The 123,296-nt window shown below is 40.4% G+C and overlaps 9 protein-coding genes and 3 long non-coding RNA genes across 63 annotated transcripts in view; 4 read left to right on the top strand and 8 right to left on the bottom strand.

The window, feature by feature from the left end:
• Positions 1-1,804: 1,804 nt before the first annotated feature.
• Positions 1,805-6,553, top strand: LOC116932684 (ras-specific guanine nucleotide-releasing factor RalGPS1). 3 transcript variants are annotated; one of them, XM_032940505.2, is made up of 9 exons: positions 1,805-1,913; positions 2,024-2,281; positions 2,348-2,670; positions 2,888-3,023; positions 3,126-4,027; positions 4,258-4,326; positions 4,620-4,877; positions 4,961-5,155; positions 5,274-6,553. In XM_032940505.2, exons 2-9 carry the CDS (start codon positions 2,204-2,206, stop codon positions 5,521-5,523), a joined length of 2,211 nt encoding a protein of 736 aa, XP_032796396.2. In that variant the 5' UTR covers positions 1,805-1,913; positions 2,024-2,203; the 3' UTR covers positions 5,524-6,553. The 3 variants fall into 3 exon arrangements, with proteins under 3 accessions (XP_032796396.2, XP_032796394.2, XP_032796397.2); XM_032940503.2 differs by having other exon boundaries at positions 1,842-2,281; XM_032940506.2 differs by lacking the exon at positions 4,258-4,326 and having other exon boundaries at positions 1,845-2,281.
• A 3,007-nt stretch (positions 6,554-9,560) lies between these two features.
• LOC123477032 lies at positions 9,561-12,959 on the bottom strand. 29 transcript variants are annotated; one of them, XR_006652211.1, is made up of 12 exons: positions 12,868-12,959; positions 12,637-12,751; positions 12,523-12,573; positions 12,348-12,382; positions 11,412-12,288; positions 11,313-11,323; positions 11,127-11,253; positions 10,928-11,065; positions 10,685-10,865; positions 10,528-10,626; positions 10,134-10,465; positions 9,561-10,066 (listed from the first exon to the last, which is right to left on the bottom strand). It is a non-coding gene; the product is annotated as an uncharacterized LOC123477032 (long non-coding RNA). The 29 variants fall into 29 exon arrangements; XR_006652198.1 differs by having other exon boundaries at positions 10,134-10,326; positions 10,411-10,465; positions 11,412-12,382; ... (1 more) ...; positions 12,637-12,664; positions 12,805-12,955; XR_006652205.1 differs by having other exon boundaries at positions 10,134-10,326; positions 10,411-10,460; positions 11,412-12,382; ... (1 more) ...; positions 12,637-12,664; positions 12,805-12,955.
• A 321-nt stretch (positions 12,960-13,280) lies between these two features.
• On the bottom strand, positions 13,281-17,017 carry LOC116932686 (wee1-like protein kinase). Its single transcript, XM_032940507.2, has 8 exons — positions 16,357-17,017; positions 16,154-16,265; positions 15,341-15,455; positions 15,083-15,210; positions 14,801-15,008; positions 14,419-14,733; positions 14,086-14,353; positions 13,281-14,018 (listed from the first exon to the last, which is right to left on the bottom strand). Exons 1-8 carry the CDS (start codon positions 16,757-16,759, stop codon positions 13,855-13,857), a joined length of 1,713 nt encoding a protein of 570 aa, XP_032796398.2. The 5' UTR covers positions 16,760-17,017; the 3' UTR covers positions 13,281-13,854.
• Positions 17,018-17,221: 204 nt separating this feature from the next.
• LOC116932691 (PCI domain-containing protein 2) lies at positions 17,222-23,106 on the bottom strand. The gene is made up of 11 exons (XM_032940515.2): positions 22,888-23,106; positions 22,767-22,808; positions 22,567-22,688; positions 22,239-22,505; positions 21,959-22,176; positions 21,793-21,893; positions 21,519-21,718; positions 21,357-21,454; positions 21,173-21,284; positions 20,575-20,770; positions 17,222-17,617 (listed from the first exon to the last, which is right to left on the bottom strand). Exons 1-11 carry the CDS (start codon positions 22,921-22,923, stop codon positions 17,585-17,587), a joined length of 1,425 nt encoding a protein of 474 aa, XP_032796406.2. The 5' UTR covers positions 22,924-23,106; the 3' UTR covers positions 17,222-17,584.
• A 716-nt stretch (positions 23,107-23,822) lies between these two features.
• Positions 23,823-27,839, top strand: LOC116932688 (b(0,+)-type amino acid transporter 1). Its single transcript, XM_032940512.2, has 15 exons — positions 23,823-23,978; positions 24,045-24,169; positions 24,592-24,677; positions 25,011-25,072; positions 25,589-25,636; positions 25,737-25,970; positions 26,036-26,161; positions 26,224-26,323; positions 26,383-26,427; positions 26,641-26,764; positions 26,825-26,928; positions 26,999-27,095; positions 27,193-27,342; positions 27,416-27,584; positions 27,652-27,839. The coding sequence occupies exons 1-15, from the start codon at positions 23,933-23,935 to the stop codon at positions 27,708-27,710; spliced, it is 1,575 nt and encodes a 524-aa protein (XP_032796403.2). The 5' UTR covers positions 23,823-23,932; the 3' UTR covers positions 27,711-27,839.
• Positions 27,840-28,119: 280 nt separating this feature from the next.
• Positions 28,120-31,575, top strand: LOC116932689 (b(0,+)-type amino acid transporter 1). Its single transcript, XM_032940513.2, has 15 exons — positions 28,120-28,259; positions 28,320-28,423; positions 28,774-28,859; positions 28,948-29,009; positions 29,581-29,628; positions 29,709-29,942; positions 30,005-30,130; positions 30,195-30,294; positions 30,356-30,400; positions 30,466-30,589; positions 30,651-30,754; positions 30,824-30,920; positions 30,987-31,136; positions 31,203-31,371; positions 31,451-31,575. The coding sequence occupies exons 1-15, from the start codon at positions 28,205-28,207 to the stop codon at positions 31,501-31,503; spliced, it is 1,557 nt and encodes a 518-aa protein (XP_032796404.2). The 5' UTR covers positions 28,120-28,204; the 3' UTR covers positions 31,504-31,575.
• A 142-nt stretch (positions 31,576-31,717) lies between these two features.
• LOC116932687 (b(0,+)-type amino acid transporter 1) lies at positions 31,718-35,407 on the top strand. Of its 4 annotated transcripts, XM_045180210.1 has the most exons (15): positions 31,718-32,002; positions 32,077-32,192; positions 32,583-32,668; positions 32,824-32,885; positions 33,438-33,485; positions 33,557-33,790; positions 33,850-33,975; positions 34,041-34,140; positions 34,207-34,251; positions 34,327-34,450; positions 34,520-34,623; positions 34,689-34,785; positions 34,849-34,998; positions 35,079-35,247; positions 35,341-35,407. In XM_045180210.1, exons 1-15 carry the CDS (start codon positions 31,945-31,947, stop codon positions 35,397-35,399), a joined length of 1,578 nt encoding a protein of 525 aa, XP_045036145.1. In that variant the 5' UTR covers positions 31,718-31,944; the 3' UTR covers positions 35,400-35,407. The 4 variants fall into 4 exon arrangements, with proteins under 4 accessions (XP_045036145.1, XP_032796401.2, XP_032796400.2 ...); XM_032940510.2 differs by having other exon boundaries at positions 35,079-35,407; XM_032940509.2 differs by having other exon boundaries at positions 34,689-34,998.
• A 383-nt stretch (positions 35,408-35,790) lies between these two features.
• Positions 35,791-74,407, bottom strand: LOC116932682 (ras GTPase-activating protein raskol). The gene is given in 16 exon segments (XM_032940495.2): positions 35,791-37,076; positions 37,146-38,992; positions 39,071-39,219; positions 39,318-39,582; positions 39,697-39,859; positions 40,008-40,177; positions 40,272-40,453; positions 40,606-40,707; positions 40,839-41,093; positions 43,717-43,814; positions 44,842-44,993; positions 66,191-66,425; positions 66,810-66,854; positions 67,746-67,894; positions 72,605-73,160; positions 73,162-74,407. Coding segments are annotated over 16 exon segments (5,403 nt in total). The 5' UTR covers positions 73,633-74,407; the 3' UTR covers positions 35,791-36,512.
• LOC123477034 lies at positions 41,615-43,706 on the bottom strand. The gene is made up of 2 exons (XR_006652213.1): positions 42,150-43,706; positions 41,615-41,948 (listed from the first exon to the last, which is right to left on the bottom strand). It is a non-coding gene; the product is annotated as an uncharacterized LOC123477034 (long non-coding RNA).
• LOC123477033 lies at positions 61,763-64,182 on the bottom strand. The gene is made up of 3 exons (XR_006652212.1): positions 63,009-64,182; positions 61,925-62,383; positions 61,763-61,816 (listed from the first exon to the last, which is right to left on the bottom strand). It is a non-coding gene; the product is annotated as an uncharacterized LOC123477033 (long non-coding RNA).
• Positions 74,408-86,892: 12,485 nt separating the features above from the next.
• LOC116932677 (mechanosensory protein 2) lies at positions 86,893-104,585 on the bottom strand. 6 transcript variants are annotated; one of them, XR_006652180.1, is made up of 8 exons: positions 103,956-104,581; positions 93,173-93,273; positions 91,966-92,121; positions 90,025-90,122; positions 88,335-88,496; positions 88,083-88,248; positions 87,787-88,009; positions 86,893-87,723 (listed from the first exon to the last, which is right to left on the bottom strand). XR_006652180.1 is itself a non-coding variant. In XM_045180208.1 (7 exons), exons 1-7 carry the CDS (start codon positions 104,245-104,247, stop codon positions 87,884-87,886), a joined length of 1,101 nt encoding a protein of 366 aa, XP_045036143.1. In that variant the 5' UTR covers positions 104,248-104,585; the 3' UTR covers positions 86,893-87,883. The 6 variants fall into 6 exon arrangements, 5 of the variants coding, with proteins under 5 accessions (XP_045036143.1, XP_032796366.2, XP_045036144.1 ...); XM_045180208.1 differs by lacking the exon at positions 90,025-90,122 and adding an exon at positions 91,023-91,120 and having other exon boundaries at positions 86,893-88,009; positions 103,956-104,585; XM_032940475.2 differs by having other exon boundaries at positions 86,893-88,009.
• Positions 104,586-109,558: 4,973 nt separating this feature from the next.
• The window catches only part of LOC123477028, a 15,841-nt gene continuing 2,103 nt past the window's right edge, over positions 109,559-123,296 (bottom strand). Inside the window, exons 1-7 of one of the 14 annotated variants that reach the window (XM_045180197.1) lie at positions 119,450-123,296; positions 118,271-119,344; positions 118,154-118,167; positions 115,878-117,462; positions 113,644-113,670; positions 112,570-112,721; positions 109,559-109,898 (exon numbers count right to left, since the gene is read on the bottom strand). The exon at positions 119,450-123,296 is cut by the window's right edge and continues 2,103 nt beyond it. In XM_045180197.1, the coding sequence (XP_045036132.1) occupies positions 119,724-123,296 (3,573 nt within the window). In that variant the 3' untranslated portion in view covers positions 109,559-109,898; positions 112,570-112,721; positions 113,644-113,670; ... (2 more) ...; positions 118,271-119,344; positions 119,450-119,723. Of the gene's footprint in view, positions 109,899-112,569; positions 112,722-113,643; positions 113,671-115,877; positions 119,345-119,408 lie in introns of all 14 variants that reach the window. The other 13 variants (XM_045180206.1, XM_045180201.1, XM_045180207.1 and 10 more) reach the window with 13 other exon arrangements.

Genomic DNA, 123,296 nt, shown 5'->3' with positions numbered 1-123,296 from the left:
CTGCATCTCATCCTGCTGGACTGTTTGATGGTACGTTTGATTTTACCAAAATTCTCATCATTATGATGCCTTCCTTTTTCCTCAGTTCTCTTGTGGTCACACCATGTAAGCAACTGTCTGATGGCTACTTGATCAACAATTGACTCATGTTTTTCCCCATACCACTCTCAGCTAACTGTCGATGTGTTCATCAGCATGTTTGCCTCCGCTGTCAAGACCACTTACCGCTGCCTCACCAAAAGAATTTATCCAAGCCCATAGCATTCTTCAATTATCACGTATTGATAAAACAAGTGTGTGGTAAACATTCTGGATTGATCAAGTACTGCAGTGGGCATTTGTTTAGTATGCCTAGGCCACAGACAACTGTAATATTAACTGCAACGATGTGTTTTATTTGAACAAAGCCAAAACTTTGTGATGCAATTTTAACATTATGAAGCTCTCACTAGTTCAGTTTGGTTAAGCTTGCTCACGTTGAAATATCAGACGAAAGTCAACTGCTTAACTGTCGCGTTTTGTCCAACGAAATGTCACCAGCACATGGCGGTTGCAGTCAAGAGAAAGTTGTTGGGCAACTTTAAAAAATGACGATTGCGAAGACATTTACGAAAGGTACAGAAACCATGTTGGTAGCTTAACTTTCGTTTGTTTATTGGGCGCGTGCACAAACAACACAAAAAAGCTGCGTTACCACACGTCGGACACACACACACACAAAAGAAGTCGTGTTACGATGGTTTAACTCAGCAAGCGTGTTGTTCATGTTAATCGAGTCTAGGCTACGTGCCTTGAGGATCAAAGATTCTCGCAATTCTCTATTGCTTTTGTTTTGGTAGGAGTCGTAATACTGCGTGATAAACAAGAGGTCCTTATTTGTTGGGGGGGGGGGATGCAATATTTGGTTCTCTAGTTTGCTTTAAAAAAAAAAGACTAAGGAAAATTTAAGATACAAAAAAAAAAAATAACATGTTTCGGCTTGTCACGTAACCATGGGAGTTACAGTTTCCGTGGTACTGACGATATCTACGGATCAAACGTCCTATACTACGTATTACCAGCCACTGCGTTCTTGTTAAATTAAATTGCGATGTTTGTCGTCTGAGTTTGGGAACGATGGTTTAATGCTTGGCTAGCTATCAATATTATTTTTAGCTGTGCGCACAAGTATCGAATATCTTCAATTTAGTTGGCTATTTACTTGATTCTTCAAACTGCTTCGTCGTTTTTCAACGAGAACCGTTTGACGAGGCGTTCTCTACCGAATGTAAACAAGTCGGATCAACCATCCGAGCACTTGGTCTCCAGAAAGAAGGTTCATTGACTTTCCTGAAATCAGTCGTACGCTTAATAACGAATTAGTCGACGTAGCCGAAATTCCGAATCCATTTTCAAAACTTCCTTTCGAATCACTCAAAGGCTAACGGATTTGAGAGTCTTCTGCGTCGAAACGAGTCAAGTTGCGCATCATCTGAATGAGATACAGTAACCATGGTAACATGCTACGTGCGAATCAGAAGATATACGGGCAATAAGTTTTACGACCCGCTTCACCCCGAAATTATCAACAACAACAAGAAGAAGAGAAAAAAAAGCAATTTATTATCTAGCCATAAACATCCTTTTGGCGCCAGTGCAGATATCGGAATTAAAAAAAAAAGAGAAACAAATTATAATCAAGAGGATGCAGGAAAGCAGCCGGTATGTGAGAGTGACGTAATTCAGTCGTGGAATCCATTTCGAATGTTGTAAACGAAACCATGAGAGTGCATGCGTCAGTATGTTTTGTTTTTATTTTTCTCTCTCTCCCCATTCCTGATTCGAACCAAACCTCGTATTTTGGGTGATCTCGTTTCACTCGATCCGAGCCCACTCCTTGTTACTCACGCACGCAAATCGGGTTCTTTGCTTCGGTTAACGAGAGTTTTGTTAAGAATTGTCGCTTTGAAACGTGTCTACAACCATTTTCTATCGCTGGTTTTTAGTTTTATTTAGTTTTATTTATATTTTTACTGATTTACAGATTGCGTTTTCGGGGACTTGTAGCGGCCGTCATCATTGGGGGTTCCGGTTTGGTAATGGAGCGTGATTGAGTGCTTCCTCTCTTCATTTTTTGGGGGGTTCAATTAGAAGAGCCGTTGCATCCGGATCGACGACCAAAATAAAGCGGAAAACAAAAAGAAATAAAAATTTAAACGAAAAGATGATGGCCAAAATGAAATATTCCGAAATACCACGCGATTTGTCTTCAGATAGCATCGCCGCATACAGACTCGCCCAGGTAAGTTAAAATCATCGATTCGTTACGGTACAGGATGTATTTTATGCATTTTTACATTTGAAATAGGGATCGCCTGATCGAGACAAATGGAAAAGGAACTCAAGTGAAGGTCGAGGTAGCCCAGAGTCAGGCACATCTTCCAGTGATTCTCCACCCGTACGGCTTTTTCATCAACAGTTGTCGTCACGTCGATCAACTTCAGCTTTCCGTTCGCATTGTCTCGGTTCGCGGAAAGAGTCACCTGAACCCCAGGATGAAGTGGATGGCAATGGCGACGCGTTTGTTCGTGCTGGATCGAACCAGCGTCAGTGCGAAATAGATCAACAACAGCGACGTTCTAGTCGACGTGGAGCCAGTCCTGCCCAACCGACACCTTACATGTTGCACCAGTAAGCATCCGTCTGCTCGTTGGACTCTAACGTCCTTTTTCCCCGCATCGAAACAGGATGGATCCACCCATCCAATTTGTCTCGTTGGCGCTTGTTATTGAAACAAACCTCTACGTTCGTAACAGTCTGTTGATTTAATGTCTTGTTTTTCTCTGTGTTTTTTTTCTTTTTCCCGCCTCCCTTTATTACCTTTATGTTTCGTGTGTCGAATCGTCAGTTCGCTGCCTCGCTCAGCGGGCGCCAAATCAAGCAGCTTGCCAGCCAGCGCTCGGTCCGGTCTGTCGGTCATGCTGTGCGTCGATGGCTCAGCGATGGAACACCATGCCGACTGTCCCGTACAATCCATCGTGAATGTATAAAAACATGACATAAGCATCACATTGTTCAAAAAATATTATTAACAAAAAAAAAAACGGTTTAGTGATTTCTAATTGTTTGGTCTCCGTGTCTAATAGGTGAGCGCTGAGAGCGTGGCGGCCCAGTTGACCCTGCTTGTTGTGCCCGTCTTTCAGAAAATTCAACCGGAAGAGTTGACATCTTGTGGTTGGTGCAAGAGCAATAAATTGGAACTAGCGCCCAACGTCGTGGCAATGACGCGTCATTTTAATCACGTCAGTTTCTGGACAGTCCAGGAGATACTCAACGAACCGAACGTACGAGCCCGCGCCGATATCGTTTCGCATTTCATCCGCATCGCCAAGAAGCTGCACGAACTTAATAATTTGCACACTTTGATGGCCGTGGTGAGTGCGTTGCGCAGCGCGCCCATCTACCGTCTACAAAAAACGTGGGCCACGGTGGCGAAGAAAGACGTCCAGTTGCTGGAACGATTGGCCGACCTCTTCTCCGACCACAACAACTCTGAAAAATTGCGCCAACACATGGACTCGCTCAAGCTGCCTTGTGTTCCATATCTGGGTCTTTTTCTCTCCGACGTCAACTTTATCGACGTGGCGCATCCGCACCACGGCGGCCTTGAATCGCAAAGACGACAGTTGCAGATGAATAACTTGCTACGGATCTTGGCCAACTACCAGCAGTCCGATTACTCCTTCCTGCCTGTCAAAAATCATGTGATGGAGTACCTGCGTTCGGCCAAGTACATCGAGGAGTTGCAAAAACTCCTGGAAGACGACCAGTACAAGTTATCGTTGAAGCTGGAGCCGTCGACGCCACCGAGTTCAACGGGTTCCAAAGAGTCATTTTACGATGTCAAAACGGCCATGGGCCAATTGAATGTCTCGCCAAAGAAGGCGGCTTCGGTCCGTAAAAGCGCAGGGACATCCGACGGTTCCAGTGCTGGACACGGCGTCAAATTTGTCCCTGGGCACACCAAATCTAGAAGCTTGGGTACAAAGTACGTTGGAATTTATTATCTTTCTAGAACAATTGACAACTACGTGTAAAACGAACCTGTTTTTTTTTTTTTAATATTATAGTCCGTGACGGTATTGGATGAGATTATATATATTTAGGGAAGGCGTAAAAGTAGTGTACCGTGTCAACAATACTAATCCGTTTATTTTAAGATGAAATCCGTAACCCTCGTGAATCAATCTAATTGTTTATATTGGCAAACAACTTAAGATTGAGGAGCGCCAGTTTACCTCGAAGTGCATATCGTCAGCCTCTTTCGGCAGCGCCAGGCGATTCTTCGTGAGTTTTGGGTTGTCCATTTGCCCCGCAACGGAATGCTCCTCCTACCCCGTCCATGTTTTCTTAAAAAAAAGCACTATTACGTCTTGTGGTTGTGTTTGGGCCATCTTATTGCACTACCTATCCCAAACATTTCCAGTCATCGTATTTTATATTTATTTATTTAGTTGCGGTCTGGTGTTTGTGTTTGTGTGTGTATGTGTTAGTGTTCGTTGATGCCCAGTATTTACAGTCGCTGGTCACTAACTTTCCTTGGATATCCTTTCTCTCCCCCCCTTCTTTATCAATTGTAGCATATTTCGGAATGGACCCAATCACGCGCCGTCGTATCTCAAAGAAAACGAAGCTGGTAGCGGCATCTGGCGGCATTCGTTGGCTAACCATGGTTTTGATTCGACGCTTCGCAATCTGATTGACGACAGTGTCCAGGAGGAGTCGACCACGACGACGACCACGTCTTCGTGCGGGATGAATTCTTCACCTCGTCACTCACTCCACGGCGAGCTGGATCCTTCTCCTTCCAACAACAACGACAATCATTCCGTTCAAGGGTAATATTGATTCTGGCATCCCACAATTTCTTTTTTAAAAAAGATCCTTGCAAATGACACTGTTTGAAATATATGATATCCAGTTCGGATCACTCACTCAGCGGATTGGACTCGCCTCTGCCACCTCCTCCCATCCGCTGTTGTTGCATTCAGGGATGCGTGCGGAAAAAAGCTGTTTTGAAAGATGGCCGTCGTCCGGCTGTTAGTGCATGGCAGAGATATTGGATTCAGCTGTCTGGCTCCAACCTGCTTTTTTATCAACCTAAACACCTCCGAGGGTAGGCAAATGAGCGTTTTCGTAAAAAAATTTTTTGTTTTTGTTTGTTGTGCCGACCTTGTTCTTTTATTTTAAAATACGAAGGTTGAATAACAGCAATATTTCTCTTTGACGTTAAGGTCGGACAGATCGGATTTTCGGCGACGCCCCTTTAAAGCCGTTTCGATCACGGGCTGGTCAGTCGAGCGGCACCACAGTCCCCGCCATCCGGACTCGGTTTTATTGACAAACACTCAAAAGGGTGACGCCTATAAACTTCGTATCGTCTGTCCGGATGCCATCGAAGATTGGCTCAATTTGTTGATGTTGGCTATTGAAACGCCAGCTGAGAGTTCAGACGACGCCGAGAATCTCATGTCTTTTGAATGAGTCTTTCGTCCGTCCACTTGACAGCTGCACGCAGCTGCGTACGGAAGAGTATGGTACATTTTTCAATGCCAAATTGGTTTTGAACTATTTCCGTTCATCGCCCGGCCGTGTGTTCCAACTAGACTCAAAAACTACTCGCCTTGGACGTTGGTCATCGTGAAACACAAGATGATACTCAATGCTGGATAAAGATTTATATCGAAGGGAAATGATTATCGACAATTTTTGGACCTTTGCCCGAGATTTTTCGTTGGGGAAGAAAGTTCCTCACTCTTTATTTGCCATCCCGTCAGTTCCTTCGCCGGAAAGTGACTGACCGTTTTTTTTTTTTTGGGTGTGTGAATGTTTTTCTCCTCATCAGTTATGTAATTCTCGTAATCCCACGTGCATAAGTATTTTTTTTTTCTTCCCTTTTTTTTGGCTCACTCCTATCACACAGCTGCTTTCTTTTTGGTGTGTGTAGTAAAAGAGAGAAAAAAAAAAAAAGTAATCCAGCCTTCTGCCCGGCACGCCTCCTCCTCTTCCTACTGGTCGTCATATTTGAAGCTCAATCGATTCCCCTTTAAGATGATTGCTGTTACTACGTTTTTGTCCTTGTTAAAGTCACACATGCTGTAGTCGTGTGAGCGGAATCTCTCGTTATTGGATCAACGCGCTCTCTCTCCCCTGCCTCTTCCGTTCAAGACACCGCAGGCATCACCGAATTAAAACAGTAGCAGCACGGATGTGGTGTTGCCTTTTCTTATAACACTTTTTTTTTGCATTCGTTGTTTTTTTTTTTTTCTCTCGGCTTTGTCGACGTCTGTTTCCTTAGTCTTGCCCTTCTCATTTCCCGTTTGCTCCTCTACGTTCTAGTCTAACTTGGATTTTTATAAAAGGAGAATGGCGGAACAAGATCGTTTTGTCTATCCACCATCACCAGGAAATAATTGAAAGTGGATTTCGAAGGAGCGGTTCAAATTGTAGCATCCGAAAAAAATGTTGTTCTCGAAATTTGCGAATACATGAAAATAATTCTCGTTCCCGTAAACAGATCGTGCCTGTTACCTTCATATGTCATTTTTTTTTTTACATTGCCTCCCACGACAACAAACTGCCTCGTATGGAGACCAATGGAATATGTTCTGTTACGAAGGCGTCGCGATCTAAACCTTTTTTCTCTGCATTTGGTCGACCTGGACGAAAATTCGAGTTTTGGCAAAATTAAGGTAAATTAAAAAACAAATTATTAATAATATTGCTTTTATGATGGGTTCATTTTTACAGCAAAAATGTTCCTTTCTTAGGAGCTTAAACAGGTTGTTAAGGAAATTAGGTACGATGAATCTCTTATTTCATTTAGCCAAGTCCAACCGATGGGAATGCAGTAATATGTAAAGTGGCTTTTACAATCACGGTGACCGAATATATAAGAGGCGACTTCGTGCTTTAATTCCGGGGCATTGCAAAAATCCTAAGGTAATCCTACGAATTATAAATAGTTTATCGAGCGACAAGATGAAATCCATTGTTGTACATTTAGGTCAGAAAACTGATGTATTTCAGTATCCTATAGTACGAGAAGTCTATGAAGAGACTACAAAATAAAATACAAAAATGAAGTGTCAAGTATAACAACTGGAAGAAACTTGGAGGGCTGGAACCGAAATGGAAAGAGTAGCCAGTGGCTTAAACCTGACGAGTTACTCGAAAAAAAACGACAGATTTGGATTGTCATGACTGAGCTGAACTTTTGCCATTTGCACTTCATTTGCTTTCAACCATGAATTCATGCAGCAATAATACTCTGGACACACTAAGGACACTGCAGAAACCGACGAAGCCATTGCAACCAATAAGCGATCAAAGAAGATGATGCTTGTTGTAGAAAAAGCCACAGCACGTCACAGCTCCAAGATGCTGGACACTTAATTGTACATATGCTATTTCTCGTGCTTGTGTACTATTTTATTCGACCGCCAATTGATTCTCTTGTCTCAATTGTCCCTTGACTTTGTCTCCTCCGCACTACTCTTTAAAAACTCGGATTGTTGGTTGTTGTATAAGAAAACTAGATGGCGCAGAAGCGCCTTAGTATTTTCTTGTGTGACGTGCAAAACCGTGTCCAAATATTTGTTAACTGTTTTACGTTCCAATTGAAAGTGAGTGAAAGTGAGATAAAATCAAATGATGTGCTATATACTAGTAGGTGTTTTCATTCTTTAATGTGTTTTTTACCTGAAACACATAAACTGGATTATTTTTGTGTGGAACAAGTGATCTTGTGATCGGCTATGACAGCTGACAAATCCAAAATCTATTACATTTGCATTCCATCATGCAAATCTATTACTCATTGTGAGGTATTAGTTTTGACAATCAGAATCCAATTGGTATGATTCTGCTTTTTAAAAGTAGCGTGTGAAACTTAAATTTTTAAAGGATGCTGAACGAGCAGAAAGTTTACAAATGATACAAATCACATGGGTTGAAATACCATCACCTCGTTCTGCTGCTTTTTATCAATTCATCATATCCTGTCAGTACTGTATTGACAAGTGCAACATATGTTGTGTTGCCAACTGGATGGATTGGAATACCTCATCTCGTTCAGATACTCTTTGCTTGCTCATCTCATGTAAGTTTCAGTCTGGTAAAGCCAGCCTACTCCTCTATATTGTGTTGCTAACGGTAAACAACCACCATTTCAGCAGGTTATCATTTCTACTTTGCTAACCGACACACGTCTTCGCTTCGCCCGTCGCCCCTTTTTTGTTTCGCCCGGTAAAAGCTCCCTCATTCCTCTATATTGTGTTGTCAACAGTTAACAATCATCATTTCAGCAGCCTAATTTTATTTCTACTTTGTCAGCCAACACATGTCTTCGCCTCGCCCGTCGCCCCGTCTTCGCCTCGCCCGTCACCCCGTCTTCGCCTCGCCCGTCGCCCCGTCTTCGCCTCGCCCGTCGCCCCGTCTTCGCCTCGCCCGTCGCCCCGTCTTCGCCTCGCCCGTCGCCCCGTCTTCGCCTCGCCCGTCGCCCCGTCTTCGCCTCGCCCGTCGCCCCGTCTTCGCCTCGCCCGTCGCCCCGTCTTCGCCTCGCCCGTCGCCCCGTCTTTGCCTCGTCCGTCGCCCCGTCTTCGCCTCGCCCGTCGCCCCATCTTCGCCTAGCCCGTCACCTCGTGGTCGCCCCGTCATCGTCTCGTCTTTGTGGTATCGTTGTATTTTGTAGTGTATAATAGTGTAATGTTAATTAACCCGTTGGCTGCCACCCACTTTGATCCCCTTTTTTTTAAAGCTTGTTAGGGTCCGGCAGCGCTGTTCTGCCCAATGGTGTATATGCCATGGGTGGGACAGTTGCACAAGCCGTGTGGCTCAAAGTCGATCGTCGAGGCAATGTACCAGTAGGGACTTCCCCTTTTTCGATGCTTTGATGGTTGCCTGGAGTGTACATTCTCACAAAGGCTTCTGTCATCGTGTCAGCCCGGATTTGTCGTAGGACAAGTCCACCTTGGTCGCAATCCATTCGATAGCGATGTAGTTAGCGTAGATTTAGTGGCGTGGCAGCCAACGGGTTAGTTTTATGTATGTGTTTTTTGTATTGTATTGTATTTAAAATATTGTGGTGGATTTGTGGGTGGTTGGAGGGATAATAAAGAATTTTATTTATATTTCAAATTCGAATTTATTTCCGTGAATATATATGTATGTGAACCTAGTTTGGGATCGAACGCTTGACCTCAGGAACGTCAGTCCAATGCTTTACCATTCATCCAACTTTGACATATTAAAAATAGGAATTTATATCTTGATAACCTTGTTTGTAGTGCATAAGTAGATATGCAAACAAATGTGAATCACTTGTATCATATGTACAAATGGCACATTGGTTGAGTGCTTGACTGGGATTCTAAATGTCTGAGGTTCGATTCTCAGCAAAAGCAGGTCAATGCTATGCTTTCGTAGATTGTGCTCGGGTGATGATATTCATTGTTTCGTCTAGCGAAGACATGGCAAGAAATTATTTGAGAAGAGAGTACTAATAACTCAAACAAAAAAACTTTTGGCAAAAATAAAATATTGTTTATTTTTTTTTTCCATTTTTTTTATTGTTGGTACAACATACATGTACAACAAATTTAACTGAATTGAGCCCCCGGGGAGATTACCCGGGGCGTGGCTAAGAGAAGCCGGAAAAGGATGGAAGGTTTCGGACAAGTTTTTACGTGAGCGATTAACCGTTAATTCGGATTTGTGGGTAGCCTCTTCGCCCTCCAATGATATCTCAGAACTTGAGGACCCCCACGTCCCCTTTCCGGACAGCGCACTCACAACCTTTACTGCTGATCACAGTAGGGGCATGACCCCCTACGGGCTTATTACAATTCAAGGGGAAACGGGGCGACAGAAAAGAAGGGAGCCCAGATATGCACTTAATTTCTTTTTTGTAAAAATACCATACACGTGAGAAAATAAAAGAATCGCAATCCCCCTCCAACGAATTTCAGTCTCTGTTTACACGTGACCTCCATCAATATTCTCTGCCGATTCATTACGATTATAAAATCTACACAAGTGAAATAAACATAAGTAAAACATTCTTGCTGATACACTTATTAAAAGAAGTAAAATACCTTGTACAATAGTCACCACCGAGTCTTCCACACAGAAATCGATCAAGCCACCAACGGCAATAGCGTTATTGGATCAATATTTTCCACGGGGAAGTTTGGTCAACGTGTAAGAAGAACGCTTTAAATGGATGATTTCCCATAGCGATCAAAATTTTCGGTTGCTCTACACGCTCTTGTGTAAATATGTTTAAAACTTGTAAACAAATATAAAGAAAAATTTTATAGTGTAAATTGTTCAGAAGCTAAGGATTTCAAAGCCATCTTTTAGCTGACAGACTTGCTTTTCAAATCCTCCCTGTTGCCATGACGTTTGCTTCGGCATCGTATCTAAACTAAACGCAATGCAATGTTCAATAAAGCTAAAGACTTCAAGGCGCTCTTTTAGCTGAAGTACTTGCTTTTTGACATATTCCCTTTATCATGACGTCAGCTATGGCATCGTATCCAACTTCCTTAATAACCAGTTTTAACTCCCAAGATAGGAAAATTTCATCTGTAAAATTAAACCAATTTTAACAAAAGAAATATTATTAATAAAGAACAACAGTTACCAGCAAGATGATTGGCCATTTACTTTAATTTTGCCAAAATTTGAATTTACGTTCAGGTTAACCAAATGTTAAGAAGAAAAGCATTTTAGGTCGTAACGCGTTCGTTATTTTCGTAACAGATATTTTTCACTCATCTCCATACGAGGCAGTAAGTTGTCGTTATAGAAAGAATTGCCAGCATCTACAGCGTTGAAAAATACATGTCTGTTATTCATCTACTTATGCCACCAAATTATGGTTTACCATTCAACTTGCCTCCTTGATTGTTTGTTTCTTCTTAGATAAATTCTCATTAACTGTATTGCCTAATTTATCCACAGATAAGTGTTGCTATCTCCAAGAATTTCCACTTTTTCACCAAGAATACTTTTTCAAGAGTTCCTGACCAAGATAGTATTTAATTATTTTGATAACTGAGTATGGAAATCTTTTATCGTTTTACCTAGCATATTTTCTTTTTAAAATTTTTGATATAGCTTTTTTTTCATTTACATGATCTTAACCAATTTTAAGATGCAGCAGATGGATTATTAACTGCAGATAACAGGTCAGCATTCCACCGTCTGTAGCTTCCAAAAGATATACAAAGTATACATTACATCATATTGTTAATATATTAAACAAATACCTTTCAAGCTTCTATCCAGCAGCAAGTTGAAACCCCCGAAATTGAAGTAATACAGTTTTTAAAAGAATGACATGATAAGTATGCAATATTTCCAGTTACCTTTAGATTAACAGAGTTAGACATCTATTTGGAGGCTGATTCAATACACTACCTTAGGTCTAGATAATAATTGGAGACTTATAAACAAGAATCAATATTTTTAAATTTCTCAACTTGTTAACTACTTTCTTTGTCCTTACAGGGAATAAGACTTTAGGTTTTATGCTGCAAATGGCTTACTCCAATATACATACAAAACACAATTTTTAAATATCCATCGTGAATATTGGAGTAGACAGATGATAGAATAATACCATAAGGCTGTGAGGTTTCAATAGTTTACAAGATGTGAAATTATCAAATTAAAAAAGAAATCAGCCTTTTTGTAAGTTTGTTAAATATTTCTCGTTCCTTGGGTTTCGTAGTTGGGTCTTAGCCAAATTGAACTTTACTCGTCCCCAGACTGATCACTGACCAGTGACCTGGCGAGTGGCGACACCATGCCAAAGGTTAAATAATTGTATTATATTATATTAATGTAATGATTATTATTAATAATTTTTAATTAATAGTTAAAGCATTATTTTTCATGAACTATTATAGTTCAGGAAAATTCGCGATTTTTGACGGTTTTCGTCAACCCAAAATTTGACAAGGATCACGAAAATGTGAATCTTTTTTCTGATGGACCAATAAATAAAGAGTTACTTGACAATTTAAAACCGGAAGTAAGACAGGTAATAGAAATTCTGGAAATCTACAAAATAAGCTTTGTTCCCCTTTCAATAGTCAACAAGATTTTGATAGTTGTAAAACTAAACTATTGTTAATAAAAGTTATGCAGTGTTTTAAAAGTTCTAAAGTTACCATTTCAGTTATGACACCTTAGTAGACTTGAATTTAAGTCAAACGATGAGCAGAATTCCACTGTTTACAACTTCCAAAAGATTTAAGAAGCAGACATTAATTCATTTTCTTTGTAGACTAATCAAATACCTTTGAGGCTCCTGCATTGGGCCAAGTTGAAACCACTGAAATTGAAGTGGTACAATTTTAAAAAGAATGAAGTGATAAACATACAAACACAAAAAAAAAATACTTTTAGAATAATTGGACTTGTATTTGGAGGCTGATTCCATGCACTTACTTTTGGTTGGAAATCTATATTTACCTGCTAACAGATCTTTTTTGGTACACAGCTGTGCCATTATCCAATCCCGATCTAAATAGAAAAAGTTGTCAGAAGTATTACATGATTATATCAATACACAAGAGACCAACTTACCATCAACCGGCGTTTAAGCTTATTCCCTCTAGAAAATAAATTCGTTATGCATTAGTCTTATAACGGCCATCTCATAGATCGTAGCAGCTCAAACTATTTTGTGAATAGTCATCGCCTATGTTACGTCAAACAAAAAATAAACAAAAATAAACAAAACAAAATATTTACCAATTTTTTTATAGCGAAAGTGAGACATTTTTATACAATGAATTGTTTTACGTATAACTTTACTTTCCAAGACGTTTTTCTAAGGCGCTTAGTTGTAATGCAACACTAAAACGACGTTCGCACATCTGGCCGCTTCGATCATGTTTTGTTTGTTTTGACAAGGACTTGGTAACTAGAACTTACATTAGTCGCTAGGGGGCACCGGTGAAACGACTTTCTTCCCGTTCTCCTAATACTAAAACTTAAATATCTATTTCATTTCAAAGATTTTCTAAAATCCATTTGCATAATTGTAACCGCCTTTTAAAGCTCTATCGATTGATGTGTTTTATATATTTCCCCGTGAAATTGACCCACCCGACGAGCTTTAACACGGCGAGATAGGAAAAGAGTCCCGTCCTCTAGATGTAGTAGTCCATGGCTTTACCCGATTTTGACAAACCTGCTCAAATCGGCAAGCGAATGAATTGTTCTAATTTTCCAGACAATAATAAGTCGTGTAATAAAACTTCCCTGTTTTTTTTTACAGTACAATTGACACGAAACATGGTTGACGACGGGAAAGGGAAAAAAATTAACACATACCCAAAGAAAAGGGTGTGGGAGGGAGTTATCGAGAAAAAAAAAAAACACGCGAACACACAAAAAAATCCCGGAATGAAATGTGAAAAAGATTCCCATACTTTTTAGAAACGCTATAGCGAAAAAAAGTGGGATAGTCCCATTTAGGGATCATATAAGAAATATAGAATTCTGATTAACGACAAGGAAATCACAGCATGAACCAATTCAACACGCAAGGCACTTCTATATCCAACTTTCCTCTTTCCGTGCAAGGGATGGGGGGAGGGGCTTAAAACGGCTAGTATTTTGTTCTCTATTCAACATTCAAATTTTGATATTTAAAAAATCTCTTAAAAATGAAAATGGCGATTGAAATTTTTTCCAACGGATAAACGTGCGGATTTTTCGCCATGGCGAAATATGTATGTGTAGAAGTCGTTATAAGTTTCTCTTTCCTCCTCATTCTTTAACTTACTACCTTTTCTTTCAAAAATCTGCGTTGCTAAGACTTCTGTTCATTTTGCGCCCCAATAGCAATCGCCTTGTCGTACAAGCCTCGTTCTTTTGGAGTTTGGGCATTTTTGGGGCTGGCAGCTCTTCAAGAGAAAACCTTGATAGCGGCATTAAACTTTGAATGTGACGAGCAGCTTCTGCGAATCCAATTTCGAATATTAATATTTAATCGTAATTTAAAGTATTGACAATAAATTGACATGCCTTGAAGTTTCTCGGAAAGCTGACGATTTTTAAGCCGTTCGGCATTCAGTTCGCGGCTGAGTTGGTCTTTAGACTTGGCACCATTGGGACCTAGAACAGGGTGCTGTGTCAACACTTGGGTCGACGGCCTCAACGTTGGGTCAGGATGGATCATCAGCTCCAAAAGATTGTGTAGCTCGATCGAGTATCGGCCGTTGTATGGCAAACGACCCTGACGAATCGCGTGCCACTCGTCACCATTCTTTGGAAGCTGACCACCACCAGCCATCTAATGGGAATATACAAAGAAATAATGAATAATCAAATAAGGATATAATCGGGTAGATGATTTACCTCGTAAATTGTGAGACCAAGAGAAAAAATGTCCGCCTTAGTCAGATGTTCGTAATTCTCCCGTAAAATTTCGACGGGCAGATAACGACAATCTCCTTCTTCGACGATTGGCTGGACAACAGACGTCACGTGACCCAAATCTCCAATTTTATACGTCACCGAGCCGTAATCGTCATCAAGTTCATCAAAACCATCGTCGCTGTCGTGATGAACCGAACAATCGTCGCTGTTCTCTCGACAGATAAAAATGTTACCCGGCTTAATATCCATATGGGCCAACTGCTTTGAGTGGATGTAATGCAATCCTTCTGCAATCTAATAAATAGAAGGATGTTAAAAATGGAACATATTAATTACGTTATTCTTGCAGGTAGTAACAAACCTGTAACAACGTAGATTTTAACTGCGGCTCATTGACTGTAACATTGTTTAGCTGATTAGTGCGAATCAATTCTTCCAAGGTACCGGAATTGCAAAATTCGTTCTGAATTATCATGTGACCATTTTCAGCCCAGGCCGAATAGTAGCGAACAACATGCGGGTGCTGGCCAAGGACTGCGTGTGCCCATACTTCGTTAAGAGCAGATCGTCTAAAGAAAAATAGAAAAGCAAACTAAGGTTAGTAATCACATGTATGACTGAACGTGTTCCTCCTTAGACTCACTCATTCGGAGATCCTGCTACTGGCATTAAACTTTTCTTGACTGCATAGGTACATCCATCTAGCCTGTTAAGGCATTTGTGCACTGATCCAAATTCGCCTTTACCAATCAGACAGATCTCATGAAATTCCTAATGTTTTTTTTTGTGAATAAAAAAGGGGGTTAGATGGTTAATATCACTATGGCTATGGTTCAATATCACAAAAAAAAAACACAAAAAGGGTTGCATGCCCAAAATCCCTTCGCACATTATATTGTACCTTGTGGTATCTGGGGACGCTAGTTTGATGCAGAGCAATCCTTTTTGGGGGCATCTCCTCGTCTGATTCGTCGGTTGCTTCATGGACCTCTTCGTCAAAGGAATTCACTAACGACCTGCCACAGCAAACAGATTATTAAATACATACTTTTTCGTCCAACCCTATTTTTTTCTCCCTCTTGCATTCGAGAGAATAGTACAATTGAAAGGGAAGCTTACTTTCCACCCTTTGTACACTAATACAATAGGCTTAAAAAATACCGGGGACAATCCCCCATTGTCATCGCCATAAGCATATCGTGTTGCACCAAAATGATCACTTTCCCCTTCTTAACCTGTCCACGCCAAGTCAAGACTTTAAGTTTTGTTTTAGATTGCTTTGAAATATGCAACAACAAAAAAAAAGAGAGAAAAATCGATCGCACTGCATAACCAGAGAAGTCAACCTTGCAAAATGTTATGCGTCCTTGATTGATTGGGAGAAATGGAAAGGTTAACCTAAATGTATATATATTACATGTTCTTGGAAATTCAAGGAAACCGGATTCGTTTCTTTACTTTCAGACTTTGCACAACAGGAAAATTCAAACTAGCGCTTACGGGCTATCACAACAATTACTGAACTACTGATAAACCGGTTGGGACACATGAGTCATCCCACGAACGCATCACCATATATCGCTAAAGCTATCTGTTACTATAAAAGGGCTTTTGCATTGTAGCTATTCCATTGAAAATGACCAGCATAATAAACAAAACTAATTCACAGAGAAAAATAGCAAATAACTCTTCACAAAAAGAGAAAGTAACATACCCATTGAGACTTCGCTTAGATCTGGTTCTCTTTTTGCTAGTCAATAGCATTCCAGTTGGTGTAAATGGGTTGACATTGGCGGCAGGTGGAGTATTCATGTTATCTTTTTTGTCTAATAAGAAAAATATGTAATTAGATATAACAAGCAAACAAAAAATTAAATATCAGGGTTATAGAATGTTGTGGAGGTGTCTAATGCCTACCAGATGATTTTGTAGAACTCATGGTGAATAATGTCCTCATTCTGTTCCTGGGTGCAGGCGTAGCTAAAACTGGAGTCATGATGGCAGAACTATTTTCTAGAAGTGTCTTGGGAGTTGCTGGGGAATCAAACAACCTCAGAGCTCGAACACCACTATATGGAGGTGACATGGGTTCTCGAGCTCTGGAGCGAATAAACCTTGGCTTTCTAGGACTGGTTATCCGAATGGTCATTCCAAGGCCTTCATCACTTCCAGATGAATCTAGACGGTCTGACGATGAGTTGCTAGAAGTTCGGTTGTTACCCGTAGATGCTTCATGCAAATCTTCTTCGTCACTCAATGGGAATTCTAGCCGCTGTGCTATGCGGCAGTGGTTCTCTTCCATTTCAATATCGCGATCCATAATAACGGGTTGAACAAACTTTTAAATGACACAATGCAATATAGTTTGCTTTCACCTCTTTAAACTAAATAAGTTAAAGTTCTAATGGACAAATTGTCAGAAGATACGACGAGACTGTTCGACTTGATCTGAACACTGGTCCGACAGTTGTGTGGAGCTTTCAAAAATGACCACGTTGTTTTGGCTTTTATCCAACTGTCATGGCGGCTGTGGTGGGAGTGCTGGCGGCGATGCTGAAAAATTCACCCGCCAAAAACGGACTGCGTCACAATATGGCCGCAGCGCGCATCAAATTCAAATTCCCCTATCGTCCGGCCGTCCCCCATAAACGGAACAGCAGAGTTAGCAGTTTCATATTATCTGACTATCTAATTTACTTACGTAAAAACCATTTTCTCAGTAAAGAATTATTTTAATTTTAGTTTATTCCATGAATTGTGAAACGTAACAAATATTTAAATATCGTAAAAATCCTACAATTTTATTTTTCGGTTTAATGAGATGTTTTATTATCTGATAACGTTGTAAAAATCCAGGTTGCTCACTGGAATAAAAAGTGTTCATATTTAAGAGTATTTTTAAATAATACAATGCATTTTTTTCTTTGGAGGCCAATTTGCATCGAAATGTGTTATAAACGGAAATGACAAAACTATAATATATGATGTGTGGACCAACGGTTGAACGACCTTGAGAGCTTAAAGGGGTTCTATGCAACAAGGAAAACGCACCTTGCTTCTAGAAAAGATTTGACGATTGTGATCGATCGAGGGTGACAGAATTTTTTACGGTTTACCTGAGGTATATGAAAGAAGTAAACAAACTTCATATGGTAGCAAGTTTGGTTAAGAACTCGTTCTAACAAAGAAACAAGGGTTATGGCGAGAAAAGGGTAGTGTTATGAATAAGGAAAACCGTTGACCTAGTTGAACTACCTTGTTATGCCTGATGGATTAGTTAATCGAGCCTATTCAACTGGACGATCATTCACACACACCAAGAGACCTAATTGCAGAAGGAACATCCATTATTCTTCCACTCTTAAACATTTCCAGTAATCCATTTTGATTTTTTATCGCTTCATACGTGCAAGTGAACTATGGTAACAGTCCTTCCATGACCGTATAATCCATTCCTCAGAAAAAAAAAAAGCCTAACTGTTTCGTATACCTGTGTGAGCAGTTGGGGTTTTTGTGTGCTATTATACGGTTTCGCAAATAACATTTAAAGGCTTTCAAATATGAATCGCAAAGGCCAAAGGGGTAGTCATACGTTTTCGTTCACCCTTTCAGCCCTTTTTGGCGTGTTTTCCTCCAGTTTTTCATCCAACGGCTATTTCCACTTGGATTGACTTTAGTTCACAACAACAATTTTTTTTTCACGGCCAGCATTTTGGTACTTTTTGTACGACATGCCGTTTTCTTTTCCTTTGCAATTGAAAACTAACAAAATGGCTTGAAATGTTTACACACACGAGCCGTCAACAATCCTATATGCTAAACACCGTTGTCTCATCATATAGCTCCACTTCGCACTTTGCGACGCACTACAGATAACACGTGCTTTGTCAACAATCTCAACAGTCAACATTCAACCATAGTCACGAAGCTTTGAAACCTTGTCCGGTTATTTTCAACTGAGAAAACCGTTACCGTTGTCGTTTAGCTTTGCACTATAAAATAATCTTGGCCATACAGCAGTGTATTTAAAACAATAATTTTTTATTGAATGTAATATTCTGTCAAAACTCATTTTCTTTTTCTATTTTGTGTGTGTGTGTTTTTTTTTTTTTTAGTTTTTACGTGGCAATTGTGCAATGAGACCATAACAACAAACAGACACTTACTACCGTCATCTTGTGAGAGGTCTGCTAGTACAAACCTTTCTCTTTTAGCACTCTTCCGAGCGTGATACATGCGTGATCATTACATCAGAGATGCGTTTCATACTTTGGGGAGTATCAAATGTAACTTGTGGCATCAGAGATAAGATTATATGTGCCACATCAAAAGTTTGTCTTGGTAACTTGGCACTAGAAATGTTTCTCAACCTCACGTTGTGCATGTCAATCTGAAGGTGAAAATGAAATATCGAAGTACTAGGTCGTCAAACGGTTACGGTGATCTTCATTCTTTTGAAGATGTTTTATTCTCACCAGGTAGAGGGAGGTTTTCTCAATCATGAAAAAAAAACACACATTTTTTAAACCAACAGTTATTATCTTTATGCAAAGCCACTGAACATACAGTATTTTTTCTATTTTTAAGGTTATGCCAAAGATGGAGGTCTTTATGTAAGTGACTATATTCCACAAATAACAGAAGATCAACTTAATTCTTGGAAAGACCTGAAATACCCTGATGTTGTGAGAAAAATCCTTAGACTGTTTACCTCAGAAGATGAGCTTACAGAAAATGAAATTGAAGGTGATTCTAAGTTGTTTTTTTTTTTTTTTTTAATTTATGTGTGGCATGACATAACACTTTTATAATACAGGAGTTGTTACCTCAGCTTTCAAAGATTTTGAATTTCCTGACAAGGTCATACACCTTGAAAAGTTAGACAACAGTATGTATATTGCTGAACTTTTTCACGGGCCCACTTTGGCATTTAAAGATTTATCTTTGGCTCTACTTGCAAAGCTTTTAGAAATCTTCCTGAAAAAAAGGGTAAACTTTCATCAGAACACATCAGACACACTAAAACTTAAACATCAAATTGATTAGGGCAAAGACAAACATGTTACAATTCTCGTAGGGACATCTGGTGACACCGGTCCCGCTGCAGCTCACAGTGTCGCCAATCTCGATAGGGTAAATCTAGTACTGTTGTATCCCTTAAATCGGGTATCAAAAATACAAGAACTTCAAATGCTGACTATCAAAGCGCCAAACGTACATATTTGTTCCGGTAACAAAAGAAACCTAAATAAATATTAATCTGGATCTTAATTTTTTTTCTTTCTGCCATTGTTTAAGTTGAAGGAAATTCAGATCAGTTGGACGAACCTATCAAAGAATGTTTCCAAGATGAAAAATTTTCAGCGGAGCACAGTCTGGGCTCTTTCAACAGCATACAATGGGGCCGAATTCTCCTTCAAGCCGCTCACTATGTTTACATATACCTCCAGTGCTGTCCCAACATTGGCGATAAGATATGTATCGTTGTACCAACTGGAGCGGCAGGGAATTTGGCTGGTAGAATTAGTTTCTTTTTACCCCTTTTTCTTTTCCTCACACACAAAACACAAAAAATATATTTACAATACCTTACTAAATTTCCCCCTTTTTTTTTATTTTTTAGCTGGATTCCTTGCACATGAAATGGGTTTTCCAATTAAGCTTGTCGCCACGGTGAATTCAAATGATATTTTGGCCCGGACTTTCAAAAACGGAGATTACAGTCCAGCGCCTGACGTAGCCGCTTCCCTAGCACCAGCTATGGACATTCAGGTAATTCGATCTTGCTGGTCCTATGGGGAAATTTATCCTAATTATTTAAATTAGGCTCCTTACAACATTGAGCGGGTATTGTACTTTGCAACTCACGGTGATTCAATGGCGGTGAAAAATATTATGCAAGATTTTGAGCAAAGTGGGAAAGTGAAACTTTCGACAGACATGCTTTCTGCCATACACGAAGTCATTGCCGCCACGGTATCAGTGAGTGATACAGACATTGTGCAAGCTATGCAACTCTGTTACAGCCAATACAACTACGCTGTTTGTCCTCACACTGCAACAGCAGTTTCCTATTGCTTCAATGTAAAACAGCAGTAAGTTTTCCTCTTTGTTTCTTTTCTTTCCTCTACGTACCTTGATACGGTTAATGAGCTCTTTCCGGTCTACTTCATTATTTTTCAGCGAAAAACAGGTACTCGTTTGTCTTGCTACGGCTTCCCCAGCGAAATTCCCAGAGGCCTGTGAAGCGGCAGGATTGGGCCTGTCAACACATCCCAGAGTGAACAGGTTAAAACTAGAAACCGAAATTTCCTTGCCTCGGCACACCTTCCTACGAGGACAAGATTGGACAAGCCAATTAAAAGGCCTCATCCTCAAGATATAAAACTATTGTATATCATCATACAAAATTTTAATACTTGTTGTCTAATTTTGTGTGTCATTAAACGGGTAGTGGAAACCCACGCAAATGTAGCACTGTATCGTGCCTCAGGACAATAAATTTTCTGAACACTGCGATGATGATGATAGGCGCATTGCTAACGCCAGTATTAATTCGCTGAAAATTATCGATCGGCTATTAATTCCGGAGGAAACAATGATCTCTCTTTACTCTTAATCGTTCAATATGAATGTATTTTTTTTTTGTTTCGCTTTGTTTTTGTGAATTCCCAAAAACAGGAGATTTTGGTACACAGGCGGAGGAGGCTAACTCCCAAGAAATCAGCCTCACATTATTGCAGCCAATGGTGGAAATGGATTCTGTTTACTGATTACCAACTTGTTATGGCTGTTGGAAATATACCCCTTAATTTTGTTCTCAAAGATGAGGTTAGCGATGATACCTACATCACAAAAATACACAAATTAAATTGTCTATAAATATAAAATAACTATAATTTGAATAATTTCCATACATTGTGTCTCGTCCAAGTCGATGTCTTCTACTCCCATGAATTTTAAAGCCTCCAAATAGGCTTCAATTGGGATCTGATGAGTTTTCATCAGCAACGTTCTAACATTTCAAATTGAAATAAAATGCCATCGTCCTTAAGTTTACAATTTCAAAACTAGCTTACACTTTTTTAAACAAGTTCCTGTACGTTGTGACTTTTAACTTTTCAAGGATCAGATAAACTCCGCAGCGAATAAAGAATGCATCATGCTGAAGAAGAGCATTATTGAGTCTCCGGAGATTGCCCTCTCTCACCGCTTGTACCACTTCGCTGAACTGAAGGAGGTCATACTTTCTCAGTAAATGGGGAGTTGGAAGGTGCCCCTATGAATTTAGAAGTACAATTTTACACGTCATCTCCGCTTTTACATTATGTAAACCAGAATTAAAAGTCGTACCAACAGCATTTTGACGGGAATAAGGTAGATTAAAATTAATCGTTTGTTATTGCGGCATTCCCTGTGGCACCGCTCAAATGCGTAGGTTAAAAATTTTTCAGCTAGATGTAAAAAAGTAATCAGAATTTAGAAATTCATATTTCTCATAATGGATCAGTGTACTCACCGCTTTTAAAATCACTTTCAAATATGGCCTTCCTTCCAACGTAATATCGATAAGTGACTTGTTGGCTAAGCGAAAAATGGTCCTTGAACTGAGACGCATCAATCGCTCGGATAAGTGCCTTACATAGATGCAATTTGTTTATTCTGAAGTAGATTTTAAACAATTGATTGACTAAATATAACATTCCCCAGCGCTTCGTGTCTTCATCAGAAGACCGACTGTAATTGAAGAAATATTAGCCTCTTTGTGTTTGGATATCTAACAAACTGTAATTACTGACTTATCTGCAGCACACACTCTAAAAAGTCCCATAAGACATTCTGCAGCTTTTTCAAGTGTTTGTCCAGGTTTATCTGCCCCCTTTTTGGCCAACTCTTTGTCTGCTTTGATGGCAAACATACGTAAATCTAAACTTATAACATACATTATAAATAGTGCCCAATTATCTTCCTTCTGTGTTTGGAACAGCTTTGTAAAAGCCTGTACCAGAGCACTTTGTTCAGAATACGCTTCTAAATATTTTTGCTGATTAACACAGTTTAAACACCTAATGGAAAATGTTAACATTTAAAATAATATATAGAAATAAAGAGAGTATCGACTGTAACCTGAGGTGCAGAATAACAAGCTCATCAAGGGGGGATTCTACAAGCCGTTCAACAGACTTCTCGAATCCTTCAGCTGTAAGTTTTGTGCTCATAACATGGGGGTGATTGAATGACAGAAATTCCTATGGTTGGTTAGATTAGGTATGAGTATTCAACTTTAATACTTAAATTGCATAAAACTTTTAAATACATTTCCTTACCGAAACCTCTGTTCCACTTCTAGATTCCCACGAGGATTGTATCTGAAAGCAAGATTGTTTAGAGACAATAGCTTAAAGTCATATGGGAAACAAAATCTAAACGTTAGTGAAGCTATTTTACCTCGCGTAAATACTGATTTAGATTCATCGTAGCCATATTAGGATGTTTTTTTATTTCTTTCCAACGCTTAGAAATCGGACATTTGTTGCACAAAGACAACTACAAAAACTATTAAAATCGAAATTATAGGGGACAAATTTTATCGCGAAACGCGAACGCTTTCGAATTTCCTCAGAGATTTTCGTCTGCTATATATCGAGTCATCTAGTGGTCAAAAGAACATAACCATTTTTTTCGGCGAGTTACCTAAAATTCAAGATCTTTGTCCCACGGTGGTTCTTTGGGTTACGATTGGTAGCATAAATAAACGTAAAGCAAACCAAAAATGATTTAAAATAAGTGGCGAACGTGGCATGGCATAAATTTACACAGCATACATGCGAATTACTGAGATAATTATTTCCAACAACTGACAAAGGATGAATTGCATTTAGTATAGAACGAAAGCAAGGATACAAAATAAAAATACGAACTTTGGTCGAAATTCCAATGATACAAAAAGGCATTGTATGGGGGGTTTCAAGTAAAAACAAGGATCAACCACCTCCTGGGCAGACTAATTAAAAAGCGTGGCGCCAGTCTAAACTAAGATGATCTATAGCTTTCACAGAAGTATGAGGAAGGCGAGCAAACATGTCAAAAATGGTTTAGAACTTGAGTACACAGATTAGCTGCTCAGCGGGTTGTCCACACTGTACACACACGGGTCGACGGTAATCCTGTAAGAAGATACAGCTTCACCCACCGGCAGGGAATGGCCAATAATAATCAGCTCTACTTTACGACTTGAGCCGAAATATCGGTGTTTCACTTATGTTGCCTTTGCATTTCCCATATTTTTCTTCGGTCTTTTATACTAGTTCTTCTTTCGTAGCGTTCGCTTTTGGTCGACAACGAGTTCCAGTGTTCCGCTTTTTGACAGTTAATCAACTATTGCATCACCTAAACACACAATAGAAGAGAATCATTTGCGATAAGTTAGCGCAAGCACTTTTCGTTAAATCGTTCTATTCGAAATTTTAGAACGACAGTTTTTTGCATCATCATGTCTACATCAGAAAGTGATTCAGTTCGTCAACGCTCATCTCAAGGTTTTTTACATTTAAAAGCATGTCATCAACGCTAATCTAATTTGTTATCATAACACGGACAACTAGAGGACACGAATGACAATCATCCACTACCACCCTCAAAAGAAGAAGGACGTGGCTCGATCGGTAGCATTAAAAGCTCAAGCGATCATCTGCACAGCAATAAAGATGAATTACAGATGAATCGACGTGTAAGTCATTGTTTCGTAATTTTCTAAAATTTTTGCTGGTGAACGTTTGTGATTGTCACGTGAACAGATAAACGACAGTGTTTCGTCTCCTTTAGAACCTTTAACACTGATATTACAGGTTGTATATATATTATCAGTTGAAAGAGTACGATCGGATCGTCTACCCAGATAATGTAAACTTTTTTCCCCGCGTATAAAAACTGAGCTGATCTAATGAATGTGCTTTGCTAAACATTTTCCGATGACTCCCAAGAGTTTTCATAGTTTTCAAAATACCTAAATTGGATCTATGATTCTTTTTTTAAATGCTACTACTTCGGGCTTTGTGTGGTTGTCAATTTTTTTGACAGGCGTGTAGTTGTTTTTGATTAATTCGCATGGCGTAAAAACAATAGAGATTTACCTGCACAGCATGATTTTAGGTAGGCCTCTTCAGCGGTGTTGCTCTCGTCGTGGGAACAATGATCGGGTCCGGTATCTTCGTATCGCCAGGAAATCTCCTTGGAAAGTAAGAAACATTTTTTTCCTCCATGTTTTTTTTAAATGGAAATTTTCAGACAATCTCGAGCAGAGGATAAACTACGAGACGAAAAAAAAATATATGAGTAGATAGTACTACTACAAAGGAAGCCGAATCATGAAGAAGAGGTTATCGATCAACTGTCTTTTTAAAATGAATTCACATTAGGAAAGCCTTCGTACTTCCGGAGGTCTGCCGCACTAAGATGGCAGACAAAATGTTAAAAACTGATAGCCAGACAACTATGGAATAATAATTTGTCTTCTTTTGAGCCATTTGTACCATAATTTTTTTTTCCATCGTTTGTTCTTTTCTATTCAGTGCCGGTTCTCCTGGTTTGTGTCTCGTCCTGTGGGCTGTCTGTGGTCTCTACTCTTTATTAGGTGAGTCCATCTTGAATTCGATCCATGTCCTTGTCCTAAAAATTATTCACAGAATAATTCGTTCGAGTATTTTAAAAAGAAAATTCGGGCCCTTCAGCAGAATGCACATGCACCCGTGACTTTTACTTTTAAATTTTTGGGTAATTGCCTCCTACCTCCAAGGAGACGGGATGGAATGATAGATATCTATTCCTTAGACGTGCTGGTGAATTTAAGCGAAAGTTTGATCTGCGTAACACTTTTCAAGCACGGCCACTTAAGACATATTTGCCCACCATAATATGCGATTTGCCAAGAAATGAGAGATTAAAAAGAGAGATTGGCATGCGAAATAGGGTCATTGCAGATAACTGTGCTAAATAAAACTAATTTGACTAGTTTCAACTTTCTCCAACTCACTTTCTGTTGTTATAACCAGCAATACGTTTGATTTTTGGACATCAATTTTAGAGTCTCTCAGTTTTTAAGTGGGCACTGCGCAAAACGTGATTTATGGACCCATTAACTTTTTCTTAGGTGCCATTTCTTACTGTGAGATTGGAACGCTGATACCTAAATCGGGTGGTAAGATTTTTTTGAAGAAACATAGCAAAATTTTAGCATTTTTATATTTTAACTTGTGTGCAATTTAAATCTAAACCGTTACCTTTTTCTCGTTAAACAGGAGAGTATATTTATTTTCTCGAGGCTTTTGGACACACACACAAATTCTTTGGTCCAATATTAGCCTTCATCTTTGCTTGGACAGTGGTTTTCTTATTAAAACCATCTTCTCTCGCTATTCTGTCACTTTCGTTCGCCAAATATTTAAGCTCACCAATCCTTACGGCGATAAATTTTTGCCCTGATACCTATTTGTCGTACGTTATTAATCGATTGTTCGCAGCACTATGCATCGGTAGGTAGAGTTACGGTACAAAAAAACAATGTTGCTAAATCTAACAAGAATTTTGCTTTGTTTAGGTATTATTACCTTTATCAACTGTTACTCTGTCACGGCTGCAACACGCGTTCAGAACATCTTTACGGTCGCGAAATTGACCGCAATCGCCATCATTATTGGCGGAGGATTGTACTACCTAGGATTGGGTAAAAACAAAAAGAAAAATGCGATAAATCAATTGGAATTATCCTGATTAATAATCGTACAGGTTACACGGAAAACTTAGAAATTGGATTTGAAGGATCGGCTACTTCGTTTGGTCAGATAGCTACGGCATTTTATGGCGGCCTTTGGGCTTACGATGGATGGTGAGAAGCTCGAATAATTACGGTTTTGAAACTGAGTTAATTCTTTTTTTTCTTTAAAGGAATAACTTAAATTTCATAACGGAAGAACTACAAAATCCTTACAGGTACGTCTGTGCGCATAGTTTAGATCTCTAGTGCTTGAAATTAGGTCAGCATTTTTGGATGAGCCATTTCTAGTGGGTCATAGCTCCTTTGAGATTGGGGTCACAAGAGGATGAAAGGGCCTTATGGGATCTGAGTATATGCTATTAAGACTAGTTATGTTGAAGCTTAAAAGAAAGAAAAAAACAACTTTGTGTTTGTTGCATTTCCTCAAGGAATTTGCCGTTGGCCATTATAATCGCCCTTCCGCTGACTACCGTTTGCTACGTGCTAATCAACGTCTCATACTTGACTGTTTTGACACAACAAGAGATTATTTCCTCCAACGCGGTTGCAGTGGTGAGTTCAACTGGACATACTCGATAAATGCAGTTCGCCATAATATGTAAATTCTTTTAGGACTGGGGTATCGAAGTGCTGGGTGCCGCTAGTTTCTTGATACCCCTCGGAGTTGTGATGTCAGTTTTCGGTACAGCCAACGGTTCCATGTTTACCGCTGGAAGGTAAACTCGTAGGAAAAACCTAAATAAAATTAAGAAATTGTTAACTTTGATTCCTTCAAAAAATTTACAGAATTTCTCATGTAGCTGGCAGAGAGGGTCACGCTCCCGATTTCTTATCTTATATTCACATTGAGAAGAAAACACCTGTTGCTCCGATTTTATTAAACGTAAGAAATAGAAAAATTAGCAAAAATACAATCACTTTTACTGCGCAACTTAATCCACCTATAATTCCACCTTAACTAAACGCTGGTTAATCTTTAGAGCCTGTTGGGAATACTCATGATTATCCCGGGAGACATTGCGACATTGATAGATTTTTTCGGTTTTACGTCGTCCATCTTTTACTGCGCTGCGATGGTAGCTCTAATAGTAATGCGATTCACGAAGAAGAACGAGCACAGACCGATCAAGGTACGCCTTATGTTCTCCATTGAATTTTTTTCGCTGTCAAGTGTCTTTCTTAATGTATTTCTTGTACTCCCAGGTGCCTATAATCATCCCCGTAATTGTTATGGTGGTTTCAGCTTACCTAGTCATCGGACCCATAGCTGCAGCCCCACAAGTGCAATACTTTTACGCCCTTCTTTTCATTCTGGCCGGACTTATTTTTTACGTGCCATTTGTCTATTACAAGACACAAGTGCCGGGAATGAGTATAACTTATTTCTTATCATGTCTCAATTTCAACTGGTTTAATTCATTTTTTTTTATCCCATACAGAATCATTTACTATTGTCTGCCAGAAAGCTCTACAGATCGCTCCGACAACAGTCCACTAAAACCAAAAGGAAAAAATACATTCGGATTTCCCCCCGTGAAAATTCAAGATTTGATCACAATTTAATTGTCTGTGCATTTTTCTTTCTTAAGAGCGCAAATCTAGAATATAACGGGAGTTCCAAATTCAATTCTAGTAATTTATGATCTGAAAATGGTAATGAAGAAAGTAAATTCCAAGTGAAGGGCAAGACAAGTTTTCTATATGCGTGCGTCGACTGATATATTATTGATACGTACTTTATGTGGAGCGTTGATTTTACAGGTAGACTGATACGATTATAAAGCCGTACACGCTTCCTTTTGTTTCCGCCTTTCTCTTCAGTTCTTTTTACGGTAGTGTCGGGTTAAGGTCGAAACACGAGGATGGGCAATTGATTTGAGTGGAACGGTTTCACATAGCAAGTGGGAATTGTTTCGACGCGCGCGGTTTCAAATAAATTTGTTTTCTCTCTAGTTCGACCTGTATCGTATTTTTTAATTTTTTAATTTTAAAATGACCGTGGGTGAAAATGCGGGAGCTGATTCCATTCGCCGACGCACATCTCAAGGTTTCAACTCTTAAAAAAACTGTTCTAAACTCAATTAATTTTTTTTTTATCGATTTGAAGATTTGTCATTGCAAAAAAACGATTGGACTAGCGGGATAAAAAGCATCGATAACGTGAATCACGACTTTTCAAATGCCAAGGACGAAATGCGGCTGAAGCGACAGGTGGGTTTTTTTGCAAGTTATAAAAAGTCGTAGTCTAATTTATACAATTCAGTCAAAGAGCAAAATCCCATGCCAACAAACTAAAAGATTGTGGATTGACAGACAAAAGATTAACTAAAAAAAGCTATTCGTTCTTGCCCTTTGGTTGTCTGTATGGCTGGGGATACTACGCACAATCTCTAGTAATTATCACTTGAGGAGGATTTGATTGGACATAGACCCAGATAGCACAGTTTCTCTACGTTTAAATTATTACAAGATAGTTCATATTTTTGTTAGCCTTTCTCAAACGAATACCATGATAATTTAAGTTTACAAATTTTCAAATTATAAAAATGATCTGATTACAGGTAGGCCTGTTTAGTGGGGTTGCTCTCGTGATTGGAAATATAATCGGCTCAGGTATTTTTGTGTCACCAGGGTATCTCCTCGCAAGGTACACAAATCTTGGTTTCGTCGTAAAAACAAAACAAATGCATAATAACAAAGAATGTTGTTCTAATGCTTTCCTTTCACTTGCTCACTGCAGGGTCTCCTGGTTTATGCCTCATTTTATGGGGTGTCTGTGGTATCTACTCATTATTAGGTAAGCTCGTCGGTGGAAAAACTTAATTGCAAACGGCATTGCTAACTGTTTCGAGTTTTTAAACGTTTGGAACGTTGGAGAGGAAAGCTCAGTCAGCTGACGTCAAATTCTAGGTTAATTCACATTTCAAAAAACAAATGAAACAATTATGCCTTTAAGGCCCTGGTAGACAAAAACCAAGAATTGCAAAATGAAAGATCAAAAGCTACAGTATCTATGATTTAGATTGAAAGGATCATTTAATGTTGGGCTGATGACGTCATACTACTCAGTGCTGCAACATGTGCCATGCTTGTGGGGGAGGGGTCTAAGTTATTTTACATGAAACCCAGCTCATAAAGAACTATTGAAAATACGTAAAACGAGGAAAACAACAGAAATAAATTATCTTACCTCCCCTGTTGAATAATAGAAGCAATTGTGGGCTGTCCAACGTAGAAACGATGAAAATGGTGGAAAAGGTTGAGAAAGAAAACCATTTTGTTCCCCTACCTTTCCCTTTCGAAAGTTGTGGAAAATCTCTGGAGTTGCCAGACGTTGAATTGATGTTTTGTTTTTCTATTTTCTTCAGGTGCCATAGCCTATTGTGAGATTGGAACTTTAATACCTAAATCCGGTGGTGAGTTATTCTTTTCGAAATATTTATCAACGCATTTTGTATTTACATAAGTTTAAATATAATTTGATTACGCAACGTAGGTGAATACATTTACTTCTTGGAAGCTTTTGGGCCCATCAACAAATTCTTTGGACCGATGCTAGCCTTCATCTATGCTTGGGTTTCTGTATTTCTTTTGAGCCCTTCATCGGTAGCCATTCTGGCACTGTCATTTGCAGAATATTTCGTCACTCCAATCCTCACTGCAATTGACTTCTGCACTGACCCTTACTTGTCCTACGTACTCAATCGACTGGTGGCAGCCATATGCATAGGTAATGATCGATATTTAAGTATTATTCGTTTTTCACGCTTCAACCAATGTAATTATTTGCAGGTATCATTGCTTTCGTTAATTGCTATTCCGTGACGGCTGCAACGTGGGTGCAAAATGTCTTTACCATAGCAAAATTAACTGCAATCGCCATCATTATTGGCGGAGGATTGTATTACCTCGGTTTAGGTATCGTGTTACTAATTCAAGGTTGCAAAGCGGTATTATGTCACTAATTTTAAGAACTTTGCAGGATACACCGAGAACTTAGAAAATGGTTTTGAAGGTTCAGCTACGTCATTCGGCCAAATAGCAACCGCATTTTACGGTGGCCTTTGGGCTTACAGCGGATGGTAAAGGAAAGGGCCCAGCTACAACAGATATGTTTAATTCTAACATTTTATTCATTTCAAGGAACAATTTGAATTACATAACAGAAGAAATCAAGAATCCATACAGGTAGGACAATACACGAAACAGTAAACTAATTTCGCTAACATTATTGTTTGGGAAATTGTGTTGAGGAATCTACCGTTGGCCATCACAATCGCCCTCCCGTTGACCACTATACTTTATGTATCGATTAACGTTTCATATTTGACGGTTCTTACTCCACAAGAAATAATTAATTCAGACGCGGTTGCTGTGGTGAGTTGCAAACGATTTTTTTAACTTCAAAAACAATTTCGAATCATTTCGAATGCTCAAGGACTGGGGCATTAAAGTATTGGGTCCTGCAAGTTTCCTGATACCTCTTGGAGTGGTAATGTCAATATTTGGTGCCACGAATGGAACGGTCTTCACCGCAGGAAGGTAAAACCATCACAAACTCACTATTGCTTCTTTTTTTCAAATTTCCGTTCTGTCTTTTTAATTTCCAAGGATTTCACACGTAGCAGGGAGAGAAGGTCACGCTCCCGATTTTCTGTCTTACATACATATTGAAAAGAAAACACCAATCGCTCCAATTTTATTGACTGTAAGTCTGCATAAACATTTTCAATCACGATGGGTGAAACCACAAGATCTGTTGATTTTATTTCAGAGTTTATTAGCGACACTGATGATTATACCAGGAGACATCGCATCACTGATTGATTTCTTTGGATTTACTATTTCCCTGTTTTACTGTGCTGCCATGGTGGCGCTGATTGTAATGCGATTCACGAAAAAAGACGAGCATAGACCCATTAAGGTATCATGTTTGATTAGCAATTTTGTTGACAAGTGTTTGTTGCTAATTATTTACGTGGTTATTCAGGTGCCCATCATCATCCCAATTATCGTGATGGCAGTCTCAGCTGTTCTAATAGTTGCGCCAATCGCAGCAGCTCCACAAGTTCAGTATTTTTATGCTCTTCTTTTCATCCTCGCCGGACTGATATTCTACGTACCTTTCGTCTATTACAAGAGGACAGTACCGGGAATAGGTAAGAACACGTTGCTGTCAATACTCTTGCGTTGTTTATCGCATTATCTCTTGACGATTAACGATTTTTGTTTGTCCAGGGTCATTTACTGTGTTTCTTCAGAAAACTCTAAAAGTAGCTCCAACTACCTAATTGGGAATGGAAAGCATCCGATACCTGACGCGAATTAACAACTATTGATATGGAATACAATTTTCAAACGTATATCGAGTTTCAATAAGGGTTGAGGCGAATGCTTACGTTTATTTCGATGACTGAAACGCGAGAGGTTCGTGAGCGGTTTACAACCGTTCCGGGCATACAGTACATAACACTGATATCGTTGACACAGCAGATTATCCACACAATATTTGAAAACGATTAAAGGCCAGCCTTCAATGCATACCAGGTGTTTGTAAACATCTATGAATACCCAACCTTTTTAAAACTCCCATCTAGTTCTTCATTGACACTGTTCGTTTATGGTCGAATAAAACTAGCCACAAACTCAATTGAATTACGTGCTTTTCTGTCCACTAGGGGCGCGAAATTTGTTTGCTACCTGTTCAACATCGAGTTTTTGAAAATCAAACGATGACTCTAAACCGGGTGCCAGAAAATGATTCCATCGCAAGACAACGTTCGTCTCACGGTTTGTTACTGTTTTATTCCTTTTGACAGTCGGATTTTGCATACATTTTTCATTCAAATTTGAATTTTTCAAAGACGATACGAACAAAACTAGCCAATTGGCATTAGCACAACACGATGGCAACAGCTCAACTAAGAGTGTTAACAGCTTGGGCGATAGTGACAACGATGACATGCGGCTAAAGCGACAGGTAAACTTTGTGTTCTCTTTTTCCTTTTACGAATGAGATGCGTGTGAAATGACGAAAACATCCATTCTCGTGTGCGCTATGTGGGCCTAAAAAGGGATCCAACACTATCTGTGGGTTATCAAAACAATGACGATGGGTTTAGCCGGATGATAGCGCATCTACTAATTTCCTTTCCAAACTAAAATTGCCTAAATCGAATTAATGAATGTGCATTACAATACCAAAAAGAATTTGTTTAACCACTCCCAAGATTGTTTAAGCGTTGCATCAACTCCCGTTTCGCTTCTATGTGTGTGAATAGTACCATTTGATGACGTACTAAAAGGCATTTTAGTTCGCGTAAAAAAACAAAAAAAAACATTGGTTAATATCACAACATGCTTTTCCCAGGTTGGACTGTTTAGCGGCGTTACTCTAATCGTGGGAACGATGATCGGTTCGGGCATCTTCGTATCAGCGGGAAGCCTTCTTGCAAAGTATGCATTTTTATTTTGGCTAACGGGCCCACGAAGTACAAATGGCCCGCCATAAATTGGCTGGGCGAAAACGAACAAAAGAAAAACAGCATTAACAAGGGAGTTGAGAAAAGATGGAATAAATGGTTTCCAATTTTTGGTTTTTGTTTACGCAGTGCCGGATCTCCTGGTCTGTGTCTCGTCCTCTGGGCTGCCTGTGGTCTCTACTCTTTACTAGGTAAATTTCATTTGGAAAAGAGAAACTGTTTTGTCTTGATTTGAAATCGATACCCCGAGTACATTCGAAACCTAAAGGTTGAAATTGATTCCAAAGTACGACGGTCATATAAAAATGTGCGTGGTAAACCCGTGGATTTATAATCCCCGATTGTCTGATAAGCGTAAAAAAGATGACGGATGTGGGTTTGAAATATTTATGTTCCCATAATTTTTACATTTCTCTTTTTGTCGCAATTTTCTGGGGGAAGTTTCAACGCCATTATGGCCTTAATGGTAATTTGCATACTTATCATCGAATAGAGCTTGCGAAATCGTTAACAAAAATAAAGGAACGTCCACGATGACCTCAGGGTATGCAGATTTAACTTGTCACATGATTTTGGGCTCATGACATCACTAGGCACTGGCTTAGACTGTCTTGTGCGACAGGTATGACGTCATTTAAGAACCTCATCAACCCGAAGAAAATTCAAACAATAAAGAAAACAACAACTGAATCATAATTTTGACTTGCGACAGGTGAAACAAAGTTTTCTTTTGCCTTTTTTAGGTGCCCTATCTTATTGTGAGATTGGAACTTTGATACCTAAATCCGGCGGTGAGCTATCCTACTCTGTTTAAGCACATCATGTTAATCGATTCAAGTCAATTGCGGGTTCTGAAAAACAGGAGAGTACATCTATTTTCTGGAAGCTTTCGGAAAGATGCACAAATTCTTCGGTCCCATATTAGCATTTATCTTCGCTTGGGTCACCGTTTTCTTGATCAACCCTTCGTCAGTTGCAATCCTATCCCTTTCGTTTGCCAAGTATTTCATTTCTCCAATCCTCACGGCGATCCATTTTTGCCCCGACGTTTATCTGTCGTACGTGATTGATCGCCTCTTGGCCACCATTTGCATAGGTAAAAGGATATTATTATACTACCCACAGTTAACATTTCTCTGGCAAAATTATCTTTAGGCCTCATTACTTTCGTCAATTGCTATTCCGTATCGGCTGCTACGCGCGTGCAAAACATTTTCACGGTGGGAAAGCTGACAGCGATCGCTATCATTATCGGTGGAGGATTGTACTATCTTGGATTAGGTACGATTAAATCATTAAATTCAAACAACCCTCGTTATGTGGAATGAGCACAAATAATCCGACAGGATACACGGAAAACTTGGAAATTGGATTTGAAGGATCAGCGTCTTCGTTTGGTCAAATAGCTACGGCATTTTATGGTGGGCTTTGGGCTTACAGCGGATGGTAAGAAACGGACAGAATTAATGACGCAAACCAAAAAAATCGTTAATTCTTTTGGCTTGTTCCAAGGAACAATTTAAATTTCATCACGGAAGAATTAAAGGATCCCTATAGGTACGTCAATTAAAAAAAATATCAAACAAATCATTTTGGAATTCAAACGTAGCTGTTGCAATCATTTTGATTTAGGAATTTACCGTTGGCAATTATAATTGCTATTCCCTTGACAACAATTTGTTACGTGCTCATCAACGTGTCGTACTTGACTGTTTTAACACCTGAACAGATTATCTCTTCCGACGTAGTTGCTGTGGTGAGCGACACAACATTCTAAATCACAATCCCATCAATTTCAAGTATTTGAATGTATATTACGTACTAGGACTGGGGAAATGCAGTTTTGGGGTCTGCCAGTTTCCTGATTCCACTCGGAGTCGTGGTGTCGGTTATCGGTACAACCAACGGAACGTTATTTGCTGCAGGAAGGTACACGCTACCACACGCAATTTGGCTTCGGAAATGTTTAATTAATGAATAATTTTATTCAAAAGGGTTTCTCACGTCGTTGGAAGGGAGGGTCAATCTCCCGATTTCCTATCGTACATTCACATTGAAAAGAAGACGCCTGTTGCCCCGACTCTATTGACCGTAAATATGTCCATAATTCAATTGCTAACCATTCAAACTGAAAGACGATTATTTCCTATTAAGAGTCTACTAGGAATGCTAATGATTATTCCGGGAGATATCGGGACGCTAATTGATTTCTTCGGTTTCGCCATTTCCATTTTTTATTGCGCTGCTATGGTAGCCCTTGTAGTAATGAGATTCACCAAAAAAGACGAACACAGACCCATTAAGGTACGTTTTTCTTAAAAATGAAATACCTTTTTCTAACGCTGTTTGATTGCTAATCGATTCTCGCAAAAAAAAAAAATCAGGTGCCCATTATCATCCCAATTATCGTGATGGTGGTATCAGCAATTCTAGTCGTTGCGCCTATCGTGGCGGCCCCGCAAGTGCAATACTTTTACGTTCTTCTATTCATTCTGGCTGGCCTTATATTCTACGTGCCTTTCGTCTATTACAAGAAAAGAGTTCCGGGAATGGGTGAGATTTATCTTGTTATCATGACTCACCGATGGTTGCAGCACTTTCCGGCTTTGGGCTTTGAATAACTTTCCTTTCGTTTTCCCTCCCCAGACTCGTTCACCATTCTGATGCAGAAACTTCTCCTTGTGGCTCCGACGACAAGTCACTGAAACGAGAAGAAAAAATCAATGCTAATTCAAAACAATATAATTTTTCACTGCTGTTACCTTTAAATCCAATTAAGCTACGAATTAAAGTAGCCGACAAAAGCTTTTGTTTGGTATATTGAACGCAGTATTTATTTAGGTTTTCCATATCGTATTCATAAGATTATACAACACAAAATGCTTTTTTTTTTTTTTTGTTATCCATCAAAACGATTAAATGCTACATTATTTATATCGAATGTGAAAAGATAACTATATACCGGAGTTACGTGAATTGAGAAACGCGAAGAAAATTATTTGGGCGGGATTGCAAACAATTTTCTTCGTAATTCACCGTTTCACGTAACAATTTGTACAAACATACCGTCACACACACGCACACAAAACACGAATGTAAATACTGGCTGCACCAGTTTCAGGACAATTCTTTATTCGATCGGGATTTTTTTTTGTAAATTATTGGGTTTAAAGTTTCTGAATTAACAAAAAAAGAAACACACACACACTTGGAAACAGAAGATAAGACAGAAGAAGAAAGGAATATAACTGTCGTAATTTTTTTTTTTTTTGATACATGGCGAGTGATCAAGCGTTGCGTACAAAGAGATTGAATAGAGATTGTGTCCACAAACACAAGACATACATACATAAAGATTTCAACTCTACTGTGTGTACGATAAAAAGATAAACGAATTTGTGGGGCAGGTGAAAGAGAGAGAGAGAGAAGAAAAAACAAATTAATAGACAAGGGTCACGAGAATATGTTTGAACTAGGGCATTCACCGTCTTTGGTAAACTGAAACGTTCGCGTTCCATATGCAAACTAACATGATGGTAGAGCCATGGTTCATCGACATGTTAATTTCCTTATACACCACCGTTTTCCAATCAATTGTATGAACTGATTCAGACTTTGAATGGGAGCTGGACATAAAAACAAAACCAAAAACAAACACGTCAATTAAGCGAGGAATAAACACGCAAACAGAATGAAATCGATATTCAAAAACCTGATGAATATATAAGGGTATTTAGTTTTTTTTCTTTTATATCTATAAATAGTGATATTAATACGAAAGGAAAAAAACGTTTTGAACAGTTTGTTAATGTTCTCGATCAACAAGAACTGCTCTGGACTTCACCCAGATCGGCCAGGATCCGTCTGGCCATCGACAGAGACGCTGATCCGCCATAGTCGGGTTCGGGCAAGGGATTGCGTGCAAAAGACATGATGTTTCGTTCAACTTCGTCGTGTTCGGCAGGCTCGACCACCTGGTAATTGCGCAGCTGGGCGAGAGCCGAAAGCAAACGATTATTGGCCGCATCCAGCGCCTGGATCGTCTGCACTTGGGCCTCAATCACTTTTTGCTTGTCGGCCATTTTACGCTTCTCGCGGTGCAGTTCCTCTTCGAGCGAAACGAGACGTGTTATCATCGACTTCAGCTGGCCATTGTCTTTGATTTCGTCCAGAGGTTGAGGCTCCATTATGGGCGATGGTGTGTACCTCGAAGACGATAAACTGGAACGTGATTCGTTATCGCGGCGCTTCTCTTCCAGCTCACGTTCCTTGACTGCCAGGGCCGCTTGCATGGCTCCTTGCAAATACAATTGTTCAGCGCGGCTCAAACGAGATTGCAGAGATTCCATCGCATTCCGTAAATCCATTATCTCTTTCTCGTACTGCACGCAAAATGAACGGAGGTTTTTAAAACTAAACAAACAAAAAAATGAATTAAAACAAATGAATACCTCGTCCAGAGATTTGGGATTGGAAAATCGATCCAGCGCCATCCTGGAGCCTCGTTTGACATTGCGTTCGCGGAACCTGGTCGAAGGCAATTGATCGTAATCGCTGTCGGACGAAGAGGAGTCGTAGATGCGACTCCGCGAATTCTGGATACTCGTAACGCTCGATTTGCGGCCTTTACGACGGATGGCCACGTAGTCGCCACTGTTATTGCCCTCGACGGGCGACACTTGGTGCTGGGCAGGGACGGGCGATGGGTAAATGCATCGCGGATTGGTACGCGGAGCCGTCGATATAAACAAGCGCCTCTCGTGCGGAGGCGTAGTCAGACACGAAGTCGAATCAGACGAGGAACTCGAGATCCTCGTTCGAGACATCGTTCCACTGCTGAGGCTGTTATTGTTGGGACTGCTACCGCATCCGCCCCCATTCGAAATGAGGGTCACCCGCGGGGCATTCATTACCGTCTGGTGGACGTCCTCGCAGCTGGGCGTCCGATTCAAAACATTGTCATAGCCGTAAGCGGATGAATAGCCTCGCGCTAGCGGGGTGGTTGGTTTGTTCCTCAAATTGTAGACGGGGTTCGTGAAGGCGATAGCGGCCGAGTGTTCGTTAACGTTGTTGTTGGCCGCCGTGCTCGTCGGAGAGGCAGCGCTGGCCTTGCGGAAACTGCCACTTGACGTCGACCTGTGCCCGTTCATGTTGGTGGATGCTGGATCCTGTCCGTTGCTGATGGTTGGATCAACTGGACTGGAACTCTGACTGTATGCGAAGCTCTGATAACCAGAGCTGGCCACAGTGGACAGCTGTGAAATGGACACTTGACTACCCTGAGTGTTGTTGTCTCCCTCTCCGCCGGAATGGGCATCCGGGCTCTCGTCCACGTACTGAAGCGAATCGATAAACTCGTCTAGATTAGCGTTGGCCGAGGCGGTGACGGCTTGCTTGTTGGGACCAAGCCCCAGGACCCGTTCGTACTTGGCCGACCCGTTTTTGACATTGAAAGAAGTGGCGCCATTGCTGGCGTAGTGGCCGTTCGTCTGACGCTGTTGTTGTTGCTGCTGCTGCGTATTCAGGCCACTAGAAGGCCCTCCAGATTGGTCGGCCGATTGGTTGAGCGCGCTGAACATGACGTAATCATCGCTCGTCGTCAAATCAATGGCCGTTCTACGTCCGGGTGCAGACAGATTGCCGTTCATGCCCGTGGTGACAGGTGGCGTCATGAGATGAGCGTTTCGCGGAAGAGTTGAAGCCTTGGGCGACGTGCTTCCATCAGCGCCAGAGTGCTGCAAGTGGTGGCCGTTGGTGTTGGCACTGCCGGACACCGTCACCGACGTGACAGTCGGGTCATTGAAACGGAAAACGTTTCGCTGCAAGCTCTGAAATCCAGGCCGTTCCACGTCAACCATCTTGTTACAATTTCGCTGTCCATTGACCGTCACCACGCCCGCCGAAGGGACGGGCAGGCTCGTCTGGCGCGAATAAGGCGGCATGCTGGTGACAGGTTGAGACAAATGGGCCGAAATGCCGTCCAAAATGCGCTGCAATTTGTCCATGCGTTGACTGAGCGGCGCCACCTTGGACAGGCTCTCAGAGAAGAGCGTGTGCAAAATGCTGAGGTTCTTGCACACGTCGATGTAGTCGTCAAACTTCGAATAGGACTGATCTTTGGACAAGGGGCTCGAGATCTCCTTCAGGTACTGCTTCATCGTCGACGCTTCCTTCTCCAAGAAATCGTTCATAAACTCCATGAAATTCTCTTTACCCTGGAAGCGGGTAAAGTTGGCCAACGTTTGCAATGTCTTGGCAATCAGAGTCAAGTTGCGGGCCGCTTTATCGCTCGGATACTCTGGCGTTTTTCAAAATAAACAAATTAATGGCCGTTTCTCGTCGCAAGTTTCCAAAACCGCAAAAACTTTTGACGTACCTGGAGTGATGCCAAACAAGCTGGGCGAGAGAATGGCCGGACAAAGGAATCGGAGGAAAATAGAAGCCGATATGAGGTGGTCGGCCACTTCCTCGCGTCCAAATCCGGCCAAACGTTGGCGATACGTGTAGAAACATTCTTGCAATTCCCTGTTTTATTGTTCATTTTTTAGCAACGTGTCAATTTTGTTTCATTTAGAGACACGGAAAGAAATGGAAATCTAATGTTGCATCATCGTGAAACTTACGCAGGGAAGTAAGGAGTGGAATTGAGGATGCACCTCCATGACGATTCGACAACTGCGCGCAAATGAGCCTGCTGTTTGGCCAGCATGGCCGGCGATGTGACCTTCAACGGATCGACTTCACAATCTCTGTCAGCTGCGTGGTCGACGATTCCGCCGATCACTTCGGCCAGCGTATCCTGCAGATAATTCTCTCCCACCAGTTTCATGTAGGCTTCCATAGCCTTGGTGGCCAACGAGTTGCCACGGAACGTCAGATGTTCATCGTCTGTGAGGGTATTTTCAAAAAAAAAAGGAACAACAACAACAACAACAACAAGAGATAAATAAACAAGTGACGACAATATTAATGATGATGAATGATGACGTTTTGGGCCGTTACCAATTTTATCCACGTCAGCCATGACGATATCGGCCAAAAACTTTTGCGCATAGCCTTCACGTTGCATGACAGCTACCAGTGCAGTGGCAATATCTTCCTTGGCCTTGACTCCGATCACTGGTTCCAGCAGATCACACACCGTCATGTAATCCGTCTTCAAATACTGTTTTTCGAACGAAACGACGCAGAAATTGTACATTTTTTTTTAGGGGTTTTTTTTTTTTAAAATAAGAAATTTAATTTTCTTTTAGCCGATCAATCAAAATAGAAGGCAGTTCGAGTGGGTGATGAAGAAAAGAAAATAAACAAACCTCGAGAAATTCTTCGTAGACTTCCAAAGGGAGGATATCGACCGTCTGGTATTTGCACTTGATCCTCAACGACGGCGGTTCTTTCGACGAGCCCTTCTCCGATACGACGGGATACCATTTCTCGATGAGGAATCGCGACGTGATGGTATTGACGGGAATAGTGACGGTGCCTGGCGAATTCAAACAAAACACACACACACAAAATTGCGTAATTGAATCATTTGATTTTTCGCCCAAGATAAAAATGAAAACAAAAATCCTTACCGACAAATGTTTTGTCCTTTTTCTTTTTACGATCGGCTTCCCTGTACAAATTGATGTTGATGTTGTGGACGACGGGCAGGTCGTCGAACTCGAAATGTTGACCCCAAAAGCACAAGTCGTTCTTCTGTTTGCCGGCCGTTCTTGCGTGCATGCTCTTGTCCAGACAAAGTTCGCAGAAATACCTTTGCAAAGGAAGAAGAAAAGGAAACTGGGTTACACACACGGCAAGTCAGGCCAGTCATGATGAATTATGGCAAATCAAAAAAATAAAAATCGAAAAAGAAAAAAGGGGAATCCCATTAAAATCAAAGTGAATCCTTAATTCAATGCATACCATTTCTTGTTGGCAACACCCTTGGCTTCGAGAATCCAGATCTTGAGTGAATTGTCAGTCCTGCGAACGTGTTCCTGAACAGGTTGAATCGTCTTCTTTAAACTGCAAGAAATTCAAAGGAAAACATTTGCACATGAGAGACAGACACACACGCAAGAGTTAGTTAGTCTAGTTGTAGCTAGAAAAAGGTGGCGCTGCAGGGGAATGTAATAGAGTCTCATCAAATAGTGTACCAATTGCGCCATCGATCACGTTCTTCAGCGTTGGAACAGGCAATGTAGACGTTGCCGGAAGGCCGTGTAATCTGCAGGCAATGGTCTTCGCCCAGCACCGACTGGTGGAGCTGCCTGACGCCGATATCACCCGACTCTGACGATGACAGATCCACCGTCTGAACAGCGTTCTGAGGCGACGAGCCACCGATACCACCGGGCCCGCACAGCAACGATTCGTGTGAGCGTGACGTCCGTAGTCTTGACAAACCCACTCTGTTTCAAATAATTTTTTTTTTTTTAATGGAAAACATGATGCAATTATTAAAATTATATTCCACTTTTTTAGAAGTAGCACAACTGTTATTTTGGCAAATTAGCATTAACACTTTTGCGTTTAATGTCAATAATGCGTCGACCATCAACTGAAGCAATTCCGCCCACATGTCCCCCCCCCCCCTCCATCGTCAAACACCAAAAGACACGAGGCAATTAAACTAATGCGTTAATTAGTTGGTCAGTTTTCGCTCACGGCTCGCATTCCATTTCGTCACACACACAAACACACACACGATGGGGGAGTGGAGAGGACACATGGAGGGGAGGGGGAGGAAATCCATTAAGTCTGGTGTGTCCTCGCAAACGTCGAACGCAATAGACCAACTTTCCCGACCAAGTCCTTGAATAGCGAATTAGGAGGGGCGGAAACGCAGGTGTGTAACCCGATAGTCCTATCTGATGGACTGCATTTAAATTCGAAAATTTATGTACGACATAGAACCCCAACGTTTTTTTTGTTTTGTTAGTTTTATCTTTCCTTAAAAAAAATAAATAACGAGTTTGCTATCCAATCTTTTCTTTCGTTTAGTGTCAAAGTCTCGTGACGTTTTGTGTAGACCTGCAGGGCAAAATAAAAATCCTGTGAGATGACGCGGAGAAAGAAAAAAAAAGAATCAAACCTTCCAACCTCTGGGTGTGATTGAATCAACTGAAACCACTCTCTGGAGAAACACTCCAGAAATTACCGCTACACACTGATGACGTTAGTTCCATTTTCTTTTCTTTTCTTTATTTCGTCTATGCGATTGTTACGCCCTCTCTGCCTGTGTTGTGTTCAATAATAACAATAATCTGAAATGGCGAAAGGAAAAAGCTTTTTGTTTGTTTTTTCTTGACGCAGCTCAAAGGATCTTCGATATTGGGTATGGAGAAATAAATAAAATATAAAAGAGAGAGAGAGAGAGGGAAAGAGCAAATCAAACGGGGGACTTTGATGATGGATCGACCGGTCAAAACAAAAGAGATGTGTTATATTACTGTGGGGTGTTGTACCTTTTCTGATGGCACGGCCAGCGAAATAAACCATTGGAATTGCGTAAGCGTGCACGCAGACGACGGTACAGCCGACCTAGTGCCGTCATTTTCGGCTAGCGATTAAATTATGCGCACTGTCCCTGAGATCGTAATGGCCACTTGGTGTTTTATATAGCGCACGGGAAAAAGTACACACACACACCGCACACACACAGAGAAGGAGTCCCGGCAGGTGTGGACGACTAATACACGGGGGCTGAATCTTGTTTTCCCCACGAGATGCGTCACGCGTAAATACACGAACGTTAAAAAATAATAATAATAATTCCCGGCTCACACTTGTGTCCAAGTCATCGGATTGCTCTTCATTTTCAATGGGCCAGAGCCGAGGAAATTCCCAGCCAAACAAACCGTTGTCTGTTCCAGATTGAATAGGGGAAAAAAAAAAACTAAACCACTGGATGATGACGATATCAGCTGATCGTTAGGTATGACACACACAGTGAAATGACGTCACTTTTACACGGTAGTCGCATGTTCACGCCAAAAAAAAAAGAAAGAAAAGAAAAAACACTTGGGGCCAATTGAGAGGACACGACTCTGTTCGCTGTGACTGCTCGACATCGACTGAAAGGTTGGGACGGGACCCGCCCACTATGACAACCCCAACAGAGGGACAGACAGGAGCCGAGTAAATAACAAGAAAGGAAGAACTTCAGTATCAGTTGAACTAATCTTGGAACCAGAAAAAAAAAAACTAAGAAAAGAAAGATCCGATATCGAATTATTTTTATCCATTCTTTCGTATGGTAACGAACGCCCTTGCTGTAAAAAAGGGCTTGTTTTCTTTTAATTAGACGACAGACGTCAAACGCAGGGGAATGGCGAAATAAAAGAAAAAAGTTTTTCACTACCAACTGGCTGCCTATGCAACTTTGGAAATTAACGCTAGATAAGCTAATTGATAAAAGGGATGAAGCGAAACCATCGATCTGCTACTGCGCATAGTCTCGCTCCGTCTGAGTGGGGGGGATCAAAATTCCGCGAAAACAAGACAAAAAAAAATCGTGATAGATTGCGGAAAGGGCGACTTAGAAATGCAAATGACGTTGCCGTGGAAAATGTTTGTGAACGATAAAGGAAAAGGACCCAACTTTCCTCTTATCTCTATTTGCAGCAAAAAAATAAAACTGGCCACTAAACGATGGGGTGGGGTTAGTTTTATTGATTCACTTGATGGCCAACAAATCGAAAATGTTGACGGATGCAAACAAAACAAAAAAAAAAATTTTTGTTTCCATCATCGATCACGATCGTTTATTCAACTACGGAAGAGGGTCCTCCAAACTTGCCGAGCTTTCCCCTCCCATTAATCACAACATTCCGATTGTTGTTTATTATGGACCCCCCCCCCCTTTTTTTTTGAAAATAAAAAATTAAGCTATCGCTACCACTCGATTTAATTAGAATTGGATTTCGGTAATGTAAGTGTTTTGATTGGCCAGTTGTTGTAAAAAACAAAACAAATAATAGTCCACTTCCTTTTTATTATTGTTTTTATTTAGTATCGTGAAAAGCCACTTACGGATTGACGTCGAGAACGGCCCGTTTTCGTTCCAGTTTGGTGACGCTTTTCGTGCGTTTCAATGGATTCGACTTGAACGATCGCTTCGAAAAGAAGTTCTGTAATCACAAAAACAAAACAAAACAAAAGAACGTTACTTTTTTGTTTTTCCCTTACCACCGGATTTTAAATTTTTTTTTTTTTTTATTATTTAGACCATGGATTTCAAGTGGAGAAGATTCTCCAACGAATCTGTGATGATAGGCAAAAGGGCGGCACTCGCTGCCCGTCTCAGTGGATCTTCAACCGTGGCGTGAAGCCAAGACTTTTTCATTTTTTGTTTGTGTTTTTGAGTTTAAATATTTTTACCCCCTCGTTACACACTTGGCCCACCTACACACACACACTAGTGGCACCACTCAAAACAAGAGAAAAGGCAATTCGAATCGTGACACTCGTGAAAATGAAACCAACTACTAAGTTTGGGTTGTTATCCGTTTCTACACTGGAAAACACACATACACACACACATACAAAACGGTCTGTGTGTGTGTGTGTGTCACAACGATGGATAACAAGAATAAATAAAACTTAAAAAAGATAAAAGATCACACACACACGCACACAAAACAAATGAACCCACAACTCGTCTGCGATTACGGCTCACGTACGACTAACCGAAATGTACAACCAGCGAATAAACTTCTATTTGTAAGAAAAAAAAAGAGGTTGCGCAAAACGGGATATGGTGGATGACGTTCGATGTTGTGTAGGATGTGCGTAGAGGGGAGTGGTTAATAAGAAGGAAAGAAATTCTTGAGGAAAACAAAACAAAAGACCCCCGTTTGTTTTTACAATGGAGATTTGAAACACCGTACGTAGTACGTAAATGTCCCGTGTTAAGAAAGAAAAAAAAAAAACCAAAAAAACCCAACCGCGTGTGATTTTTATTGGGATTTCAAACCTAACGAGTCCCGATTGTCTGGACGACCGATTATCGACAACATTTTTTGGCCCACACTATTCACCAAAAAAAATTATATGTATACATAAAAAAAACCTTAAATATTCTTAAATGAACTTGGGTGTTACTTTTGTGTGTGTGTGATTATTTCGGGATTTAAAATAATAAAAAATAAAACTTACAGCAAAGCGTGATGGAGTCGACGAAGAATCCATGCTGTTACGTGGGCCGAAGCCGTGGTTGCTCGCGTTATTGGCCGGGTTGGCCGCAGGCAAAACGGGCGTCACTGGAGCGCTCCCGCGACGTTCCCCGCAAGCCTTTTCGTACGATGTATCTGTTAAAGAATAAAAAAAAATGGGAATCATAAATATATATAATAATGATCGTAAAACATCTATTTTCTTTTGGAAGTTATTTAAAAGCACCCCCTCTCCATCATCCTTCATCAAACAACCGCCAATTGCCGTTAAAAAAAATGATGGCCAATATACCCCCCTCTAGTGCCAGATGACTCTTATATTTTTCTTTCAAAAAAAAAAAAAAAGAAGAAAGGAATTATCAGTTGCTATCGTCCGCTTCTGTTATCGGTCAACATAGATATCAATCAATCGGCAAAAATAAAAAGAACGGGCAATCATGCGAAAATTTGGTGGGGGGGGCATATCGCGTATGTTTTTGGCGTAAAGGGCGTGGGGGGACAAAAGAATTGGCTGATAACAAGATGTGACATTCCACTTTAATATTTTTTTTTTTTTTTACTTAAGACAACTCATCCAGAAAAAAAAGAAAAATGCCCAACACTTTTTTATTTTCCTTCTTCAAATCAGTCCGCTCGCGATAAGAAAATTTTTGAAATAATTTTAAAAGGGCGGCAACGTTATTACTCATTTTTGCCATGGAAATGAGACAGGTAAAGACGTGCATATAAAAGATAATGACCAGGTCGTTATTGAATCAAAAAAATCAAAATAGAAAGAACGAAAGAAATGCCGGAGAGAGATGGGAGGAACACCAGTTGATTTCTTTTCTTTTTAAACATTCGCATACCCATCACAGAGTTAATGAAGGGGAACCAGATAGAACCTACTCGTTGGGGTTCAATCCTAGAAAAACCTAATTTCGAAAATAGAAAAAAACAATTTTTTGTGTTTTTTTTACTCTGCTATTCTGTCCGCGTTTCTTTTCGGGATAGTTAAAAAAAAAAACAGGAAAAACTAGGAAGATGTTAAACAAAGATGAAAAGAAGGTAACGACGCAGCTTCAGGGTCGGCTCTCCTCCTCTTCCAAGTCCCGAAGAACAAGCGGCGCTACATCCCGCACGTCTCGAAATAATTTATCGCAAAGAAGCCAAGGCCCGTTGAATGTTACAACGGTTGTTTTTTTGTGTGTTTCTTTTCCGAAGGATTTTAATAGCCATTTTCTTTCTCCTTCATTTTTGTTTTTTCTTTCAGCTGCTGGATAACATATAAATGCGCGTGTGTGTGTGTATGCCTATGCATAAATCTAAACCTTTTTTGTTTTGTTTTTTTTAACCCTCAAAGACGGGGGGGAAACAAGAAACGCATTTTCGTTGTTTCTTATTTACAAAAAAAAAAAAGGGTTTCAGCTTTTCTTGTTCGGATAGAGAAAGTAGGTTGACCTCTCGTGTGTGTCGGCTGATACTTTGCGGGATAATCTGTTGCCGAGAGATGGATGATGGAATTTTCGTTGTTGTTGAAATGGATCAAAACGAGAATCCCGGAGAATGAGAAGAAGAAGATTACTCGTAAATTTTAATATTGTAGATGAAAAAAAAAAAGAAAAGAGCAACAGACGGGACACAGCGGGGAGGGTAGACTGTGGGCACGGGAAATTGTGGCGGGATAAAAATTGATCGACCTATTGTTAGCGTCGAATAAACGACTTATCTCTCCCCTAATCGTATTTTTTATTTTATTTTTGTTGAAGAAAATATTCTTAATATAAACACGGAGAAATTGTTACCAGACACGTATACGGGGGAGGGGATGAAAAAAAAGGACGATCTACAGTTACACGCGGCCCTACGGGGTCTCTAACCGTCGCGCATTCCCGAAAACAAATCGTTCGATTTTTTTTAGTTGTCTTGCGACCTTCTTTTATTGCCCCCCCCCCCCACGTTTGAGTATATTTCTCGAAATAGATAAGAACTTGTCCGTACGTCAAAAGACAAGACGTAACAAATTCTCGGTCTTCAATCAGATATTTTAGCAAAAAGAAAAACAAAACAAAACAAAATTTCAATCAAACCCCCCTAAATAAATTGAAAATAAAAAAACTGGTTTTCTTTTTTTAAAAAAGACAGGCGTTCCAATTGAAAAAGAGTCGAAGGTTAGCGTCCATTTTCAGTTTGATTTCGCCTACTTACTGCGCAATGTCCAATGAGAACGCATAGTGTCCAGCCACGAAACATCACCAAAACGAATTCCATTCAAAAGAGAATATTTGATCACAAATGGCAATTTTATGTTGTTTTTTTATTTTTAGTAGCGTGAATGATGGATGGCTTTTGGCGGGATGAGAGTCTCGTTTGAACAACACACCACCAACAACATATTTAAAAAATAAATAAAAAATAAAGGCAGGCCGACAAATAGAAGCGACTGTTACGATCCCAGCATCGATGCCAACTGTCTAGCGATATCGAAAGGAGCGCCCGGCCAAAAGCCTCCCAACAAACCCCACAAACCCAATGGGTTGGGCTGACTCACCTGCAGGCGATTTCTACCTTCTCACATGACCGGAGTCGATTCATGTTTAACACAGCCCCCAAAAGGAGGCTCTTGTGTCTTGCAATATAATAATGGATAAATACTCTCTCTCTCTCTCTCTCTCTCCATCCTACACACAAACTCTGGCAAGTCGTGCCGCAATAACGCCCGCTTGGGGGCCGACGCCCGGCAGAAAGCAAAGAACAAGAAAAAAACAAAACAAAACAATGCGAAGTTCGTGTGTTTGTGTCACCACCTGGGGTTGTTTTTGTTGTACAGTCCCTACCAACAACATCCTGAATGGTTCAACATCCTCATTTAGAAGGAGTGTACTCTATCGGTACCTTTTTTTCTTTTCTTTCTGTGTGTACGCAACAGAATTAAACGGATGATTTCATCCGGAGATTTAAGAAAGAAAAAAGAAAAGAAGATCGTGAACATTCCAGTGATGTGTTATCCGAAGAAGAAGAAAAGGGCCTAGATAAGATAATAGGCTTTGGTTGAGTCTATTCGATCGGCCTCGAAAAAAAAAATCTGTGAGCCGCATCAGGAAAAATAGAATTAAAAGAAAAGAAAAAAAAATCAGTTTTTTTTTCTGAAGAAAAAGAAAACCGCGAATCATCTTCTTGTTCCCCACAGGGCCGTAACGTTACGGTTACCTTTTTGTGTGTGTGTGTTGTAACAAAAAAAAAAAACTACTACTGTATATAATAGCTACTCTATACTTATGGCTCCGGAATGCAATGACCGTAGTGCCAAGAAAGAAAGAAAAAAATCAGGGCCACACCATTTAAAAAAAGAAAAAAATTATGTCATTTTATGTGGGTCTCATTTCTTTTTTTTCCTCTTATTTTATTTGGGGAGATAATACCAAAAGGGTCAATTCCCTTTTTTTTTTGTAATATTAAGTCCACCTTTCTATATACTGTAAGAGAAAAATAACACCATCCCTCTTTGGTGCCCACACTTGGCTCATTAGTTCTTCGAAAGGGATACTCTCAGTTACAGGTAGAGAAAACTAGAATAGAGAAGAAGAAGAAGAAGAAAAGAAAAAAGGGATCCTTTTTTTTTTAGGGGGGTGTTGGTTGTTATCCCACCACACCAAAAGCAGCTGACAGGTGGGTGCACAAGAGAGAGGGTGAAGAGATTAGTTTCCCTATTGAGAAAAATAAAAAATAAATAAAAGATAACAACACCACATCTTTCTCTCCCCACCCAATTTTCAATTCTAAGGACAAACAAGAGAGAAAGAAAGAAAACAAATGTGTATGGGCAGAGAAAAACTGATTAGCACCAACCTCACCCCAATCCTACACGTGCATCCGTCAAAGATTCAAATCCAATCAAAGTTAAATTTGTTGTTTTGGTTTGAAAAAAAGAAAGAAAGAAACCGGTTGAGAGTCGGACCAACCAGATTCTTTAGAAAGAACACTCTACAAAAATGGTGTCCCTTTTCAAACGTCGTCTGCTATTCTGTACCTGACTCGCATCCGGATGTGTCTGAATCATGGCTAGATTCTCCTTCAATCCGCTGCTGGGCATGGCACGAAGAACGAAAGTCGAATCGATTAAAATAGGCACTCGAATGTTTTCGCTCTGTCGAAGGCAATTGAACGTAGAACGTGGACGAGGATGAATTACTGCGTTTCAATTTGGTTGCACCGCCTACACGACCAACCGAATTGGTCGCAACGTGACCACCACCTCCGTTGGTGTTGCCATTAGACGATTCAGGTAAAAAACTAGGTGCCCGTCTAAGCATTCCGGCTGCATTAGCACGAACATTTCTCATGCGCGACAAACGCGATTTAGCGTACTGCTGCTGCGGGCTGTTGCCCTCCGCCATCTTTGTTTGTTCCTTCCCCCCTCCAATTGGTCACCTCGATCGAAAATCTGTCGCGTGTGACTCTTTTTCCTCGTTGTTTGGTCAAGTTCACTTGGTATCCATGGAAACGAGATTTTAACACACAAAAAAAAAAACTTTCAGTTATCCAAACTGAACAGGCAAATGGCTGTCCAACATCGAAGAGACCAACAACACACAACGACTGACCACTGGTAGAACATGACACAGACTGATGGCACCACTGGACGACTACCGACTACCCCCCACCTCACCGGTTCAACATGTGTGTGGGGTTCTTTTTTTTTCTCCTCTCCCTCTGGAGGCTTTTTTTTTTTCTCTGAGAAAAACCTCAAACTGTTGTGTACTAAATCAACACGTCCCCCTTCTCCGTCACACTATACGAGGGAAAGAGAGAGAGAGAGGAAAAAAAAGAAACAATAACAATACACTACAGGCTACCCAAAAAATCGATGGTTGTAAAGAAAGTACAGTTTGGCCGTCTGTTCTTGCCTAGAAACGTCTAATAAGATGTGGGATGTATGTTTCGGTTTTTAGGGGAATAACACATGAAAAGATGTGGGGGGGGGGAAACAAAAAAGGAAGGTCTGTCTTCACGGACGATCTCTTCACTACTAAAAAGGTACCTCAAAAATGATTATCAAGATGGAAAATTTTATATATATTTTTTTCTGTTTACCTACGCACAACACTACACTACACGCCCCTTCCATCTTTCTCTCTCTCTTCTTTAACGAAAAAATTGTGCTTGGGATGTGTTTGTTGAAGGAGTGGAACCGGTCGTCCTGACACACTGGAACCCCTCTCTCTTCATCTCCCCCCCCTTCTCTCCTCTCACTGACTGTGAAAAACCTTTTAACATCCCCCCACGTTTTTTTTAAATTTTATTTTCTCGTCTTTCTTTTTGAAAAAGAAACGACAAAACAAACGGTGGGTAGAGGCGAAAAGCGGCGGCAATGGCGGCGATGGTTCTCTCTTCACTTAGTATGTGAAATGTGCGTGCCTTTAGGCTATTTTCGGGTCAACCGGTTTTTCCCGCTCAAATACTGGTTGCGACAAAAAGATGCGCGTCCAAGGGGAAAACAAACAAAACAATTTGGCTTGCAGACGCTAGATGGCACTTTAAGCACTTTTTTTTTTTTTCACAATGAAACAACCCGTTAATCGACATCGCCGAGGTACACCGGTTGGCCTTTTCACCTTTTTTCGTTCTTTTTCCTTCTTTCTATTGTTTGACCAGTGCTGCAACTAACCATAACTAATTAGTCACAAGATCGGGGTCACTCGCGCCAAATACGGTGTTAACTCCGCATACCGACAACAACCCACGACGAATTTTTCCTTTTATTTCTTTTTTCCCTTAAAACAAAACTCCCCCCCCCCCCAAAAAAAGGGGGGGGGGATGACCAACGATTGAATCGGTCGGAACAATAAAGCCACTACCGCCACCCATCGCCGAGCCCACAAAAAAGTCCATCATTAAGCGTGAAACATGAACGCGCGCACGATAGAGTGCTATACGAGCGCCTTGAAGGGGCAGTCATTTGCGGTTCGGCGCGGGCCTGTCAAATTATTCAAACTTGACGCTCATCAAAATCTCAAACAACACCGTGAAAAAAAAAAAAAATTCTTTTCCTTTCCTAACCGTAGGTATAAAAAAAAAGATAAAAAAAAAAACAAAACAAAAAAAAAACACCCAAAGTAGGGTGTGGTATCCACACGCGATGAGGATGGCAGCACTTTCGCCACTTCCGCTTCTCTCAACCGCAACCGCCGTGATTCTTTTCCTTTCCGTAAAACGTAACCGCATCTCGACCAACTCGAATTAAGTACAACGCACCGAAAGAAGGAAACCGGATACGCTAACGTACACATCCCTAATGATCCCAACTCGAAAATAAAAAAGGGAAAAATTCTTCTTTTCATATTAGCTGGAAACGGCATAGTGCTATATGTAGAACGTGGCAATAAAGAAACTTAAAAGAGAGATATACATCTATAACAAAGGCTAACGGTATAGCTGACACTTCCTTCTCTTTCACAGTACGCCTTAGGGAGAGATTAGGTTTTATTTTGAAGAAGAAGAAGAAGAAAAAAAAAGTAAAGGTTCTTCCTGCTTTTAACTGACAATCATCATCGTAAACATGTTGGACGGAGTAAAAAAGAAATGTATCGGATTGCACACAGACACAAGGGCCCTGGAAATTTCAATTTATCACCTTCTTTGCGGGAATAAGCAAATAGTTTGTGACTGTTTTGAATAAAACATTCGGCTACGTGCGTTACAGGTTGACTTTTGAATAGAGAAATGCATTAAGCCAATGACATTTCGCTTCTTTCTTTTTAAAAACCCTATCCCGCAGGTAGAAACGAGGAAAAAGATCATAAATCTAAAGCTCTTCCCGTCCACCTTTTTTCTTTCTCTATTCAGGTCTGAAAAAAAAAGCCAATTGCGTAAACATAAAAAAAAATAAAAAAATAATATTTTAATTCATTTAAAAGATGATTATTATTTATTTTTTTAAGATGAATAAACCATGGATAAGGCGAATCCCGTTTCTTTCAGACCCGGCAATCCAATCATCCGGAGTAAACTTAGGGCCGTTCAAATTTCGGTACAAACCCCCATAGGGGGAGAGGGAGAGATATGAGTCACTTTTTACCCATAAAAGGAATTGTGTGTCCTCCTCTCCCCCCACCCCCCGATGGAAAATGACTTCCAATTCGTGAGATGTACAATATGAAGCTTTTATATAGACGTGGCCTAAGGAGAAGGGAAAAGGGATCACCCAACCCATCAATTCGGCCATGAAATTGGTATAGAAAGAAAAGAAAAAAAAGCGGGGGAGGGCCGACTTCTAACACGAAAAACGATCTAATAACACAAGAGAAAATGTCCTTATGCGAAGAGGGTAGCAACGCGCATAAACAAAATATAGCCATTACAGCTGCGCCGTGTTTCGGTGGACGCAATCGGAGAAATACGGTTAAAGTTAATGTCGTGTAAGAAACATTTTCTTTTTACGACTCAAAAATTGTTTGCATTCAAAAAAAACGATGCGTCGCTTCTCCAGAAACCGGCAAGCATCTGTTGGCAGCTTGGTTCAAAATAAAGACACACACACACACACACACACACACACACACACAAAAAAAAGAGCTTTAAATAAGACGTTTTGAACTGCTACTAGCGCATCTCTATACAGTATAAATATCTATATATTTATACATTCACAGAAGCGGAGGAAAGAGGAAAAAAAAAAAAAAGACTTTCGTGAGCCGACACTTTACACCACCAGTTTTCCACACACACACGCGCGCGCAACTCGAAATAGAACTTTAAAGAATTTAATTTTTTTTTCGCTGCTGGCCCTTGACGTCTTGGCACAAGCTGGGAAATATCTCGTTCTTTTTATTTTTTACCTTGTACTATTTGTTTTGTTTTTTTTTAAAGAAAAACCAAATAATATCGGCTTTCGTAATTTCAGCTTTGCGCAGCAAGTCCGTCCTTAACAAACACTTAACACCGACTAAGTAGAAAGAAGTTGTTGATTTTTGTTGATATAGAGGGGGGGGAGGAGCTACACGCACGGACTGCAAAATAATATACAGCCCGAAAAAGAAAAAAAACTAGAGGGGAGTAATCTCTCACGGCCTAGTACCCACGAACGCGCACTCGCCCGTGTAAGGAAACCGACACGCTCTTATGATTCGCTTGAACGCAGGGACAAACTTTAGGCGTCAGGTGAATTGTTTTCGCATTTAAATAGCAACGGAATCAAACGGTATTTTTCTATACAGCAAATGTTATCATTTATCAATAGCATTTCCTCCCCAAAAAGAAGACCGCAATCGAAGGGCTTTTCACCTAAATACCCTCAGCCCGAGAAATGGTGTTTCATTTTCGTGTGTGTGTGTTTGTGTGTGTGTGGCTATTTGTCACTTGGCAAAGTGAAGTCGTGCGAACATTAAGGACAAAACCTCAATGCCATTTCCTTTTTGGTACAAGTCACCCTCTTGCCACCACTAGAACAACGAAACAAAAAAACAAACAAAACAAATGACATGTAAAATCCATTAACCACACGCGCCGTGCACGTGAATGTCATTTGATATCAAGGACAAGAAGCGGCGAGACACCCGCAAATTTTCGTTAACAAAATGTTTTCGTTTTCAGCAAAAAAAAAAAAAACCCGCGCCAACAAGAAATTTCAAACCATCCCCCCCCCCCTCTCTCTCAATCCATCTCACGACATCGCAATAATCTCTTTCGAATAATAAAGAAAAAAAGAGGCACATTTCACAATCAGGACGGGATTAAAAGTAATTGTTTTTCAACGGCTTCATTGCCGACATTATCACGGCTTCAGGCTTATCATACGCCATCAAAGTGGACGTAAAATTTCAAGTAAAAGCATAAAAGAAAGAAAAGAAATGGAATTGATCAAAGGTGGAATGTTTTTGTGCGTGAATCATATGTGATTAGTCACCGTAGCGAGTGATGGATGAGCGCAGGGCGGATCGTAACGTGGCCGTTTTGATGGGTGTGCTGCTCCTACTCCACTGATGATGATTCAATCCGGGCGTCCAGACCACCAGAGCCGGTTGATAAGATTCTTGTTGATGCCAGTCGGCATAGCAATAACAATCATCTTCTGCTGCTTCTTCTTCTTCTTTTCTTTCGCCTTCTTCTTCCTCTTCGTCCGACGATAATTCGGGAACGGAAAGGCAATGCAAGGCGGCGCTGCGACTCCGACTTCGATGTCGTCTCAACGTCATCGTTTTGCTGTCGATCGCCGGCGTCTGTTGCAATTGGCGAGACGTCGATCGTCCCAAAGTAGACCATCCATTATTGGTCTGCATTTTCGACGATGGTCTTCGGTAAGAGACCGAGCCTGAGGGACTGTCCAGACGCACAGCCATTTGTTACGGTGCGCAAAATGTTCAAGTGTCTCTCCAAAAATACAAACAAATTGTTAACGAAAATAATTTTTTTTTTTGTTTGTTTGCAGGCACCACAGAACTTTCCACGTCACGGTCCACACAGTTGCAATTGATGACTAGTTGTGTATAGCCTCAATCTTCTTTCTTTTTTTTTTAATGAAAAAACGCGCGCGTGCGCTCTTTTTTTTTTTCTCTCGAGTTTCCGACCAAATTTTAGCTGAAAGCTGCCAGCATCTGTTGGATATCAGAGAATAACAAAGATTTTTTTTTTTTTGCTAGAGAAAACAACACACATGTAACGGGGTTTATTATCTCTAGAGAATCTTATTCTTGGCCGAGTCTCAACAAGAAAAAAAAAAAAAAAAGAATCCGTAGAATACAATAATATAAAAATAAACCAGGAAAACATGCACTAAATAACATCACGCAATAATATTATTTAGGACAACCTTATTTCAATTTTCGACTTGTTTGATTCCATTCACAAAAAATATATATATATTAATATTACGTTCGCTAATGTACCGCATCCCTTATCGTGAACGTTGTCTACGTCTAAATGTAAACAGTGTTCATATTGATTACGAAAAAAAAAGAAAAGAAAAACAGGTCACCAGCTGCTGTTTAGTAGTTAACGCCGAGTGAAGAGACTTAACGAGCGAAACAACAGCCTAAAAATGCCTGGGCAGATGTTCTGAATCATTTGCCTGCGCCTACTCGTGTCTACACACGCTGGCTGATTGTTTTTAGTAGCAGGAGGGCAGACGGTTGGGTGGTGGCTTTTGAATAACAACAAGACAAAAAAATACTGTACATGGTGTATGTATGCGTGTATCTGTTGGTTAATCACGCGTGCGAGGTCCTTCTACTAACAGCGGGAGATTCGAAAAAAAAAAAAAAGAAAAATCATAACTCTTCATCAACGCATCCCGTAAGGGAAAATAACACCCCACATTGAAGATGAAGAGTACATACAGAGATCGAGGTCGACATGAGAAACATCTGTTTGATCACTTGATTTTTTTTTTCTTTTTTCTTTAAGCCCTAAAAGAAAAAAAAAATTCAAAATGAAATTTGATATTTTTTCTTTTAAAAAATTTCCCTTCGTTTCGCCTTTGTGGAGATGTGTAACTCGGGGTCTTTACGGCGGATGTCGTGATTCGATTGGCCCTTTCTCTCTCTCTCTCTCTTTGATGTCATAGAGACAGAAAGAGGACACTCGAAATCGAGGCCTCTTGTCCTCAACGGGGTGGAAATAATATTAGAAAAGAAGTTCATGCAACCGACGTGCAAATGCTTTAATGAGAAAAGAAAAGAAAAAAAAAAAGGACGGAACGTGCCGGCGCTAATTTGGAACCCTATTTCCCTTGCATTCAAAGATGGCGACAGTGGGGGGTAAGGTGCAGACCCCATTTTTTTATTTTTTATTTTCCAACACAACCACCAGAAAGGCAACTCAAGAGAGAATTCGACACATTTCCTGTTCGTCCCGTTCATCCTGTTAAATACAATTTAGGGTCGTTACATTTTCCCGTCTAATTGTTATAGTCGTTAAATAGCCTCGACACGGCCCTGCCCCTTTCGCCTTGATTCATACTCGATTTTTAATTTTGTTTTTTTTTTTTTCAAAGCAAAAAGTAACAAAAGAATTGTTTTGAAAGTCATAACAAACCAACCAACCAACTGTGGTACCCATTTTAAATCGATTCATTTCGTGACTGAAACACGCAAACTTGTGAGAAAAACGATCCAGCCCCCCCCCCTCTCAAAATGTGCGTGCGGAAGTTATGTTTTTCTTTTCCTCGTGTGCAATCGTCAGTGATTTAAATAGCCCCCAAGGCCGGAATCATTATGTCCATTTTGCCATCTAAAAGAGCAACGATAACAAAATGTATATACCAAAAGTTGATAAATACACCAGTCCCCATTTTCGTTTCCACAGCACGCGTGCGCTCTCTCCGTGCCACCGTGTATCCTATATATATATATATGTATATTTTTTTTTTGCCGAGGCCCTTTCATCCGGACCAGACGGCCGGAAATGCTAACTCGAGAAAAAAAAGGTTCAGCCCCCCACCGCCTTTCGTCACACAAAAGTTCTCTCCTATAAAAACCTGAGGGGGAGGTATGGCCTGGATACGAAGGGGGGGAAAAAAATACATTTATAACTCCTCTCGACCGGTATATATTGCGATTATCTGTATAATGACAAGCCTCTCTGTTTCTATGTGTGTGCACATGTCCTTCCTCTCGCCACCCTACGCCCAAAAAAAGGGAAAGGAAGCAAATGTGGATGGTTGTACATCTGCCTGCTTCCTTTTCCTAACAATAACAAAACATTAACAATTTTCCCTTTTTTTTTCGTGTGTTAGCCGATCAGCTCCCGGCTAATGTTTCAACATTTTGGGGTGAAAAATTTCGTTTTTCCTTTTCAATTGAAGAGAAAACGAATTGAGAAATAATTTTTTTTTTAAAGCTCACGGGCACGAGTCGAGAAAGTACAAAATAAAAGTAAATGTCAATAAATAAATTTTAAAAAACAACGAAGGACTAGCTGTTCGCTCAAACCACTTAAGTTAATACGAACCGTCTGCAATCGCAATCGTCTGGTACCGTTGCTGGAGCTGTTCGACCCTCTCTGTCTCGTAAAAACTTACTAAAAAGAGCCCATCCGCACGCCATTTCCTAAGCTCCTCTTTATCCGTATCTAACCAGCAATTGCTTCTTGCAATCATCAGAGTCCAATTGTAAAAGCAGGAAAGACGTGACTCGCTCTGTTTCCTTGTTTTCTCTGTTGGTTTTCCGAAGAAAATCAAACAACGGCGTTTTTTTTTTTTAATTCAACAATACCGTTTGAATCGAATTGTACGCGACGAGAATCAAAACTGGTTTAAATTCAAAATGTGACACTTGTTCTCGACTCCTTTAAAAGAAAAGGAAAAAAAGAGACGAGTTTTGCAGCACTTTTCCTTTGCTGTATAAGATGAAATACGTCGCTCCCGAACAGCAACAAAGTCTCGGCTGGAAATCAAATGTAACGGTAATCACGAACGCCACCACCATGACCCGCATTGTTATCGATGTCGAAAATCAGGCCAGATACACACACACACACGCTTGTCGTCGACTTAGTTAACCGAATAAGATTAAAAATCAACGATGACCCACCGAAAAATCATGAGGGGTACGATCCCCACAAGGTTATGTTGGAATAAATTTGGTTTAAGTTTGTCAAGTTGAATACTATCCTATTATCGCTGTCTTGTTTTCTTCCTTTCAAACAGATACTTGGCTATTGAAGCCGCCCAATAGTTGAAGTGGCTCTTGAACTTGGGTGATCCTCTTCAACCAGAACCCCCCCACCTCGTCCCCCAAACTTTTTATTTTTATTCCCTCTCCAATCAGCAGCCGCAATATTTTTTTTAAAACACGAAAAAAGGAAAATCGTGTGGGAAAATTAGTGGAATGGAATCAAACCGGTGCGAAAAGAAAACGGCTCAATCGCTTAATATTAACAACATTTCTTTTGAAAACGGCCATTATGTTAAAGAGACTTTGGGAAAAATGCATTTTTATATTTAAAAAAAAAAATGAATGTTACATTTTTCCCGTGTTTTTGATGGTGATGATGGGAGAATAGCACCTCGTAAGACTTTCACTCTTAATCTGTGTCGCTGTTTTTCAATTACAACATTTCGTTTTGTTTTAATCCGTCCTCGAATTCACGCACGATTCAACAGTTGGCGCAATGTCATTTTTGTTTGGTTTTTTTTCTTAGTCCGCCAAGTGGAGATTGGGACACACGCGTTAAACTTCCTAATACAAAGCCACACAAACACACATTCAGCAAAATAAAAACAAGACACTTAAAACAATTTTTTTTTTTTCAATTTAACGGGAGACGACAACAGCGACGTCACACGACGTTGGCGGTTGGCGAGCAACTGAGAAAGGACTGCCAGTGTCTTGGTCCAGTGCCCAGTGTAGCTTCTTTTTCAGCTGCTCGTCGCGCGCTACACGCGCTCTACTAAATAGCGGTATATATCTTTATGTAATGCTACTACTAGTCTCTACAGCAAGGGCAAAAAGGAGAGGGAGGGGAAGGGCAGACTTTTTTTTATTTATTTTTTCTCCCTCAACTACTCCGCCTTTTCTCCCAGTTCCATCTCGAAATGATGATGATGGAAAAGCGGACGGCAAGAAGAAAAAAAAAGGGGGACATTCCATCAAGGCAGATGGTCACTCTTTAAATATTATAATTTTTTTTTTTTAACTTTCACTCGATGTAGAAAAAAATAATAATAATAATTAAGAGTTTAATCGCTAATTTCAAATGTACAAACAAAATGTTTGGAATATTCACGCGGGAAAAACATTTCAAATGTCACCCGCACCTTTTCATTTCGCTACATAAATTCTCGTTTGATTTCTCAACTAATATTGACACGGCGGTTTGTTGAAATCAAATCAAAAAAAAAAAAAAAAAGAAAAGAATAAAAAAAAAAACTCTTTCTATTCTTTTATAGCCACAATGGCCAGGTATAAAAATAAATTATATTATAAAAATATAAGGAAAAGGGGGGGAAAAAAAAAAAAAAAAAAAAAAAAAATAAATAAATAAATAAAACGGTACCGTATACACGGCAATCAAGGATACTCACTGGGTTTAGCCAAGCATCGTTTGTTTACGAGGCACCGTATAGTGAACAACGGCTATAGAATCGATCGTAATTTTTATTTTTCGGACGTCATGGTGAAATTTTTTGGGAAAAAAAAAATGGCAACACTGATAGTGACAAAAGGCAAAGATTTCGTGAAGAATAAAAAAGGGAAACGGTGAAGAAAAAAAAACAAAAATTTAGAAACAAATGTTTCAAGTGCTTCTCTAATAAAAAGTGAGAGAGAAAGTCTTACGGTTTGATGACCGAGCAGCAGGTCACGTTTAATTGGGACGGAATAAAAAAAAAAAAGGTGCGGGAATTGCGTCAACCCCTATAAAAAAAAGGGGGGGGGGGGGTTTGCTTTGGTCTAATTACGTGGTATTTTTTTTTTTTCTTCCCTTTTTTCTAAACGTCACTTTCTCTCTCTTTCTGTAACCGGAAGACGCGCATAAACTCTCAGCGTCAACTAAAAATAAGAACTTGAGTGACGTGAAATGTCTCGCCCCCAAGTTCACGGTGTTCAATTTCTCTTTTTCGATCATATTTCCATGGCGACGATAACGCGGGAAATATTCAAAAAAAAAAAAATTCCAAACACTCCCCCACAAAAAAACATAAGAATTATTTTATTATATTTTTTAAAATCCATCAACAGCCGCACTATCCGAAAATGTGTAGTGAGATAAAAGAAAGGAGTCGGCACAATTGGCCCGTGACGCGGAATGTGGGCCAATTATACACGTCTCTCACGGCCAACGTTCGAATCATAAAAGAGCGGATATGCACTACACACACCACCGTGGGGCCATCTTCAAGCTCTCGCAAGTGGGGATTATGTTTTCTTCAATTCGTTTCGCGTTTAATGCATTAAATGAAATAGGAAAAAAAAAAAAAGAGACGTGCCTACTGTTTGGTCACATTCGTTTTTAAGAAAAAAAAGAAACGGACGTCTTTTTTTTATTTCCGGAAGCTAAGCGGAATAGAGTGGGAGATTGTTAATGGACAACAGAGAATGTGTGTGTGTTGTGATGGGCCTACACACACACACACACACACAAAAAAAAAGGGTTTTGAATGAGTAGACAGGAAATCACTGTGCATCAAAAAAGATTAAAAAAAAGAAGGCAGTTTCCTATTTCTTTATTCTTTTTTACGCGTTATTAAAGAAGAACGGACAAGTGGTAGATGATCCCAGCTGCTTTTCTTCAACCATACTGATGAGTGTTTGAAAGCAAAGGGGCAGAGAGGAAGAGCAAGACTTAACAGCATCCGATGTCAGTTATAAAGATAAACAACTTTCTAATTCAAAACATTATTTCTTCTTGATGTTAAACGTTAAAGGAAATTCTCTATCGTAATTGGCATCTGGGGGAGAATGTGAGCCACGCATTCGAAATTCGAGAACGCACAAAAAAGGAGATTAACTAATTCAATTTAGGTTGACGATAGTAGTTTACTTGTTTCGTCTGGTCCAACCTCCAAACATTAAAAGAATATAAAAAAAAAATGTGTACGATTACGGTCAAGGATTTTGTCTTTGTGTGGCGACAGTGTCAGAATTCCGGGAGGACGAAACATTTCACGCTGGATCGTAAAAATTTCAGAAAAAAAAAACAAAACAACAAGAATAAACAAAGGTGTTTCAAATAAAGGCCCCTACAGGGGTTTAGGGGTGGTTATAAACATTTTTTTTTTTAAATAAAACAACTCCATCACATCGTGTGTAGACGGGTGTGTTAATTTATTCAAAAAAAAAAAAAAAAAAGAAAAGAAAAAAAAACGACGTGAAAATCACAAATAAAAAATTTCATTTTTTTATAGACGCGTTCAAACAACATTCCAAGCCAATCAATGAAAAGCAGGAAAAGCGTGAAAACGACGGGACCATCGTTAGAGAGAGATTTTTGTTTTTTATTGTTATTATCTCTTTTAAATGCTGAACTTCGTTTAATTCAGAGTTTTTAATAAATTTGTTCGCGGCCAAATCAGAAATGTCATTTTAAAAAAAATAATGCAAAATTATTCACGAATAGATTTGCGTTGCACAGACAACACAGACAACAACAACAACAAACGTTGAAAAGAGAAATCGGTGACAATCAAACCCCAAAAAGTCGTTGCCGCTTTTGTCGGTCGTGCGTCCAACCAACAAAAACGAGCATCTAATCGACGTCGCTCGACACTTTCACCTGAACGACGACTAAAACCTTGAGACCGTTTAGGGGGTCCCGTTTTTTTTTTTTTTTTTCGCTAAATAAAAATGCGCTGCTTTTTTTTTCTCTTCATTTCGTCTACTCGGTTGCGCTCTTTTGCCTTTTCAAGTATTTCCTTTTCGATCAGAACGTTTTAAAAAAGAATCGACCAGGAGCGGCAGCGTAACCTTCGTCTAATGGAAGACTTTCGAATTAAAAACAAAACAAAACAAAACAAATAGAAATAAATAAAATAAAAGGATTTTTTTCCTTTTTTTTGCGCATGCGCGTCGCTTTCGAAAGAGACACTCTCTCGCCCATAAAAAGCGGCAACATCGTTAGCGTTCTTGGCATCCACTGACAACACACGCACAAAATCGTGAACCTATTATAAATCGCTTTCCATTTTTTTTTTTTTTATTCCGCAATTCGTTTTCTTCATTTTATTTGGGGAGGAAGGAAAAAATGGACGATATCTTACTGAAGTTGAAACATTTTTGTTCAACAGCCCCCCCCTTCCCTTATATTTCAAGTTGATATTATGCTAAAATGCGTGAAGGCTTTGTACGTGATCGGACTGCCACTTTATGATCTACTACACTGCAGTGTCCGTCGTGATTTCAAAAACATAAAGAACAAAATAAAACAGGAGGTCGAGCTCATTCGCATTCTGGAAGGCGAGTCGACGATGGCCCTATTTTGTTTGTTTTTTGTTTTTCACGTCCTCTCACCAAAAGTGTAAACAAGTCGATTCGATGACGGCTTCCCTGATTGTTTAAGCCAAAAAAAAAAAAAAAAAAATACAAAATGGGAGAAGAAACTACTTCCATTTTTGTCCAGGTTTTTAGTTGGGAATGTTTCGGTTGATTTCTGACCTGATTGGAGAGAATCCGTGTCTTCTTGAAACCCGCGCGACATCTAGCGGCAGGATTCGTTAACTCGGTCGAGAAAATGCGCAGAGTCGTATCTCGACTGACCGCTAGGTGCCGTTGTAATAATGGCGGGCAATTCAAAAGTTTCTTCTTGAATTTCGGTGGGCGAGTCGAGTCTCAATGTCGAACTGGTCCTCTTGCCACCACTGCCAGCAGAGAACCGCTTCCGCACGTTTTCCGGACTGAGCGCGTGGGTAGAATTCTTGGCTGCCAACTCATCCGTGCCAGAAGTGAGACTCCCACCGCTGGACCGCAGCTTGCTGCGATCCGTCAGCCCCAAACTGAAAGTGTGTCGCAATCGAACCACGGCTCTTTCCGGTGACGAACCTAAAACAACGCCGACCGGAAGTTTGGTCGGAGAAGTTGGCGGCGACGTCTTCGTATTCGCATCATCACCAGCTACTGAATTTTTATTTTGTTTCACGAAGAAGCAAAACAAAAACAAAAACCGCATCCGACATTGTAACCGAATTCAATCAGCCACCGCAATCAAAGGAAGCCCGATAAAAAATGAAAACAACGCGCAAAATAAAAAATCGGACGTTATTCATTTGTTTTGACCACAAATCTGATACGCGTACGACAAGAAGAAGAACAACAACAACAACAAAGAATGGGAAAAAACCAAACAAAAGACGGCGATAAGGTATCCAACAAATTTTCAAAACCATTTAGCGTGAAAACATATCCATCCCCTCCCGCCCGCCACCACCCCACAGAAAATGTGTTGGATAATCTCATTAGCGTAGCGTGAGCAATGCGCAGGCATGCGCCCGCTAGCGCCGCTGCATAGTTAAGTTTATGTTGTCTACAGAACGCGCCGTCTTTTGTTTTTCGTGTTTTAATGTTTAAAAAAAAAAAAAAGGAGAGATATTTAAACACACACAACGGGAGCGGCTGGCGGAATGTTCCAGCCTGTCCCTGTCGCGTATAAATAGGCGATAGAGTGTCTCTCTTCTTCGTTATTGTTGTTTTTTGTTTTATTTTCTTCGTAAAGGGAAAGAAAAAAGGTTTTCTAAAAACTTACGAATCGCCGTTTCGTTGGGTTTACTCCTACGCCTAACGATTGAATTCCACATGCGGCTGTGCGACATTACGACCAATGAAACACACGACCTTTTCTTTTTTGAAATTAACAATCAACACAGAAACCTTGTCACTTCAATTCCCCTGTGTTCTTGTCACACTTTCCAAAATTTGGAGAAAAAGCCTTGACTTGACTTGACGTCGGCGATAGGCAAATATTTTTAGACGTGCGCAGTTTTCTTTTGGTCACGATCAAACGATCAGAATGCAGAAAACATTTCAAAAACATTCTGTCGCAAAAACACATTTCACAATTTCAAAACAAAATAAAACAAAATGACTATCGACACGTTGAAGGCACAACATTTTTTTGTTAACCACTGCGAACGAGAACCGAACCGAAGGGCGAACGCTGACGGAATGTCGGGATTTAAAAAGAATTATTCCCTGCCACACACACACACACAAAAAAAAGGATTTTTTATTTTTTTTTTCAAATCACGAAATCAACCGAACGAGGAGGGAGGAGAGAGAATAAAAAAAAAAAGGTATCGTTCACGCGGGTGGATATGTGGGAAGTAAAAAAAAAAAAAACGGGCGTGCGGGGGAGTTGATGGTGCGGTATTAGTCGATGTGTATTTTCGGGCTGTGCGGGACGGGGGAGAGAGACACGACGCAAGCGCCCAATCACGGTCACAGACGAAAAGTGAAGGAAAACAAAACAATAGACAAAAAAATGCAGAAAAAGAAAAGAAATTCTTTTAGAAAAAGAAAAAAAAAAATGAAAGTGGTAGCGTCATAAACAATCACATTCAATCTCGTCAAAAATGTTGTTAATTATTATTATCGTATTCTTTTCCCACTTGTTTCGTTTCGTGTTTTATTTTTTTTTCCTGCATCGTTAGCAACAGAAAACGCAGAGAGAAATCGGGAAAAAAAAGGTCCTTCACAAAAACTGGCAGCCAAGTCAAATTTCGTGTATGCAATCAATCACGATATTTGTTGTGTTTTCTTTGGTTGCGAGAAAGTCAACTGAAGCGAGACAGGTAATGTAAGTAAGTATCAGTCGCATAATTTGATTACAGATGTTTGTCTGGCAAAGTCCAATCAATAAATGTGGACGTGTTTCTTTCCGCGTGAGAGAGTTTGAATTTAAAAAAAAGAAAAAAAACTTTCCTTTTTCGACCTTCGACCCCCCCACCCCCCCCCCAAAACACATCGAGAAAAAAAAAAACATTTTTTTTGTACGTCATTTTCTTTCTTTATTTTCCGCATTGGAAGATTTGTGTGTGCATTTGAACTTTTGAAAAATGGACACGATGACGGGTTCGACGAGTTCGTTTTAACCTTTTTTTGCTGACGTAACAACGTAAAACTTCCTCTTCTATTCTCCGGTTTTCTTTTGTAAAACCAAAATAAAAAGTACCATAGAGTTCCCCCGCGTCCGATGACACGTAGCAAACAAGTTGGAAACCATTGCAAAGCAAACACACACACACACACATGGGAAACGTAAACGAACGTCTACCTTAAAATGTTTGCGTGTTTCTTTTCAAATAGCCAAAGGGCGCCATTTTCGAAATGCCGATGAGTCCCGTCATTTCACGGTCCCTACCGATACACTTTTGTCATGGAGGGAAATGTTGCGTAATAAAACAATTAAGTTTCCAGAATGAGTTACAAAAAAAGAAGTCCATTATCAGAAATGTCTCGGAAAATCAAAAGGATATTCTTTGACGACCTCGTCTGTTGCCAAGGACGAGGTCGCTGACCATTAAGGAGAAATGAAGAGACAAGAGATAGCCCGGCATTGTTTGATTAACTGATCGTGAGTGCTCTCTCTTTCTCTCTTTCTCCATAGATCAAATCAAAGAGGAAAAGGGCATAAAACTCGTTCACAATCGGGTCGTCTTGTTACATTGAGCAAGATTTTTTTTTTCTTAAAAAAAAAAGGAAAAATAAATCGGCGATTTCTTTTTGCACAATTGGTTCGAACAGAAGCGTCTTGCCATTTATTACACGAAGAAGAATGACGAGTTTTTCGAAACTGTTTTTTTTTTTTCTTTCGGTGAGACAACAATAAAAAAAAAGGCGTGAAAATTAAAAAGAAAACTAATCGAACAATGGGACTCGGTTAGTTTGTTACTCGAAAAAAAAAAATAAAAAACGATCCGGTTGAATAGAAATGGTGAAAATAAAGCAGTTAACAGATGAAACAACAATAAGACTCGAGGTTAACTAGCAAACTTTCGACAATAACTTTTTGTTTTTGTAATTTTTTATTATTTCTTTTCTTAAAATGGATGACTAAATAAGTAGCCTTTTTTTTCTTTTCATCAAAATAAAAATCAACTTTGTTTTTGGTCTTCGTCCGTTTAAATTTTAACGGTTTCATTGAAAAATAGATTTCAAAAAATAAATAAAATACAAATGAAAAGATCCTTTTTTTCGCAGGTCGACGACACTGTTCAACCTCGCAGCCGCTACCGAAAATGAATTTTTCACACACACAAGAAAAATCCCCAAACAAAAGTAATTATTCTATGTCTTTTTTTTTTTTTTTCGGGTCATGCCGTTACGACGGTTTAAACGTGTTCTTTGACAACCTTTCTTTCTTTTCGAAAAAGGTAAAAATAACCTACTTTTAAGGTTTCTCTATTTCTTTCTTCGATTTGTTTTTATTCCTTCCAGAAACAAAAAACAAAAACAAGGAAACGGGAAGAAAAAAGAAGTAAAATTGAAGACAATGGGATCTGCCATGATGTAAAGGTTTGACACAGCACCCCAATTTTTGTTTTGTTTCTCCCGCGTTTGCCAGTGCCACAAAAAAACAAAACACGTACGCACTATTGTTATCAAGACCAGTTTTTTTTTTTTTCTAAATAAATTGGCGAAACAGGAAAAAAAAAATGGTCTTGTTGACAAGAAGAAAGAAAGACCCGAAGAAGGAAAAAAAAAAAAAGGTGTGGTGTCTTTTCTTTCTTTCTTTTTTAAACAATGCAGTGAACTTTTGGCTTCTTCCTGGAGACCTTGTGAGTTCTCTTTGACACCCCTAGTGCGCTATCGAGAAACTATGATGTACACAAAAATCCAAAAATAAAAAAAAAACGAGTTTTTTCTTGCGTGTAGGAAAGAAGAAACGGAACGACGTGTCCAAGTTTAGAATTTTAATTGTGGACTCACCTTCGTGGAGAATCGAATTGTATGAAGTTTCATCTCGCAGCGAATAGGTGTCGCTGAAATCGTCACCGTCTTCTTCGATGTCTTCCAAGTGACCGGCGCCTCCGTTTAGACTTCCGGGGCCTGTGCCTCCGCCGCATCCGCTGGCGGAACCGTCGTATCCCCAACGGCGTCGAAATTGACGCCCGCCGCTATCCAGACGAACTCGAGGCGTATCGGAGAAGACCATATCTCCCACCTTGTTTGCCAGTGGAACCACGCCCAAAAAAAGACGTAACGCCGATGTCATGTGCGTCAAATACAACCAAAAATGGGGGAAACAAAAAACAAAAAACACAAACAAAAATGTAGATTAAGCTATGCAAATGATGTAGACATTTTTTCGCGTGCACAACACACACAGATAACGACAAAAGAATGAAAATGCCATAATTATCAAGTAAAAAAAAAAAAAATAAATAAATAAATAAATATTCAAATTTCCTTTTAAGAGTTTCGGGTGAAGCAGAAATATGAAAATAAAACACGTCCACATTTTGGTTTGTAAAAATCAAATAAAAAGCGGAGGAGAGCAGCGGCATGCTAATGGACATTCGGGAAAGAAGAAAGACACACGATTTACCTGAGGGCGTTTCTCTGAGCGTTTGATTACGAAACCTGGACAGACCTGTAGTAGGTTTTTCGTTTCAAATAGAAAAGAAAAGAAGACATTTTTGTGTGTGTTTTTTTTTTTTAAATCGAAGGGGGAAAAGTTTCAATCATTTCCGATTGAAAACGAAAGCAAAGAAAGTTGGTCATTTAACATCTAATTTCCCTGTTTCTTTTTTTTTTTTCCCCAATCATTCGCTTTTGTCATTAAAGTTCAAAATACTTTCTCAGATCACGACATTTTTTATTTCAGCCCACGTTCGTTATAAAGTATCTCTTCTTATTTATTTTTTTTGTGTGTGTAACTTTCACTCATTTAATGTTGTGCTGCACCTGCTGGTGTCTATAAAAAAAACCCAGTGACAAGAAGAGAATTAAAGGAACCTGATGTGCTTTTTGTTCCATCGCCTATTCGGAAAGGTTTCTAAATCAACAAGAATGGCTTCAAAACCTTATCGTCAGCAGACAAACATCGGAAATAACACAAGAGACTCACCAGCTATAAGGAAAAAAATAAATAAATAAAGAACCAAAATTATTTTGTTTATCCTATACAAGGACTGTTCAAGGCTGGAGAAGAAAAAAAAATGTAGTTTCACAGGTTGTGACTGTTTTATATACACACAATGTTTTAAGATTTGAAAGAAAAAAACTGGACACTAGTTTCTTCGTTATTTGTTCTTGGCAAAACAAATATCACCGAAGGCAACGTTGTAAAGCGGCAGAGAAATTCGAGAAACTAATGAGCATCATCACCTTATTCCTACCAGTTTTTTTGTTTTTTATCTTTCAAATCGTAAGGAAAAAACAAAAAGGTGAGCACAGTCAAGTGTCTTAATGTTATTCTACATGTAAAAAGATTAACGGAGAGGGGGAGGGTGTAAACAATTCAAATCAAATGGAAACTCACGGCCATTTCCTCGCTGCGGTAAGCCGTAAATGTTTGCTCGTCTTGGAGCAGGACACAGAAATACGGCTCCCATGAAACCAGTGGTGCCTTGTCGCCATTCTTGGCCGTCAACTTGTTGCTCGGATGATGACCCAACGCCACTTCCTTATCTGAAATGCACAATAAGAAAGAAAAAAAACATGAGTGAAATTTCGAAATGATTTAAATGAGTCAAACAAATGCACGTTAATTCATTGGCCACGTTTGACCTCTTGCATTTTAAAAACGGTATCCTCAATTCTTTCATAGATTTTAAATGTCAGGGGAATGTTGAAATGCGGAATGCGACGAAACGAGTAATTTCGTTCACGTGAAAAGAACGAAACAAAAGACAACAAAATGTGGACGAGATAAACAACGAGACGAGTGACCCCCCCAAGAAAAAATGAGCCAACAATCAAATTAAAAAAACTAGGAGAAATAAATCTCTGTTCTTACATCGCCGGTCCGTTTTTGCATATAAAAAAAAAAAATTGTTTTGTTTTTTTTGTTTTTTTTGTCGGGATAAAGATTTATCGTTTCGATAAAAAAAAAACAATGGAATGCGTTTGCCCTCTACGTGTGTGTGTGTGTGTGTGTGCCCAATGCGAAAAAGGTGAAACTAACCAACGTCCATCAACAGACAACGCACGCAAAATTGGGCGTGACCGACTTTTTTTCTTTTCCCTTTTGTGAGGTGGTAGACTGGCGGTTGGTTTACGGTCTGTTTCTCTTTACCTTCTTTAGACGCGACACATCTTTACACACAAAGGATGCCACAACTAGGACTTATTAATTTTTCTTATTACGACCAGAAAGGATGGATATCCAGGTAACCCAGTCAGATTGCCGCTTTTTTTTTTCTTTCTTTTTCTCCCAGGTAAAAAGAAAGACAAATTTATGTTGATAGCAAACAAACAAAACAAAAAAAATGTTTAATTTTTGTTCTCGTGTGCAAAGCTCACGGCGCTTAATTCACGCTTTATTTTCACCTGTCTGTGAATCCTGTTCTTTCTTCGGGAGAAACGCGGAATTAAATCAAATCCTTAATGTAACCGGGGAAATGTAAAAAATAAAATGGCGACTTTTCCCACAACAGGTTGAAGAATTTTATTTTATTTTTTTAAAGGGCATCTTTTGCTGCTCGACGCGATAAAAGCGTTTGAAACGATCGTCCCATAAAAAGGAGAATGTCGGTTCGTCTCTTTCAATGTTGACAACACATCAAATAAAGAACGGACATTTCTTCTTTGAATAAAAGAAGAGTAGCACATCCGCAGATGGTTTTTAAAGAGCCTTTTTACCGTCATAGTATTTGCTTCTGGTTGTGGCCACCCAATGGCGGAATTTGGCAGCCAACAAATGGCCGCTATGGCAAATCATCATTCCTTATCCTTCGTTTGCTCCGAATGAATCTTCTGGATTAAACTAATCACGTTGGCAATAGCCAGCAACAATTGCCTCGTGAAGGTCTACGATCTAACGGATGTTTCCAACAACTAATCGCTGAATAATTTATGAGCGACGCACTTTTTTTTTTTTGTTGTTGCACGGAATAACAATAATAAAAAAAAAAACAACAACAAAATATGTAGCACTAAACAGAGATTTACATTGAAGTGGGGGAACCGACGCCTTTGACGACGTGCACTCAACTGGGTTTTTTTTTTTTTTTACAGGGCCGGGCTATGAGAAAATCCGGGTGGATGTGTAGCAATAGAGATCACGGATGAGTTGACGTCTCCCACGTTCAGATACAGTTACATGTGTATATAGTCATAAAGAAATGTAGTGGATCTAACATTTGTAACTAGGTGACGGATTACGTGTAACAGTTTTTTTTTTTTTTAATAAAAAAGAAAAGAGGAGCTTTGATTATTCCCAGAAATAAAAAAATAAAAATAAAATAAAGAAACCGGACATGTCCAGCTATCCATTTCCGGAGCAAGTTATACAAGCTTCTTTGTTTTCGTATGTAAACAGTAAAAAATGTAGAACTTATCCATCATGGACGTTAGTCGTATAAAAAAAAAAGAACAAAATGTTGTTTTAAACAATTGGATGCGTGTGTGTGGACACACGCCAACTAACGGGAATGTTGTATAATATTTGACCGGGTCTTCTTTTTCTACGTTTTTTTTTTTTTTTTTGCAACTACAAAACTTCATCATTCAAAGAGTTTTTGGGCAGCACACGAAAATGCCAAATCAACAAAACAAAAAAATCTAAAAAAAAATAAACCTTTTTCAAATCTATTTTACCTAAATCAAAAATTGCATGTAAAGTGAAGGCAGAAGATTATCTTCAACGACTTCATTTCCCTTTGCGCTTGACATTTTTCACGAACGAACCCCCACCAAAAAAAAAAATGAAAGGAAAGAAATAAAAATTTCAAAACGTCTTTCGTATTATCGTGCGTTTTACTGCTTTTGTCGATAAATTAGCGAGCCCAATGTTTGGAAACGTGTGAACCGAAAAGAGGGGGGCAAAAAAGAAACAACCGCCAACGCTTCACTCACGTCAGGGTGTGGTATTGAAGGTCTATCCCTACATCGCCTGAAGCCTTTCGTTCATTTTCTTCTTTCGAACAAAACCCAAACGGAGCACTACACACAGCACACGAAATGACGCGTATTTAGATTCTAATGCGAGCGGCATTTAACTTCTATACAGTCATCCTTTTATCTCTCTCTCTTTTTTTTTTCTTTCTAAATTGCACAACCGGCAGCATATAACCCGACGGGCAAATCACGCGTGAGAATGTTCTCATGGAAAAAAAATAAAAGAGACAAACATTTTTCAAGAAAAATTCAAATCTCATTTTCTTTTAAATTTTAAAACATTCTATTCATTCTATGCCAATGTAAAAAATGAATGTTGTTTTTTTTTTCAACAAAACTTAAAGCCGATGAGATGGCCAGAAAATAACGTAACAAAACAATTGACCAGCATCCCGCATCAGATAATGGCAACGTGTCTAACAAGTTGGATCAAGGTTTTGATTGCGTTATTTAATAACAAACCCGCACTTTCATTTTCATTTTTTTTTTAGAAAGAAATTTCTCATCGTTCGATTTCATAAAAGACCCAACCAAAAAATGTAATGACAGCAAAAAATGAATAAATACATCGAGTGAAAAGAATCTTTTAGAATTTCAATTTTTAAAAAATCTAGTCCGTGTGTTGAGAAGGGAAAAAAAAATAAATGTTGCAGTGTCAGCACAGCCCCTTCTATTTTTGCTACAATCCCCGAGAAAGAAAAGAAAAAAAATGAAGGAAGACGAAGGTAAACTCTCTCGACGTTAGCTGGCAACCAAAATGTATTGTGTGACCAGTTGACCTGGATCATCATGTGCTGCTGGTTGATGATGGGAACACAAAAAAAAAAAAAAAAGAAAGAAAGGAAAGAAAAGTATCATGTAGTCTGAAAAGGAGTGACGATATTTTCTTTATGGAAATGCGGGGGGGATGTATAAAAAAAAAAGAAAAAAAAACTTTCACTCTATCACACAGACCTATAACCGAAACTAAACATGGTCAGAAAAATAAGATTTACACAACACGGTCTGTGTGCGTTGAATGGGGGAGGGAAAAAAAGGGAGGGGGGGAATTTTTTTTGTAAAAGTGACCTGACCGTTTGAAAACGTCCGTTATGCGACACAGGTGAATCGTCATTTGAATTTCGCTAGTGGGTAGAATGTGTTAAAAGCCACGGCAAATTCGCCAGAATGCCCTACAGCTCCGTTCGTTCAATAATCGTAAATGCTGAACAACAATCTTTGGGGGGAACAGCGAAAAGCAATCATCGGCGCACCTGTAAATCCCCCCAATTTTTATTAGCAGATGACCTGAAGCGGTAGTCCCGGTATGTCGTCCATGATTACGAAATAATCACGTGAATTATTTTAGATTTAAAAAAATGAAATAAAGAATTATTTTAAACGAGACAAGCGGATCGATCAACTTGACGGAAGATAAAAAAAAAAAATCAATCGAAAATCCAACATAAAAGGACGGGGAATTTTGATCGAATTGCTGTGTGAATAGAAAATAAATTATTCAAACAGTACTCTTAAAGAGTGGCTGTTATTTCCTTGCTTTTCGTTCCTCCCCCCTTTTTACGGCTAGTAATGACAGCTGACAGCTTTGACACAAGTACAAGAGTGATCATCTTTACGATACTTTCTATACAGGGGGGGAATACCGCAAGGTGTGTACGCAGCCATACAGACACACACACACAGGCCGAATACACAAAAACAAACCAACGGAACCGAAGTGACGAACGACAGTGTCATCATTTCGGTACTGTTAAATCGTTCCGTTCTGATAAAACGTAATAAAACAAACTAATTATTTTATTTTTTTGTTTTCCTCCCACCCCATTCGTTCCACGATCAATGGATGAAAAGACTTGGATAGAAGCAAGGTTGAAAGTAGCGGCATAACCTGCAAAACTTTGTTTTGTTTTCAAGATTTACAGCGACATTTCACAAACACAAAAAGAAAAAAAAAAAAACGTGTTTCTCTCAATCAAGCGAATTAGATACGCATGAAAGAAATGAAATAAAAACGTGCGACGTTACACTGAAAATCCAATAAGGAAAAATTAAGCCCGAGTTCCTATAACTGTCCCAACGTTACACCTGCAACCGTGTCATGTTTAAAAAGTGAGGAGGCAAAAAAATGTTTGTTCGTTCGCCTAAGTCGATTTGATAATCGAACAACATTTTGCGGTGCGTAGCGTATCGTTGTGGTAGTTGCAGTTGTAAATAACAACAATCAAATTGTTTTCTTTCTCTTTTTTTTTCGTGTGTTTCTACGCTGTTGTTCTTGTGTACCTGCTGATAGTTCCGTATCGAGGTCGGTAACGATTGTCGGTGGTGTTGTATCGGCCGAACTATTACGTCCCGATTGGTGGTCGCACTGGTCGTAATCGACAGCGGGTGGCGCTGGAACGTGAAACAATTTCTGCAGGGGTTTCGCCAGCCGTTCACGAAATGTTTTGCCGCGACTGAGTTGCCGTTGAGGCCGCGGGGGTCGGTAGATAAAAGCCTTTCTGCCCTTCTTGTCCGTCAGCTGACCCGCACCGGCGCTAGCAAGGCATCCGCTCTTTTCATCACGACCACCAATGGCCGTTGTTGGACTACTGCCCGGCTCGAAAATGGACAAATCCAGGCCGGACAAATCGGAATCAGACAACAGGTCAGAATGGTAAAGCTCTTCAGCCGAACATGGAGTGTCGTAAATGTGTTCTTGGCCGTCCGCATCGCCAGAATCCACCGCCTGCGACGTTGCCATTGCTGCAGCGCCCTGGTGGTGGTGGTGATGATGATAGCTGCCGGTCACGCTGACTGAAGCAGACGATTGATCGTAATCTTCATCGGCCGAATTCTTCTTCTTCTTCTTCCTCCACGTGTAAAGCTTCTTCATCTTCGTCAGACGTGGCCACTCGATTCGAATAGTCCGTCACCGTTCGATGGACAAATGTGACGCGCACCGTGCCGGCCGGAGACGTCGATGTCGTGGCCGGACCGGGAGCTATTCGCTGCTGATCCGTCCAGCAATAAGACGATTGATCGCGATCCATTTCCCAGCAATAGGTTTCGTCGTAACTGTTATCGCTCCGGCCGCTTCTGTTCGTGCCGGCTGCGCTGATCGTGGCATCGGCAACGTCGACAGAATTTTGAAAACTGACGCCGGAGAGGGCGCGATAACAGCGCGGCTTCCTTTTCCTCCTGCTGGACACTTTGCCATATCCGTCTTGGCCGCCAGCTTCATTTTTCACCACTGGAACGGATCGCAGGTGCACCAAACCGAGGCTAGCAGTGACGAATTCGTGTCGGGCGTCCGTCGTCGCCGCCGCCATTCTTATTCATCTCCCAATGCCCCCGCTCCCCCCCGAAAAGGCACTTGATTAAACTAATCACGTCCCTTCCAACTTCTTGTTCACAATTTTCTGAAAAAAACAAACTTCTCGGCGCAAATGGAAAGCAGCGAAACGATTGTGGACAGACCGAGAAAAGGGATTTTCAAAATCTAGAGTCCATCTATAGCGACAACATGGAAATCTCTTTTTCTTCTTTTTTTTTTCCTCAAAAGGATGGCATCAAACACTTTTATTTTCGACTCTGCGTCCAGTGCTGTATTTGGTCACGACAAACGTCAAGAAAGGAAAACAAAAGAGTACACTGCGCCTGCTAGGTCGATCGTCGCAAACTATATATATTTTTTTATTATTATTATTACTATTTTCGTTTCACAATTGAGATTTTGAGAGAAAAAAAAATGTTTTTAAATCCCTTCACTCCTAGTCTTTCTGATTCGGACGTTTCAAGGTTTGAAACAAAAAAAACACGCGGGATGTCCGAGAGTTTGATAGAATCATCGTCGTCCTCCAATCCACTGAAGAACCTCCACGATACGTTTAATAACACGCACACGCACGCACACACACACACACAGTGATGTCAGGTTGTTATTAAGGGGATGACACTATAATTATCCGGATGAAGAGTCGATCACGTTCAATTCGCAGAAAGAAAATTGAACGGAAAGGGAATTTTAATCAATAAAAGAAGAGGAGGAGGAGGAATGATTCTAGAGACACGACCGTCACGAGACCAGGAGCGAGACTAAATGATGAAACAAGGCAAAAAAGCTGTGCTGGGACACACGCACTCGCATCGCAAGAAGAAGGGGAGAGAGAGAGAGAGAGAGAGAGGGAGAAGGTGAGTGTGGCAGCACGTTCTCTCCCGAACGCCGGCAGGTACACACAAGTGGGCGGGGACTGTGAAATGTGGTAAGTCCTTCGGCATTCGCTAGTGTTTTGTGTCTGTGTGTGTGTTGGGGGGCTGCCGACATTCCGTTTCAAAAAATAATGTAAAAAGAATTTATTTTATTTTATTTTTTCAACTCGATGCCTTTTTTGAAAAAGGAAAAAATAAAATAAAATGGATAAATTGCCGCTAGCAATGGGTTGTTTCGAAAAAGAAGATGAAAATGATCTTCCGTACTGGCGGTAGTAACACGAGTTACTACTGCCATACAAACTAGATACACACACACAACGCGTTTCTGTGATTTAAAAAAAAAAAGAAATGAAAAAGAAAGAAAGAAAACAGCGGCTGAATTGTGTAAGAGCGACACAAGCTCCACCCATTTTTCTCTCAACCTGCTCCATCATAATAGTCTGATATTATTAGGAAAACGATTTGTTGTTGCATGTACAGTGCGAAAAGAGTGGAGGGGGAGGAGGAGAGGTAAACAGGATAAGAACCGTGTTCCATTTTGAATCGTTTCAGGAATAGCATTTTAAAAAAAAAGGGGGGGGGGGATCATCAAAATTCATTCTTAATGGTATGGAAATTCTTGGTATTCAAAGTTCATTTTTGGGTGTAGTCTACCAGCGGGGTTGACCGCTTTCGTGAAAAGAGAAAGAAAAACAATTTACAAATCTTTTTTTTTTTTTTCTTTTCTGGAAAAAAATAACATTAAAAGGACATCCGGTTCACTAGGAGAGATTATCAAAGAAAAACAACGCGAGAAGAATAGATAAATTCCCAAGTATTTCAAAAGAACAAATTACGTTTTTCCTTTCAATGTGTGTCCCACTCGAAAAAATAATGTCAGGATATATTGCAATCGTTTTGGGAGTGTCCCCCCTCCCAATTTATGAAGAATAGGGAGATCCCATCGCACAAATCACGTGCGGGAAAATGCGTATATATAAAAAAAAAAAAAACGAACAGCAGGGGGGAGCGCGGGATGAATATTCATTCCAAGCAAATCATCCAAGAAACGCAACACCGCAAAATTAGGCAACAGAAATTTATTTTTGGTAACGAGGCCGTTACGAACTCTCGGCGACACATAGCAAGCACGACTTTCCACTCCAAAGTTAATTCCCATCATTCTTCATTACCCAGCCATTTATTTAACTAAGCAAAATGAATTCTTCGGAATTCTTTCTTGCTTTATGGCGACATCATCAAAAGTTCAACAGCGCGAGAGGGGGAGAAAAAAACAGGCAGTTAGATGGGAGCCAACGGTGCGTAATTGGAAGTTAACTCATTGCGTGTGTAACCATTTAAGGGAGTCTACGGTCAAAAGCTTCTGGGCTGCTGTTCTCGAAATATAATTGGAATTCAATGAGAACAAAGCACAAAAATTGAGAAGACAATTTGCGAAGAAAATCGAAAAAGCAGCTGACAGATTGCTCGCTCTGAGATGTTCCATAACATCAGTGGAGGGGGATGTCTATGCTTAAAAAAAAAAATTATAAGTTCTCTAACGGAATATTTTTGAATGGCGTATTAGAAAAAAATAATAATGCGGGCACACACACACACACAAAGAGTCACAACCTGCTCCTTCTTTTACGATTGATCCGGCTGTTGCTTCATACTTCCCTCGACCGTCCCAGAAACGTCTTTGTTTGGGTCAAACAAACTTTCTACTCAATTAAATTCTTCCTCCAGAGATTTATTGAAAAATGCCATGTTTGGGATACTTATCCGCAAGACGAATTTTTATTCGCTCGATAAGGAAGGGGCTGGCTGCATCATAACACCAGCGACAAAAGAACTCCCTTTTTTTCTTTCTAAATACCATCAAACTAAAAAAAGAAAGAAAGAAAGAAAAAAACTGCAGCATAATTTTTGTTCTTTTAAAAACATCATCTCGTCTTTCTTCTCATGCCAGCCGTCCCAGCTGGATGTTGACGCAAATGAACAAACGGAAAAAAAGGGGGGACCTCTCTCCGTTAATGATTTTGCTTCTTCTTTCTCTCATTCAGACAACAAAAACCCAATCGTTTGAAATGGCCACATGGTGGCGACCACGGTGGCTATTTATTTGTTTGAGAAGAAATAAAGAGAAAAAAAAAATGTACACCTAGATAGAGAGAGAGAGACTTAGTCATAGGATCAATCAGATTCATTCAGTTTCTTTTGTGTGTCTGTTTCCATCCAATTTTGGCAGTGAACCCGACGCCGCAAACACACACACACACACCGATGTGGGTGAATGCCGTTAATGTGGCGCTAAGCCAAGGCGAGCAAGTACACACACACAAAAAAGAATGAAAGACAGACAGGCGGGGAGAATTGTGTAGTGAAGATAAGAAAAGAAAAAACGGTTCAAAGTCCTTTCGACTAGCTCGACAAGGTTCGATGAAAAAAATAAAAGGAAAGAAGGATGAGGCTATGCACCTCGCTCGCTTCACCCGGACAAACCAACAAAGTGCGGTGCTTTTTTTTTTTCCTTTCAAAATGCGAAGCAAAAGGATCCCCGAAAGGATGGCCGGTGGTGGTTCACTAGAGCCAATCTAACGGTTCACCTTCCTAGAGTTTGTTGCGCTGTTCGCGTTCACTCTTCAAAAAAATATAAAAGAAAACACACAAAAAAAGAAGTCCTTCTAGAAGCCAAAAGAAAAAGAAGAAGAAGAAAAAAAAAAAAGAGTTCAGACAAAATATTAAGAGATGCGTAGCCAAAACATACAACTAGTGGATGATTACAACACCACCCGTTTCACTCCGGGTGGGTGAAAGCCAATCTTGCCATTCCTCCGCCTCCTTTTTTTTTTTTTTTTTTATTTATTTTTTGTATGTTGCTTCACACCTGGTGTCATTATTTTGTTGTTCTCTAGGAACTGCGCCCACGCCATCTAGCGATGTTTAATTGTACCATCAACAAATCGGCTTCGTGCAAGAAAAGACCGCTAGATGTCGTACAGCGAGCGCAAAATTCGATTTTTTTTTTCCCTTTCTTCTTCTCGGTTTGGTAAAAATAATAACCGTGACGTAAATAGGGATTGTGTGCAAGAGCAACACCGCGAAGCCCCAAAAAAAAGACGTTATTGTTCACGGCTCGTTTGATTTTCAATGACACTTGTTTAGTACCCCCCTTTTTTTTTTTTAGTTATCTCTCTTCTCCGGCCGTTTGAAACTTACCACCACGATCGGTAATAATAATAATGAATATCGTTACCCACAAACAAAAAAAAAACGACACGAGAGCTACAAAAAAAAAACATCCAAAATACCACGAATAATAATAACAGGTTGTTGTTTTTAGCCTTTTTGCCACCAAACATTCCCTCTCAAAAGTGTTGTTTTTCTTTCTTTTTTCTTTCTTTCTAAATCGTTAAGACCAGGAAACACGTATCGTTACCGATTTCCACTTGGTTCTGCACCATCGTAACACTTTGTACTAAAACACCATCAAAACCGTTAAATAAAATAAAAAAAGATTCGTTCTCTGATGGCTATTTAAATACGCGCGTTCTTTCAAAAAAAAAAATGGGAGGAAAAGGGCACGCGCGTCTAACCCCCCCTGCCGTGCGTACTTTTTTTTCCCTCCAAAAGAAGAAAAAAATTTTTTTTTAAAGTGCGTGTCTATATGTGTGTGTTAAAGGCGTACAAGTTAAAAACATTCCCGGCGTGAAATCAAGAAGGGAGAAAAAACAAAACAAAAAACCAAAAAAACAGGTAATTACCTGATCTGACCCGTGAGTGAGCGTGTGCTTGGTTCCCACAACCCCTGCAGCTTTTTCGTGTTCTGTTTTATTTTACGTTTTTCTTTTTTTTTCTTTAGAAAGGGGTCAAGTTTGATATATAATACAATAGGAAAAAAAAAAGTCCGAACATACCAACGTTCTACGTACAAAAGATGTGTGGCTTTTCCACCGTTATTGCCAGAGAGAGGGAAAAAAAAGAAAAACTACATATATGACACGTACTCTTTTTATAAATATCTATCGTATCATTCAAAAACATTCAATTTTCCAGCCCTGGGGACGCCCTGTCGTGCGGAAGTGAGATAACGTCCTCCCAATCCCACCTTTTTCCATGGCTTTGTTTCCATCAAAATTGTCACAATTTTTCAGGGCTCTTTTTTTTTTTTTCTTATCTTTTAAGACGATCCACAGTTGTGAGCGCGTCACACTTCCCTTCAAACCATAGAAAGAAATGGGAGATAAACGACAAAGGAGATTGAAACGAAAAAGATCTTAAAAAAAAAACGAGAAGAAGAAAAAAATTTCATTGTTCGTATGGAATGGATAGTCTAATATTATGAATAACAAAATAAAATATAAAAAAAGTCACGATCCTTGTGCGTCGTCTTCTTTTTCAATGAAGATATTGAAGTCGATAAAACAAGGTTTAAAGAATCTGCCCAAGGGCGTGTTAGAAGAAACGGAGAAAATGCCGTTAGTGAAACAACAACAACAACAAAAATAAACCGCATACCAAACGTTAAAAGCTGGAGAAATGAAACTTCTTTCTTAATGGAAAAATATTATATGTGTATAATAAACCAGTAGCTCGTAGTATAATGCAGTGGCGGCTAACACCAACCTCACACTCCATATTAAAAAGAAGGGAATGGGACGGCAGCGGCGAGATTTGCATAGAGTTATTCACGAAATGGACTAATCGAAGAAGAAGCCATCGACTCGTTTTCTTTCCCCCCGCCTTGTTTGCTTTCTTTCTGACCTCATTCAAATAAGCAAAGACATAAAGATAAGCAAGTAATTAGTGCAGAGATAAAAGCGTACCGCTGCCCGCGTCTTGTTTGTCTCCCCCCTCTCCCAACATATGAAACATATCATGGAAATTTACTCATTTCATGAAAAACAAAAAATGTGGGTCTTGACGGAGGAATTCAATCACGCTAATGGCAGCCGTTTTAGCCCGGCAGGTTTGACCTCAATTTCAAACAAAATTCGACAAAATAAATCGTTACAAAATAAAAATTCTCTTTCTTTGTTGTCTCTTCAAGTGATCCACTAAAAAATAATAAATCAAGTTGAAATACGCCATTCATCAATTCATTTTTGTGATTTTTTACAATTTAATTGCGTCTGCGAACACCACGCCCATGATTACACGACACAATGTGTTCGCTAAAAAGAGGTGCACACACATTCTTCAACAAATCAGCTGACTACATAGCCACTGTTTAAAAAACAAAATGTCTGACAACTGGCCCGCATAAAAAATACGGGCCGCTTATGTCTTTGGACATGAGATACACGATATTTTTCATGAAACTAAATAAAAGTTTGTGTATCTTAGCGTCACGATCGGAAACCCAACCACGACGGGATTGATAAATTTCCAACCCCTTAACCGTTGGAACGCATAATCATGAGGGAACCGTATGCACTGAACCGCGGGAGCTATGAACGCGCACGACCCCTATATTTCGGCATGTAGGGTTGGCGGGTAGGATAAATAAATGTACATCAACCCCAATTTTTTTTTTTTTTTAAGAAGATTTTTGTGGTTTTTTTTTTAGGTAAACACGCACGGGACTTCGAATGCGGAAAACCCCCCCCAAAAAAAATTGTGAATAAAATTAAAGGAAAAGAAGAAAAAAGAGGAAGGAAAAAATAAAAAAATTTCTCACGAGGAAACAACAAAAATAAGACAAGATAATCACCCCCAAAAAAATTACGTTTCCGGTTTGTAACAAAAACGTATCTCTCTCTCTCTTTTTTTCTTGTTTGAAAAAGAAAAATCCGGAATAAAGTAGAACATTGAAAGTTCCAACATTCACCAGATAATGATGTCAATGGCACAAAACTAAACACACACGTCAATACAACAGAAAGGTTATCGATCGACAAAGGGAGTGATTTTACGAGGCAAGGCAATCAAGTCGATTGTCGTTGTAACTAATGAGGCAGCCGAAAACACAAAAGGATCAATCCTACACCCCCTACTTTTGTGGTTTTTGATACCATCAAACGAGGATCAGGAAAGAGAGAGAAACAAAAAAGTTGTAAAGCTTCAACTTTAACGTTGCGTCATAAAAGGGGGGAGGGGAGAGTTTCACGTAAAAAAAAAATGGTTTCCCTTAAAGTCGACATACACTCAAATGTTTAACGGTGAAAAACTGCCAGCTTTTCCATCATAAAAACACCTGGCTGTTTCACAATGTGTCGGGGGAAGAAAAAAATCTCATCTAAAAATCTTTTACATTTTCCTCCTCTCCACTTTTTGTTTTTAAACAATAAAATTTATTTTTTTTTCAGGAATTATTAGTACAAAATATTTAAAGAAAATTGCCAAAAAAGTGAAATTTACTGTAATCAACTTCTATATAGTTGCATCGATCGATCAAAATGGATTGGAATAAAAAAAAATGTCCGATTGCGTACGTATCACAGAGGCAATCAATCGAAGCGTGATAATACACCCTCGATCCGCCTCCCCCCACACACACACGACAGAATAATAAAGAGGAACCAAAGAGAAAAAAAAACGTGAGAGATTTCTACACCGACAAGGGAGCAGGTCTTAAAAGACGGACACCATCCGCAAATCTTTCCCTCTCTCTCTTTTTTATACCAAATAAAATAAGTCTGACATTGTCGCATCCGGAAAAAGTTCCTTCCCCCACTCGTCCACAATCCCCCCCTTTTATTCTTCGTGTTTGTTTAGCAGATAAGATGCGAATCGGGCCCCGAAAGCGGATTAGAATCCCGGTCCCCCCCAAACAAAAATCCTCTTTTATTTCTTTAACTTTTAAAAAGTCACATGCAGCGGTGCGCACAACGATCCACAATTTTTTTGTTTGTATCCCAATAATGTTTTACACTACACCCGAAATGTATCTAACCTCGTAATAGCCCACCCGCCATAGACAATAACAAGGGATTAATGACCCGTCATCTTGTGCACATTTGCGCGTCCTCGTCGTCTAATGAAACCAATCAGCAATGAACCCTCGGCCCCCGGTCGTTACAGGACCCAGCACGGTCCGAGCTTATTTCTTTCGGTTACACAACGAAAGAGGGAAAAAAAAAAATAAATGAGGAGAGAACTGGAAAGATCGATGAAGCGTAAACAAGTGAAGTGTGTAGTCTAGCGTTCCATGTACACACATGTCGGTTTTCTTTCCAGACAAATACAACAAAATGCCAAGTTTCTTTTTTTTTTTTTTCTTGAGTCGTAGTGGGGAGGAAACAAGGATTCTCTTGGGTCGGCGGAGTGTGGGTCAGAGTAAACTTGAGTGCATTAAGAGTTGATGGAAAGGTGGATCGATCAAGCTACCATGGACACCTAACCAGAAAAAAAAAATGTGGGGGATTTTCTATCGGTAGGCGCTCTCTCACCGTTCGAGAGGGTGGGGTGTGGGTTAGGTTATTGATCACGGAAAGGGAGGAAACAATTGCACAGAAATCGGAAGGAAACTGACATACGGAACAGCTTTCAAGTTTTTGTTGGCTAAGAGAAAGCGGATGTTCATCTTTTCCTCCATTTTTTTTTTTTGCTTTCTCCCACCGCAAAGACCGCAAAAACAAGCCGGACCGGTCGTGACCACTCATCAAAAAGCTTCAACATTTTTGTTTTGTAAAAAAAAAAATTATCAAAACCAATATTTTTTTTTTTCTTTTGAAAAATGAAATTTTTGTTGAAAAACTATTTTGTTTGAAGGGAGTTTCTCTACTGTAAAGGCGATATACCATTTAATAATAAAAAAAAAAAGCCGCCATCGAATGTTGTTGTGGTAAGACCCTTCAGGCGAGACCGCCTTCATTTTTTTTTTCAAAAAGGATACCCCCAGGAAGATGATGATACCTCTGGTAGCGCATAAAAATAGCTCGGGATTTTCTTTTGATCAATTCAAAAAGAAAAACAGAAAAAGAAAAATAGCATTTGTTTTCACTGCTGGCCGCAACGGACAGAGCAAGAAAAAACAATAATAAAGTAGCCCGTTAGATCAACACATTCGTGATTTCTCCCATTTTTTCACGATAAAAAAAAATGACCTACATTTTAAATATCTAAAGATATGGAAAAAGAAGAACAAATTTTAATAGGAGTATCGATTTGTTGTTTGCCAAATTGCCCTGTGGCATCAGCAGCTTCTTCAGTAGCGAATGGTCTGACGGATTACACACGCAGTCAGCAAAATCTCTCTTGCCATTTTTATATGTACCTCTTTTGTCTTTCAAAGTTCTTCAGCGAACCCAAGAAAAGAAGATTACGACTCTTTGAGAAGAAACAAATTTTGTTAAAACTTTTTTTTTTTTGTTTTATGGACTCCCCGCCCGACATGCAAAAAAACAAAAAGGAGGTTTCTACCACCCAAACTCAGCACCTCTTGATTGTTATACTCGGGGCAATCCATCAGCCTCTTTTTCCCAGAACGAATGTGTAAAATAACGAAAAGTCGTTTGTACGGTTAGGTCATGTCGGCGGGAATTTTGAAAAAAAAAATGAGTAAATCTAGTTTTTTAAGGTCATCACAAAATAGGAGGGTGAAAGCAAACCAACCCAAAAAATTCTGTGAATTGTTTCTAGCCGGTAAAACGTGACATTGGAATTCCCTTTCTGTTTTCCATGTCGTTCCAATCTGGGAAAAAAATGGCACTGCATTTTCAGTGCCTCGGGGACAATCGACTATAGATCGCCTGCTTTCGTTAACGCAATAATGAACGAGATGAAAGGAGCTGGTCCATATGTCCCCGTCTCTACGTTATTGAATTCTCCCAACTAAAAAATAAAAAAATTTTGAATTCGAGAAAATTACCATCAACTTTAATGAAGTTTTTATTTTTCGGTGAGAGCGTGCGCAGCCTGCGCCAAAATCCATTATTGATCCATAGAAGACTTCGGGCCTCTCACTCCCCCTTGACAGTCACACCCAATAGGTGTCTCCAAAAAAAATTGGACACAGTAGTGCAAAAGAGAGGGGGAACCCCATCCATCTCTGAGAAGTGATGTAGCTGGGATGCATAATGGATGGACAGCGACGGAGTGCGCGCTCAGCGAATATGAACAATAAGAGCGGCCTCTTTTTTATTCCCTTCAAACTGAGCATCTTTGAATAAATGATGACCCACATCTAAGGCAGGTAACATTTGATTCAAACAGCTTGTCAAGTTTAATCAAAGTTTTAAAGGTACAGCAATGCCCTAGTTATTTTCAAAGGGGGACAACAAAGTTATCAAAAACTATAGAAAGCCTTCAAGCTACTAACGTATCCATAGTAACGTCACGAAACAAAAGAAAAACGCATTTTTTTTTTAGCTTCTTGTCCAACCACCAACCCCCCTGGATGCGCTAATAATCCCAGGGAAAGAAATGTAGGGAGTCCGTTTGTTGATCTTCATAAGAAAAAACTCTCGTTTGGAACGTCTGCATGTAGTTCACAAGGCCAATCTAATTAAAGTTTCGGTCACGGGAGAAGAGTTAAACAAGCGACTTTGCTGCAAGCCTCTAGGGTGATTCCAACTCGTACTGATGCCGTAGGGATTCTGTAAAAAAAAGAAGAAGAAGAGATGTCGATCTCTTTCTTTCGAGTTTGACTTCTTTTTGAAGTTGGCGCCAAAGGCGAAAATCGATAACACAGAAAATACACAAAGGGTTTTGGGAGGATTGAACTTTGACAATCAACAATTTCCAGCCTCTTCAAAATGCAAATAAATCCCCTCCCCATCAATAAATTAGTCAACGCTTCCAAAAAGAAGGGGGTTCAGCAACCATAATACAAGAGGAAACTGGATCACACACACGGTGTGTCAAAAATAAAAATGACATCAATGACAGCGTGATGATAAGCGCAGTGAACTCGTTGAGAAATTCACACGGAACACGTCGATGACTTGTACAGTCGTCATCATCATCATCTCGAAATCATAGACACACACACACGCGAACCGCGCCCGTTTTTTTTTCACCGCCAAAAAAAAAGTTCATTGGCCCTTTTTTTTCCACGTGCGTGCAAGAAGAGCAACACACACCGTGAGAGATCAAAAAGGTCATCCCTGTCACATGAGAAAAGGGGACCCCCGGCCGGAAATCACGGCTTTGTAGATACTTTTACGTTAGACAACTAAAAGAAGGGTGGAGTAGTACAGCGGATCGTTAAAAAAAAAATGCCCATCTTTTTCAAAAGGTAAGAAACAACAAGAAAAATACACAAATAGACAATCAAGTCAACAAAAAGGTCACATGTCAAACTTCGATGATAGGCTTTAATCGATAATGGTCCTCATTTCCTTTATGCTAGTTTTGTTTGAAATAACCAAACAAAACGATTTTTCTTTACGTAACAAGGTCCCCCTCCCCCTTTTGTTAGCCAACGGGGGAAAAAACTATGAGACTTTCACGATTTAACGGAAACCCATTCATTCAACCGCAAACTCGTTTCCCATTTTCTTTTCATTTTTTTTCTGTCGATGACATGTGGGCTGAACAAAATGGCCGCACAGGTAAAAGAAAATCAATCAGCACGTGAGGGGAAATCAATTAAGAAAATACCGAAAAAATCTCAAAGAAATAAGAAAAAAGGGTGTAGCTAAACATTCCTTTCTCGAATGAACGCCGCCTCGCGTTACAGACACGCGTCTTAATGGGACGTCATCAGACACGCCATTTTTGCTTCCACGCCATCTGAATACCCAAGCTGGCCATTCACTTGGCAATACCGAAAATGTGGATTAACTGAAAATGACTTTAGGTAGCCCAAGTAATAACGATGCCCTCAAAGAAACAGAAACGGTAAAGAAAAAAAGATGGACGTCCTAATGACTTTGTTCTGCGTTTCTCGTTGAAATATTTGAAAAAATGTGGGTTTTTTTAAAAAGGAACTTACCGCATATGTTGAGCCATCCTTCAACTCGGCACGGGAATGGCGGGATCCTTTTTGTTCTGGTCAGCAGCATCCGATTACTCGGCCTTGGAGACAGATGGTCGGCCATTTTAGTTTCCCCGAAATTAGACCCAGCCAAACAGCATCAATCAAGAAATCTGTTAATTTGTTCTCTTTTAAACGGTTAGGCCAGTCAATGTCACTTGTAATTCAAAGTATGGTCATTCTTACACATTAGTCAACGATTGGTTTATGACCGTATTCACACGTTTTCTCCCAATCGAACTTTCTCAATTACCCCAAAACCTCAAAGAAAAAGGAGCTATCAAATTTCCAATATCTTGTTTCACGTCTATCGTTTTCTTCAAAATACCAACTAGCGATAGCCAACCACACGAGCACACACATGCATGTTAGCGCACAAGACACACGAGGTTAGAAAGGAAAAACTCGAGAAACGAGTACAGACACGCGTGGGTCGACGGCCGAACACAGACTGACTTGGCGGAGGTGAACGCGCGCCTTCCTATTAGAAATTGTGTAGAGTGAAAAAGGGCGCCTGCATGCCCCTTACTTCTGTATTCACGAAGCAGCTGCGCTGTTGCCAAGTGGCGAAATTATTATGGCGCCTTTTTTTCTTTCTCGTCATCCGCAAAACCGGAAGTCAGCCATCATAGACAAGATCGTCAACTCAATCAAGACTGTATTCAACTGTAAATCCTTCAGTGGAATATGTAATAAAATATAAACAGTATTTTTTATTTTTACAGTAGTTTTCCTTGTGTGGAAATCAAGAGTTGACAGATTTTCTTTTGAAAGAAAAGAAAAAAAAGGGTGGACGACAATACTGTTCTTGGCAATAACGCCGTAAGGCTCGGCCAGATTGGTTCTGCCGTCAAAACGTTTGTCAACGTTTTCGATCATCACAAAACACCAATGACGAGAAGATTGGAAAGGTCCAGTTATGGCCATACTTCGTTAACAGCTAAGGTTAGAAAAATTAGACATTGAGAAGAATTGATCTACCGCCAAAAGAAAATTGGAAACAAAAATGGAATGTCTTTTCGAACTGTTTGAAGATTTTCATGTCGGACATTTGCAAATGGTGGCTCTCTATCGAAGGTCATTTTGATTAGAAAGGCGAAACTCTGTAAGTGGTTTGAGTCAAAACATACACTCCCACGATAACCGTTAACATGTTTTTAAAGGCCCATACGCGAGCCATCAGGTATTATCTCAGATGGTAATTAGTCATGCTTATTGAGTAACCCATTGTCCAATTTTTTCATTTTTTTGCTCTTTACGACGACGAACGAAACAGACCTTTTTTCTTTCTTTCTCTATCCCCTCCAGAAAATTCTTTCTCTTTTTACGTTCTCCTCCTCCTATTATTATTTTTTCGACAAATCCTTTTCAGTGTTTTCTAATCATTTGGCGGCCATCTTGGAAATCTCCATTGTGAAAAGTGAAAAAAAAAAGAACGCAAAAACGACGTAAGTTGTCGTTAAAACAGTTTCTGTGATTGTTGCAATCTTGTGTATTTACCAGAGATATATAAGTAGATAACAATGATGATGTAATAATAATAAATACGATTGAGACAAATGTTTAGAAAAGAAAAGACAAAATTCAGGATTTCCTTTTTCTCTTTGACCGTATGAGAAATGAAAGGGAACAGACATAGAGGGACTAGCATTGTGTGCACATTCGACCATTAGATGATAAAAAGATAAGGGACAAAATATCGCTCGTGATTGGGAATCAGAGAAGGTTTTCTTTTTTTACACACACATAATGAAAATCCCTGCACCCGATAAAGCAATCATCCGAGCACAAAAAGCGAAACAAGAAAAAGATGAAAGGAGATTTGGACTGAATGGACAGATTTCTTGTCAAATATTATTGACTTTGGATTGATGTTAATGTAATCCTACCCAATTCGTGCTTATCTTTTTGTTTGATAATGTCATGAAGAGATAAAATTAGTGTCACGGCCGAACACACATAGAATTACTGTAGGACGAAATTCAATTGTACATAACGTGTGATGATGACATGGCAATAACGCCAGCTTCGTATTCTTGTTCAAAACAAACGAGTTAAAAGAAAATGTCATTCATCAGCTAAAGAAAAAAAATCATAAGTAATTTTTTTAACAAATCGTTCATGTGGAGGGATAGATTTTTTTTTTTTTTTTTTTAATAGCGTTCTAAAATTTAGGAAATGACAGCGGTGAATTCAGGTGAGCCGCCATTTTGGATCATAAAAGATCCTTTCGTCGTCTGGTTCAATTGTTGGCTGAATGACTGAGATTCTTCTATAGCGTGCCAGTGTCGTTTTCAATGTAACTCTTTTGAAAGTTGATGGCATTTTGAAATAACGATAACATTATTGTTCCATATTTATGTTTTACATGATTTTTTGTGTGTGGGCAGTGTGCGGTCGTCGTACTGCAACCGAAAAGTTATGTCGATTGCCAATCTATCCATCACGTGACATGGCTGCTTTCCTCACAAATCATATTTATCTACCTTACTAGGTTTGATGAAATGTTTCAATATATCGATCGGCAACGGGAAAATGATGGTTGAATTCTTCTCGGCTGAAATGGTGTTGAGCGTTTGAAGATAGCGTAGCTAAACAGCAACCCAGAAAGGAATTCGTCCGTTATTCAATTACAGGAATAACACTAACAAGTTCCTCATATACCTGAAGAGCGGCTGGAGATTCAGCAATGACTTCAGCCGCATCTCGAAGAGCACGAGAAGCTTTTTGTTCTCCCTCAGCAGCGATGACTTTAGCACGAGCTTCACGTGCAGCCTCGGCTTCGGCAGCCATTGCACGTTGAAGTTGCACGGGCAAACGAACGTCCTTACTGTAAAAAAAAAGGCATTCGCGCAAGTCGTTAAGACACCACCACCTCATAAACCGTTAAAAAAAAAGGATGATTGCTTGAGTTACATTTCAACACGTTCGACTTTAACACCCCAAGGGTCGGTGGCCTCGTCCAATGAGCTCTGCATCGTATGAGAGATGGTCTCACGTTCAGACAGAATTTCGGCCAAATTTTTGGTACCCAACACGTTACGTAAAGTCGTGGCGGCCAGCAAACGGGTCGAGTGACTGTTTTGATGTACAACAATAAAAAAGTTGAAACAATATAGAAAAATTACGATGGGGTTGTTAAAGGTGATGATGGTGAGTGGGCGCCAAAGAAGGTGAAAATATTAGGAAGGTTTTCGATTTCATCTTGAAGTTGAGAGTCGTCATGGTGGATTGCGCACGAATTATTTAGAAAAAGAAAAGAGGCAAAAAAAATGTGCCATTTTTTTGGCTTTAAATGGAGACGCCATTACGACTCTCTGGATTAGGTTACACATGCATTATGTAGAGAGAGAGAGAGAGAGAGAAAGAAGAATGAAAATAACATTTGTGTGTCGCGTGAGAGTGAAAACGGCGCACGCCATATGCGCAAATGAACCCATTCCATTTTAAATGGTTTCATCTTCAAGCATCAAATGAATCACGACTAAATGGCTATGGAACTTATGTACGCACACTAAAACTATATGATTGATACTTTGATATTTATGGAGTTTGACCATTATCTTTTTTTTTTTAATCAAATTTGTATAGAATCATTTCATTTTGAACGGTTCACACAGCTCCAAAGTATCAATTTTTCAAGTGTGAATCCAATTCAACTTTTGCTGGTAATACGAGAACAATTTTAATTTTTTTTTTTTTTTAGAAAATTCAAACCAAACGGTGGGCAATAAGGATATGGTGTCATAATAATGAATATTAAGAGTCACGTAACGAAGAAACCATGCGAGGTTTATTTTTGTTTGCGCAAAAGAAAAATGACCATACAATCAACAAATCAAAGGGAACTGCTTGGTTTTGTTTTTCTTTTTAGGTTTAAATAATGCACTCGAATGTAAAGGTGTTTTTAGTGTTTGGGAAAATAAATAAATTGATAGGTTCATCTTAAAAGATATCAATGCCTATCGTGATTCTACGAAAGTGCAAACTCGCGATTCGACCATGGGCTTTTTTCCCCACACAGCAAAAAAAAAAATGTATAATTCTATTTTAAAAAAACGTAATTAAAGTGTCTGGATATTTATAATCAAAAACAAAAAATCCGCTTGAGGACCATTGCTCGATCTTTTTTTTGTGTGCCGATAGGCATTTGTAAACGGTAGCTAATTTACATCTTTAAAAATTAAATTATTAAATAAACATCAAGGTGCCCCCCCCAAATTCACTTGGTAAGTGATCACGTGATGTCCAAACTTTCATTCTTCTATTTAAGAAACCCATGCTTCCTCAATTTAAAAAAAATTAATTTTAACGCACGACGAATTACTAAATAATTATGGTAGAAGATTGAGCGATACCCATCGTACAACAATTGGGTATAGATTACAGAGAAGAAAAAAGATGATTGAAGGAAATGAAAGATCTGATATGAAGCAATAAAATTCCCCCGACAGATTCGCATCAAAATCCAAAGTGGGAAATCTGGTTAATTGTGTCATCTTGATATGATGAACTGGGTTAGTTTTTTGTGTGTCTAATTTTGGTGATGTGTTCGATCCTTTTTTTTTTTAGTTATTGGCTGTTTTGGGAGTTGATGAATTTTTACCTGAAATTTTCCACATTCGAAACGGCTATAGTTGGATTTTGCACGCGGTAATAGACGACCGCGTCGACGGCCACCGTCACCGAGTCGCGTGACAAGATCTGGACAATATAAAGAAGGATCACATGCAAACAAAGAATGAGGTGGTGTGTCGTCGGTCACAGGCTAATAATAATTGGCATTTCATTGCAATCTGAACAATTGCAAATGGTCAACCGGTTTCGGGAATGTCTTACGGGAATCGTGATTTCTCGGGAAAATCAAGTTTGGCAGGGATGTCTATTTACAAAAATTTAAAGGGAATATCGTACCAAATAATTCAACAAAAATAAAATGACAATCCGTGAACGATGATGGGAAAGTGTGTTTGACTTTTCTTAACTTTGTACGCGTTTTTATGTTATTCGCAGTCCTTAATTATCGGGCCCATTATACGACATGAAATCGAACCTAAAATGGCCTCCTTTTAAACCAGCAACAAAAAGCGGGTCAGTCTTATCAATTCAATTTGATTTACATCCCACCCCGCTCGACCTTGTCCTTTCTCTTCGACTTTGACGTAAACTGGCAACTGAATGGTATAATAAGCTAGAAATCGAAACGTGTTTTACCGGTGTTAAAATTTTCATTAAAAAACACATGCTTCGCTATTCATGCATAACAGGATGCTTATTTTTTCCGTTAACACACGGATTTGTTACGACACACACGTGCACGAGATCTACAAAGATATTTCGTTGTTCGTTAATGTCATAAAAGCAAGACTGGTTATTTTATTATTTGTTGTTTTAGGTTAGAAAAAAAAATTTACATTCCAGTTAAAAACAATTTAAGTGTTTTTTTTTCAAAAAAATACTCGGCTAAGTGAAGGATTTTATCGTACAAGGATTGTTTAAAAGTGGCAAATTAATTTAAGTTTTGTTTGTTTTGTTTGTTTTTTAATTCGTTTGTTTGTTTTGGTGTTGCAAATTTAGCTTTTTTATTTGGGGTGTGGGGCTAACCTGTAGTCCTCGACGTTGTTGGTGGCCATGATGGGGTTTTTGACGCGGTAGTAGACTACGGCGTCTACGCTCACCGTGACCGAGTCACGCGACAAGACCTGCATTAATAACACAAGGTGGCGCTTTGCAAATGTCTAATTTTTGTTGTCGCTATTGTCTTTCCCTTCAGTTGCTCTATTTGACGAACAGTGTAAAAAAGAACTTAATTATTCAATAAAAAAACTAAATCAGGTAAAGTGACTTTTCGTTATGTCATGATTCGCACAGTCTCTATACTAATACCGAAAATAAAAAAATTCTTTAAAAAACATTAAAAGAGAAAACTGATGAAATTAAAATAAATAATAATACACCCCCAGCATACTGCACTATAGAACGATGAATAACGTCATAAAAACATTTAACCTATGGCCAATAACAAAAATGAAATCAAATGCCCGTCCAATCGATAAAATAAAATGAAAAACGAGAGTACGAAAAATTCTAATTTTAGTGGAAAAATAAGAGATTAATTTTAAATTGCACAGATTCCAACTTGGGTCCATCTTCAGCCGGTGGGGAATTAAACAAAGAGATTATTTAATGAGATCGTGTAATATAAAATAAAATTTAATTTTTTTGCCTAACCGCTAATTTAAAAAAAAAAAAGCTTTGCTGCTTTCTGCTAATTCGTTGGAAATTGAACAAAAATCTATTGGCCCTTTATTTTCTCTTTCATTTCGACGAATTACCTGAATGTTCTTCACGCTCAATCGACCTTGACGAAGCCCCCCCTCCCCCGAATTGAACGACAATTTAAAAAACAATAAATATAATACTGTTGAATGAAGAGGAAATGATGAAGAACGTGATGATCGTAACGACGATGAACATGGTCGGTGAAGCGCGAATTTGAAATAACAAAAAGAAAAAAAAGGCGAAAATAAAAAGACTGGTTGTTTACCTCTTGCGGTGGGACATCGAACGACACGGTACGAAGATCAACTTTGCGGTAAGTATCGATGCACGGGACGATGAAGAAGATACCGGGACCGCGGGCACCTCCTTTGAGCAAACGACCCAAGCGGAATATAACAGCTCGTTCGTACTCTTGCACCACCTAGCGGCGTGAAAAGTAAACTTTGTTAAGTAGTAACAAAAACAGACGCTAGAGGGCAAAATTTTATTTTTTAACCGGGCGTAAGAGACTTACCCGTTTCAGGATTAAGAACCTTCTTTGTACGATAATAAACCTACTTTTTAAGCTGTGCATCTATTTATGTCTGCTAGCTGCTTCTGGTCCTCATTACTTAAAAAGACCTTGTTCACTCGTCGACAGTCTAATCTTCCGTGAAGAGAATTAAATGAGCTCCCCACTTGAACTTGCCAATTAAGAACAGCACCGTTCCTTGTTTGGATACCGATTCTTTCAAGTCAAAGCCCCTCCACTCAACGAGCTATTCACATGTCCTACCTCTCCAGCTCCTTATGCATTTACAAAACAAAACGAACGACCAATAAAGCGAGTGCTTTGCTGTTTTCCTTGTATTTACTCACAACTGCTCTAGCGTGAAAACCCTTAGTACCTGGAGTACTAAAGAGAAGAGCTCTTCTCAACCGAAAATCTATACCAAACCTGTTCCTCTTCACCCCCTTTTTATTTATTCTCCGGAGGATGCGGGATAAGAGAATATTCCTCAAGTAGATGGAACAGTGAGTTCACCTTCACTTGATAAGCTTCTTGTTTGTTTTTCCTACGCAACGTACGGGGGAACGACACAGTTGGATCTACATTCAAAGTTGATCGTTCACTTTAAATTCGGTGAATTTCAGATCATTATTTAAGTCTCATAGTCGTGCCTAAATCACCTAAATCATTTCGAATTTGCCGAAGATAAGAAAAATCTGCACGCAAGAATAAGTGATGCATATATTCATTAATAATCACGGAGGCGTTGGAAAATGGATTGAGAAACGGTAATGGAGTGTTGAAACATCTCGCACGATGACGCACTAACGATATTAGGGACGGTTGCCAAACAGAAACACCGATAAATTGAAAGAGAGAGAACAAAACAAAATCGAAACACCATGTGACATTTAAGACGATTACCGAAATTGTTTTCACTTCTCCATTGTTGTTTAAAACTGAAAAGAAAATAGTGTCTTACCTTGACGGAGAAGCATAGCGAGAGCGGGAACGTGGCCAAAATGAGCAGGAACGAGAAGAGTGTCAAGATGAATGCACAGATGCCAGGGCCGCCAGGGTCTGCTGTTAAATAGAAGAAAAATGATCGAAATAAGATTACGAATGACTTGACATCGGCATTCTTCCTTCGTTTAATGCCACCCACATATTTGTCTTATTGCTACCGAATTAACGGAAAACAATCGAACCGCAATCAATCCAATCGCTCTTATTCACATGGACACGATACCTTTCGGAGGCGGAGGCAGTTTAGAGCAGCAAGTCAAAACAATAACAACAATTCGAAGAGAAACAATGCGAGCATGACCATTGTCAATTGGTTTTTATTCTGAATCAATAAAGGTGTTGAATGCCTTGCCTGCCGAGCCACGAACAACGGGAGGACCCCAAATCCTAGTCCTGACTGGATCGGACAAAGGCTGTGGGTAATCGGCAAAGGAGGTACCGTACTTGCTCCTGAATTCGGGCGGTATTGATGAGGCCGGCTCATCTCCGTTGCCACCGCCGCCAAAACGATCCGAAAAGGAAGAGTTGACGGGCGCTGATGCCAACTCTAGGGCGAACATGTCCCGACTGAGAGCTACCGACCATCGACACGCTCGACACTCCCTCTCTAGCGCCACTCTGTTCCATCGCGTCTCCTCTTCTACGGCAGTTCACGAGCTGCGTCCATCTCCGATTTGTGACACCTCGCGGCGTCTTTTGTCAGTGCACGCGTCTTTTCTGTCCGATGCCTTCTCCGCCTTTTCTTCTCCCTTTCTTCTCCTCTCTTTCTCGGCTTTTCCACCCACTTCCCCTAACCCTGACATCCTCGTATAAAGCGCATGGAACGGAAACTCCCCCTAACATGTTTATATATATATATACGATGACTAAAGCTTGGACATTGGAGAAAAGTGAGTCAACTGCACCGGTTTCATTTAAGCAGAGATTTAAACCAATTTCGCCAATATTCATCGCAATCAAAACAATTTCACGATCTCTTCTTTTCGATCCTTCATTCGTTTTCCTTTCTCTTTTGTTCCAGTCGCCCCAAAAGAATAGAAAATTCGATTCCTTTTAACTACGATTTATTAAAAGGCGATGGCGATGGAAGCGACCACTTGCTTTCTTTCCGCATCCATGATGCATGAGCGGATTACGTGTAACCAGCGAACGCCGTAAAGTGCGCATTGGCTTAAAAAAAACTAAACCAGAAAAGCCAAACAAAAAAATGGAAAAAAAATTTCCATCTGCCTTGGACGAACCAATCAAGATGTTTCCGATTCCTCTCCGGAGGAAACTCACCGCTTCCTTTCTAAGCCTTTCCACATTTTCACATCAAGCTCAAATCCCCCCCTCTGCCTTCTAGTGGCTGCATACATCTATACTTATACACATAATACTAACTACACATTTATGTAGTTAGTGTACACACACACACAAAGAATAGAGGCAGAGGCCGATGCGACCTTTTTGTGTAAATCACGCACGCGCGCTATTCGCTTGATTGCATTATTTCAGCGCGGTACGAACGGGCTCAGCCCTGAATGTGTAGTTCATCGTGCCAACTAAAAAAAAAAACGGAAACAAAGTAAATGAAAACAAAGGAATTCAATATTTATAGAGAAAAAGGATTTAACGCGACAAAAGTTCTAGTAAAAATAAAATGGGGATCAAATGGCGACTCAATTTTCACGCTTGTTATACTCTAATCACGTTGCCTTTATCCTCCATTGTGTTTCCAGCACCTTTCACGTACACACGCTAAACCTTCCGTGATTTCCTCGTGAAATTGGTCTACTTCCGATTGACTTTGTGCTAACGAAATAAAAAAGAAAAATCACATCCAAGGCCACTGAAAGGGATTTGATAAAATTGGAACGGACGTTGAATAGCGAAGGGCTTTCTCCTTTTCTGGACAAATCTATGATGATTATAGCCATCGGCCTCACTTTCCGGAGAAAAGTTCATGCGTCAGCGTCTCATCACCTTCATTCACGCACAATGCGGGGCAAAAAAAAAATCGCCCCCAATTCTCTTTTGTTTCCGGCCAGCAACTCACAATGAGATTTCTCTCCATACAACGGCGTGATTGTCACGGCAGTTCGTGCGCGAGGCCAATTGACGTTCCTAACAAGATCAACGTGAGAAAAGGAAAAAGACTAAACCAATGGACATACGGTGGCCTATTTCATGATTTCTTGTTTTTTTTCGATTTTGGTCTAAATCACGCATCAATCTTTCCGTAGGCCTACCATCACGACAGCCAAACAAATGCAAATGATCCTTTTCTTTTTTGTTCCCCTCTCGAATAAATGTCATTTTTCAATACCCTTTTCAGAATTGATTTTATCTCGATCTCGACTTTCAACGTCCACACTCTATTTTTTAAAAACAGAAAGGCTACATTTTATAAGCGATAACATCGTCTCCGATATGGATGCCGTTCGGATCGATCAAATTCCCGCTCGTCATGTCTACCTTTAAACGATGCGACTGATGACGATCGAAATTCCATTGATTAGAATTGCATCAAAGCTGGAATTTAAAGCGGTTTCACATCAAGCGATTCGGCCGGCTTTGTTGTTTCGCTGTCATGCGGAAGTAAATAACAAAACAGATGACGACGTTGTTTGATTACCATCCGTCGGCGGAACATCGCGGATGGCAGGAATGATTGAAGCGGCGATGGATGTAGGAAAGCGGCCGTAAACAAATACAACCGATACTCTTTTGTTTTGTATATATCTACGGACTATAAAACGATTGTGTCATCTTCTAGTCGGTTGCAGACGATCGGTCCGGTCATCCGGATGGTCCCCTCCCGTCAAGACAACACACGTCACAACGAGGCAAACAAGCGAATTTTGTAGAATACTTACTGGACTAACACACACAAATGACGAGAAACAAACTGCAGATTGTGCCGTGAACAGAAAAAAGAAATGAAAGAAAGCAGATTTTCACGATGTCGAGAGGATGTCACAGCTTCCCGCATGCGGATGACAGGCCCTTTTTGTTCGTAGTACGGAAGAACTTTTTTTTGGCGTGTAAACAAGAAGACAAACTATACATGCCGAGAGGGGTTACATTAACTGGCAGCTACCATTGTGGTATTGCCTTTCTTATATTTACAAGGACGTGGCATATCGAGCAAAATAGAAAATGTGGAAACGGGGGGACGATGTTGAAAGATGGAAACAGTTTTTTTTCACGAGACTTGTTCCGCTATCGCAAACGCCCTGTCATCGTGCGCAAAACTTCCGACAACGATCGCCATTGTCAACTATGTGCATCCAATCCGTTACTTGTCCGTCCTTTCCAAGGGGAATTTCTACTTTGTTGGGTTCCTCAAATGCGCATCGCTTCACAGGGCAATAAAATTGCGGACGTGATTTCTTACTCGCGTCCGAACTGACCGCTTTGCATCTGAATTTCTATATACTGAAAATTTAAGCTTTGGACAATCGTTTTGGCAGCGCTTTACTACTTCATCAAGCCAACTTTTACCTCACCCACATTTTCAATTTCGCATTTAAATATTTCATTCAAAACAAATTGGTTTATTTTCAATTTATTTTGTTCAAAAAGAAAGGACGGAAAGCCTTGAAAAAATTGAATTGATAACGATGTTGAAGGCTTTTGACAAGTAGACTGATTATAGGGGCTTCTCCGATTAAGCAAGTTAAGAAAAGTGTGGCGTGTTTTTTCGTGTTCCGTTCCGGATAAAACTTGTCCCGATCAGGCCATCGTGACTGCCAGACTACCTTATCCATTCAGAATAAGCGGTATCGCTTAACAACGTGAGGATATTAATGATGGAACCGTTTGACTCTCACAAATGCCTTTTTTTTTTAAACAGAAAAACGTTTACTTAACGGCCAGGGATGACGTGATGTACGTCAAATTCACGCAAAGGTGTGGAAATCTCCCCGGTGAAATGAAAAAATCGATTCTTGCATCAAACAAATGAAATAAAACTCACGAAATTCTAATTACAGATTTTTGGCGAGTCATCCATTTGATCCGGCCGACCTTAAACATCACGCAAAAATTTTGGGAGCGCAAATATTTTTGGCGTTTGCCAGCGCCTCATCTGACGCTGAAAGAGTATCGGAAATTCCCTAAAACGGAAATTGATAAAAAGAAGTTCAGAGATGTACGAACAGACTTTATATTGGAATTCGGTGCGCTTGGGTCTACACGGAATGAAATCGTTGATGGAATCGATCACTTCCAGCGCCGGATGACGCGTCACGTTCGGCAGAAAATAAGCTCTCCAATAGAATCAAAGGATTTTTCTTTCCGTTCAAAAGTAAAGCGCCCCTTTTCAAGTGCAGACGATAAAAAAGCGATAAAGATGGTAAAAAATCGGAATATCAAAGAGCGTCGCAAGACCATTCAAAAAGCATCATCCAACGGAGTGTGTACGTGTGTGTACTTTTTTTTCATTCAATTGAAAGAGGGCAATGACAGCCAAAGATAGGGGACGAAGATCCGCACATCCCAACGAATGTTCAAATGAAAAAAAAAATGGTAGAGGACAAATGCCAATTCCTTTTTCCATTTTCCCCCCTTTTCATTCGTCATTTCCTCTCAACGCTTTTATGATTTTATTTTATTTTTTTCATAGACGTGACGTAAGCGTTTCTCGTTGAAAGAATGTCCTTAAACTGACCAGGTTCATCATCTGATCGCCAGACGTCGTGGCCATCCCGTTATCCGGCAACGGGACGCTGGATCATTCCACTGTTCTTATGTAAATATAGCTCTCCAGTTTATACGATGGATACGTCAAATGTATCGACCCAACCCCCCCCAGCCCAGAACTCTCTAATGAACACAAAGCCAAAGTTTGCGTACTAACGAACCGTTAAATCATAAAACGGTTGGCGACTAGAGGTCCGGTTGAATTCAAACCGTAGAGGAAAAACAACGTCATCCCGCCATAATAATATCAAAACAAAGTTAAGCAAACCCTTTGTGTCTTTCAAGTTGCCGATCGTTTTTTATCAGAGAATGAAAGGGCGAATGAATTGGATCCCTTAATTGATGTCCCACTCGCCATTCGACAGCAGCTGCGCTGGACGTGGGCTTTACAAACACGCACGAATGCGATCCGATACGGAACCCAAACACGAGTGGTGGAGCGTGAAAGTAACCAACAAAGTAATGACCATGTTCTACTGTCCCCTCTTATGTGAAAAAAAAGAAAAATATGCCACTATACCCACGAAAGAAAAGGACAATATCCTCTGATGGTCCTCCTATTTCTTTCGTGTTGAACCCACTAACGTCACCCAACTTACGCTTCTTTCGTTTGTTTGCGGACCGGGAATGAGACACCAGCAGAGTGGGTTTTAAAAAAAAAGGGGACAAACCTCTAAAATGTTCCAGAAGTCTATCTACCACGAGACGGAAAGAATAGGGGTCTGTTTTATAAATACACTGGCACACGTTTGGTTTATCCCAAACGAGCAAAGAACAAAGAAAATGAAAGGGGCTGAATTTCTTGATTAGTTTATGTTAGCCTTGTGTTTCTTTCCTCGACACCTTGGTGGAACAAAAGACATGGTGCACATTATTTTCTCCACACTTTCCCTTAATGAAAACCAAGACTCCCGAGCTCTCATTCGCCCTAATAGCCCCAATATCCTTCTTCCCAAATTACTAGGCACAAGGAAGAGATAAACAGGAGGTGAAGGACAAGACGCGCGTGGAGGAGGTTCTCGTTTCGTTAAGCAATTCAGTAAGACCGAGGAAGGAAACTAAAAGGCGTCATAGAGTTTGATGATGATGGTCAAGGCGGAGGGCTGTATAGTGGGAGTGAATGCGAAGTAAGTTTCGCTGCCAAATGATGTTCTTCTATGCGAAAATAAGGCAGCGGTAAATGGGCGCGACTAACGACGTGAATAACTTTGATGAAAGGTGGCCGAAAGATTCCCAAGACGACGAAGAAGAACATCTAAGCTGATAGGCTCAATTGAGCGCCGGCAGCATCGCAGAGAGAAATGGAGGCAAACGAAGTTTGTTGTCTCATCTCTCGTCTAATAATAAGACGAAAATGACGTTTCTTTTTGACATGGATAGAGCTAAAAAAAAAGGAGCTTAAAGATCATTCTCATGTTTTCGTGCAGCTCAATCGATCTTGGAACACACGCAGAAAAATGGCTTTCTTTCAGTTGTCTTGTCCATCGAAAAACAAGTTCCATGTCTCTTCTTACTGTCCCACATTTTGTTTTTTTTTAACTTTACAAGGGACACTTTGCATATAGAAGACATCCCTTCTTTCGCTTTTTGGCATGGACAAGAACGAGCAGATGCTATGGGTCACGCGGGTCATGCACAATTGGCAACATCATGCCGGGACAAAATAAAACAAACAATCATTCGACATGTACCATATGACGAATGCCAACTTTGATTTGATTTCACGACGTAGAAAGAAAGCAAGGCAACACACCTCCCCCAGCCCTAGATTGTTTTTCTCGTTCTCCTATACGGACGGATGAAGGACGACGGTCTCCATGCGTGACTAACAATTGCGGCTACACACGGAATCCTTTTTTTTTTTCTTCACGCAAAATCACGCACATGTTAGTTCCCTTCGTGATTTTTTGTTGTCAATTGGGAAAAAGCAGCAGGATGCCAAAAAAACAAAGTTTTCATCACTTTACCTTCTCCGTCCAATGTCACATCCGCCGGAATGTAATCCCTCCCCCCCCAAAAAAAAACACGCCTCTTTTTCAAACACACGAATTCCATAGACAACCATAAAAAAATCTGGCATTAGGAGCCGCATTACATTTTGGCCTACGTGTTTTGGTTGGCATCGGTGCGGCAAAAGAACAATCGGCTCTATAGTCTATTTCTTTTGGCAGAGTAAAATTCCGCTCGAATAAAAACAAAAACTATGCAAATCGAAAGTTATTTAAACGAACGATGTGATCCGTTACCGGCAGCACAAGCGCCAAAACAATCGGTCAAATGGTTTCGTCTATGAAACAACGAAAAACATTCGGCTTGCGGATAATCAGAAAGAATCAAAAGCCCCCAAAAAAAAAGCCCATTAACACGACGTAAAAAAATTAAAGAGAAAGAATGGGGTAAGAAGAAGAAAAAAAAGAGTTCCATTAGGACGACAGCCGGCCGGTCGTAAATCATCTTTTAGAAAGAGAAAAGAAAAAAAAAAGGATTTTGATATCGAAGGAGAGAAAAGTGATGACTGGCTGGCCTTCTGCTAATTAAAAACGCCATTAGAAAACCATCAATCACATTCTGCCATCATCTCCCTTTTCCTATCCTCGTCATTTTCATTCATTTTTAAAAAAAGGAATAGGGAACAAAATATCGAAGACCTCCCTAACGCTTTTAACTTTAGATCACGCCGATATTAACAGATAACCGCCATACATGTAAATTTGAAAGGCGGACGGCTTAAGTTGAAAACAAAGATAAACCAATCAAATACTTACAAGCCAGTCCGTTTTCACGACACGTTTCTTTGACGTTCTTCCACATGGCGCGTACGAACGAGAATTTAAAAAAAAAAAGGGAATTTCAACTTAACGATCTGATAATGAACGAGCAGAGGCCGACAATTGGATGTCAACAGCGCAGCAAAGGTTCTCGCACAGTGTGGTGCGAACGAAACACGCCCTCCGAATAGTCTGCCTCACAGTTTTTCACTGATCGTTTGTCGCCCGTCCTCTCGCCTTACGTAATGAAAAAAAAAAAAACGAAGGGGAAAGGTTTGGAACGTGAAAGACGGAGCGCGCCAAATGGAGAAAATAAACAAGTGAAAGGGGCAAAAATAAACAACAACAAAAAAAAAAAAACAGGAAAGAAATGAAACGAAACACGCGGCTTTTGAACGCGGGACGGGTGTCGACTGAAAAGAAAAGACGCTTAGGAACTTGTTCGGGAGTCGAAGCCAAGACGGCGAGTGTGACGGGATCGTATGGAGAAGCGGGTGGTGGTAAGCATTCAAGGGGGCACAGGGGCGAGGTCCACGATGACTTTAGCTCGCAGTGCAGTTTCGAATCGGGACGTCGCCGTCGACTTAGCAAAGAAACAAAACAAAAGAAAAGAAAAATAGAGCGAAAGCGACAAGCTCGTGTAACGCGCATGCGCGTAACCAGCATAAGCTTCGTGACTCCGCCTCCTCCGTCAAAAGCTAGGCCGTAAAAACACGCACGCTCCCGCAATCATACACGTCCGCATTGCAACGAATTTCATACGGTTCGTGTACCGTTCGGCGCGGAGTTTCACTTTGATGAAAAGCAATTTCACCTCAGGCTGCTCTTCATCGTCGTATAGTAGCGTATATATGTACCTATTGAATAAAGCGTTGTCGAATAAGAATCAAATCATAGCCTTGAACTAAGCTATCGATTGGCACTGCGTTGGTAACAACTTGCATTATGTACAACCCGCAGGATACGAGCTCGTCTAATGGTCTCATTTCATTCGACGTTCGAAAACTTTTGTCGGCGGCTGCAGGTCGACGCACGGCATAAGCGATGGGGGGAGAGATTGGCCCGTGGTTAAACCCAAACTAGTGGCGGCAACTCCGTGCCTTAGAGTATATTCTCCGATCGGGTTGGAGCGAGTTGACAGACGTGAATTTAATACACGTACCGCACGCAATTTATTTTTGTTGGTCACGACAGTACACTCACCTTCTACATCCTATTTATTTAAAATCTATGCAAATTATTAGGGAGATTTCTTCAGCCCTCCGTGCGCGATGTAACTCAGGTCGTCGTGAACGTTGGATCAATCGGCAGCGGTAACACACGTGACGAAAAAAGAATCTACTTCTAACACTGCTTTGTTTTCCTCGGTCTACACAATCGATCTCGCAGAACAAATAGGACCCAAAGGTGAACCTATACAGATCAACCGCTGGATCCTAGGTCTAGCGTGAGCGTGCTCAGTAGAATTGCTATTGGCCCGATGGCATGTATTTTACATATTTCAACAAACATGGCTGGATCTGTTGGAGTAGCTTTATAGGAGGTTCAAGACAAATTGACGATATTCACGAAAACTGGCAACAAAGAGCGCGTTCAATTTAATCCGGCGACAGGAAAAGGTATGACGGACTACTTCAAACAGTAGGGTTATTACAGATCATTATTAAGACTACTTGTTTGGGTACATATATCGACTAAGTCAAAAATCGATCTTATTCCATGTACGCCATTCTTTCTCTGCTTCCATCGAGTGACGTCAATTTCATTCCACGTCGGTTCGAACCCCTTGTAAATATTCACCATTTGTTTGGAAACGATTTTACTCCCTCCCTTTTTCAAACTATAATTCCCAATAAGATTGCTGTTTTCCTTGATGAGCAATCTCTCGTGACGGTTAGCTCGTCAAAGACATCATTAGCCCGCTGTTGTTTTTGTTCTTTTTTGGCTGCGGATGAGAATTTGGAACAGAAAAAAACGCCTAGATTTTTCTTGATTTAGTTGACTTTTCTGCCATTTTTTTTTATCGTCTCGATTGCAGGGGCCGTATTGGTTTTTTATCAAAGTCAATGTTCAATGTGCGGACCAATGGCCGGAAAGGTTGGAACACTTTTAATTTCCTCTTTGGGCTTCATGTTGTTAATGGTGAACCATTTGCCTGCCTTCCAGAAAATGGAGTCGCAAGCCGAAGGATGAAAAAGGAAAAAAAAAAACAAAAGAAAAACGATAATATAGTTTCAAGAAAGAAAAGGGTTATACTGCATTTCCTTCCGGGCTGATCCGCTTCCGTGCAGCCTAAAACACAGCAGAGGAATAAACACGTAAGCAAAAAATGCACATAAATCGTGCGTGCATTGCAGTAGCATTTTCTTCTCGTTTTTTTTTTTTTTTTTAAGAAACAAACCTTCCTTCCAAAAATAAATAGAACCGGCCGGACAGCTCCCCCTCCCCAACTCAAAAAGAAAAAAAAAACAAATTTTTAGGTTCGTTTCCGCTAATTTCCTCTACCCGTTCAGACGCGATTCGTCAAGTCAAACATTTCTAATAATGTCGGAACAAAACAAAAACAAAATGGAGGATACAGCTGGTTACAAATAAAAGAAAGCATCACATCATCTCGGTTCGTTGGAAATCGACACAATTGTTACGTACACTCGCGAATGTCTTTCATGTCGATTGTAGTCGTCCGTCGTCCTCTTATCGCCGTTAGTGCTCTCGATCGGATTGCTGCCGCCTCAATTGGCTGACAACATCAACGAAAACAAACCAATTGATGAAAAACTATTGGATGTGCTTGTCTGCGCGCTTCCATCGCTGCTGCGTCTCTCTCTCGCCTTCTTCCGTTCCCCCAAGTCAGCCCAAATCCAACAGAAAAGGGGAAGACAACAAATAAACAAACCGAAGATACCATAAGGTGCGATCTGGCTTGCAATCCGTTCGTTATAACGCAAAAGGCAATCTATCAAAGTGACACGCGTGACGCATCAGCATCGGGAGAGGAAACAACTTCCGTCCCCAAAAAGCGAGCACTATCTTGTTCTCTTTCGAAAGACCAACCGCATTTAGTAGTCGTATAGTTTTAACTTAAATTTAAATAAATGACTCGATGTCGCGTGATTTGAATCACGCGGTGAAGATGAATACAATTTAAAAAACATGAACGGATATCGCAGATGAAATTTCTCAACACCTCGCATCGATTTGGGTTGTCATTCTGGAACATTATGTTCCATCGATGGATCCTAATGCGCAAGACCCTCCATCCGCACGATGGATTTGATGTCTTACCTCCTAACTGAGTGTTGTGCATCCTGTTGGTGACGTACGCCGACGAGTAGCCACACGGCTGAGCGCAGGCAACGACGGGAGTCTGAACTGCTGGGGTAGTAGACGAAGCCTCTCCATTGTTTTGAAGTGTTCCATCCACACCAGTAACGGTAATGGTTGTCACCGTTGGTCTCTCATCGATTGCCGGCACAATAACCACCGGTGACGTCATATTCAGGGAAGACGAACCTGACGATGGCGAACCTGCCACGATTGCTTTCATATCGCCACCTTCCGGATCAATCGGTCCCATGTCGGGATTCAAACGTTCACGTTAATGGCCTATTTAAATGAATTCCTTTAAAAAAAAACCAGGGGGGGGGAGGACAATTGAAACGTTTACGTTCACTTTATCTCACAACGGGAGTTGAGAGGGTTTGACACTCACGAAAACTCTAAAGGCGCCAATCTGAACTCATTGATTTTAATTTTTGAGGAAGTTTGAAGAGATCTTTTTGTAATCGGTCAATGTTATCAGATTCTTTTTTTGTAACGAGGTGAAACAAGTGAATAACGGTTAACCGATTAGCAGTCGGGGCTCAAATTTCGGTCTACTATCAACGACGGCTGAGTTGTGACTGCGAATCGCCAGCGCCCGTGCGCGACTCTTGGCTCCCGATGCTATCGTGCACGACGGGCCATAACACACACGAAAAAAAAAGGCACACACAAAAAAAAAGGAGACTCGAAGAATGAAGCCTTTGCTCACCCTCCCAAGAAAAAAGAAAAACGGAGAAAAGGGAAGAAAAAATAAATGAATTGCGGTTGATCAATTCAACCTGATAACGACAGAGAGATCATCAACGAACCAATGAATTCGAGTCTCTTTGACCTATTTAGAGAAAAGAAAATGAAAGGGATACAACACCCAAAAAAGCTGGGATGTCCCGCACGAAAAAAAAATGGGGGCAACGATATTTGTTCACGCTTGAACGCCCTTTTATATGGAAAACGGTTACGTCTGTCACTTTATCCCCATTTGATTAACGAGCTAAATTGATTCAGTCAGCGACATTTTTTGTGTGTGTGCTGGCCAATTAAAAGGAGAAGCGCCTTTCTAATCTGATACATTCATAGCAAAGTATGTCGACTGTGCATGTGAAATAAAGAAAAATGTAAACCTTGGAACTGCTGTGCGTGATATTGGTGCAACAGTTTTCGTCGATCAACGCGTATACACGGTGACAATATCGGGAGTGAAAATGAGTGATCGGGTTAAAGTTGGGACTGGCATTTTCGAGTAGAACTTTTTTTGGCGGATGTCGATGAGCGCCTCGTTTTCGAAGGGAACGTTTCTTGGAATCATCGTCAAGTTCTTGACACACGCATATAAACACGAGCCATTCCACATGATGAGACAGCCTCATTCCCGAATGCCATACAATTCGGACCTGTCCCGCCGGGTAGTCCTCAATCAAACAACAACAGCGTCAACACAAAAAGAGCAAAACGAACGAAGAAGCAACAAAGAATAAGGAAATGAAACTGATGCGTTCAGCTCTAAATTATATCTATCACGAATGCCTTTTAAACGTAAGGCAACTGATAGTCAACCCACAGACATAAACAGTTTTGTTTTTTTTTTAAATTGAGAAACGTCCCAATCTACCGTTTATTGTTCCCCTGAGGTCTGAGCGGACAATTTACAGAGCAGCCCCCCCCCCAAAAAATAATTGTACCTGTAGTCTTAAACGGGAAATTGCGTTTTTGTAAATTTATTTCGTTCACTTCCTCTTTTTCTTCTTGTCCTTTTTTTGCTAACATTTTCATATTAAAAACAAAACTAAAAGCGCTTGCGGTAGTAGTAATCGACTAACCATTGCTGGATCGATGTGAGCTAGTCAATGACGTGAGCTTCCTCTCCCCGTGGAATATTAAAAAAACACAATGAAAATGAGGAGAAACAAAAAAGGGAAGGCCCTGAAGGAAGACGATGCGCCATTTTCTGTAAAAATATATACTAGTGCTGATCCACAGTGGATTTTGCGCGAGCCCCCTAGATCCCTTAGACAAAGAAACAGAGTCCTCCAGCACTTGGGAGACCACAGCAAAGAAACTGTTAGAAGTAGAGCAAAGAGTAGTTTGAAAGAGTAGTTTGAATTTAATTCAATTTCAAATAGAAAGAAAAATGAATTTTCTTTGAAAAATATTCCAAAAAAAAAGGAACAAAATGGAAGGAAATCGGATCGATGGCTCCCCTAACGTTGTGCTACTCACAATGTCTCACTCGATTATTCCCTTTTTCCTTAAAAAAAAAATTAGACTATGGTTGCTGCCACTAGAGTATTAAACAAACACACACAACACGCGTGCGGGAAATATTCAACGATGAACGAGGGTAACCTTTTATTTGAGCTCTTCCACTCTACTCCCCCACACTAATAATAAGATATTTCCCATAGAATTGCAAGCGTACAAACCTTTTCCAATGTCAATATTATCGTTGCGCCATCTCTGCATGTTTTTGCCCCACTGATCGGCACTGGTGGCGCCCTTCTCCACGTCAGCTGCGGTAGCTGTGCCCGTCGTCGGCGGCGGTGGTAGCGGGATCAGACTACCTGGACGAATGATCGACGATACCTCCACAGTGTGCAGTCCCATCTTGGACGTTCCTTTTTATTTTTATTTGATTTTTCACTATAAAAATGTGATCGCCATGTTGTAAAAATAGAAAAGTCGCTACATTCAGCCACGATCGATTGCACGAAGGATCAACAACAAGGGCCAATAAAAAGGAAGGATGGAACAAATCTCAAAGATCAAACGGTGGGGACCATTCGAGTAATAAATAACCGAAACGACTGGCATGCGATTGGCACTTGACGGCACACTTTACGGGCAATAAAATTTCAACTGAGTGCTGAACTTTGAATGAAAATTTATAGGGAATAACTACTGAACAAAAGCGGACAATGTCAAAGGGTGGACAATTGATGCGACCTCCTTAACAGTGAAGAATGGTAGCAGACAAACAAGCAGAAGCAAAGCATTCAGATTGGTAAAACAGGATGGATATCCTATAATCGATCTTGCCATCTATCGACATTAACTGAAGAGGGCGAACAAGCTCCGATAAGCTTCTTCTCAACATGGGAGAGAGAGGGGAGAAGAAAACAAAAAAATGTGTTACATCGTAATTGTTAGAGTATCGCAACGTCAATTAAAATGAAATCCGTCAAGGTTCAAGCCTGTGGTCTTGTTCCGCCCGCAGTGCGTGCCTTTGTTCTAGAAATGCCCATTTTCGCTTACATATAAAGGCAAAAGCCTCGCCGTGTACGTTCGGCTCACGCTTTGTGCAATCAACAACTGTTTCTCTCTTTTATCTTGAACTACAGTTGGATTATTGCCTAACTCGAACATACTACTCTTGATTGCGCGTGTGTGCGTGCGTGTCCCGTTGGCATGCGAAACTAAATTCACGTTTTCTTAGACGCGACACCTTAGCTTTCCCACGTGATACCATCGTTCATCGTTAGATGTCACCAGCGAAAACACGCAACAACAATTCTGCCCCCTTTCGGAAAGTAAGACATGTTTAACAAACAAATTCTTATGAAACGTTTACAGTAAGATCAATATTTGGGTTGATTACCTTTAAAACAAAACAAAACAAAAAAAACAAAAAAATAAATCTAAAATGGCGTTAGAATGGTCTTTGGCAACGACGTGGAATAATAGAATCCTATTTATTTGAGTCTGTAAAGTTTTGCTGCTGTCAGGACGCGCCGTTTTGCGGAATTTGTAGCGACAGGCATCCGCACACGCAAGATGTATGCTGCAAGTAAATATAGAATGCACAGAATCAGACTCTGTAATGAGAAAGAAATGCACAGAGACGCATTTCCTTTTTTTTTTTTTCGCTCGGGAAAGGGTGAGCTGTCGCCGGAACCGGATGCAAAGCAAAGAGAAACGGATGACTTTTGTTTGTTTTTTTTGTTGCTTCGTTTTCACAGCAACACGATGACAACATTTCTCGGCAGTCATTGTCAACCAACGGCACGATAGAAAGAGCTCCGGAGCAATTCGTTTACGTCAACAAATCGATCTCGTAAAATTAAAATTTGCATTAAACATGAAATGCTAACTCTAAGAAATGAGCACGGCTGTTACAGCTCAACGTTAATTACTTGTTTCTCAAGAGAAACAATCTTTTGTTGTCTTGGACATATATATTTTTTCGTTTCTAGATTGTCCTGCCATCTACCGTTCTTCGGCGTCAACCCTAAACGCATCCGCACGCCAAAAAGTAATCGATTCCGGTGAATGCAACCTGACCTTGTCCGCTGTTAAATTGGAAGCTGCAACAATAATCCGTTTGTTCCGCATTTCTCTCCGGACCCCCCAAAAAAGGGAGGTAAGGGTATACGGTCACGATCACGCCAGCACACAAGAGGATTAGAGATGATCGGAAACACAAACCTCGACAGCAGTAGACGTGTGGGACATGAAACCAATTATGAAAAGCCTTCGAAGAAAAGTTAATCAGCCAAAAGAAGTCAAGAAAAGTCTTGGGTAACTTGATCGCGTACGGTATAATGAGCTCTAACGTCGGACAGGGAAGAATATCAAAGACAAAACAAAACAAGCTGCTAATTGAGTTGCAGCATTCTATTGTTTAGCGCCTTGCTACGATGAATAAAACATCAAAAGCTTTTGTTTTTCAAGGCCTCCCTTTTCATTTTTAAATTTAAAAAAAACAAAAACAAATTCAGGACAGCCCTCTGTGAGAGTAAAACAACATTAGACAAGAGAGAAGCAATATCTCAACAAACGCTGGCTGCGTGTAATGTTATGCTGCAGTCGTTACCATGACAGCCATTTCCTTCCTCCCAGCATACAGATGCAAAAGAATTATACAAATAAAATACTGTAAAAATATATTGGAGGCAGCAAAAAGTGACTGCTGGCCATGCTCTTTTTGATCCCTCGGGTTCCTACTTGATCGGCGAACTAAGCATAAACCACTCTAGTATGTTTGGCCTCGAAAATACAAATAAAAATAAAACATATATAGTTCCATCCTAGGACGTTGTGAAAGCGTCATGGGCCGTCGGATGCGACTGCATGACGGATGGCAAATATTGGACCGAGTTGCATTGCGCACGACTGCGTCGCAATCAACTCGTGTACTACAACTGTGGCTAGATTGCTGGTTGTCGGCAAACATCTTAAATCAGTCTGATATCTATGTAGATATATTGCTTTGCATGGAGCTTGGTGCCACTAAATCCCCCTCTCATTTCCATATCTTGCGACCCGCACTGAATGACGCACACACACAAAAAACAAGAAGCCCTTGATTATCATCAACCCTGCAGCTCGAGCATCGTCATCGGTTCGAGTGAGTAAAGCCAAAAAACAGTTAGAAAGAAAGATAAATAAAAGGAATAAAAAAAAAAACTAGAAATCAGGGGAGAACGCTGGAATTAGTAATAAGTCAAGTAGATACGATGAACGATCCCACAATGCTATACGATTGCGCGCTCATTGCCAGCCGCACCTATTTTGTGCCGATGCCAAAACGGAAGAAGTAATAAAATAAAAAGGAAGGGACAAACGTCTTCTTGAAGGGGAAGGTAAAGAGATTTATTGCGGGCGATTCGACATTAATAGCACCGGTGACCAAAAGAGAGCGGAACAATGCCAGGGGAAAAATAAAAAAAAAAAACCGGACGTCTTCCATCCATAGGAAGTCGTTTAAAAGGCTATGAACGGAGTCTTGCGGTCCATTCTCTCCGAAAGGTGATGGTTATGACGTAGAAATGCGGTACCGCGTCGAATCGAATCAAGACTCCAGTTACAGAGATTGCGATACAGATAGTCAGTTAGGTTAGGGGGTCATCGTGAGTCACCGTTGCGATTGCCTCCCGTATTAATTCCGGTTTGAACGCGGTGGGTCTCTCCCTTTTAAATTGCAAGTGAATCCAAGTTACATCGCAATAAAATATTTGCGCTTGAACCTTTTCAATACGAAACACGAAAACATATAAAGCAAAACGATTGACGTTCTTGGAAAGGCCAATTTAAAAAAAAAAGCGGGGGGGGGGGACAAAAAATGAAGGAGAAAGAAGAACGATTGAAACTGATGGATAGGGAGTGACGTCATCGATGGATTTTGGCCTCTTTTATTTCCGCCTACCATGTTCGACATCTTCTGTCCCAATGTTTTCCTTTCATTTTCTCGTGATTTTGGATATTCTTCCGGACAGATCCATCAACGCATTTCTTTTCTCTCTTTAGCCCTTCGCCTTTTTTTTTTTCCTTTTATGTATGAATGGAACGCATAAAAATCTAGGAAGGACAAATGCGGAAAGACAAGAGGATAGACAAGAAGAGGCCGCACTACTCGGGATATTATGCCATCCAATAAAAAAACAAACAGCAAAAAAAAAAACAAAAGAAATGCGACCATCGTGGAGAACGATGGCCGTATAAAGTGTTATGTTTATATGATTCCCCAGCATCGACGACAAGATCCTTGGGTTGGTTACACGCGACAAAGTAAAGGAAACATAGATGGACATCCGCACCGTATCCCGTATAACGTACGACAAACAAACACGTTCCGCTTTTTCCCTTAATGTTGTAATGTCTATTCGGCATGTATCTGCGCGCGTGTGTGTGTGTGTAAATAATAATAGCAACTATGGAGAACATCGTTACTATCATCCCCTTTCTATGCCAGCTGGATGTTTATTAAAATAAACAGCAAAATTTGGTGCATCCAGATGTAATATATGCGCAATGTGTTATGCATTTTTTCTTCGAACGTCCTTCCCAACAAACGTCGGCCATCATGTTGATCAAGTTAGAACAACAGACTGGCCGTGTAAACTGCCATTTTTCGTTTTCTCACTGCTATAGTTCTCACGTTACATGCGTCCAGCCGTCAATCAAGCTGATCCTGTTGGTTAAAACAGAAGCACCTCCGCAAAAATACTCTTTGGTTATCTATAACTATACTTCCACAATTTTTAGGAAAGCCCAAAAGTCAGCAGTCATCGAAACACATCCACTGCAATCCTTTTAACAAATGTGAACGTGCAAAAAGGGTATATCTTGTCCTTTCGTTAACGACCCATGACTATAACATGGGACACACACACACACACGGGCAAACCGGGATTAATTTAGTCTGCAGGACAAAACATTTCATTTCGAGTGAAAGTAAGATGGCCACCGAATGCTGCCTTTGCCTTTTTCTTTTCTGATATCGACTTCGGTTGCGAAACTTGATGGAACGCCAGATGATAATCGACTAGTCGTGCAGGAGAGAAGAAGAACACAAAAATAATCCACAGAGAGTAAAGACAGCATGACACAAACGGAAAGTAAAGAAACAAGACCAAAAGGAGGCTAGCCCCACATTATCTCTGCATCGTCATACACGCCCAGCAGGATAACCACACACACACTCATTACGTTTTGTTATGTTGCCTGTTTGCGTTTTTCTTGCGTTATAACCTTCCCTCCCTTTTTTCTTAATTTTGCGTGGTGCCTATGCCTACAAAAAAAAGAGAGAAACTCGGAAGGAGAATAGCAAAGATGAGAAAGAGAATGATTGTCCTCGTCTATTGGGGTCGACACATTGTTTCTTCAAGCGCCTTTAGGGTCGAAAAAGCGTTGCGAGAGAAAACAAAAGAAGGCATCAGCAGCTTCGCAGAAAACCGAAAAAGCAGCAGAGGCAAGCACTATAATATTACTTTGCTGTATTATATATACGGCCTGCCATATAGCGCTGGAGCAGAGTTATCCCCGCTAACTCTTCTACACAATAAGCATTTCATCTTTCAGCCCCACCCGGTCCGCCGAATTACATTACTGTTGGCTGTCCGTAGGATTTGAGCGGCCGAGAAGCTCAATATACATTCGTTGGTCTTTTGTGTGTGTATATCTTTCAAATTATGCGTAATACAATTGAGGAAAACAGAAGACACACAAAAAGGGAAGGAGGAGGAAATAAACTTTTTTAATGAATTTTGCTGTGGTTTCTTTCATTTCTTCCTCTCAATCCATGCGTGTAATCTTAGAAAAAAGCACATCGGATAGAATAAACAGCTCTCAGTTCGTGTGTATAATCCGGAAGGATTTTTCCTCTCTTTCACGTTCGATTTCTTCATTGGATATGGCCAATACCTGCCTCATCATCGACTAGTTTTTTTTTCAACAAAAGTTTTAGTTTATCGGTCCGTGAAAATAGATTGCCTGGCAAATGCATTTTAGCCGCACTAGAACAGCGCAGAATGCGTGTAAACAGCTTCACTTGTCAGAAAACCTATTGCAACTGCTTTGCTGCTGTTGTTGGCCGATATATTACGTGGACAAGAACGTGCGCTCGCTTTTGTTCACAGTTTGTAAAAAGGAAACATCAACTACGAAAAATAAGCGTGCGTGAAAACATAAAAACGATGGCCACATCACAACGGGAGAGAAAAGAAAACCAAACAAAAGAAACACGCAAAAAACTAGAACTCATCAGGTGCCGATGATGACAAGGTGCCGTCAGCGCACACACACGCGGGGGATCAAGGTAAACAAACACGAGCACAAACGCAAACAAAAATCGAAATCTCACCGGTTTAGTCTTAAGAAAAAGTCTTGCTAGTTAAAACCGCTAGCGTTCACAGTGCGATTCAATTTCAAGTCGCAACAATCACAGCTTTTTATAGCGTCACTCACTTCCAAACTCGTTGAACTAGATTTTCGTTTTGTTTTCGATTGACAATTCTGAAAAGTAAACAAAAAAAATGGGGAGAGTGAAACCGATGGGTCTCGTTCAGACCCAGACCGGCGGACGAGTGACTGGACTGCGACCGCGCGCACAGATACTAATGGGCGACGTCTCTCCACCCTTCTGCTGGAGATGATAAAGCCAGAAAGAAAAGGGACAGAATAAAAAGGAAAAGGGAAGGAAACTCAAAGCACAAATGCGAAAAGGATCGTGTCCACCATTGACAGTTTTCTTTTTTTTTGTTGTACCTTTAAGTCACTTGTTTTGGAATTCCCAAATTGGTTTCAAATACATTATTTATCGATTCACTTGACGCGTGAAGACGGTTTCAAAAGAAAAACGCTTGTTCAACATCCGGAAAATTGCATTTTGCTCGATCCGATTCCGGTCAAGATGACGATTTCGGAGAACTGAGTCGAACTAAACACGACTGGAAAATCCGTTGCGCACCCAACAACCCCAGATATTAAAAAAACCCCGCAAAATCGGCCAAAAATGTATGAAAAAGTGCGTGTCTATAATAATCGTTGCAACTACCTTTTAAGATTAATTTGCTTATTTTTTTAAAAAAAGGTTAGTACTACCCTTATCTTTACACACACAAGACAAGAGTTCCTTATGGCAATGTACCTAATAGCGAACTACTCTTTTAATACCATTACACCATGTTCATAACAAGGCCCGCGGGATTCACTAGCAATTTGTTTTTTTTTTAAATTGTAGAAAAGTAGTACACGATTTCACTCTGCATAATGACGTGTTTAAGGGCGAGGCGATGATGATATAGCCGAGCAAAAGAAAACAGCGTAACGACTCGTTTGATCTTGACGCATCCACGACGGAAGAACTCTCTGACATCAGTTTCCCTAACGCGAGTCTCTTCTTTTCAATTGTTACCGTAATGCAAGTGTGACTCACCTCGGTTGATGTTGTAGCCGACGGCTTCTGCCGAACGAAGAGGATCCGGGTTCCGCAGCATTCGAGTAAATCGGCGCCACCAAACGGAAAATGCCGACCGATCGAATCATAAAGAAAAGATTTAAAGAAAAAAAAGGATAAATAAGAAAAGGGATAACAGAATCCAGAGTGAAAATCAATGAATCGTTCTTCAGAAGCCTTTCATACAGCACAGATTTTAAAAAATAAAAATGGATGAAAAAGTGAAAAATGTTTCAAAATTCCGACTGTAGTCGACGGTGGCTAATGTCAACAATCAAACAGGATCGATCGATTATCTGCGAACAGTTACAATGAAGAGCGATACAGCAACTGCCTATTGTAATACTAAACTGCTCAAGGGGGATGTTGCAGCTTTCTAACCTGAAAAGCTGTGATCCATGTCTACAAGTATCTTCATTGTTATACAATAGACGGTCGCGTGATTGTTATTGATAATCACCCCTCTCTTATCTAGGCCAGCAGACGTCCGATAAATTACCATATGTTTTCGAATCACAACCACATAGATATACAACTCCCCTTTCTATTTCTCTTTTGATTCTTGTACTTACACGCAAGGAAAAATCGATCGATATCCATACAAGTCTGAATAGAAGAGGCTTCTATTTATTCTTCTTTCCGCTGTCTCATCATCTGTACAGAAAGGAGGATAGATAACGATGTCACAAGTATACAAACCATACAGTTAACAGGCCCCTCTTGGTTCCTTCGTGATGAATAGACACGAATCGCAATGAGCGATTTTCGGTCAACAGGGAGGCGCTGAAAATAGGATCATATTCGAATTGCTGGTTGGCCAGTAAATAGAAAAATCAGCCGCCCAGTTTCTCAATTGTTATCTCATGCGTGACGTCTGCCAGTGTCGCGTGCCAATCACGCTGATGACGAGCATTTAAGCAAACGACAACGCCGCACGATTTTTATCGAGGCCCATTCAACATTTTGATGACATGTGGAGAAATAGCTGAGGATCCCTTCCGCTTCTTTCCGCCATAGTTCCGTCACTATCGGCGGACAGGGAAAACTGATGTTGGGTTTCCATCTATCCGCATGTCTCCCAATATACGCCTGCGGCGAAGAAAGACGAGCCACTAAAAATAGGGTCGTAACACAACGTGGCCAAAAATTGTGGATTCCGGAAACCAATATCCAACACAGCACAGTCACAAGGCACTTTGACCAGCGTGGCGAAAGACGGAACTGAAATGATAAGGAATTCCGCACCAAAGGATCCCTCCGTTCGTTTCTTTTATCCCCACCCCTTTATATGATTTCTCTTTAAGAGCCTTTTGTTTCGAGACAAGTCACCTCTCGCTTTCCGCAGATTGAATCCGGTGAGATCATAAGCGTAGCCGCATACCAAGTGAATATTGGACACTTCAATCACAATTTGCCTGTTTTCTTAACTCTTTTTTTGTCTGATAATTCTATTTAAATTAAGAACGAAAGTTTATTGTTTTTTTTAAGTAAGCGATGGGGGGAAGAAGAAGAATGACCGAAATAAACCTCTACACTCCATCAAGAAGAATGCGAGAGGGGGGCAAGTGTCGGACACGCACAGTTTAAGTGGCAACCGAGCGACGAGGGGTGCCAGGTGGTCACGCTGAGCTGACCGGATTCAGAAGACATTGGGCGTCGTGTTTGTTTTGCTCAAACGACACATCGGTGATCTCATTACTGAGTTTCAGTGCGCGTGACAGACACCTCAATCAAGAAGTAAAAAGGGCCGGCCAAATACAAGAGAACACACACAAACCCAGTCCCCTTCTGTTTTTTGTCCAGCAAGGCTTTCCTTGACAACCATCCGCAATGATGGATGGATGTAATGTCGTTTCCGAGAGAAACAAGGCAACCAACAACACACAAAAAAAAACGGAAGTATATGGCAAGAAACGCAACGGCGAAAGATGGCCAAGATAAACACACGAAAAAATAATCTCAGTCTGGGGATTTTGGGTTCCATTAGTCCACTCACTTTTTGCTGTTGTTCTCTCCCAATGCGTATAGAAATTTGTCAAATGGAGCCCTTAGGTTAATGAATTTTCTTTTAAAACAAAAAGAGGTAAGGTAAGAAACGCCCCGTTAGGACGACGCAGGAGAGGGGAGAACAAACATTTTGTGTCAATTATTCATTTGCCAACTAATTAATTTCATGCACGGCTAATAAATGTGAGACATAACATTTCATTTACCTAAAGAAGGATGATTGGATCCAGTTTCCATCTGATCGAGTTCGGCCATTTCTTGTTTGGTGGCCATTGTGGGTTCGCACTTGATTATCAGACAACGTTATGGATGCAACAACTCGTTTGACGGATCATTTGAATTTCCCTTTATTCGGCGGTCACAATCTCGGCCAACGTGCACGACAGACTATGCGAAACACACACACGAAAACGAGAAGGTCCAGCCGTCGACTGCCACGGAGAACGCAGTTGCCCAACAACTTTTAAACGGTCTTGCTCTTCTTTTGTTTTGTTTCTTTCACTTTTCCCTCAAGACACACGGCACTCAACTGCCTTTTAGCCGACGGCCTCACGACCCGCCCCCACTTTCACGTTTGCAGTCGACGAAAGCAGCAGATTTTCTGCATTGAAAACAAAACAAAAACGTTGAATCCTTCAGAAGAAAAAAAATCCAATACTTTGAATCAATTCCACGAATTGCATGTGGATAGTCTGGGTCGAGTAAGTCACCTTTTCACGACGAGTGGCAATAGTGAAAGACCTCGACCGAGTGACTAAGATATTTTAAAAAAAGAAACAAAACTTTATGACGTCGGAAATGTTAAAATAAAAAAAAAAATAGTTGAATGGTACGGCAACCTCGCTGGTTGGCAGCTTCACGGCCCCGCGGCAAATGCCAGCCAGGAAACGAACCGAGAGACACGCAACTATACACAGATGGTTTTTGAGGCGTTTCGCTCACGCGGAAGCTTCCCCTGTAGCTCCTTTAAAAACGGATAGGAACCTGCATCTTTCCTTTTGTTTTGCTCTCCCCCCCTTTTCCAACGTTGTCTTTTTATATACGCTGCAGCATCAAGCCCATGTAAAAATGGAGAAGGGAAAAAAAAAGAAAGAAAAGTGTAAAGACAAAAGTTGGAACAAGAGAACTCGGTCGGCGGCTTGTCAGAAACCGCACCACGACCAGGACGGAAATAAAATCCTCGCTCCTCTTCCCCTCCTTTTTTTGTTTGTTCCCTTTTATACGATAGATTTCCCCAGTTTTACTATCCCACATTTTCTTTTTCGAGTTCTTCACAACGAAAGGAAGACTTATCTTATTTTCTTACACTCACAATATTAACTCACAACTCTTTCGTTTTGAAAAAAAGGACCATCGAATTCGAAGCCAAAAAACGTTGGGAGAAAATAAGCGACAGATAAGACGAGAATTGCGGTCGTGCAATCATCGTGAGAGACAAGAGTATAGCCACAGAAAAAAAGGGGGGGGAGAAAGGACAAACCATGCCAAAGAATCCAAAGCCAATCTTCATCCATCATCCTCGTATATAGTTTCATCATCGTCCATTTGGGCTTGACGACAACGATACCCGAAAATTGAAAAATAAAACTTTTTGATGGCAAACGAGCATCGCTGGCAAAATGGAAAATGAATCGCACTGTAATGACATTTTATAGTTGTTTCTCTGTCGGCTGCCATCTGTCTCTTTTTTAGCGTTAGGCTGTTTGGACGTTCATTGGTTATGCGAGGCTCGTTGTTCTCCTCTTGCATTGCAGGATTATTTGGATCGGACGTCGTAGTCTATCAGGAAGCCTTTAAAAAAAAAACTCGATTAACTCGTGTTCCCATCAGACCGTCCTATCTACCATTACGGATAAACTTGAGAGTAAAAAGTAAAGGCTTTAATGTTTAACGGCTCTGCAGCCGAATATAAAAGAGCTTTTATGAAAAAAAAAAAAATTCTTTTTCTTTTTGAAAAGAACGTTTCATATTTTTCTTCTTGCTCTTTTATTACACTTCATGGCGCAATATGGAGAGCAGAGGAAAAACGAAAAGAAAATCGTGCTGTTACAATCTATCCATAAGCATGAAGTCGGCTACCACCCCGTTCTGATCTCAAGTCCATCACGAACTTGCGATGTAAAATAGGAAAATGGAGATCTATGGTTTGGGAAGGGAGAAAAAAAAATTATACATCGGTCTTTTGACCAATAGCGACGGGCGAAGACGGCCGTATTGATATATAGGACATGAACGCTCTTGATGGAATCTCTTTAGGCCAACCGATAAATCTTTCAGTATTCCCCACCACCCTCTTTATCCCGACACCATGGAAGCTGTTTAGCCATCTATATTTATTCGCTATTCTTTAATGTTGAATAAAAAATTAAATCGTCCGTCTGTCGCACAAGGGAATTCGGTCGATGATCGACAAGACAGACGTCCTGTTCGGAGAGAGTTTTATTATTTTTTCTATCAAACTTTTAATCAAAAAGAGACTTACCATTCCATTCTTTTCTTCAGCGTATAAAAAAAAAAAAGAATTGAATAAAAAGAACAATGAAACAAGTCAGTAAGCAGGCGAAAGTAGGTGCTATAGGGTACATTATTTGAACCCTACCATAGATACATCGGCAAGCTGACGTGAAAACCTCTGTGATACGAGTTTGGTCCACTGCATCTATACGATAGAGTCTGCAGTCCAATAGAGACAAACTCTATTGATTTCCCTGCGGAGGTTTCGCTCCCTGACTCGCATAAGTCTTCATTGTTTTCCCCGCCAGTTTGGTGAAAAACTTGTACAAAAGGCCATCACGAATTTCAAGCGACATGGTTTCAAGTGCGGGTTAAATGTCCATCTCCGGCCAACGGCAAAGCCAGTAATCTTTTATCGTTAACTTGTACTCGCAATCTGATAGAAGATTATAACGGCTGTTGCCCCTTGTTCCAGTGAGGGTATACGTCGAGGATCGAGCTCCCCGAGTAAGACGCATTTTGCCGTTACTGGAGTTGTAATCACAGAAATGGATTCTGATCTGTGGCTATTGAATAATTCATAACACACAACGGTCAGTATTCCATGTAGAAGGTCAAGGATTGGCCGATTGTCTGATGTAGTTGTTGACCTGTCGGTCAGAATACGAAATCCATGAGCCCAGTTGCGATTCGCCAGTTGCTACGGTGATGCTCTGTTTCTTGAGTTCCAAAAGGGCCAAAACTTCCATCTTTTGTGAGAAAAACACAGTTGTCTGTCGCTGGTTTGGATGTTGAAACTCCATTACCATCACCATGGAGATTGCTGTCTGATACGAGCGTTAACTGTCTTGCAAAGTCCTTATTTTTAGCAGCGTTTCGCAAACGTATAAAGTTTGTTACTATGGCACCCACCGTTTGTTATCGAGTAACAAACGACATATTTGCTATATTTGGAGACTTTGTCTGTTAAATTTACAAGGTCTTTAATACGTAAAGTGCTTTCTTATTGAGTGAAATGCGTCAGTATATAAACTTTTGTGTACTTGTTTTACGATGTCTACTTGTTGGTATCCATAGCACCGCCAAAGGTCGTTTTAGGGAAATCTTTTTTGCGTAATTTTATGGTTCAGCAATGCCATTTGCGTAATGGCGATGGCAGGAAAGTGTAAGCATTTGCATTCAACAAAGCGGATTAAATGGATTGTTCGTTCAATCTGACCTACACACAAATAAATATATAAATGTTTGGTTATATGATCTTTTTATCAGCTTGCTATTCTCACATCTGCATGTTTGCAAGCATTAAAAAAGGGTGTGTTATTACCCGTTCATCACGAGCCATTCAGGATTTCCAGTTGGCCGTCAATGTACCATGTGACAATAATTACTCTTACTGATAATACCTGATAAGTAATTACTGATTTGAAGACACTTGACTCAGGTAAATTGTTGCTGATTCTCTAGCTTTTATTCAGACTCTGACACAACTTATAATAGCGTCTGCTCTACCTTGTTGAACAATTGCGAAGAAGGAACATTAACCGAGATCGGCCACCAAGAAGACGCTGAACACAGCACCCCTGGCGGCCTTACACATACTATAAATCAAAAATAGTGGGCTTGCGAACTAGTCGGCCCGACCTAGTTAATTGTCCGTCAGGTGGCGGGTCGTGATCCGCAACATCCTCCCCGCCGGAATCGCGAGTCCTCCTCGGCGATTCCTTTTTCTTCTTGCAGGGGGGTTTCTTCTTAGGCGCGGATGCACCTCCTTCTTCTTGGCCAGCCTCGGCTTCTCTAGATCCGTCTACGGAAACATTGACGGGCGGATCCACGTCATGTTGAATTTCCAATGGATAAATGGTCTGGAGACCTCGTGTTGTTTCCTTTTCTGAACGAAGACGTAACTTTACAGCTCGTATCTTGCCGTCATAGCCGGGAATCAATTCCGTTATAATGGCCGTAGGCCATGAAACACGCTTGATATTTGGCTCCTTTAGCAGGACGATTTCGCCAACGCGGGGGATTCTAGTACCCTTTCCCTTGCGACAATGGAATCTTTTTAAGTCGGACAAGTAAGATTCTTGCCATAGCCTCCACCAAGTTAGAGCGTGTTCGCTACGTTGCTTATCTAAGTCGATCAGCTCGTTGCGGCTCATTGTGGTCAGCTCGGAAGTCTCCGTCGTGGCGCCAGGCTGTCTTCCAGTCAAAAGTCTTTGTGGAGATAGCACTTCATACGCTTGTGCGTCTCCGGAAACATATGTGAGGGGTCGTGAGTTCACGATTGCTTCAATTTCCACCAGGATGGTGTGAAGTTGATCGTAGCTCACCTTCATTTTCCCTAATACCTTGCGTAACGGTTCCTTTACCGAACGCACCATTCTCTCCCAAAACCCGCCCCACCAGGGTGCCAAGCTCGGAGAGAATTTCCACTCAATTCCCTTACTTGATAGCCAATTTGCTAAAGTAGGGTCTTCTGTTACAAGTTTAGCGGCGCATGTGAATGTTGATGCGTTATCGCTATAGATTGTCTTACAATCTTCTCTTCTGGACATCATTCTGCGTAGAGCGAGCATGAACGTTTTCGTGGTAAGGTCTGTCACGAGCTCAAGATGTACAGCTCTTGTGACGGCACAAGTGAATAAACACGCGTGCACCTTCTTTTCACCAATTCGAGTTTTCTCGACATCGTTCCCTTCCTTGTCTTTCTCAATCAAAAGGACCTCTTCCAAAACGTACATCGGCCCGAAATAATCAATTCCAATGATTTCGAATGGCTGTGCCTTCTTGGTACGATCCAAAGGCATGGAAGCGGCTTCTTCGTCGAAAGGGCGCGATTGAGCTCGTTGGCATTTCCCACAATGCTTGATGACACTCTTGATGCGTTGTCGAGCACGAATAATCCAGAACCGATTACGGAGATAGGTTAATGTTGATTGAACACCGGTGTGTTTCCGTTTGACATGATGATGGTGGATCAGCAAGTCGACTATTCTCTCATTTGCAGGGAGAAGTATCGGTGGTTCAATAAGTAGATCTCTTAAGGCTGGACCTACTCTACCTGTCACTCGTATCAGTTGTTGTTTTTCGTCCCAAATTGGTCGTAATGTGTCGAGATCGCGTAGCAGTTTCTTGTTGGATTTTCCTTCTTTAAGGGATCCATAAATTTCTGGGAACGCTTTCTGTTGAATAGTCCTTAGAATGAAGTTCTCGGCGGTGCTGATTTCGCAGACAGAGAGGCAATGAATTTCTGCTACTCCGACTGTTTCTATTGCCTTACCGGGCGGTAACTTCTTCATGAGTCTGTACATCCAGGCTATTGTTCTCAGTAATCGCAGATAACTGCTTACTCTCAAAACCAGTGAATCCAACCAATCTGGCATGTTGAAAACTGCTAGAATTTGCATTCTCTGTTTGGATTTCGTTTCGACTTCCATTAATTGTAGGTCATCCGAAGTTGGGTTGTCTTGCTGAGGCCATTCAGACGATTCTTGTTTCAGCCAGGAGGGACCTCCCCACCAGGAAAAAGCCTCTGTCAACTTCTTGACGGAGCAACTTCGAGATGCGAAATCCGCTGGGTTGTCTTTTCCAGGACAGTGTTTCCAGTGTTCTGGTTTGAATCTCTTCTGAATTGTCTCTACTCTATTCCGTACGAATAGTTTCCATCGCCCTGGATCTCCTTTGATCCAACCTAACGCTGCCATAGAGTCAGTCCATAGTGTCACTTCCCACTTCACTTTGTCAATTGCGTTTACGATTCGTTCAGCTAAGACACTGCCGAGTTCGGCGCTAAGCAGTTCTAGCCTTGGTAGTGAAACTTCGTTTTTCGGGAGTGGTGCTGCCCTAGTTTTACAGCAAACAAGTCGGATGAATCCAGGATTTCTTGACTTGGCGTATGCTACAGCTCCGTACGCTTTTGTTGAAGCGTCGCAGAATACATGTAATTCTTGAATTACATCTGTCGGTGCTGTTGAGATCATGCGAGGTATTTGGATTCTGTCTATACCTTTCAAATCTTCCACTATAGCTCTGAATCGACTCTCCGTTTGTGAATTCACATTGTCATCCCATCCGATTTTTTCTTGCCACAATTCCTGGAAGAGTAGCTTGAACTGTAGTGTTATGGGTCCAATGAATCCAAGGGGGTCGAAAAGCTTGGTCGAGATTTTAGCAAACGATCTTTTTGTTAGCACTTTTACTTTTGCGGCTACATCTACGATTACGTCAGACTTGAAATAGAAGCAATCTGTGCTGGTATTCCACCTCACTCCTAGTACCTTTTGTGGGTCTAAATTAAGACACGAGTACGAATCGGATGAGTCGTCTGTCAAATTGCTCTGTTGTAGATACTCTCGCAGCTGCGGGTCGTTTGTTACCCATTTTCTCAATTCCATCTTTGCCTCTGAAAAAAGTTTGAGTACCGTACCGATTACGGTCTTTGCTGCTTCTAATGTAGGCGCATTTGACAAGTAGTCGTCTACATATAGATGCCGTAACATTTGGCGACTGCTTACTGCTAGTTCGCCTTTGTATGACTCGAGGTGTTTCTTTAGGACGGTCCTGAGCACTGCCGGGCTACATGTTAGCCCAAATGGTAGTCTATTCCATTTGTAGGTCTGCAGCGTTCCTGGGACGTTTTCGTCTTCTAAAAGGAACCTTAACGCTTCCGCGTCCTCGTTTAGCAATTTTACCATTAAAAATGCTTGTCGGATATCAGCTGTCCAGGCAATTGGATTTAGCCTAAACGTCAGGATAACATCAAGAATGTCAGGATTCAGATTGGGTCCTTCTTCGAGACAGTCGTTGGCGCTGAATCCTGTTTTCGGCTTCGCAGAACCATTGAAAACAGGTCTCACTTTGCTGGTGATTTTGTCTTTACGGACAACTGGGTGATGGGGTAGAATCGTGTAGATACCCTTAAAATTGGTGTCTGCTTTAGAGATGAATCTAAGTTCTTTCAGTTTTCTGAACTCAGCTTCGTATGAAGTCTTCATCTCGTTATCCTTCTCCATCCTTTTCATCAGCGCCCTTGCCTGACCTTCTGCCATGGCGTCATTCTTGCTGAGGTATTTTTTGTTCCCGTTCCATGGGAGCGGTGCGACATAATGTCCATCTTCGTCTTGTTTGATGGAGTCTGTATAAGATTTCCAGCGATCCGAAAGTGGCACATTTTC

Source organism: Daphnia magna, linkage group LG10 (genome assembly GCF_020631705.1).
Source record: "Daphnia magna isolate NIES linkage group LG10, ASM2063170v1.1, whole genome shotgun sequence".
In the NCBI taxonomy this organism is placed as follows: Eukaryota; Metazoa; Arthropoda; class Branchiopoda; order Diplostraca; family Daphniidae; genus Daphnia; species Daphnia magna.
The sequence above is the reverse complement of the archived record's forward strand: the minus strand, read 5'-3'. Positions and strand labels throughout refer to the sequence as shown.

Excerpts from the sequence above, each read along its gene's own strand:
- LOC116932686 (XM_032940507.2), bottom strand. The coding sequence starts at position 16,759 with ATGGATCGCGATATTGAAATGGAAGAGAACCACTGCCGCATAGCACAG. Across the intron at positions 15,009-15,082 it reads GTAGCAGGATCTCCGAATGA|ACGATCTGCTCTTAACGAAG; the intron begins GTGAGTCTAAGG and ends ATTTTTCTTTAG. Across the intron at positions 14,354-14,418 it reads TTGGTCTCACAATTTACGAG|ATGGCTGGTGGTGGTCAGCT; the intron begins GTAAATCATCTA and ends TATTCCCATTAG.
- LOC116932687 (XM_032940508.2), top strand. The coding sequence starts at position 31,945 with ATGACTCTAAACCGGGTGCCAGAAAATGATTCCATCGCAAGACAACGT. Across the intron at positions 32,669-32,823 it reads GCGGGAAGCCTTCTTGCAAA|TGCCGGATCTCCTGGTCTGT; the intron begins GTATGCATTTTT and ends TTGTTTACGCAG. Across the intron at positions 33,791-33,849 it reads CTTGGCCACCATTTGCATAG|GCCTCATTACTTTCGTCAAT; the intron begins GTAAAAGGATAT and ends AATTATCTTTAG.
- LOC116932689 (XM_032940513.2), top strand. The coding sequence starts at position 28,205 with ATGACCGTGGGTGAAAATGCGGGAGCTGATTCCATTCGCCGACGCACA. Across the intron at positions 29,629-29,708 it reads TTTAATACCTAAATCCGGTG|GTGAATACATTTACTTCTTG; the intron begins GTGAGTTATTCT and ends TACGCAACGTAG. Across the intron at positions 30,921-30,986 it reads TCGCTCCAATTTTATTGACT|AGTTTATTAGCGACACTGAT; the intron begins GTAAGTCTGCAT and ends ATTTTATTTCAG.
- LOC116932691 (XM_032940515.2), bottom strand. The coding sequence starts at position 22,923 with ATGGCTACGATGAATCTAAATCAGTATTTACGCGAG. Across the intron at positions 22,809-22,887 it reads TAAATCAGTATTTACGCGAG|ATACAATCCTCGTGGGAATC; the intron begins GTAAAATAGCTT and ends TCTTGCTTTCAG. Across the intron at positions 21,285-21,356 it reads CGACTTGGACGAGACACAAT|GTATCATCGCTAACCTCATC; the intron begins GTATGGAAATTA and ends TTTGTGATGTAG.
- LOC116932688 (XM_032940512.2), top strand. The coding sequence starts at position 23,933 with ATGTCTACATCAGAAAGTGATTCAGTTCGTCAACGCTCATCTCAAG. Across the intron at positions 25,971-26,035 it reads GTTCGCAGCACTATGCATCG|GTATTATTACCTTTATCAAC; the intron begins GTAGGTAGAGTT and ends TGCTTTGTTTAG. Across the intron at positions 26,324-26,382 it reads CTTTGGGCTTACGATGGATG|GAATAACTTAAATTTCATAA; the intron begins GTGAGAAGCTCG and ends TTTTCTTTAAAG.
- LOC116932684 (XM_032940505.2), top strand. The coding sequence starts at position 2,204 with ATGATGGCCAAAATGAAATATTCCGAAATACCACGCGATTTGTCTTCA. Across the intron at positions 2,282-2,347 it reads CCGCATACAGACTCGCCCAG|GGATCGCCTGATCGAGACAA; the intron begins GTAAGTTAAAAT and ends CATTTGAAATAG. Across the intron at positions 4,028-4,257 it reads TCTAGAAGCTTGGGTACAAA|ATTGAGGAGCGCCAGTTTAC; the intron begins GTACGTTGGAAT and ends AAACAACTTAAG.
- LOC116932677 (XM_045180208.1), bottom strand. The coding sequence starts at position 104,247 with ATGGGACCGATTGATCCGGAAGGTGGCGATATGAAAGCAATCGTGGCA. Across the intron at positions 92,122-93,172 it reads CGCTATGCTTCTCCGTCAAG|GTGGTGCAAGAGTACGAACG; the intron begins GTAAGACACTAT and ends TCACGCCGCTAG. Across the intron at positions 88,249-88,334 it reads AAAGTCGAACGTGTTGAAAT|TAAGGACGTTCGTTTGCCCG; the intron begins GTAACTCAAGCA and ends TTTTTTTTACAG.